The following is a 144,179-nucleotide window of genomic DNA, read 5'->3' as shown; positions in this document are numbered from 1 at the left end:
GTTACTTGCGAAGATGGGGAGCAATGTTGTCTGTCTGAGGTGGAGCGGAAGGGCGTTCCATGCTTTGGCCGCGAGGAAGGAGAAGGAGCGGCCTCCCGATCTGGTCTTTCTGGTGCAAGGGACCACGGCGTAGGAAAGCTGGGCTGATCGTAGGGTCCTTTGGGGTGCGTGGAATTTGAGTCGGCTGTTCAGGTATAATGGTCCGGTGCCGTGGAGGGCCTTGTGTGCGTGGGTGAGCATCTTAAAGGTGATTCTCGCCTCGACGGGGAGCCAGTGGAGTGTGCGCAGGTGCTGGGAGATGTGGCAGTGTTTTGGCAGGTTGAGGACCAGTCTTGCGGCAGCGTTCTGGATGTTCTGTAGCTTGTGGATGAGGTTTTTGTTTATTCCGGCGTAGAGTGCGTTGCCGTAGTCGCGTCTGCTGGTGACCAGGGCGTGAGTGACTGTCTTTCGGTGTTCGAGGGGGATCCATTTGAAGGTCTTACGAAGGAGGCGGAGGGTGTGGAAGCAGGAAGATGAGACAGAGTTGATCTGCCGGTCCATTTTGAGCTCGGAGTCCAGGATGATTCCCAGGTTGCGTGCGTGGTCTGTGGGGGTTGGCGGGTTTCCGAGGGCGGTGGGCCACCAGGTGTCGCTCCAGGCGTCGGAGTTTTGGGCCCATTATGAGTACTTCTGTTTTGTTGGTGTTTAGTTGTAGGCAGCTGTTTTTCATCCATTTGGGCGACGGCTTCCATGCCTTCTTGAAAGTTGCGTCTGGCGGTGTTGGGCTCGTTGGATAGGGAGAGGATGAGCTGGGTGTCGTCTGCGTATGACACGATGTTGAGTCCGTAGGTTCTGACGATGGGGGCAAGTGCAGCCATGTAGACGTTGAAGAGTGTCGGGCTGAGGGAGGAGCCCTGGGGGACTCCACAGGTGGTAGGTGTGGGGTCCGAGAGGAAAGGGGGGAGTCTGACCCGCTGCGTCCTGCCAGAGAGGAAGGAGCAGATCCAGTCGGGGGCCTTGTCCTAGATTCCTGCGGCGTAGAGTCTGCGTATTAGGGTGCGGTGGGAGACTGTGTCGAACGCCGCTGATAGGTCGAGGAGGATGAGGGCTACTGTTTCTCCTTTGTCCAGTAAGGTGCGGATGTCGTCTGTTGCGGCGAGGAGGGCGGTTTCCGTACTGTGGTTTTTTCTAAAGCCAGATTGGGAGGAGTCGAGGATGTTGTGTTCTTCAATGAATGTGGCGAGTTGGCTGTTGATGGCTTTCTCAATGACTTTCGCTGGGAACGGGAGCAGGGAGATGGGTCTGTAGTTTTTGAGGTCGGTGGGGTCCGCTGAGGGTTTCTTCAGGAGGGGGTTGACCTCGGCGTGTTTCCAGTCGTCGGGGAACGAGGCGGTCGCCAGGGAGCGGTTGATGGTGTGGCAGAGCATGGGTGCGATGGTGTTGGTGGCTCTGTTGAAGATGTGGTGGGGGCAGAAGTTCGTGGGGGCCCCTGAGTGGATTGACTTCATTGTCTTCAGTGTGTCTTCGGTGGTGAGGGCTGTCCAGTCATCAATCGCTGGTTTACGGGTGTCGGGGGTGGTTGGGGAGGGTTCAGTGTGTTGGTTGTCTTCGTCGAAGTTGTCGTAGATGCTCTTGATTTTGTGGTGGAAAAAGATGCTGAGTTTGTCGCAGAGGTCTTGAGAGGGAGGGATGTCGGTAGACTCGCTGGTGGGTTGGGCGAACTCCTTGATGATGCTGAAGAGTTCCTTGCTGTTGTGTGCGTGGGTGGAGATTCTGTCTTCAATCGCTTTTTTCCTTGTTTCTCTGATGAGTTGATGGTGGGCGTTGGTGGCGGCTCTGAAGTTGTTGTGAGCTTCTGTGGATTTGGTGTTTCTCCAGGTCTTTTCGAGGAGGTGGCATGTGCGCCTGGACTCTCGAAGTTCGGTGGTAAACCATCTGGCTTTCTTGGCACGGGTATTGTTGTTTTTCTTGAGGGGGGCTATGGTGTTGGTGCTGTCCGAGATCCATCTATGCCGGGTTCGGGCTGCGGTGTTGGGGTCGTCGTTTTCCACGATGGTTGGGGTGGAGTTGAGTGAGGAGGTGAGCTGGTCATCGGTGATTTTGGTTCAGTTTCTTTGTGGAAGCAGGTGCTGGTGTCTGTGGATGGTGGGTGTTCTGAAGCTGAAGTGGACGCAACAATGGTCGGTCCATGGGAGTTCGGTGGTGTGGCTGAAGGTGATGGAGTTTCCTGTAGTGAAGAGGGGGTCGAGGGTGTGTCCTGCTGAGTGCGTGGGATCAGTCATGATCTGGCGGAGTCCAATGTTGTGGAGGTTGTCCAGGAGGCATGTGGTGTTGGGGTCCAGTTGATTGTCGAGGTGGAAGTTGAGGTCTCTCAGCAGGGTGTAGTTGGTGGATACGATGGCCTGCGGGGAGATAATGTCCGTGATGGAGTTGGCGAAGGGTCCGTGTGGTCCAGGGGGTCGGTAGATGAGGGTTCCTCGGAGGGCGGCGGTGGGGCTGGCCAGTATCTTGAAGTGAAGGTGTTCCATCAGTTTTGTGGACTCGTCAGGGAGTGTGCTCAGGCGGAGGCTGGATTTGTGGACGATGGCGATTCCTCCTCCTGGGTGGATGGGGCTGTCCTTCCTGGAGATCTTGTATCCTTGGGGGATGGCGATGGCGATGGCGATGTCCGGTCCCGAGGTGGTGTTGGTCCAGGTTTCGGTGAAGAGTGCTACATCTGGGGTGGTGCTGTCGAGGAGGTCCCAGATTTCTGTGACCTGTTTGTGGAGGGATCGGACGTTGAGGAGGATGCATTGCAGGGTCTTCGGTTCGGTTGTGTTCTTGTGGACGGGTTGTGCTGGATCCGTGTTCTTGGTGGTGCTGCAGGTGTGCCGGCAGCGGTGACAGCTGAAGGGTCCATGGGTGTCGGCTGGTGATGCTAGCTTTCAGTTGTTGTTGCGTTCTGGGTTGAGTGCGTGGAGTGCTGCTGGGTCGTAGCGTTGGCGGGGCGGAGGTCCAGGGTTCCTGGTGCTGGTCGCGGACGGGTCGCAGACGGGCGCAGACGTGCTTGCCTTTGGCGCTCCTTTGGTGCACCAGCGGCGCACCCGCAGTGGGGGAGGGCTGGACAGCTGGGAGGCCGGTCGCGCTGGGGTGGGGCAGGGGCCGCGGAGGCAGCAGCGGCGGGGAAAGGTAAAGGGAGGAAAGAAGGGATAAAGAAAAAAGGGAAAATAAGCAGAAGTAAGGCAGAAAAGAGCAGAGATGCAGAAAAGAGCAGAAAGATGAAAGATAGAAAGGGTAGAAAAACGAGTGAAAACGAGTGAAGGAGCAGAGGGAGAGAAAGGGAAAATGGGCAGAAATAAGGCACAAAAGAGCAGAGGTGCAGAAAGGTGAAAGATAGAAAGGGGAGAAAAATGAGCGAAAACAAGTGAAGGAGCAGAGGGAGAGAAAGGAAAAATGGGCAGAAATAAGGTGCAAAAGAGCAGAGGTGCAAAAAGGTGAAAGATAGAAAGGGGAGAAAAACTAGTGAAGGAGCAGAAAGAAAGAAAGGAGACAGAGGTCCACTGGACCACCAGGGATGAGGCGCAGGGAAACCTGCGGGTGGAGGAGGGCCTCGATCACCAACACTCAAGAGTGCAGGGGCAGGGTCACCTCACTTAATGGTGGAGCTGCGAGGGTGGGAGAGCAATTTCCCTGACAATGAGTCAGTGGTCTTGCTCTGTGAATGTATTGCCTCCCAGGCAGTACAGGTTAGGGCCTTCCCAGGGGGCAATGCTTTCACTGTAATAGGTTGTACTTTACTTGTTTGTGCACTGTGCACCTATTAAAAGGTACTTTGTGGTGCAAAAAGGAAAAGCGTGCCCTGTTTGTAACAGGACCCCTTGCGTATCTCATTCTTGTGTGTAGTGCACACCTTGCAGTCCCTTATCTATGATTGGTAACACCCATTACAGCTCACTGTTGTATATAAATCAATCAATCAATCAATCAATCAATCAATATGTATTTGTAGAGTGTGAGTATTTACCCTGAAATATCCAGGTGCTATGTTGCTGGGATCAGTTGAAAAGCAATGTCTTGAGTTTCTTCCTGAATTCTGCCAGAGAGGGCACTGACCGGAGGTGGAGAGGACGGCTGTATCAGGACTTGGTGGTGAGGGAGGAGAAGGAACGGCCTCCACTGAAGCTTCAGCGGATGTGTGGTGTCTTCGCACTGGTGAGGGAGTGGAGCAAAGGTCTTTGGAGGGTTTGTGGAAGTTCAGGTGGTGGTTGATGTATGCTGGTCCTAGGCAGTGGAAGTGTTTGTAGGCGTATGTCAGCGTCTTGAACTGGCATCGTTTTTGGATGGGGAGCCAGTGTATAGTGTGCATCCCTAGTTCTGCAGTTCATTATGTATGTATGGGTGCTGCACACTCACTGCAGTTCAGGGGGATGTGTAGTGCACACCTTCCCCCTGCAATCAATTATCTGTCATGGTTGCAAACCATCACAGGTCAATTCGAAGCGCCCACCAATACTGTCTGTAGTCTATTATCCTTTACTGTTGCACCCCTAGTGCGTCTCATTGTGAGCTATGCAGGATCCCCTTCAGTTTATAACTAGGCCTGAGCGAAGCACTCCGCTACGCTCGCGGAGTTTGCGAAGTTTGCGCAACTTTGCACTACGCGAGCTGCACGTAGCACAGTGTGAACACACGTAGTGCAGCGTAGCATAGTGCAGCGCTCATTTTTTGCTTGTTCGCGGTCCTGAACGTCATGTTCGCGACCGCGAGCAAGCAAAATGACATCCCAGCAAGATTCTCAGAGGTAAGGTTTCTCATTGTGAGTGGTTGCGCATGCTCGCGAACCACTCTCAATGAGAAACTACCAGTTCGCGTTGAGAAAGCTGCAGCTCGAGTAATATTCTACTCGAGCAGCAGAAAACTACAGCTCGCACTGTGCAAGTTGCAGTTTTCAATGATTGCACAGTGCCGGATGCTTGTCCGCACTGTGCAATCATTGAAAACACATCTTGCACAGTGCGAACATGCTACTACGCAGCTCGCGTAGTGCTACGTGAAGTTCGCGTAGTGCGAAGTGCACTTCGTGTAGCTTCGCGTAGCACTACTTCGCGAACTACGCCCACCCTTATTTATAACCCACAACTTTTAAATTGTGCACACCCATCTTCCTGCATCCTATTATATCACTGGAGCGTGTTGTTGTATGTACTACTTACACCCATTCATCTGCACTCAATTTTGGACTGGTGCGGTACCCTGCTGTAGCTCCTTGTAATGCAGACCTCTTCCACTGTAATCTGTTTTCTAACACTGTAGGGTACCCATTGAATCTTTTTGTTGTATATAGTGCACACCCACCCCAACAGTATATTATCTATGGGTGTGCTGCACCTACCGTAGTGCACTGTTGTATGCAGTATACATCTTTGCCCTTTGTTATGTGTAAAGCACACCTCCTCCACTGTAATCTATTTTCTAACACTATAGTATACCTACTGCACTACTTTATTGTTATATGATCTTTATTCCATTATCTCAGGGTGTTGTACGCACACTGCACCTCATTGTTGTATGTAGTGCACAACCCTCCTCCTTCTCTACTTATATGTGGGTGTTACACACACATTGCTGCTCATTGCTGTGCGTAATACGAACCCATTCACCTATAGCCTCCTTGGGTATTATACACCCACTGTAGGTCATTGTTACATAGACAGTGTATGCCCTCCTGTTCTACACTATTATCTATGAGTGTTGTACACCCACTGCAGTGCACTGTTACACAGACAGTGCACACCCTTCTGCTGTATATCATTCTCTAGGACAGCTCATTGTTGTATAGACAGTGTACACCTTGCTGCTGTGCACCATCAATGGGTGTTGTACACCTGTGGCAGCTCATTATTATATCAACAGTGTACACCTTGCTACTGTACACCATCAATGGGTGTTGTAAACCTGTGGCAGCTCATTATTATATCAACAGTGTACCCCTTGCTACTGTACACCATCAATAGGTGTTGTACACCCGTGGCAGCTCATTATTATATCAACAGTGTACCCCTTGCTACTGTACACCATCAATGGGTGTTGTACACCCGTGGCAGCTCATTATTATATCAACAGTGTACCCCTTGCTACTGTACACCATCAATAGGTGTTGTACACCCACTGCAGAGAGTAGAGTTCCACAGAGTCACCCAAAATTCAGCAAGATTCTGCGGAGTTCCACGAACAGCGGAGATATGGTACGTCACTCTGCTCTTGCTGATTTTTAGCTCCTAGAGCTTGTCCGATGCTGTAAAATCAGCATGAATGGCACCACGCCATGCACCAGAGGGCCCTTCTTGTTTCTGACGTTTGAGTAGATTTTCTACTCAAGCAACAGCTTTCTCACCACAAGCAGCAACTTTCTGAAAGTGCCGCAACCAGCTGCATTGAGAAATCTCGCCGTAAGGCATTCTAGCACTTGATTTTCTCACTCGCCAACTTACCATTAGTGAGCAGTTCACAAGAAGAAACTCTGCCACGTGGAGGTTGGCCTAGTTTTTCTGAAACTTCGTGCTCCAAGCCGAACACAGAGCGGGCAAAACTTCACAAACTCCACCGGAGCAGCGGAGTTTACCGCCCACCCATAGTGTAAACCATCATTTATGGGTATTTTACACCCACTCCAGTTCATTTTTATATATATAGTGCACATCCTTCCACTGTTCATCATTGTCAGAGTGTGTTGGAAACCTACAGCAGCTCATTGTTATAAAGACAGCGTACACCCTCCTGCTGTACACCATCAGTGGGTGTTGTGCACCCATTGCCGCTCATTGTTACATAGAGTGTGCACGCCCTCCTGCTGTACACCATTAAAGAGTGTTGTACACCCATTGCACCTCATTCAACTGTGCAATGCACACCCCTTTCATCTGTTGTGTGTTCTCTAGGACAGCCACTGCTGCTCATTGGTCGGTTGTAGTTTACACTCCTCCCTATCTCCAAGTGTCTCAGTGATTCACAAAATGTTGTGTGAAGTCCGTTATATGGGTGTGTGTCGTGAACAGTAACTTCCTAATGTTTGAGCAGGATGGAGACTCCCCGTGCAGCACACTATCCAGGTGTTGCACGCACATACACACACTTTTTTTTGCCCTTTTTAGGTCTCGGACTAGCGTCCCACGCAGTGGGCGGAGTCCGAGATTTTATGTTTTGTAGTATGGGGGCTTGTACCCGCCCCTCTTCTCCATTGGCTAGCCTCGTAAATGCTGGCCAGCCATTGGAGGAGAGGGGCGTCACTCAGTTCAGGCTCCGTCTTGAGCAGATTCGGGGGAGTTTTTCTCTCTTTTTTTAAGCCCCGCCCCTTTTCTAGTGGTGGGCGTTACACCCTCCCTCGCTTCCTCCCAATCGATTAGGAGCAATAAACAAGTTTCCACAGCTTCTCCTTATAGATCACTCGTTTCCAATGTTGTGTATGTGCCACTGAGGGTAGGTCTGACCAGCTACTCTGCCTCAATTGGTCTGTGCTACTACAGAACACCCCCCCCCCAAAAAAAAGAATCTCAATATATCTAAGCAACACATAACTCTCCCACAATAATAACAGTGCAAGCAATCCTTTTACGTTAAGCCACGTGGCACCACTTAGCAGGACAGCGAGTGGTCTGCTCCTATGTTGCCGCTCTGTGCTCGTGGGCTTGTGAGGTGCAGCCTATTTATTGACCCGTCGCGCTGACAGGAAACCCTTCATCAGCCATTGTGAGGTGACCCAGTCGAGCTTTTGTGTTGAGGGGGGCAGGAGTCTGATTTTTGACTCGGCAGGCCACTGTTTCCTTGGCTCAAACTAATGAGTCTTAAGGTGACGTCGAATACGCCTTGAGCAACAGGTCAGGTTACCTTTGCGCGAGGTAAGGTGAAGAACAGTCAATAACAACTACTTAGAGGGCTCTTTAGAAAAGTACTTATTTTGACAGTCGTTATCATCAAACGCTTCCTTGTGATGATCGCAATTGTGGACGTTTCGACCTCGGTGTTACAGTTTAAAATTATTCCTAATAACTCTACATCTCATATTGGTATTTATTCGCATCTGACTGAAATTGCGTTAATAACCACAACACGTACTTCAGAAGAGACAATACAACATGAGTGCAGAGTGCAGATTGTGAGTGCAGAGTGCAGATTGTGAGTGCAGAGTGCAGATGCAGAGTGCAGATTGTGAGTGCAGAGTGCAGATTGTGAGTGCAGAGTGCAGATGCAGAGTGCAGAGTGAAGATTCAGAGTGCAGATTCAGAGTGCAGATTGCATATTCAGAGTGCAGATTCAAAGTGCAGAGTGCAGATTCAAAGTGCAGAGTGCAGATTCAAAGTGCAGATTCAGAGTGCAGATTCAGAATGCATATTCAGAGTGCAGATGCAGAGAGTGCAGATGCAGAGAGTGCAGATTCAGAGTGCAGATTCAGAGTGCAGGTGCAGAGAGTGTAGATTCAGAGTGCAGAGTGCAGATTCAGAGTGAAGAGTGCAGATTCAAAGTGCAGAGTGCAGGTGCAGAGTGCAGATTCAGAGTGCAGATTCAGAGTGCAGATTCAGAGTGCAGATTGTGAGTGCAGAGTGCAGATTGTGAGTGCAGATTCAGAGTGTAGATTCAGAGTGCAGAGTGCGAATTCAGAGTGCAGATTCAGAGTGCAGATTCAGAGTGCAGAGTGCAGGTGCAGAGTGCAGGTGCAGAGTGCAGAATGCAGGTGCAGGGTGAAATGCTTCAGGTAATCTTAGTCACTGGTAAGTACTCAGGGCTGCATTCTATTCCATCAACCGTTGTCTCGTCAGCAGCACACTAGCTTAAACAATACCTGAATGTGTTGCTCACTCACCTCCAAACCTACACTTGAGACTGTGGCTCACCCAACTAAAGAATTTCTGGGTAGGGTAGGAAGGTTTTGCCCTTGTAGGTGTGTGCACACTTCACATAACATTCAAGAATGAAATGAAAGGAAATATGAAATAAATATCATTCCTCATAAAAAAAGACTGGAACTGATCATTAAAGGGAACAAATTGAAAAGACTTGAATGTTATATGAAGTGTGCACACACCTACAAGGGGGAAACCTTCCTACCCTACCCAGAAATTTTGAAGTAGAGTGTTTTAGACAAAACACTAGGAAGTAGTCGCACAACAATTACTGAGAAAAAGTTCCACTTAAAAGAATACATAGAGTGCACCGACGGACCTAAGAATCACCAAACTAAAGCCCATTTCTTGAGTGTGTTACACACTAATGTTCAGTTCATTATCTGAGTGTGTTACACAGCAATGTTCAGTTCATTATCTGAGTTTTTCTGCACACCAATGTTCGGTTAATTTCCTGAGTGTGTTACACACCAGTGTTCAGTTCATTATCTGCGTTTGTTACACACTAATGTTCATTTCATTGTTTGAGTGTGTTAGACACCAATGTTTGGTTAATTTCCTGAGTGTGTTACACAGTAATGTTTGGTTGATTATCTGAGTGTGCTACACACTACTGTTTGCTTCATTAGCTGAGTGTGTTACATACCAATGTTCATTATTTGAGTGTATTACCCACTAATGTTCAGTTCATTGTCTGAGTGTGTTACACACTAATGTTCAGTTCTTTGTCCGTGTGTTACCCACTAATGTTCAGTTCATTGTCTGAGTGTGTTACACACTAATGTTCAGTTCATTGTTTGAGTGTGTTACACACTAATGTTCAGTTCATTGTCTGAGTGTGTTACACACTAATGTTCAGTTCATTGTCTGAGTGTGTTACACACTAATGTTCAGTTCATTGCCTGAGTGTGTTACCCACTAATGTTCAGTTCATTGCCTGAGTGTGTTACACACTAATGTTCAGTTCATTGCCTGAGTGTGTTACCCACTAATGTTCAGTTCATTGCCTGAGTGTGTGACCCACTAATGTTCAGTTCATTGTCTGAGTGTGTTAACCACTAATGTTCAGTTCATTGCCTGAGTGTGTTACCCACTAATGTTCAGTTCATTGCCTGAGTGTGTTACACACTAATGTTCAGTTCATTGCCTGAGTGTGTTACATACCAATGTTCATTATTTGAGTGTGTTACAGACTAATGTTCAGTTCATTGTCTGAGTGTGTTACCCACTAATGTTCAGTTCATTGTCTGAGTGTGTTACCCACTAATGTTCAGTTCATTGCCTGAGTGTGTTACCCACTAATGTTCAGTTCATTGTCTGAGTGTGTTACACACTAATGTTCAGTTCATTGTCTGAGTGTGTTACACACTAATGTTCAGTTCATTGTCTGAGTGTGTTAACCACTAATGTTCAGTTCGTTGCCTGAGTGTGTTACCCACTAATGTTCAGTTCATTGTCTGAGTGTGTTAACCACTAATGTTCAGTTCATTGCCTGAGTGTGTTACCCACTAATGTTCAGTTCATTGCCTGAGTGTGTTACACACTAATGTTCAATTCATTGCCTGAGTGTGTTACATACCAATGTTCATTATTTGAGTGTGTTACAGACTAATGTTCAGTTCATTGTCTGAGTGTGTTACCCACTAATGTTCAGTTCATTGTCTGAGTGTGTTACCCACTAATGTTCAGTTCATTGCCTGAGTGTGTTACCCACTAATGTTCGGTTCATTGTCTGAGTGTGTTACACACTAATGTTCAGTTCATTGTCTGAGTGTGTTACTCACTAATGTTCAGTTCATTGTCAGAGTGTGTTACCCACTAATGTTCAGTTCATTGCCTGAGTGTGTTACCCACTAATGTTCAGTTCATTGTCTGAGTGTGTTAACCACTAATGTTCAGTTCATTGCCTGAGTGTGTTACCCACTAATGTTCAGTTCATTGCCTGGGTGTGTTACACACTAATGTTCAGTTCATTGCCTGAGTGTGTTACATACCAATGTTCATTATTTGAGTGTGTTACAGACTAATGTTCAGTTCATTGTCTGAGTGTGTTACCCACTAATGTTCAGTTCATTGTCTGAGTGTGTTACCCACTAACGTTCAGTTCATTGCCTGAGTGTGTTACCCACTAATGTTCAGTTCATTGTCTGAGTGTGTTACACACTAATGTTCAGTTCATTGTCTGAGTGTGTTACACACTAATGTTCAGTTCATTGTCTGAGTGTGTTAACCACTAATGTTCAGTTAATTGCCTGAGTGTGTTACCCACTAATGTTCAGTTCATTGTCTGAGTGTGTTAACCACTAATGTTCAGTTCATTGCCTGAGTGTGTTCCCCACTAATGTTCAGTTCATTGCCTGAGTGTGTTACACACTAATGTTCAGTTCATTGCCTGAGTGTGTTACATACCAATGTTCATTATTTGAGTGTGTTACAGACTAATGTTCAGTTCATTGTCTGAGTGTGTTACCCACTAATGTTCAGTTCATTGCCTGAGTGTGTTACACACTAATGTTCAGTTCATTGTCTGAGTGTGTTACAGACTAATGTTCAGTTCATTGTCTGAGTGTGTTACCCACTAATGTTCAGTTCATTGCCTGAGTGTGTTACATACCAATGTTCATTATTTGAGTGTGTTACAGACTAATGTTCAGTTCATTGTCTGAGTGTGTTACCCACTAATGTTCAGTTCATTGTCTGAGTGTGTTACCCACTAATGTTCAGTTCATTGCCTGAGTGTGTTACCCACTAATGTTCAGTTCATTGTCTGAGTGTGTTACACACTAATGTTCAGTTCATTGTCTGAGTGTGTTACACACTAATGTTCAGTTCATTGTCTGAGTGTGTTACCCACTAATGTTCAGCTCATTGCCTGAGTGTGTTACCCACTAATGTTCAGTTCATTGCCTGAGTGTGTTACCCACTAATGTTCAGTTCATTGTCTGAGTGTGTTAACCACTAATGTTCAGTTCATTGCCTGAGTGTATTACCCACTAATGTTCAGTTCATTGCCTGAGTGTGTTACACACTAATGTTCAGTTCATTGCCTGAGTGTGTTGCATATCAATGTTCATTATTTGAGTGTGTTACAGACTAATGTTCAGTTCATTGTCTGAGTGTGTTACCCACTAATGTTCAGTTCATTGTCTGAGTGTGTTACCCACTAATGTTCAGTTCATTGCCTGAGTGTGTTACCCACTAATGTTCAGTTCATTGTCTGAGTGTGTTACACACTAATGTTCAGTTCATTGTCTGAGTGTGTTACACACTAATGTTCAGTTCATTGTCAGAGTGTGTTACACACTAATGTTCAGTTCATTGTCTGAGTGTGTTACACACTAATGTTCAGTTCATTGTCTGAGTGTGTTACACACTAATGTTCAGTTCATTGTCTGATTGTGTTGCTCATTCATCAAAGGTCCTTTACTTGAGTTTGTTGATCACTCACCAACAAGTCTATTCCTCAGTGTGTTGCACATTCATCTGTTGTCTGTTAACTCTTTGATTTCTAACTCACCCCCATACATCACTGGAGTATCTTGCAGAGTCACACACAGTTCATTACTTGGGAATATATCACACTCACTCACTCTCTCACCTCAAGATCATTTCCTGAGTGTGATTGTTTCACTCACTCATTTTCCGCGCTTTATGCGAGACTCTTGCACACTCAGCTTCCAGAGTGTGTTGCAGACTCCCCTGAAGTCAGTTGCATCAGCGTGTTGCTCACTCACCCCCAGTCTGTTTACTGAATATTTTGCACACGAAATTAGGCATTTCTTTCAAGAGTGACTCACTTAGCGGCATGGCATTTCCGGAGTGGGTTGCACAACAACCTACAGCTCATCACCTGAACGACCTACGCACTCACTTCAAGGTCACCACCTAAGTCTGCTGCTAACTCATCTGCATTTCATTTCCCAAGTGTGTTGTGAATTTCATTACCTGAAGGTCTTTCACTCTCACCTTCATTTCTTTACCTGAGTTGTTGCACCGTTGCTTGCAGCCCTTCATTGGCTCCCCATAAAGAAAACCGCTCTACTCAAACTCCTCTTCCCAAAGCATAAAGCTTTGCCAGGCAATGGACCCAACTACCTACAGGTCAAACCGGTTCCCTACCTTCCTAGAAGAAATCTTAGATCAAGGAGGCAACTTCTTTTTTGTCTACTGCATATGCGCATGTTTAAGTATGGTGGACAAGCTTTTTCTTATCTTGCCCAATACCACTGGAACAAGCTTCCCTTCTTCACTAAGGCGTGCACTGAGTTCTCAGGCTTTAAAAAACATCTTAAGACCTGGCTATTCTAATGGCTGATTTTCTATTTGTTGCCTCAGAGCCGCGGGGTGAGTCGTTGCGCTATACCAAGGGCCCGATTCACAGAACTAACTTAAGACAAAATCCTAAACTTATTACCATTTTTGTATTCACAGAAGGCACTTACTTATTTTGGTATTCACTGAAGGCATTTACTCATTTCGGTATTCACAGAAGTTAGGACTTCTAACTTTAGGACTCCTGAATGCCTTCTGTGAATACCGAAAGTCGGAAAGTTAGGATTTTTCTCAGTGTAGGAGTCTTAAAGTTAGGTGTCCTAACTTTACTACTCCTAAACTGAGAAAAAACCTAACTTTAAGACTTTCGGTATTCACAGAAGGCATTTAGAGTCCTAAAGTTAGGACTCCTAACTTCTGTGAATACCAAAATGAGTAAGTGCCTTCTGTGATACAAAAATGGTAGTAAGTTTAGGATTTTGCACAAAGTTGCATTGGAGGCCCACCTGCTGGACGAGCAGAGGAGAGTGGGTTCGTGCCCACCAGGTAATGTGTGTTCACCCCTGGGGTGGGGCGTGGGCTCGGAGGGAGACGCTCTTGGCCTCTCTATCGTGTTGGCAGCTGGAGCATCTGCTTCGGCTCAGATCGCTGCCCGTATTGCCAAGGGAGTGGCAGTACAGGGGCCAGAATGCAGAGCTTGCTTTTTGATTACATTGTGCCCGTGTTGAGGCAACTGTTGACTGCAAGTCAGAAGGAGAGGCGGGGAGACCGCCTAAGGCACTGTTATCAGTGCCTGAGTGTATTACGCATTATTCAATTTCTGCATAAAGGAGTACCTGAATGTTGTATTACACATTGCATCATTTCTGCATAACGGAGTACCTGATTAGAGTATTACGCATTGCATTGTTCCTGCATAACCAACTACCTGATTAGTGTATGACGCATGGCATTTTATCTGCATAACGAACTATCTGATTGTCGTATGACGCATTGCATTGTTTCTGCGTAACGACCTACCTGATAAGCGTATTGCGCATTGCATTATTCCTGCATAACGAATTGACTGATTAGTGTATTAAGCATTGCCTTATTTCTGCATAGCAAAATACCTGGTGGATGTATTAATCATTGTATTATTTTACCTTGCAAAGTGCCTGATTGTTGCGTTACGCATTGCATTCTTTTTACATTGCAGAGTGTCTGATATGCCTTACAGTAACTTTACATTGTAAACATGCCTGATTCCAGCATTACAAACTGTATAACATGATTTTAGGATTACAGGAGAATGTTTAGAAGTGCTCATTAATACCGTCAGAACTTACAAGGGATGGCTGGCCTAACAAACGGCCAGGAGAAATAGCACACAACCTCATATGTTGGATTTATATTGTGGGGCCTTATCTTATATCTTTTTACATTAACTTTATACTCGTTTTTATAAAACTTGTGTGGAGTCTATTTGTGGTGTCATCATTGGGTTGTTGTGAGCGTGGTTGCAAATACTTTACACATTTGCCTTGAAAATAAGCCTGGCTGCTCGTGCCAAGCTACCGAAGGGGTGAGCGGGGCTATCTAAGAAGGTGACCTTCCTTTCCCTGACATTGGAATGCTGGTCCCTACGTGGCCTAAAGTACCTACTACTGCCAACCAGGGATCCCAGGTCTAACACTCATTATCTGGGTGTGTTGCACTCTTCAATGCATCTCATTATCTGGGTGTGTTGTACTCTCAACTGCTACTCATTATCTGTATGTGTTTTACTCTCGCCTGCTCCTCATTATCTGGGTGTGTTGCTCTCTCACCTACTGATCAAAAGCTGTGTGTGTTCCACTCTCTCCTGTTGCCCATTATCTGGGTGTGTTGCACTCTGTTAGAAACGGGACCCTGGCCGGCCAAGACTCGCGTCGAGGTCAGTCAGGGATCACCATTTCTAAAGTCAGGGCAAGGGAGTCACACACCAAGGCAACCCCCACTCGCCCTCTAGGTAGCGTGGCGCGAGCAGTCTAGGCTGAACTTGGAGGCGGTATGAGTTAAGTATTTGCGCACGCACCCCAGCAACAACACCCAAGGCCCACCACAAAGAAAGACTCCACACAAGGATATATATAAAAAATAGCCTTTGTATTATAATAAACAAAACACATTAGATAACACACAAACTGTACAATGTGCCAGAGGCACGGGCAGAATTTACAAGGGGAATTATGTACAGGACAGGGCCACATGGACCACTGTCAGGGGTAGGCACTTGTTAGAAAATAATACTGGTAGATATACACTTATGTCGTAAACATAGAATGAGTAGCACCAAAATTATAAATGCAACACACATCCAGTAATCACTGGAAAAGTACGGACCTCCTACGCAACCCTAACACACTGTAGGTAAATCACGCAAGTAACTAGGACCTAAGGAAGGAATACCAACACCTAAGCAATTCACTCTTAGCAAAGGGAAGGAAACCTAAACATAAAATAAACCATCAATAATCTACTATGCAGGTCACATTTAGCATAATGGACAAACATAAACCATCCTCTCTGCAGGTCACATTTAGCCAAAGGGGATAACCATCAGAATACCTAATCAGGTCACTTTTAGAAAAGGTACAGGAATCAACATTTCACTATGCAGGTCACATTTAGCATAATGGATAAACATAAAATACCTAACCAGGTCACTTTTAGAAAAGGTACAGGTTAGAACACATGCGCAAGAATTGCATAACAAGAAATTACAATGCGCGGGGTGCACAAAGCACAACACTCATAAATGTCCCTCAGGCCAACTGGCCTCGAAAGGGGCGGAATGCCCTGAGTCTCAGTGTCAGGGGGTCTGTGCAGGCAGCACAGAACACAAAGCCTAAACGTGGCAACTGTCCACTAAGTGCTGGACAGTTGTAAAACAAGGTGCACAACGTGGGAGCCAGGAGGGCTCAAGAACAAGGTGGGGAGACACAGTGTGGGAGCCTCGGGGCTACAACCAACTAGCTACCTGTGTCCCCCTAGAGCCTCTCAGGGCTCACTGAACAAAATGTGCAAATTAGAGCTCCGCGCTCTAAATCAATGGAAATGCCCCCAGAGCCTCTCTCAGGGCTCTCAATCACTGTGTGGGCTTGTGGAGCCTCTCGCAGGCTCAACGAAGGAAATGCCCCGAGCCACTCGGGGCTCTAAACAACCAATGCAGGCCACGTGGGAGTCCCTCACGGGGGACTCAGAATCCAATAATGCCCCCTGAAGCCCTCGGGCTTCACACAGCTACAAGCGCGAGGTCGCGCTATGGGGGAGGGGCGGACACCGACAATGTGTCCCGCGGCCCCTCTCCCTCTCCTCAGGCACTCACCGGGTCTCGGGGGCTGGAGGCGTCTCCTCGGCGGCCGGCGCGAGGCTCTCCTCTCCACACGGGGAGCCTCAGGACACGGGAGCCGGCTGCTCCTCTCGCGCTCCGCCTGGCCTCGTCTCCTCCACACGCCGCCTGACTTCCGCCGGGGCCGCCAATGGCAGCGCGGCCCTGGGGGTCAGGAGGCGGGACTTCCGGGTCGCTGCAGGCAGAGCGGCGGCCCGGCAACAGCGTTCAGTGCGCCCGGGCTGCGGCGGTGATTTCCTGGGCAATGCCGGGTGGGCACCGGCTCAAAAATGAATACAGACCACGGGGCAATGCCGGGTGGCACCGGCCTTCAATTTAAAAGATAAAGCGAGGTGGCACTCGCTATTCACCAAGAATCGGCGAAATGGGTCCCAATGCCGGGTGGGCACCGGCAATGCAAAATACAGCGCTCCCAAGCGCTCAGGGACAAGGAAGAAGCGCGCTCAGCGCTAGAAATACAAGCAAAGCGCTATTGAGCGCTGGGGCACCAGGAAAGCGCTCCTAGCGCTATAAATCAAATCAGGGTGCCTCCAGGCACAGGAAAGCTCCAGCAGGGTCTGGAGGCAGGCAGAGGGGCAAGGCAGGGCCAGAGCCAGCACACTGGGTCTCCAGGCAGGGAGACAGCCCAAGTGGCGGTCCTCTTGGCCCCTGCAGCAGCAGCAGCCCCCTCTGGCAAGATCCTAGGCAGAACCAAGAACAGGACAAATTGCATGGGGACACAGCCCCTTCTTATACTGTAAATTCCTTTGTCTCATGGTGCAGGGTGGGGGAGAAACCAGTTGTAGCTGGTTCTGAAGTACTCTGTTTACCCCAACCACCCTCTCTATTCACTGGCAGGGCTAGGGCCATCAGTCGCACTACAGGGGGTGGAGCCAGCATTGTCCGGGGAAAGCCCAGGCCCAGCAGGGACCAGGTGCACTCCTCCCAAGCCATCAAGCATGCTGATCTCACACTCACCACCGGGCAGACCCATCCAGCCTTCCTGGAGCCAGGCTCACCAGCCAGCTCCAGCCAATCATACTGCAGGCATATTTTCCATTAATATGCCAAGTCCCAGAAATGGCATTTCTACACATGCCACATTCACGCAACATACATCATTGCGAAGCATTCATTCCCACGAACACGCACATACCAAACTCGAGCATGCACTCCCCACACATCAGGAATTACTAGGGACACAGTCATTCCCCATGCATCCCTATGGGAGAGCAGGCCAGCCTAACTACATGCACGCACTTTACTCTGGGACACAGAGAAAAAGTGCGCACAGACCAGAAAATCATCCACACATATCACAGATTAAAAGCAAAAAGATTAGGGGTGAACCTGCCATAAGGGCCAAGTCCAACACAACCCCCTACCAGCCAAAACGCAGGGCAGACCAATCACCACCGTGATGGACTTACCTGCTTGGGGCGATAAAACACGGACGCGGGCCCGCAACTGCAGGGACACCCTCCTGTTTTACGCCACTGTGAACCCCTAGGGTTCTTTCTAAAGCTACTGTAGGGACTCACCGGATTACCCCACTGGTACTCTCCAGCTGCCCTCGGCGAGGACCAGGCCCTAGGCCACCCAGGTGCCACTGGTTCCTGCCAACTCACCAAGTGGGGGGTAGTAACCCCTGGCACATAACAGCCATGCTCCACTCTTCCTGTCTGCAAGACAGGGCTAGACTGCCACTGGTTCTCCGGCCTAGGGTCTACAACCGTAGGTGGACCAGGAGTCTCAGGGAAGGCTCTCCTCCCCTTACCTCTTCTCCTAGGGTTCCTCCTCCTCCTGCGAGGGGTACCCTCTAAACACCACTCTCCCAACCTAGGGTTTAACCCCTCAGGTGGTACCGGGGTCAGAGGTGGGCTTTCCCACCCTCTGCACCCCCTTCCAGAGTCCTGCTCCCTCCCAATCGGGGCGGTACCTCTGGAGAAAGAACTGGTTAGGATACTGGTTACAGTACTCCCACCCTTCAGGTCAGGCAAACCCTGAACCTGGACCTCCAACCTCCGGTCTAGAACCTTTGGTGGAATCACTGCCTGGCACTCCAGGACTTCTGAGGACTCACAGGTCACTCCTAAATCACTCATCTCACTGGACTTCTGTACTCTCCCTCCTGGAGCAGTACTGCCAGACTCCACAACTACAGAAGCTCCGCTCACAGATGCTCCAGGTCCTCCACACACTAGGAGATTTCCCTCAAGTGGACTAACAGGTAAGCATAGGTCCCCACACTGAGACCTAGCTGGGCTACTCTCACCCTCCCCCACCACGCTGGGTTGGAGAAAACCTGACCCACTATTATTGGAATCACTCACTAGCGGTGCTAAGGAACCTCTTGCACTCTCCCATCGGTCTGCTTCCGCTGCCAGTTCACATGCACAAAACGATCCAAACTTCAACAGGTGCTGGCGCAACCCTGGTGAACAATAACTGAGCAGGTGCTCTGTGACAACCATGCTAAACAATCCGCCAGACTTGTCGTTCACGTGAGCCTTTTCCCAATCAAACAGTGCTCCACAACACTCATCTTCAAAGTCTTCCCAAGACTGATGAGGCAGTTTCCTAAGTCTCCTGAACTTCAACCCAAACTCTTCTGCGGGGGAAACAGGCAACATACTCGGGGAACTGGGAGTGGGACTGTCAACACCAACACTTAAAAAGCTGCCACCACTGGACTCCACCCTCCCTGGGGAATCCAGACAATTACACATGCACTCAGGGGGTAACCTACTCTCTTGGGCTACCTTCTCCCTGAACAAGGCCCTCTCAGCCTCTAGCTTGGCAAGCTCCCACCTGAGCTGTTCCATCGCTAGCTGATGTTCCCTCTCTTCCTTCCTATCCAACCACTCCTCTGGGGACAGGGAAAGGGACGGGGCGCTGGTACTGACACTGGACCCAGCAAGGGACTCCCTATCTATGGGGTCCTCACTCTCTGCTGACATCCATCCACTGTCATCACCATCCAACTCACATTCATCATCAGAATCTTCAGGGCTCCCCACAGACTCACCACCCTCATGGCGTGCGGCCTGGGCCCTATCTCTCTCTCTGTGCTCGAGATCCCACTGATCCTTTTGCCACTGGATCAGGCTGTCCCTAAGCTGGGACCGAGTAACCAACTCACTCACCTCCATGCCTCCCTTTTCGCAGAATCTGACCAGCTCTAACCTACTGTACCTAAACAGACTACAGAGATCAAAAACTGGCTCCATTTTGGCGGACGTTCTCGGGAAAAGTTTGACACAGGGAACCTGGGGGTCTGAGCTAAACAGGAGAATACAATCAACAAAATTTCAACAAGATTCCTATCTGAGAACTTGCACTCCACTGTCCAGCGTAACACACACTCATTCACACACAACCCTCCCCTCGGACTGGTAAGGCAGTTTCTACCACCCCTGATTCTCTCAACCTGACCACTAGTGACACAGGTACCAAACTCTGGGAGCAGGGCGGGGAACAAGGTACTGGACACAATACAAATGACACCTTTCAGGAGAAGCAAAACTGAACTTCACCTAAAAAACAATAATTCCCAAAAATGCGGTTATCTAAAAAATGCAGAGCTTTGAAGTGTGGCCTGTCGCCACTGTGGTACAGCGCAAACACAAATCCTTATCCCACCGCTTGCCGCCAATGTTAGAAACGGGACCCTGGCCGGCCAAGACTCGCGTCGAGGTCAGTCAGGGATCACCATTTCTAAAGTCAGGGCAAGGGAGTCACACACCAAGGCAACCCCCACTCGCCCTCTAGGTAGCGTGGCGCGAGCAGTCTAGGCTGAACTTGGAGGCGGTATGAGTTAAGTATTTGCGCACGCACCCCAGCAACAACACCCAAGGCCCACCACAAAGAAAGACTCCACACAAGGATATATATAAAAAATAGCCTTTGTATTATAATAAACAAAACACATTAGATAACACACAAACTGTACAATGTGCCAGAGGCACGGGCAGAATTTACAAGGGGAATTATGTACAGGACAGGGCCACATGGACCACTGTCAGGGGTAGGCACCTGTTAGAAAATAATACTGGTAGATATACACTTATGTCGTAAACATAGAATGAGTAGCACCAAAATTATAAATGCAACACACATCCAGTAATCACTGGAAAAGTACGGACCTCCTACGCAACCCTAACACACTGTAGGTAAATCACGCAAGTAACTAGGACCTAAGGAAGGAATACCAACACCTAAGCAATTCACTCTTAGCAAAGGGAAGGAAACCTAAACATAAAATAAACCATCAATAATCTACTATGCAGGTCACATTTAGCATAATGGACAAACATAAACCATCCTCTCTGCAGGTCACATTTAGCCAAAGGGGATAACCATCAGAATACCTAATCAGGTCACTTTTAGAAAAGGTACAGGAATCAACATTTCACTATGCAGGTCACATTTAGCATAATGGATAAACATAAAATACCTAATCAGGTCACTTTTAGAAAAGGTACAGGTTAGAACACATGCGCAAGAATTGCATAACAAGAAATTACAATGCGCGGGGTGCACAAAGCACAACACTCATAAATGTCCCTCAGGCCAACTGGCCTCGAAAGGGGCGGAATGCCCTGAGTCTCAGTGTCAGGGGGTCTGTGCAGGCAGCACAGAACACAAAGCCTAAACGTGGCAACTGTCCACTAAGTGCTGGACAGTTGTAAAACAAGGTGCACAACGTGGGAGCCAGGAGGGCTCAAGAACAAGGTGGGGAGACACAGTGTGGGAGCCTCGGGGCTACAACCAACTAGCTACCTGTGTCCCCCTAGAGCCTCTCAGGGCTCACTGAACAAAATGTGCAAATTAGAGCTCCGCGCTCTAAATCAATGGAAATGCCCCCAGAGCCTCTCTCAGGGCTCTCAATCACTGTGTGGGCTTGTGGAGCCTCTCGCAGGCTCAACGAAGGAAATGCCCCGAGCCACTCGGGGCTCTAAACAACCAATGCAGGCCACGTGGGAGTCCCTCACGGGGGACTCAGAATCCAATAATGCCCCCTGAAGCCCTCGGGCTTCACACAGCTACAAGCGCGAGGTCGCGCTATGGGGGAGGGGCGGACACCGACAATGTGTCCCGCGGCCCCTCTCCCTCTCCTCAGGCACTCACCGGGTCTCGGGGGCTGGAGGCGTCTCCTCGGCGGCCGGCGCGAGGCTCTCCTCTCCACACGGGGAGCCTCAGGACACGGGAGCCGGCTGCTCCTCTCGCGCTCCGCCTGGCCTCGTCTCCTCCACACGCCGCCTGACTTCCGCCGGGGCCGCCAATGGCAGCGCGGCCCTGGGGGTCAGGAGGCGGGACTTCCGGGTCGCTGCAGGCAGAGCGGCGGCCCGGCAACAGCGTTCAGTGCGCCCGGGCTGCGGCGGTGATTTCCTGGGCAATGCCGGGTGGGCACCGGCTCAAAAATGAATACAGACCACGGGGCAATGCCGGGTGGCACCGGCCTTCAATTTAAAAGATAAAGCGAGGTGGCACTCGCTATTCACCAAGAATCGGCGAAATGGGTCCCAATGCCGGGTGGGCACCGGCAATGCAAAATACAGCGCTCCCAAGCGCTCAGGGACAAGGAAGAAGCGCGCTCAGCGCTAGAAATACAAGCAAAGCGCTATTGAGCGCTGGGGCACCAGGAAAGCGCTCCTAGCGCTATAAATCAAATCAGGGTGCCTCCAGGCACAGGAAAGCTCCAGCAGGGTCTGGAGGCAGGCAGAGGGGCAAGGCAGGGCCAGAGCCAGCACACTGGGTCTCCAGGCAGGGAGACAGCCCAAGTGGCGGTCCTCTTGGCCCCTGCAGCAGCAGCAGCCCCCTCTGGCAAGATCCTAGGCAGAACCAAGAACAGGACAAATTGCATGGGGACACAGCCCCTTCTTATACTGTAAATTCCTTTGTCTCATGGTGCAGGGTGGGGGAGAAACCAGTTGTAGCTGGTTCTGAAGTACTCTGTTTACCCCAACCACCCTCTCTATTCACTGGCAGGGCTAGGGCCATCAGTCGCACTACAGGGGGTGGAGCCAGCATTGTCCGGGGAAAGCCCAGGCCCAGCAGGGACCAGGTGCACTCCTCCCAAGCCATCAAGCATGCTGATCTCACACTCACCACCGGGCAGACCCATCCAGCCTTCCTGGAGCCAGGCTCACCAGCCAGCTCCAGCCAATCATACTGCAGGCATATTTTCCATTAATATGCCAAGTCCCAGAAATGGCATTTCTACACATGCCACATTCACGCAACATACATCATTGCGAAGCATTCATTCCCACGAACACGCACATACCAAACTCGAGCATGCACTCCCCACACATCAGGAATTACTAGGGACACAGTCATTCCCCATGCATCCCTATGGGAGAGCAGGCCAGCCTAACTACATGCACGCACTTTACTCTGGGACACAGAGAAAAAGTGCGCACAGACCAGAAAATCATCCACACATATCACAGATTAAAAGCAAAAAGATTAGGGGTGAACCTGCCATAAGGGCCAAGTCCAACACACTCTCACATGCATATCATTATCTGGGTGTGTTACACTTTCAAGTGCATCTCGTTTCGTTATCTGGGTGTGGTGCACTATCACCTGCTGCCCATTATCTGGGTGTGTTGCACTCTCACATGCTTCTCATTATCTGGGAGTGTTGCACTCTCACATGCATCTCGTTTTCTGGTTGTGTTGCACTCTCACCTGCTGCTCATTTTCTGGGTGTGTTGCACTCTCACCTGCTACTCATTATCTTGTTATGTTGCACTCTCACCTGCTGCTCTAAACCTGGGTGTGTTGCACTCTCACCTGCTGCCCATTATCTGGGTGTGTTGCACTCTCACATGCATCTCATTATCTGGGTGTGTTGCACTCTCACATGCATCTCATTATCTGGGTGTGTTGCTCTCTCACCTGGTGCCCGTTATCTGGGTGTGTTGCACTCTCACATGCATTTCATTATCTGGGTGTAAATATTTGAAAAAATCTGATATAATTGCAATTTCTGAAACCTTTGAATTCTAAGAGGTTACAAGTATGATTTAGTAAAAGTATAAATAAAAATATTTTTCTATAAATATGATACAGTTGTTGGGCCGTGTGACTGTATGAATTAGTCTGGATCTTTTCCAAAGAGCAAAATTTATTTGGGCTCCAATTTAGAAAATTAAGAAATTTTGTGATATAATCAGTGCATTAAATTAGGTCAAGGACCATTGTTTCTGTTAACGCTTTGTACCCAGGTCCCAGACCAGTTTGGGATACCCCATTTTTGATAATGGCTCTCTCACCTGCTGCTCATTATCTGGGTGTGTTGCGCTCACACGTGCAGCTCATTATCTGTGTGTTTTGCGCTCTCACCTGCTGCTCATTGTGTAGGTGTGTTGCACTTTCACCTGCTGCCGATTATCTGGGTGTTTCGCACTCTCACATGCATCTCATTATCTGGGTATGTTGCACTCTCACCTTCTGCCCATTATCTGGGTGTTTTGCACTCCACATGCATCTCGTTATCTGGGTTTGTTGCCTTCTCACGTGCATTTCATTACCTGGGTGTGTTGTACTCTCACCTGGTGCTAGTTATCTGCGGGTGTTTTACCCTCACTTGCTGCTCATTTTCTGGTGGTGTTTTACTCTCACCTGCTGCTCATTATCTGGGGGTGTTTTACTCTCACCTGCTGCTCATTATCTGGGCGTGTTGCACTCTCACATGCATCTCATTATCCGGGTGTGTTGCACTCTCACATGCATCTCGTTATCTGGGTTTGTTGCACTCTCACGTGCATCTCATTATTTATTTATTTCACTTATAAAGCACACTATCACCTCGAGAGGCATCCTGGTGCTGGCAGACTCAAAGCAAAAAAAGGAAGGGGCAGCTGATAACAGGCTAAGGATTAGGGAAAAGCCAGGTTTTCAAGTGCCTTCTAAAAGCAAGAAGGCCGGTGGCCTGCCTGAGTTCAGTGGGAAGAGAGTTCCAGAGCTTGGCCGCGGCCACACTAAATGATCTACCTCCGGCTCTGGATCTCCTAAACCTCGGAATGGTCACCAACGTGGCCGAGGAGGAGTGTAGACTGCGGGCCGGCACATGCCATGAAAACTTCCTTTGTAAGCAGGCAGGGCCTAACACGTGGATTGCTTTAAAGGTCAGACAGAGGGACTTAAATGTCACCCTCTGCCTCACCGGAAGCCAATGCAACTGAGACAGAGCCCCTGAGGAGGAAGATCTAGTTGGCCACCCCAGGGCTAATTTTGCAGCTTCAGACTGGAGTCTCTGGAGTCTATCCATAAGATAGCTAGGGGACTCCAGCAGCAAGGCGTTGCAGTAGTCTAACCTACTGAGCACTGTACAACGCACCACCTCTATCCGAGCAAGGGGCGGTAATAATGGCAGGATTTTTCTCAGGAGGCGAATGATGGTCAAGCATCCAGTTGCCACCTTTGAAACCTGCGCCTCCAGGGTGAGGTCACTATTGAACATCACACCCAGATTCTGTACTACCTTCACAGGCTGGACCAGTGGGGAAAAATCCGTTGGCCAGAAGTTGCTGGGTAGAAGAGATTGTACCCTGGGCCTTGGGCAATATAACACCTCGGTCTTTCCTGTGTTAAATTACAAAGAGTTGGCTTTCAACCATTCTGCTGTGGCTCGCAGGCAGTTGTGAAATTCCTCCAAAGAGGTAGATTAATTTGCCTCCAAGGAAAGAATCAACTGCGTGTCATCAGCGTAGTTAACAATTTCGATCTTATATTGTTTGATGACCGCTATTAAGGGTTTTATATAGATGTTGAAAAGTATCAGGCTAACTGCCGAGCCTGTAGGGACTCCATGTGAGATGGTAGAGAAGGAGGATTGAAAGGGAGGAAGGGACACAGCTTGTTCCCAACCCTGGAGGAAGGACTCACACCACCCAAGGGCACTCCCTGCAACCCCTACCTCTCTCAACCTATCCAACAAAACGCATGATTCACTGTATCGAAGGCGGCAGACAGGTCAAGCAGGATCAAAACCCCTGCCTGTCCCCTGTCTGCCTGAAAACGTAGCTCGTCCATCATGGTCACAAGGGCCGTCTCGGTGCCATGAGCTGGGCGGAAGCCAAATTGAACATCCTCCTGGAGCTTGTGCTGTTCAAGGTGTCTGGAGAAGGTGCCTGGAGAGGGTGCCTCCCACCACCCGCTCTACAATTTTTACTGGATAGGGTAGGAGCGAGATAGGCCTAAAGTTCTTAAGGCAGTCCGGATCAAGGGTCGGCTTTTTCAGTAAGGGGGTCACCACCGCTTGTTTCCACTGAGGTGGAACCACTCCAGTAGAAAGCGACTGGTTACACACCAGCCAAAGCGTGAGGAAGAGCTCAAGCTCAAACTCCTTCCAGATTTTTAGTGGGAGTGGGTCAAGCGGAGACCCAGATGTAATACCAAAGGCCACATCCCTGAACTCCTCTGCAGACAGCTGCACAAATTCTACAAGGGGGTCAAGTCCTCCCAGTTCATAATCTGCCCAGGAGTCGACAGGCTGCCACAATCAGCTCCTGCCAGAGGTTGTTGCTGTTCCACCCTCAGGTCATCAATAATCAATTTGATTTTCTCCTGAAAGAACCTAGCTAGGTTCTCACAGAGTTCCTGAGAGGGGGTGAATTCAGTCTTGGCACAATCTGGAATAGTAACGCTGTTCATGATATTGAAAATGCTGCAAGAGCTGTTCGGGGCGTCAAGAATCACACTCGAGGGGGGGGGCGTGGCCAGCTGCATGGCTGAGTAGGACGTGCCTCAGCGCAGCTCCTGGCATGACTGCAAGAGATCCGGCATTTTACTGACCCAAACAGCGTGCAAACAGCGGGAAAATCGGCTGTGGCAGCATCGGAAGGTGTGAGGCACCTGAATATCCCGTCGGCTCCATTTTACGCCCAGGCGGAGGCGAATTATTTGCTAGTTTACCCCCGGAGCCGGAGACCCTGAACTCCAAAATGGCGGCGCCCGGAGTCATCGGGCCCGACTGCTGACGGGGAGAGGTGGTGAGGACGGAGAGGCAGTGAAGACAGCGGGGGACCCCCCTACCCCCGCGCAGTTGCGGACGGCCCTGGGACTTGCCTTTTCCTCCCCCCCTTGACGTTACGGCAGCCCCGGGAGCGGGAACGATCTGCGGCCTGTAAAGCCGGGCCTTGATTTCCTGCCTGCTGCCCTCCAGGTGAGCTGCTCGGCCTGCTCACACTGTGCGGGGCTACAGTCCCCTGGGCCTGACACTGCCTCGTTGGAACCGCGGAGGGCCACGAAGAGGCTTTCGGGGGCTGGACAACCGGGGATTGAGTGAGGCCTGTGGCGCCGGGACCTGGATTTTCTGCCTGCGGCCCGCCTGGTGTGCTGCCCGGGCCGTAAGACTCGTGTGGAGGTGCACGCTCCCCTGGGCCCGGACCTGATTTGTTGGGACCGCGGGGGGCTCACAAGCGGATTGCATTTCCCCCCCCCCCAGAGACTGTGGTGTAAACCCTGCGAGATCCTGCCTCGGATCAGGAGGCGGCGGGCAGATTGGGGCTTTTTTGTGCTGTCCTCGAGCTCATCACCCGCCCCCTCCCCCCCCTACCCCTCTGGAGGGTGCGGGAACCCATCGGAGACCCCACATCGTGAGGAGGGCCTAGACTGGTTTTGCCCGCCCAGCTGGGGCCCACTGGAAGGGACATAGCGCAGAGAATCCCCGGTGGTGCGAGGGGACCCACAGGACTAGTCCCGGCCCTGGGCTGTTATCATCTTGAGGGGCTGTGCTTCCTACCCCCACAACCCTCCTACTACTGGACCCCAACATCGGGTGGCCATCCGGCGGACAACATGGTAAAGAGGGATCCGGTGTCAAGGCCCGCGAGGCAGGAAACAATTGAGACCTACACCACCAATACGCGGACACACAGGGACGCGGCCGGGGGGGCCCGAGAATCACAACCAGACACCAACATGCTCCTAGAGGCGATCCAGGCCTCGCGGACCGACATCCAGAATTCCAGGGCTGCCCTTGAGACCAAGATCGGGGAGGTGGGATCTGAAGTCCTCCTACTACGTCAAGATTTCAGGAACCTATCCGACAGAGTGGGCACAGCGGAGACCAGGATCTCTGAAACGGAAGACTCTGTTACCTCACTCAAGAAAGATATGGCAGAATTGCAGGCCTCCCATAGACAATTGCTGTGTCGAGTGGATGACGCGGAGAACAGGGCACGCAGAAACAACTTGCGATTTGTGGGCCTGAGGGAAGGAATTGAGAAGAACGACACTGCAGCCTTCCTCCACTCTTGGCTGACGACTATGTTCCCCCGGGCTCAATTCTCCAATTGCTTCGTGATTGAGAGATCACACAGGGCGCTCCTCGCCAGACCACCGGAGGGAGCGAGACCTCGCCCAATCATTGCGAGATTTCTCAACTATGCGGACAGGGATCTCATCCTTAGAGAAGCCCGGAAACTGGGGGAAATCAAGTTTGAGAATACCGTTGTCATGATCTTCCCTGACTATAGCCAGGAAGTGCAAAGGCAAAGACGTTCTTATGACACTGTGAAGGCCAAACTACGAGAGCTGAACATATCCTATATGCTCCTCTTCCCTGCGAAACTGAAAGTCCTGTTCAAGGGCAAATCGCACTTTTTCAACCGCCCGGAGGTGGCCTGGCACTGGCTGGAGGAGAGACCGCTGTTGAGGGAGGCGGAGGAAGAGGGTCGCAGAATTCGAGATGAGCATGCGGCGGCCAACTTCAGGAGGAACCCGAACGGGTCACAGCGGACACGACATCACCGGACGGACAGGCAGTCACAGCGAACACCTTACCCGCCTCAGCAGGTGGCGACCGGAGGAGCCCGGGGAGACGGCGCCACTGCCACCAATGGAGATACCACTCGGGGTCGAGATTCAGGTGCCTGCTCCCGGAATCAGAAGCTGCAACAGATCAGGAGGATGGCACGAATATTTCAGATATGGAAGATCAGACGGAGCAATCCTTACACCCGTTAGCTGTTGCCATCCGAGAATTGGAGCAAGGAGTGCCGGGCAACGCGGAGGCTACTGACCCTGACACGCAGGACTCCCACTCTTGAGAAGCTGAGGGACGGAGATTCAACGTAGCAGTCCTTTGCCATGGGGCACGCAAGTAACTTTTTTTGTTCTTTGTGGTGGACACACGCCACTTCCAGACTCGAACTCTGAACAGCTAGACTCTTCTTAGCTGGGGTTGTTTGAGGGGTGGGCGACAGACCTTGCTGCCTGGTGGCCCACACCGTCGATGGTTGCACGGGAGGGACAGCCGGGGGGTACAGTTGGGGTGAGGGTGGGGGGCATGGGGGTTGTTCGTACAGTTTGGTTGTTTGAGGGGGGGAAGGGGAGAGATGTGATGTTAAGTGAAACACAGTCATGGGGATCGACACATTCTTTGGTTCTTCCGATATGGGCGCTGGCCCGCCTGCCTGATCCCTCGACCTGGAGTAAACATGCCTCACTGTACTCAATGTACCCTTGGCCGCTGAATAACTGAGTATATTGATGTGGAACGTAAATGGTCTGGGCAACAAAATGAAGTGAGGTCTGGTGAACAACTTCCTCAAGAGAATAGGCCCTGATGTCATTTTCTTGCAAGAAACACATCTGAGGGGCACGGCCTGTGCGTTCATAGCACGGGGTAGGTATAAGGTGTTGGGCCATGCGGGGTACACAACTGACTCCATGGGCGTAGCGATTATTGTTAAGAATACTTTCCTGTTTCAGGTCACACGGACGTGGGGGGACCCTCTAGGAACATGTGTAGGAGTGCAGGGATCTTGGCGCAGGCGTACTTACACCCTAGTCTCAGTGTATGCACCACCTAAACTACAGGGGAACGCGCTAAAAATGTTAGCTACCATACTTTTAGACACCTCAGACACCATACAGATAGTGGGTGGTGATTTTAACGACGTAATGGACAGGGGTATGGATAGATCAGGAACGGCTAATCACCAGAGTACTCAGACTCCCCTGGCTCAAATGGTGTCAGAGATAGGACTGACCGATGTATGGCGACTGTTGCACCCGAACACTATGGCCTACTCATTTTACTCGGCGGCACACAAAGTGTTCTCCAGATTGGACTATGTCTTTATGTCTAGGCAGGAGCTGACTATGGAAGGCGCAGCGGAATACTTGGCAAGGGGTCTTTCAGGCCACTGCTCGTATCGATGGGAAGGTCTGGGCACACGAAAGAGGCACAGTGGCGCCTCGCCGCTTGGGACCTGGTGAACAAGACAATACTTAAAGGTGTTAGGGCAAATGCTCGGGTCTACTTGGCTGAAAATGTAGGGTCGGTGGACTCGGCGGTAACCCTGTGGGAAGCACTGAAACCGGTGTTGAGAGACAGGATAAATGGTAGATTGAGGGAGGAGAGAAAGAGAATAGTGGAAGAGGTGGAGACTGTAGAACGCACTATATTGGAGCTGAAGAGGGAACACCTGCGTACAAAAAATACGATCACCTTGCGTAAACTGCTAGATAATCAAAGACTCTATAGAGACTTGGTGTCGGATGAGGCGAAAACGCAACATTTGGCCACATTACACCGTCTTTATGATGTGGGGGACAAGTCTGGCAAACTTCTAGCCTGGCTTAGCCGTAGGGAGAGGGCGGCGCGATGGGTGGATGCAGTCACTGACGAGAGGGGGAAGACAGTATGCTCGGACCTCCCCATAGCAGACGCATTCGCAGCTTACTATGGCCGCTTTTACGAGGCCAGACAACTGGGCTCGTGTGAGGACTCACTTCTCTATATGTCACGGGTTGACCTCCCCGTGGTGGAAGCTGAGGCCCTACACGCTTTGGAGGCCGACATCTCCCTAGAAGAAGTCAAAACCGCCATTGCCGGACTGAAGCCGGGTAAGGTGCCAGGACCGAACGGTTTTCCCCCGGAATTCTTTAAGTGCACGGCCGACATCTTGGCTCCACACCTGAAAAACCTCTACCTTGAGGCGTACAGAGAAGGCAGCCTACCCAATGACCTCACCCTGGCGATCATAGTTCCTATTCACAAAGAAGGCAAACCGCGGGATGACTGCACGTCCTACCGTCCCATCTCCCTGTTGAATACGGAGGTGAAAATCCTTGCCACAATCCTGGCGCGACGCCTTAGGACGGTCCTACCTGATCTAATACACTTAGACCAGACCGGCTTCCTACCGGATAGGGCCACGAAATTCAATCTCCGACGCACGCACAACTGGCTGCAGGAGGTAAGAGATAGGGACCCGCCCCATTGGTTTCTCTCATAAGATGCGGAAAAGGCCTTCGACTCCGTGCATTGGCCATTCCTCGAGGCTGCCTTAGAAAAATTTGGTCTTGGCCCCAAATTCTGCTCATGGGTACGCCTGCTCTACACCAACCCGCGGGCCATATGCCCTACAGAACGAATATTATCCGATACCAGACGGTCTCCTCCGTAGATTACACGCCAACCTCAGATCTTTCATATGGCTGGGTAAACAGCCGAGAATAGCGCTGACCACCCTCAAACGTCACCAGTACAGTGGGGGTATCTCGCTGCCGAACCTTGAAACGTACTATTGGGCGGAGCACTTGTCCCCCATTAACGATTGGCTCCACGCCCCGGCGGACCACCCAACGTATGTATTGGAACGTACCAAACTGGCCCCACGTCCTCTGCTTTCGTACCTATATGGTGGTGCGGCGAGACGGTCCTTACTCCCAGCCACGCATATTACACTCAGGGCTTGGAAATTGGCGACGAGACGTACGGGATGGGATAGGAAACCCACCCGACAGACCCCACTCTGGCACTGCACGTGGCTCTCTGAACTCCACAAACGTACAGGATTTAAGCAGTGGGATGACATTGGGATTTCCACGGTGGGTGATGTCATCGCCAGAGGGGAGCTAAAATCCTACGCCACCTTGAGGGCAGAATATGGGCTCCATCGCTTGCAGTTTTTTAAATATATTCAACTACGCCATGCATGGAGGGCACAGGCTCTGACCTTAGAGGGCCTGCCAGAATATGCGCCTCTGGAAGGCAGACTGCTGCAGGAACAGATACCACACAAGGCTGTGTCACTCACCTACAAAACACTCACAAACAACATGCTGGGGGACCTGGCGAGGCTTAGGACCACTTGGGAGCAGGAAGTAGGGACACTAGAAGACATTGACTGGGACTTAATCCTTATGCACCCGAGGGAGGTGGCTATCAAATCTCGGCCCCGCCTGATCCAATATAACGTGCTCCACAGGACGTACTTTGATAGAGTGTGACTGTTCAAAATGGGGAAGACACCGGACGATAGATGCCTGAGATAAAATCAAGAGGGAGGGGACTTTTCCCACATATTATGGGCTTGTGTGAAAATACAATCCTACTGGACACTCATTTTCACTGAACTGCGGGAGGTCCTGTCTGTGTCGCTCGACCAGGAGCCCAAGCTGGCCATTTTGGGAATGACCAATGATGTTGACCTTCCCCGCCCCTTACTGGTGTTCCTGACATTAGCCCTAGTGGTGGCGAAATGTGACATGGCAAAATATTGGGGGGCTGAGACGATACCCACTATAGATGAATGGAGTAGGGGACTAGACCTTTACATGGCGGCAGAGCGAGTGACGTATAAATCAAGGGGTTGCCCGAAAAAGTTCAAAAGGGTTTGGTCAAAATGGAGGCAATACCATGGGCTAGATAGTGGTCTTGGGGAGGGAGGCCCGTGAGTGGACCCGGAACAGGAAGATGAGCGAGTTAAGGATGAAGGACGTGCTAGGAATGGACATTGCTCGTCAATCACCCTATGCATGCTTGAATGTTTTTCATACCATTTGCTTACCAGGTGTGGGGGGGGGGGGGAGAAGAGGAAGGCAGGAAATGTATGTGCCCTTAACGTGACTGTGATGTTAGACCTTGACTGAGCGGATGTTCTACCGACTCTACATTCACATTAGTGCTTGTTGGGGTTGGAGGGGGAGGGGGGGAGTTCAACAAAACTAAAAAAGCAGATGCCCAGTTGACTAATGTGACCACTAATTATGCTAAGGCGGGGGTGCACCGAGAGGGACCCGAAGAATCGGTCAGACTGACTTATGGACTATGCATTGCTACGGCACCGGAGGCTCCAAGAAGTGTATCTTGCTATGTACTTGTTTTGCCTGAATAATGCTGCCACTGTCACCCTTTTCATGTCTGAGCATCTGCAATAAAAATTAAAAAAAAAAAAAAAAAAAGAATCACACTCGAGAAGTACTCTGGCTTAGCTCTGTGGATCTCCTTCTTATAGTCCCCCCGCTTAGCTTTCCAAGCAAGCCTGTCCCTGTCCAGGTACGCATGCCTCCATCTGCTCTCTGCTTGTTTTCATTCCAGCCTCAAATTTTTTAGACTGTCTGTAAACCAGGGTCCTGAGGGTCTCCCCCTGCTCTTATGATGTTTAAAAGGAGCAGAGGTATCCAGCGCCGAAGTAATCTTCGAGCAGAGGGCAGCGAAATTCACCTCAACCTGTAAGGCGGAGGCAAAGCATTCCTCAACCATGAACGTGGGTGATGCACCTTTTTTCTGAGCAAGGGACTTCCAGTCCCTGCTGACATACTCCCTTACTTCACCAGATGTACCTGCAATAGGCGTGCCTGCCTTTACAAAAAACTGAATCAGAGAGTGGTCCTTCCAGGCCATAGGTAGCACATCCCCAACAGTGAGGAGGTTGGTCTCAAGGAATATCAGATCCAGTCGATTGCCTCCTGTATGGGTAGCCTGTAGATTTCTGGTTGTGTTGCACTCTCACGTGCATCTCATTATCTGGGTGTGTTGCACTCTCTCCTGCTGTCCATTCCTGGATGTGCTGCAATCTCACATGCATATCATTATCTGGGTGTGTTGCACTCTCACCTTCATCTCATTATCTGGGTGTGTTGCACTCTTGCATGCATCTCATTATCTGGGTGTGTTGTACTCTCACCTGCTGTCCATTCCTGGATGTGCTGCAATCTAACATGCATATCATTATCTGGGTGTGTTGCACTCTCACCTTCATCTCATTTTCTGGGTGTGTTGCAATCTCACGTTCATCTCATTATCTGGGTGTGTTGCACTCTCACGTGCTGCCCATTATCTCTGTGTGTTGCTCTCTCACCTGCTGCTCATTATCTGGGTGTGTTGCGCTCTCACCTGTGCTCATTATCTGGGTCTGTTGCTCTCTCACCTGCTACTCATTATCTGGTTGTGTTGCACTCTCACCTGCTGCTCATTATCTGGGTCTGTTGCTCTCTCACCTGCTACTCATTATCTGGGCGTGTTGCACTATTGCATGCATCTCCTTATCTGGGTGTGTTGCACTCTCACGTGCTGCCCATTATCTGGGTGTGTTGCACGCTCACATGCATCTCATTACCTGGGTGTGTTGCACTCTCATGTGCTGCTCATTATCTGGGTGAGTTGCACTCTCACCTGCTACTCGTTATCTGGTTGTAATGCACTCTCACCTGCTGCCCATTATCTGGGTAATTTGCACTCTCACATGCATCTCTTTATCTGGCTGTGTTGCACTCTCACGCGCATCTCGTTATCTGGGTGTGGCGCACTCTCACCTGCTGCCTATTATCTGGGTGTGCTGCACTCTCACATGCATCTCATTTTCTGGGTGTGTTGCACTCTCATGTGCATTTCATTATCTGGGTGTGTTGCACTCCCATGTGCATCTCATTAGATGGGCGTGTTGCACTCTCACGTGCATCTATTTACCTGGGTGTGTTGCTCTCTCACCTGCTGCTCATTATCTGGGGGAGTTTTACTCTCACCTGCTGCTCATTATCTGGGCATGTTGCACTCTCACGTGCATCTCATTATCTGGGTGTGTTGCACTCTCACCTGCTGCCCATTACCTGGATGTGTTGCAATCTCACATGCATATCATTATCTGGGTGTGTTGCACTATTGCATGCATCTCCTTATCTGGGTGTATTGCACTCTCACCTTCATCTCATTATCTGGGTGTGTTGCACTCTCACGTTCATCTCATTAGCTGGGTGTGTTGCACTCTCATGTGTTGCCCATTATCTGGTTGTGTTGCTCTCTCACCTGCTGCTCATTATCTGGGCATGTTGCACTCTCACATGCATCTCATTATCCTGGTGTGTTGCACTCTCACGTGCATCTCATTATCTGATTGTGTTGCACTCTCACCTGCTGCCCATTACCTGGATGTGTTGCAATCTCACATGCATATCATTATCTGGGTGTGTTGCACTATTGCATGCATCTCCTTATCTGGGTGTATTGCACTCTCACCTTCATCTCATTATCTGGGTGTGTTGCACTCTCACGTTCATCTCATTACCTGGGTGTGTTGCACTCTCATGTGCTGCCCATTATCTGGGTGTGTTGCACTCTCACCTGCTGCTCATTATCTGGGTGTGTTGCTCTCTCACCTGCTGCTCATTATCTGGGTGATTTGCACTCTCAAATGCAACTCATTATCTGGGTGTGGTGGACTCTCACCAGCTGCCCATTATCTGGGTGTTTTGCACTCTCACGTGCATCTCATTATCCGGGTGTGTTGCACTCTCAACTGCTACCCATTATCTGGGTGTTTTGCACTCTCACATGCATCTCGCTATCTGGGTTTGTTGCATTCTCACGTCCATCTCATTACCTGGGCGTGTTGCATTCTCACCTGCTGCCCATTATATGGGTGTGTTGTACTCTCATGTGCTGCCCATTATCTGGGTGTGTTGCACTCTCACATGCATCTCTCAATCCGGGGGTGTTGCACTCTCACCTGCGAATCATTACCTGGGTGTGTTGCACTCTCACATGCATCTCATTATCTTGTTGTGTTGCACTCTCACCTGCTGCTCATTACCTGGGTGTGTTGCACTCTCACATGCATCTCTCTATCCAGGGGTGTTGCGCTCTCACCTTCATCTCATTATCTGGATGTGGTGGACGCTCCTTCAAAGTCCTAGGAGCTAAGCTATGGAACTCACTGCCTCTACACATCCGTGCCCAAACCAATCTGATCTCCTTCCGGAAAGCACTTAAGACCCATCTCTTCTCTGTCATTTAATTTCCTTATTGGTTCCCCCCCTCCCCTCTGGCATTGGTTAGGTCAGCGCCGGGACGCTCCGTTGCTGGGGCAGCTGTTTGCGCTTAACAAATTATATAACATAACATCTCATTAGCTGGGTGTGTTGCACTCTCATGTGCTGCCCATTATCTCTGTGTGTTGCTCTCTCACCTGCTGCTCATTATCTGGGTGTGTTGCGCTCTCACCTGCTGCTCATTATCTGGGTCTGTTGCTCTCTCACCTGCTACTCATTATCTGGTTGTGTTGCACTCTCACCTGCTACTCATTATCTGGGTGTGTTGCACTATTGCATGCATCTCCTTATCTGGGTGTGTTGCACTCTCACGTGCTGCCCATTATCTGGGTGTGTTGCACGCTCACATGCATCTCATTACCTGGGTGTGTTGCTCTCTCACCTGCTACTCGTTATCTGGTTGTAGTGCACTCTCACCTGCTGCCCATTATCTGGGTAATTTGCACTCTCACATGCATCTCGTTATCTGGCTGTGTTGCACTCTCACGTGCATCTCGTTATCTGGGTGTGGCGCACTCTCACCTGCTGCCTATTATCTGGGTGTGCTGCACTCTCACATGCATCTCATTTTCTGGGTGTGTTGCACTCTCATGTGCATTTCATTATCTGGGTGTGTTGCACTCCCATGTGCATCTCATTAGATGGGCGTGTTGCACTCTCACGTGCACCTATTTACCTGGGTGTGTTGCTCTCTCACCTGCTGCTCATTATCTGGTTGTGGTGCACTCTCACCTGCTGCCCATTATCTGGGTAATTTGCACTCTCACCTGCATCTCGTTATCTGGCTGTGTTGCACTCTCACGTGCATCGACTTACCTGGGTGTGTTGCTCTCTCACCTGCTGCTCATTATCTGGGTTTGTTGCACTCTCACGTGCTGCCCATTACCTGGATGTGTTGCAATCTCACATGCATATCATTATCTGGGTGTGTTGCACTCTCACATGCAACTCATTATCTGGGTGTTTTGCACTCTCACGTGCATCTCATTATCCAGGTGTGTTGCACTCTCACCTGCTACCCATTATCTGGGTGTTTTGCACTCTCACGTGCATCTCATTATCCAGGTGTGTTGCACTCTCACCTGCTACCCATTATCTGGGTGTTTTGCACTCTCACATGCATCTCGCTATCTGGGTTTGTTGCATTCTCACCTGCTGCCCATTATATAGGTGTGTTGCACTCTCACGTTCATCTCCTTATCTGGGTGTGTTGCACTCTCACATGCATCTCTCAATCCGGGGGTGTTGCACTCTCACCTGCTGCTCATTACCTGGGTGTGTTGCACTCTCACATGCATCTCTCTATCCAGGGGTGTTGCGCTCTCACCTGCTGCTCATTACCTGGGTGTGTGGCACTCTCACATGCATCTCTCTCTCCGGGGGTGTTGCACTCTCATATGCTGCCCATTATCTGGGTGTGGTACACTCTCACATGCATCTCTCTATGCGGGGGTGTTGCGCTCTCACCGGCTGCTCACTATCTGGGTGTGTTGCACTCTCACATGCATCTCTCTATCCGGGGGTGTTGCGCTCTCATCTTCTGCTCATTACCTGGGTGTGTTGCACTCTCACCTGCTGCTCATTACCTGGGTGTGTTGCACTCTCGCCTGCTGCTCACTATCTGGGTGTGTTGCACTCTCACATGCATCTCTATATCCGGTGGTGTTGCGCTCTCATCTTCTGCTCATTACCTGGGTGTGTTGCACTCTCACCTGCTGCTCATTACCTGGGTGTTTTGCACTCTCACCTGCTGCTCACTATCTGGGTGTGTTGCACTCTCACATGCATCTCTCTATCCGGGGGTGTTGCGCTCTCATCTTCTGCTCATTACCTGGGTGTGTTGCACACTCACCTGCTTCTCATTACCTGGGTGTGTTGCACTCTCGCCTGCTGCTCACTATCTGGGTGTGTTGCACTCTCACATGCATCTCTATATCCCGGGTTGTTGCGCTCTCATCTTTTGCTCATTACCTGGGTGTGTTGCACTCTCACCTGCTGCTCATTACCTGGGTGTGTTGCACTCTCACCTGCTGCTCATTACCTGGGTGTGTTGCACTCTCACCTGCTGCTCACTATCTGGGTGTGTTGCACTCTCACCTGCTGCTCACTATCTGGGTGTGTTGCACTTTCACCTGCTGCTCACTATCTGGGTGTGTTGCACTCTCACATGCATCTCTCTATCCGGGGGTGTTGCGCTCTCATCTTCTGCTCATTACCTGGGAGTGTGGCGCTCTCACCTGCTGCTCATTACCTGGGTGTGTTGTACTCTCACGTGCTGCTCATTACCTGGGTGTTTTGCACTCTCATGTGCATCTCTCTATTCGTGGGTCTTGTACTCTCACCTGTTGCTCATTACCTGGGTGTGTGGCGCTCTCACCTGCTGCTCATCACCTGGGTGTGTGGCGCTCTCACCTGCTGCTCATTACCTGGGTGTGTTGCACTCTCGCCTGCTGCTCATTACCTGGGTGTATGGCGCTCTCACCTGCTGCTCATCACCTGGGTGTGTGGCGCTCTCACCTGCTGCTCATTACCTGGGAGTGTGGCGCTCTCACCTGCTGCTCATCACCTGGGTGTGTGGCGCTCTCACCTGCTGCTCATTACCTGGGTGTATGGCGCTCTCACCTGCTGCTCATCACCTGGGTGTTTTGCACTCTCACGTGCATCTCTCTATTCGTGGGTCTTGTACTCTCACCTGTTGCTCATTACCTGGGTGTGTGGCGCTCTCACCTGCTGCTCATCACCTGGGTGTGTGGCGCTCTCACCTGCTGCTCATTACCTGGGTGTGTTGCACTCTCGCCTGCTGCTCATTACCTGGGTGTATGGCGCTCTCACCTGCTGCTCATCACCTGGGTGTGTGGCGCTCTCACCTGCTGCTCATTACCTGGGAGTGTGGCGCTCTCACCTGCTGCTCATCACCTGGGTGTGTGGCGCTCTCACCTGCTGCTCATTACCTGGGTGTGTTGCACTCTCGCCTGCTGCTCATTACCTGGGTGTATGGCGCTCTCACCTGCTGCTCATCACCTGGGTGTGTTGCACTCTCACAAGCATCTCTCTATCCTCGGGTATTGCGCTCTTACCTGCTGCCCCTTATCTGGGTGTGTTGCACTCTCACCTGCTGCTCACTATCTGGGTGTGTTGCACTCTCACCTGCTGCTCATTACCTGGGTGTATGGCGCTCTCACCTGCTGCTCATTACCTGGGTGTGTTGCACTCTCACATGCATCTCTCTATCCTCGGGTATTGCGCTCTCACCTGCTGCCCCTTATCTGGGTGTGTTGCACTCTCACCTGCTGCTCACTATCTGGGTGTGTTGCACTCTCACCTGCTGCTCATTACCTGGGTGTATGGCGCTCTCACCTGCTGCTCATCACCTGGGTGTGTTGCACTCTCACATGCATCTCTCTATCCTCGGGTATTGCGCTCTCACCTGCTGCCCCTTATCTGGGTGTGTTGCACTCTCACCTGCTGCTCACTATCTGGGTGTGTTGCACTCTCGCCTGCTGCTCATTGCCTGGGTGTATGGCGCTCTCACCTGCTGCTCATTACCTGGGTGTGTTGCACTCTCACATGCATCTCTCTATCCTCGGGTATTGCGCTCTCACCTGCTGCCCCTTATCTGGGTGTGTTGCACTCTCACCTGCTGCTCACTATCTGGGTGTGTTGCACTCTCGCCTGCTGCTCATTACCTGGGTGTATGGCGCTCTCACCTGCTGCTCATTACCTGGGTGTGTTGCACTCTCACATGCATCTCTCTATCCTCGGGTATTGCGCTCTCACCTGCTGCCCCTTATCTGGGTGTGTTGCACTCTCACCTGCTGCTCACTATCTGGGTGTGTTGCACTCTCACCTGCTGCTCATTACCTGGGTGTGTGGCGCTCTCACCTGCTGCCCCTTATCTGGGTGTGTGGCGCTCTCACCTGCTGCTCATTACCTGGGAGTGTGGCGCTCTCACCTGCTGCTCATCACCTGGGTGTGTGGCGCTCTCACCTGCTGCTCATCGCCTGGGTGTGTTGCACTCTCGCGTGCTGTTCATTACCTGTGCAAGCCGCACACTGCAGTCTTTGCACGGGCACACCTCGCTGCCTGAATAATGACCTCGTTCACGGTCGCTAGGGAGAAGTGGGGCAGACAGAGACCCGGTAACCCGGATTAAAACCAATCACTCTATTACCCTGTAATCTGGTGTCTGCGCCTTTCCTTCTTTTTCACTGCCCAGGAATATGATGAAAAAGTAAAAGCCGGGGCTGGGCTGGCTTCCAGGCAGCGTCACGTGACGCAGGCAGCAGCACGAGTACTTAAAGGCAGCTTACAGCCAGCGAGGTCTAAATCCAAGCCTGTCCGCCGAGAAGGAGCACCCACCCCCGGCTCAGCCCGAAATAGGAGGCTTTACGGCGATCACACTCCCGGAGCTCCGAGGAGAGGCTGGCGTCCTCAGCAGCGCACCCTGAGGGAAGGCAGGTCTGCTGGGGTCAGGCAAGGAACCGGTCACCTGCCGATGAGAGAGGCTGCTGGGGTCGGACGAGGAACCCTGCGTCTAAGAGAGGTTGCTGGGTCAGACAGGGAACCCTGACCCCGAGAGAGGCTGCTGGAGTCTGGGAAAGAACTCTGACCCCTGAGAAAGGCTGCCTGAGCAAGACAAGGAACCCTGACCCCGAGAGAGGCTGCTGGAGTCTGGGAAAGAACTCTGACCCCTGAGAAAGGCTGCCTGAGCAAGACAAGGAACCCTGGCCCCTGAGAGAGGCTGCTGGAGCCAGACAAGGAACCCTGGCCCCTGAGAGAGGCTACTGGGGTTAGAAAACGAACCCAGCCCCTGAGAGAGGCTGCTGGGGCCAGCCAAGGAAACCTTAACCCTGAGAGAGGCTGCTGGAGCCAGACAAGGATCCTGGCCCCTGAGAAAGGCTGCTGGGGTGAGACAAGGACGCCTGAACCCTAAGAGAAGCTGCTGGGGTTAGATAAGGAGCCCAGCTCCTGAGAGGGGCTGCTGGGTCAAGCAAGGGACCGGACCACCTGCCCCTGACAGGCTGCTGTGGTCAGACGAGGAACGAACCACCTTCCTACTGAGAGAGGCAGCTTGGGGCGGACTGGGGTCACTCTCCTATCTGCCCTTGAGAAGAACTACTGACAGCAAATGAGCCAGGATGAGCCAGGCCATCAGGAGAGGAGATTACTTGACCCCTGAGATGTTCTGCCTGGGGCCCAGCTCTGCTGGTGCTGCTGAGCGCTCCTCGTGAGGACATCCCGGATCTAGAAGCTGCTGAGACTGGGAGACCAGAGCACCTGCCCCAGAGGGGGGTTGCTTAGGGTCAACCCTTGACTTAAATCTGCTATCTGACCCGGAAATGGATGCCTGAGGGCAGCCAAGGAAACAAAAACCTGACCTGGATTGAGGGTGCTAGAGTCAGCCAAGGACGCAGATCACCTGCACATCTGGGGGGCTTCCGATGACCCCCGATATACAGAGCACGTGCACTCTACCTCAGGAAGACACTGGTAAAGTCAGGATTGGGCAAAGCATCGTTGTCAGCTCGGGCAGTGACTGCTGACATCACCCAGGATTTCTACCTGCCCCAGAGTAGGGCTAATACGTTTACCCACAATTACTGCATGCCTCAGGGAGGGGCAACTGATACCACCCAAGGATAAAGACTGCTCCAAGAGGACCAGCTGAGGTCAGCCAAGATCTCCCCCGGCCCCACAAGTAGAGAGTTCAGGACTCTGGACTTTCAGGACCTCTGGGCTCAGCGTGCCCAGGAGAAGCCAGGACGGCATCGCCAGCACGGGCAGGTCTCCGGATGAACCACGATGGGAGAATGGACCATCCTAGAGCGCCTGCTGGAGGCTGCGGTCCAACAGCACTCGACGATGATCGGGAGGTAAGAGGGTGCAGGGGGGCGGCTGTGCAACTGCACTCGATGATGGTCCAGAGGTAGGGCAGGGAGGTGACCGGTGCCAAGTTGGCTAAGGGGAACCTATAGAGGTGGGCAAGGAAACCCACCAGCACATACTGGTGGATAGTCAGCATGCTAAGAACCCTGCAAAAAATGCTCAGATGGTTACCAGAGGCATCATGTAGCAGGTGTAGTAGCAGGTGTAGTCATTTCCAGACTTGACTATGGGAATTTCTTGTACCTTGGCAGCCCAAAGTCTGTTAAAAAAAAGACTGCAAGTCATTCAATATGCTGCAGCACGTATCCTACTGAATATTCCCAAATGTCCCTCTGCCACCAATGCCCTGGCAAGTCATCATTGGCTGCCATTGCTTAAAAGGATGTACTTTAAGGTACTGTGTATGGCTCACAAAGCAATGCACAAAAGTGGTCCTAAACTGATTCAAAACCGACTTACCACGTATACTCCCACAAGAATGATGCAATCTCACGCTCAGCAACTGTTTGCAGTCCCCAGAATAACGAGGACCAGGAGCAGTGGGAGAACCTTTGCTTTCCTGGTACTCAAACTTTAGAACATACTCCCTCCAAACCTAAGGTGAACCAGATCAGACCTAGAGTTTAGGAAACTGCTAAAAACATTCCTTTTCTAACTGCAAACCCATCTGCTGGTTGTTATAGTGCTGGAAGGCCCTTCTGGGCAGCCATGCGCTCAAGAAACCCCAGTGAATAGATGAGAATTCTTTATGATTGTAAAGAGGTCGGGAGGGGAACGGTGCCAAGGGGGCAAAGATGGGTTCACTGAAATCTAACAGCATCCGACAATGATTGGGAGGTAACGGGGTACCAGCCTAGAGGAACAAAATGGCGCAAGGGTGGCACTGGACTAAAGAGGGATCGGAAGGTAAGAGCAGCCATGGAGGTCCAGGGAGTACAGTGGGGCAAAGCAGCCCAGCAGCGCTCCATGGCAATCGGAGAGTAAAGGAATGGATGTCAGGGAGTCGTAAAGAAGATCTAAGAGGTTATACAGGCCCAGAACACCAAGCTATGACCGGGCAGTGAGTATATGACCAGCCAGGGGTACACAGAGGTGCAACTAGGAGCAATGAAGCCCAAGAACACAGATTAAGCCAACGGGGGGTATAAGGCAATGGTGTGGGGGGCCTGGGGCGGTGGCATTCAAGAGTATTTATGAAGATTTAGGGGACTGGGAAAGATGTGACTGGCCTTGGGGCCAAACCGGGGCCCGGATGAGTTACACCACAATTAAAATGCACTCAATGGTGACTTGGAGGTAAGGAGGTGGCTGGCCCGGGACGATAGTACAGACTACTACAACACTTAATGATGGCCATAAAATAAGGGGTGACCATCTGGCTATCCCAGGAGAGCAGTGCCATTCAACCACAGTAAGTGGAGATCAGGTTTTAACAGACTGAAGAGCCTTAGGGAAAACACAGGGGGGCTGCTCAAAACTTACCAATGGCCATGTGTTACGAGAGCGCCCTCCCTAAGCGAAAGAGAGCTAGCAAGCTGCACAGTCCAACAGCATTCAATGAGAAACAGTACTCAAAAGGGTGATGGGGTGATGAAAGTGGGTCTCTGCTGCCCAGCCATAGTCATAAATAGTCATAGGGTGAGAGGGCAATCAAATAGAAGAATTGACGCTAAACCACAGTCATGAAGACTGGCAGGTTAGAGGGTGATTGGGCGTATGGCCAGTCGACACATTGGGGAGAGGAGTTGGCCTAATGGCTAGGGCGGTCAACCTTAAAGCTGGGGGACAGGGTTCAAGTCTCGGCAGCAACACTCAACATCCTGTGATCCTGGGCAAATCATGTAATCTCCCCGTGCCTAACAAAAACAAAGGTGTCCTCATGTAACACAACTAGTGCTCGTGGAAAGCGCGCTAATACCCTCGGGGCATGTTCGCGCTATATACAATTCTGTAAAAAAAAATGGACATTCTGACTTTAGTTATAAATTGTCTGTAAGTAGGAAGGAGTTGAGTGGTCATTGCAATCTTAACACACTCGACCATGACTGGATGATGAGGGTGCGACTTGCCCTGAATATCTTGGGGCTTTAAAGTCCATAAACACTCAACTGTGATCAGGCAGTAGTGGACTGATTTGCCTCCGAGAGCTGAGGGAACTGCAGTCCACCAGCAATCAACACGGATCAGGAGTAAGAGGATGACTGGCCCTGGAGGACTTGGGACAATGCAGTTCAATAGCACGCAGTAATGGTTAGGAGGTAAATTGCAATCTGCCTGGGGACACACAGGGACCACTCTGCCAATTAGCACGTGACAGTGATTGGCAGTTTAGGGGTGACTGGTTTGGGGGGAGGAAACCATAATCGAACAGCAGTCAATTATGATCACATGGTTAGTTGCGATTGACCTTGGGACCGAAGGGACTGCAGTTCAGCAATTCCCAATGTTCATTAACATTTTGGGGGGGGGGGGCACATTGTAGCTGTTGGTGTGAATAGTTTCGACTTCTTTGCTGATAGTGTGTGAACTAGAAACGATTGCTGTATGTGTAATCTTAAGGTTTGTACTTGTGTTAATGTGTCTGTGTGTCAATACTTAGGGCGTGTATTGGATATTGTTTTATATATTCCAGATGCAGTACTACCCTAATAAAGAGTGTGTATAAAATCTGGCAAGCGTTTATAGAGATATCAAAGATTGTGACTGTAGCGTGCTTATATACTGCCTGCATGTGTGTCCTTACATATGTATGTATGTGTCACTGTGTGTCTAAAGATATATATATATATATATATATATATATATATATATATATATATATATATATATATATATATATATATATATATATGTATATGTATATGTATATGTATATATATATATATATATATATATATATATATATATATATATATATATATATATATATATATATATATATATATATATATATATATATACATTTAAATTGGCTTTCATAAATGCCATAGACATTTGGCTTACACCTATGTTGGGAATTCGATAATGGCTCTAACAAAGCCAAGTAAGAACTACCCCTCCCATAATGCCTCCTAATTGTCTGCATGGGAATGAGGATATAAATAACAGAAACCGAAAACGGACTTGTAACTACCGTGATCAGGAACATTTACTGTTCGAAACACGTAGGTGAAGGAAGTTTTTCTGAGCTGTAATATATCGCTTAACTAGATCCGAGAAGAGTGCGGTGTTTTCTTCAATTGCTTGACAATGAATCACGAGTCTAGTCCTTGACTCATCGCCTGCACCAGCTGACTAGCCGCTCCTCCTAAATCAGGGACGTTTGCTTGTGGAATATATATATATATATATATACACTTGTCACCTCATGCTGCCACAAGAAGGGACTACTGACACGTTTTGACCTTGCTTGTCTGATATATATATATATATATATATATATATATATATATATATATATATATATATATATATATATATATATATATATATATATATATATATATATATATATATATATATATATATATATATATATATATATATGTGTGTGTATATATATATGTGTGTGTGTGTATATATATATACATATGTAGATGTGTGGTTAAGTACATTTGCACCCACATGTATCTATACATGCAAGCATATGGATGGATGCATGCATATATATATATATATACACACACACACACATATATATATATATAAAGCGCTTGGGACCCACTTAGGGAAAATAATGAATAGCTCGAAGGACTAGATGTCCCACAATGCAATATTGGTAATATGTTAATGCAGCTGGGATCACGAGGCCAGCCACCAATAAAAACATGCAAATTTAAACGAGCACTCACCGCGCCTTTTCATTTTCACGTGCAGGAGCCATTGCACAAGAAGTACACAGACAATAGCCTTTGAAAAAGAGGTTTTCCTTGAAACGCGTCAGGCTCAGTCAAATGAACATTGCAGCAGGCTGAAACTAAAGTCCTGGACGGGAGGCGAGCCGAGTGTGCTCCTCTGAGCTTCTGGGCAATTGGTATTACATTTAACACTCGGCAGCCCTGCCGAGGGAGGAAGCACCATCTCACAACGAACGGAGAGGCTGTGATTAGGAACTTTTCCTGGCGACATGCAGCACGGTGAGCCAAGTCTTCAAGCTGCCACAATCCTACTTAAGGACTAAAACATGGTGTAATCTTGTGAAAAGCGCTTGGGACCCACTTAGGGAAAATAATGAATAGCTCGAAGGACTAGATGTCCCACAATGCAATATTGGTAATATGTTAATGCAGCTGGGATCACGAGGCCAGCCACCAATAAAAACATGCAAATTTAAACGAGCACTCACCGCGCCTTTTCATTTTCACGTGCAGGAGCCATTGCACAAGAAGTACACAGACAATAGCCTTTGAAAAAGAGGTTTTCCTTTAAACGCGTCAGGCTCAGTCAAATGAACATTGCAGCAGGCTGAAACTAAAGTCCTGGATGGGAGGCGAGCCGAGTGTGCTCCTCTGAGCTTCTGGGCAATTGGTATTACATTTAACACTCGGCAGCCCTGCCGAGGGAGGAAGCACCATCTCACAACGAACGGAGAGGCTGTGATTAGGAACTTTTCCTGGCGACATGCAGCACGGTGAGCCAAGTCTTCAACCTGCCACAATCCTACTTAAGGACTAAAACATGGTGTAATCTTGTGAAAAGCGCTTGGGACCCACTTAGGGAAAATAATGAATAGCTCGAAGGACTAGATGTCCCACAATGCAATATTGGTAATATGTTAATGCAGCTGGGATCACGAGGCCAGCCACCAATAAAAACATGCAAATTTAAACGAGCACTCACCGCGCCTTTTCATTTTCACGTGCAGGAGCCATTGCACAAGAAGTACACAGACAATAGCCTTTGAAAAAGAGGTTTTCCTTGAAACGCGTCAGGCTCAGTCAAATGAACATTGCAGCAGGCTGAAACTAAAGTCCTGGATGGGAGGCGAGCCGAGTGTGCTCCTCTGAGCTTCTGGGCAATTGGTATTACATATATATATATATATATATATACATATATATATATATTTTTTTTTACACATGTATATATATATATATATATGTATGTGTGTGTATATATATATATTTGTGTGTGTTTGTGTTTGTGTCTATATATACACACCTATATGCACATGTGCAGATATATACCTATACACCCAGGGACACATACACATACATATGTAAGCACGCATGTGCATACAGTATATAAGCATGCTACAGTCACAGCCTTTGAATATATATCAAACACCAAAGTTTGCCTGTTAAAGAAAAGGCCCAACATCAGTTAGGTATCTGCCACATTGTTTATTGAAGTAAGCGATGCGGGGAGTCAGCTGCGCCCACGGGACATCAACCATTATGCCCGACGCGTTTCGTGAAAACTCACTTCATCGAGGGCTCCTGGCTTGAAGCTGAAATGAGCGGCAATGTTCGCAGGCACCACCGTAGGTCTGATAACTCCCGCCTCCAAGGGCGTGACCACCCCAGTGTCCTGTGGTACTGGTAGTGCCTCGGTTATCTCGAGTGAGCTGTCGTGCAGTCAGGTACCTGTAAAGTAATTAAAATCCAAGTGGACTGCGGTGCGCTGCTGTCACAACCCGCACTGCCTGCTTAACCCTCTAAACGTGGCTCCCCAATGTCCTACATGGTTGCACAGGTTGGCGTCTCCACATGACTGCAGGGATGCAGCCGGGCACTTTTCCACAGCTCAGGCAAGCCGCCACCTATCAAACACCAAAGTTTGCCTGTTAAAGAAAAGGCCCAACATCAGGTAGGTATCTACCTGATGTTGGGCCTTTTCTTGCCCGCCTGCATCCCTGCATCCCACTGGGTAAACCGACTCAATGTGTTGCATTTTATGGGGTTTATTCATTGCCCCATAGAGGGTTAGGAGCAGATGGGCCCTCTTGTCACAAGTCCTTCAAGGATTATCACGAGCTTGTAGCTTATTCGGTACCTTTGGCCTCTGTATCAGAGCTTGGAGTGTGACACCGGGGTCTTACCACCTCTAAACCCTATATGGGGCAATAAATAAACCCCCCAAAATGCAGATTTGTGCAAAAGAGCGCTGCATTAGCTGAGTTTCACGAGGCACTTTTAATCATAGGACCCCTGACTCTAAAATCAAACAGCTCCTTCGAGATTCAAGGTAGAGCTCACCAGATAGAATAGGTACCGGGAAGAGAATTTGATAATGAAGTATGGCATAAGTACTCTAGTGGGCGCGAGCTCCCTGAAACACACAGGGATACCCCTCCATGTGCGATGGGCTGATAGAAATCAAGGCATAGAGACGACCCTGGTATCTCTCTGCATATCATTTGAATAAAATATTGGGGGTGGAGAGAATCCCCTTGAAAGAAAGTCTATCCCCCCTTGTTAAACTTCATTACATGAACGCCTTATCATTTAATGTGTTTGTTTAGTGAGAGGCACCACCTTAGCACCAAAGTACAGTGCATGCAGAGATTCTAGGCGGACTTGTTTACTGACGCGCCTGCGTGTCCGCGTCAGCCCCCTGCACGCGCCTGACATGCAGCATTAGTGGAGTCTTACTAATCAGCTGAAGTGCTATTGATTTTCCCCGCTGCAGGAGCAGTGAGATAGAGCTATTGATGCATCTCATTTGCTCTAGCTCAGTAGTTTCTGGGAGGGGGAGGGCCCCTCAGCTACTAATAAGCTCCAGTGATAGACACAGGTTTACAGGTCATGCACCTATAGTATGAGCTGTGTCCAAGATGGATGAAAGCACAGAGGGGTCACCCACAGCCCGTGATGAGGCTGGGGGATACATGAGTCTCGGGCAGCTTCTGTGCCTCTAGTTTCCTTTGAAACCGGCCATGTGATGGGGGTGGGGAGTATGCTGGTCTGTAGCCTTTGATTGTGATGCGAGTTATAAATAAATGATATGTGTGCTAGCCTCAAGGCAGGTCGGGGGTCTTCTTTAATCTAATATCATGTGCCACCCAACTCTCCCCTCCCCTGCCACAATCATGCACACACGCTTTACTGTGCTGCATGCGCTTCCCTTCTCTGCAAGTTTTGATACTAATTCATCCCGACAACCTGTCAGGAAGGAATCATCTCTCTTTACGACCGGACATCTCTCAATGACTAGCGTGCAGCACACACTCAGCTTCAGAAGAGGATAGCTCCCAGTGACTTGTATGCAGCAAACATCCCTCTTCGGCACTGGATAGCTCCCAGTGACTTGACTACAGCAAACATCCCTCTTCAGCACTGGATAGCTCCCAGTGACTTGTATGCAGCAAACATCCCTCTTCGGCACTGGATAGCTCCCAGTGACTTGTATGCAGCAAACATCCCTCTTCAGCACTGGATAGCTCCCAGTGACTTGTATGCAGCAAACATCCCTCTTCAGCACTGGATAGCTCCCAGTGAGTGACTTATATGCAGCAAACATCCCTCTTCAGCACTGGATAGCTCCCAGTGACGTGTATGCAGCAAACATCCCTCTTCAGCACTGGATAGCTCCCAGTGACTTGTATGCAGCAAACATCCCTCTTCAGCATTGGATAGCTCCCAGTGAGTGACTTATATGCAGCAAACATCCCTCTTCAGCACTGGATAGCTCCCAGTGACTTGTATGCAGCAAAGATCCCTCTTCAGTACTGGCTAGCTCCTTTTGACTTGTATGCAAATAATTCATTTAGTGCCCAATGTCTTCCACTGACTTGTATACAGTAAACATACAGCTTCAGAAGAGGATAGCTCCTGGTAGCTCGCATTCGGTAAACACCCCTCTTCAGCACTGGATAACTCCCAGTGACTTGTATGCAGCAAACATCCCTCTTCAGCACTGGATAGCTCCTTTTGACTTGTATGCAAATAATTCATTTAGTGCCCAATGTCTTCCACTGACTTGTATACAGTAAACATACAGCTTCAGAAGAGGATAGCTCCTGGTAGCTCGCATTCGGTAAACATCCCTCTTCAGCACTGGATAGCTCCCAGTGACTTGTATACAGTAAATATTCAACACCCAATATCTTTCACTGACTTGTGTATAGTAAACATTAATCGTCAGCACTGGATAGCTCCCACTAACTTGTATTCAATGAGCATTCATCTTCAACACTGGATAGCTCCTCGTGACTTAAATACCATAAACCTACATCTTCAGCACTGGATATCTCCCAGTGACATGCATACAGTAAATATTTCTCTTCAGCGCCCAATAGCTCACAGTTACTTGGATACAGTAAACATCCCTCTTCAGCACTGGATAGCTCCCACTGAGTTGTATACAGTAAATATCCGGCACCCAATAGCTACCAGTGACGTGCATACAGTAAACATCCCTCTTCAGCATTGGATAGCTCCCAGTGACTTGTATACAGTAAACATTCATCATCAGCACTGGATAGCTCCCAGTGACTTTTATACAGTAAACATTTATCATCAGCACTGGATAGCTCCTAGTGACTTGTATACAGCAAACAATCATCTTCAGCACTGGATAGCTTACAGTGACATTGATAAGGTAAATATCTTCAGCGCTGGATAGCTGCCACTGACTTTTATTCAATGAACATTCATCGTCAGCGCCTTCTGGCTTGTATACTGTAAAGTATACAAAAAGTGATGGATGAAATACTTCAATTAATCTAAGTCACTGGTTACTGCTCGGACCGCATCCCAATCCATCATTATTTTGCACACCGTTCCACCTATGCACATCAGTCTTGACCTTGTTCCAGTGGGAACAGTCCAGTCTGAGCTGCCAAGCCAGGTCCTCCCTGAAAGATGACACAAGCATCTTAGGACCAGTATCGCTATAGTTATGGGCTCATCAGCCAGACATAGCTGGGTTCTAGTTACACAGTGTGCATTGGACCCATGTCTTGGCGTACCTGTCCCACTTAGGGCAAATAATGAAGTATGCAAAATGGGATGGATGGAATGCTTGAATTAACACAGCCACTAGCAATTTGTTGGCTTGTATACAGTAAACATCCCTCTTTAACACTGTGTATCTCCATACTGATTTGTATATGGCAAACATCCATCTTCAGCAGTGGATAGTTTCTGCTGATTTGTATACATTAAACATCCCTTTTCGGCACTGGATAGCATCCACTGACTTGTATTCAATGAACATTCATCTTCAGCACCCAATAGCGTCTGCTGACTTATATACCGTAAACATTCATCATCAGTATCAGATAGCTTTCGGTGACTTGTATGCAGTAAACATTAATCTTCAACCCTGAATAACTCTCTATAACGTGTATATGATAAGTAAGGCTCCTGGTTTTGCGTTTTTACTGATTTTTACAGATAATTACAGATAGAAAACAAAGTGTTTCCTCTCTGTATTTATTTTTAAAAGCAGAAAAATACAGAAAAGTGTACTTCTGTGGGAGACTCTTCATTCAGTTTTTCGTGATTTCTAGAACAACACCTGAGCAGATAGGCAGCATGGGAAGTTAAAAATAGGTTGAGATTTCCCTAACTGCAGGTGTATGTTAACATATATTTGTATTATAATGCTCATATTTGCCTGAAGGTGTGGTGTTTTGTTATATTTGGCTGCTTAATTTGCTAAAATGCGACAGGCAGCAAAGTATGAGTGCATTTATATCAGCTAAATACATGTGGAAATATACAATTTTATGACTCCCTATATTCGCAAAACAAAAAATAAATATGGATAAATACCAATAAGATGTGTAAAAAATAAATATGGATAAATACCAATAAGATGGGTAAAAAATAAATATGGATAAATACAGATGGAAATGTTAAAAGAAATACCATAAAACCGGGAGCCCTAATAATAAGCATTTATCTTTGGCACTGTATAGCTCCAACTGACATGTATACAGTATATATTCATCTTCAATACCAGACAGCTCCCACTAATGTGCATAAAGTAAACATTCTTCTTCAACCTTGGATAGCTCCCAGTGATGTGTATACAGTAAACATTTATCTTCAGCATCAAAGAGGTCCACTTAGTTCTATATGGTAAACATTCATCTTCAGCCTTGGATAGGTCTATTCACTTCCATACCCTACACATTCATCTTCAGCTTCAAATAGGTCTACTTACCTTCAAAAGCTGAACATTTATCTTCAGCATTGGAAAGGCCTTCTTAAATCCATACAGTAAACATTAATCCTCAGCATCTTATTGGTCTACTTCCTTCCATAAGGTAAACAATCATCTTCCTCATTGTACAGATCCACTTACTTCCATACCGTAAACATGCATCTTCAGCATCAAATAGGTCTACTTGCTTCGATATGATAAACATTCATCTTTATCATCGGATAGGTCTACTACTTACTCCCATAATGTAAACAATCATCTTCAGCATTGGAAAGGCCACTTCCCCCTATACAGAAACCATGCGTATTCAACATTAGATTGCTGCCAATGGCTTGTGGTGAGTAATCCTGATCAGCACCAAGCATATTCCAATGGCTTGTAGACAGTAAATCTTCATCTTTGGCTCTTTGCACCCATCAATGATTTCCACAATATAAACAATCCTCGTCAGAAATGGACAGCAATAATTACTTCTATACAGTGAATAATTGTGATCCGATGTGTACAGGTATCAATGAGTTCTATATGGTAAATACTCATTTCCAGAACTGGGCAGATCCCAAAACAAGAACCTTCAGAACAAATAAATTCCCAATCCCATGAATACAGTAAATGAGCGTCTTCAGGGCTGGTCAGCTCCCACTCTCTGACGTGCATTAACCAATCATGCTCAGGTTTGGTCACCTACCATTGACAGGTATACAGAGCACAATCCCCTTCAAGGTGGGGTCGCTCGCCGTGACTTAGACATGGATATCAATCTTCTTCCGAACTGGAGAGGTTCCAAAGACTTGTATACAGTAAATGATTGGTTGTATGTGAATCAGGAAATGTATTTGAGGAAACTGTTCTGGAGAAATTGTTTTCTCATTTACCCCCGTCCTTTACTCCTTCCTGGTATCACTAGCCCAATACTCATGCATCTACACCATAACCTATTTTACCTATTCTCTAGTGCCCCTGCACTATTTCAAAATCTCTACCCCAGCCTGTATCCTCATACCTCCCTCCCAGCTTATGCCGTTCCCTTCCGCTCTACTCAAGACAAGTACATACACCCCTCACTACACCAATGTATCTTGACCCTTGCCTATACCTTAGAATCTCAACCTCAGCCTATTCTATAGAACCTGTACCCGGTAGTTCTACCCTGCATATACCTTTAGTCATCTCACTCTACTCTTCACCGCTAAATGTACCCTAAAATCCCTTTAGCTATCTATACAATAGTACGTTTATACCTGTCTGTAGTTCAGTATCTTGCTCACCCTCTTCCACATGTTCTCCTTGTTTGTTTTGCTGCTGGAATGTTTCCCATATTTGTGAATAATAAGGTGTAGCTAATGGTGTAAAATGATCAAAATTCAGTTTCATCACCTCCCATGGCATTGCACAGAGTAGGCAGGCACCTTCATCCACAGGCAGCTCCCTTTGGCTTGTACACAGAACTCACCATCTTCAGCCATGGGCAGCTCCCAGTGGCTTGTTAATAGTACAAACCAACTTCAGCCCTGGGCAGCTCCCAGTGGCTTGTACAGAGTATGCACCATCTTCAGCCCTGGGCAGCTCCCAGTGGCTTGTACAGAGTATGCACCATCTTCAGCCATGGACAGCTCCCAGTGGCTTGTAAATAGTACAAACCAACTTCAGCCCTGGGCTGCTCTCAGTGGCTTGTACAGAGTATGCACCATCTTCAGCCCTAGGCAGATCCCAGTGGCTTGTACACAGTACACACTATTTTCAGCCCTGGGCAGCTCTCAGTCGGTTGTACACAGTCCCTAGGCAGCCCCCAGTAGCTTGTACATAGTATACACCATCTTCAGCCCTGGACAGCACCCAGTTGCTTTTTCACAGTACATACCATCTACAGCCCTGGCAGCTCCCAACCGCTTGTACAAAGTACATACCATCTTCAGCCCTGGGCAGCTCCCGTTGGCTTGTACAGCGTACACACCATCTTCACCCCTGCGCAGATCCCAGTTGCTTGTGCACAGAACACACAAACTCAGACCTGTGCATCTCCCAGTAGCTCGTACGCACCATCTTCACCCCTGCGCAAATCCCAGTTGCTTGTGCACAGTACACATCATATTCTGCCCTGGGCAGTTCCCCGTAGCTTGTGCACAGTACACACCATATTCTGCCCTGGGCAGTTCCCCGTAGCCTGTGCATAGTACACACCATGTTCAGCCCTGGGCAGCTCCCAGTGGATTGTGCACAGTAGGCGCCGTCTTCAGCCTTGGTTTGTATTTGACTGGCATCTAGTCCTCTCCAGAACTGCAGATCTCGGATGGACTTGCACACAGGGGACGCTGGTGTGCATCACTAGCCAAAAGACCTCTTCTTGGGTTCAGTGGTTTCAGCACCGGACAGCTCCAAGCCACATTTTCCTGGACCTTGATGCACAAATTGAACTGACACACCCCGGCTTCCGTCGTTCCCTGCTCACACTTCGCTTCTCGCTTGTAACAAACGTCGCTCTGTTGAAACTGTTCGTTTATTTACAATACCCCTGCATTTCTCCTTCCACACGCGTTCAGAGTTTTTAAAAAATCTACATTTTTAGCTGGTATAATATCGTACTCTTCGCCAGACATTTGTCATTTAATGTGTATTGTTTAATGTCCATTGTGTTTACAGCTGAAGGATTACCACATTTCTATATTTTTATTTATTGGAATCTGGACAATAATATTATGTGAAACAATACAGTTTTGGAGTCTTGCTGTAATTGATGACTTGGTGTAGCCATGCCAGCATTATTAGGTTGTGGACCCAATCCAAGATGTCTCTTAGGTTGTCCGGTAGGAGTGCACGAAATCGAGTTGTTTCACCCAACATTCTTGAAAAACCATAGAGACTACGCATCATGCGCAAGGTCTCCGCTCTCGAATGACAAGACACGTGCAGTGTGTACACTCGTACCAAAGGCACACCTTTTACCTAAATAAGTTTGCAGCAAGAACAAGCAGAGTTGCACTGCGCTGGTTTAATAATTATTTTGGAACATTTCTGCTCCAAAACAAGTCTTGCAACAGGAAATGACGCAATCTGCTTAAAACAAATTGTAAAACCTGCTTAGCATGGCTAGTCCAACAATTACGATCTACGTAGGGCTACACTAACGTAGCTTTAAACTACCCACCCTCGTTGAAGGCTCTGCAGAATACAATGGAAGCGTTCGCTATGTTGCTCGATGCATTGTAAACATCCCTTGTGATGTAAATGTGCAAATGTCTTTATTCTTCTCAGAATTGTAAAGTCTACTCACTGTGACGGAGTGAGGTGCTTCAGTGCAGCTGGCATTGTATCGTGCAGAGTAAGGGATCACCTTCATAACTACAAAGCCACCAAAGACTTGTTTACAGCAGATTTTCGTCTTCAGAACCTGACAGCACCCAGTGACTCGTACAGAGTTAACACCCAGTGGCTCGAACTGTACAGCTCCGATGACTCCTCACCAGTGAACTATTATCTATGCCTGGGGGTTAATTCCGCTATACTCAAGGAATTTGCAGAATTTTGGCAATTCTGCATTCCATGGAGAACGCGGAATTGCTGAAAATTCTGCGAACTGCAGCATAGCTGTATTTTTTCCTAGTTTGCGCTTTCAAAATACGTGTTCGTGCACGTGGTAGCGACTTACCGGGATCCCTGCGTTTGCCGACAAGTTTTCCTATCCGTTTGCGTGCGCCACGAGATTTTGGTAGCTGGCCATACGATCTCGCAAGAGTGTGCGATCGCAAACACGTCATTCGGATGCACCATCCGCGGTCACAAACAGGAAACACGCACTGTGAGCGGGCGGGACAAGTAAAACAAGATGGCCGTGCCAATTGCCAACCGCATGGGCAAGTTCACAAGATATTTCCCCCTGAGCACGCAAATAGTGTTCCCAAACAAGAAAAACTCATCACGAACGAGTGGAACTCTGCATAGCTCGTGGATAATTTTTACCATTTCACCGAACTTTGCGTAACGTGACTAGGCAAATTCTGCCCACCCCTTTATATCTGCAGAGCTCCCAATGCTTGTTCACATTAAACTATCCTCTTCAGAACTCGACGTCTCCCAGTCCCAGCCACTTGTCCAGAGTAAACAGTATCTATGAGTACTAGATCTCACTGACGTGTACACTGTTCACAGTCACCATCAATACTGGACGGTGCCCAGTAACTTGTATGTAGTGTAGCACCATCTTCAAAACTGGAAAGATCTCAACCACTTATGCACAGTAACACTGACCATAAGTACTGGTCTTTGCTCCCTCTAACTTGCGCATTGTAAACAATCAGTGCACAAGTGGAGAGCTCTAAGTGACTTGTATGCTGAAAATAATAATCTTCAGAGCTGGACACCTACTAATGACTTGTTTGTAGAAAACAGACATATTCAAGACCAGACTCGTATGCAGTACAGTTTACAGCACAGCCTAATCTTCAGAACCTGGCAGCTCCCAGTGACTTGTTTACAGGGCAGCCTCATCGTCAGAACCTGGCAGCTCCTAGTGACTTGTTTACCGTACACCCTCATCGTCAGAACCTGGCAGCTCCCAGGGATGTACTTACTGTAAACCCTGATCTTCAGACCCTGACAGCTCACAATGACTTGTTTACAGCACACTCTCACCTTCAGAAACTGCCAGCTCCCAATTATCTGTTTACAGTACGCCAGCATCTTCAGAACCTAGCAGCTCCAAGTGACACGCTTACTTTACACCCTGATTCTCAGAACCTGGCAGCTCCCAATTACTTGTTTGCAGTAATCCAGCATTCTCAGAACCTGGCAGATCCCAGTGACTTGTGTACTGCACGCCCTCATCTTCAGAACCAGGCAGCTCTCAGTGACTTGTTCACAATAAGACCTCATCGTCAGAACTAAGCTGCTCCCTGTGACATGTTTACTGTACACCCTCATATTCAGAACCTGGCAGCTCCCAGTGATGTATTGACAGAACACACTCATCTTAAGAACATGTCAGCTCCCAGTGACCTGTTTACAGTACGTCATCATCTTCAGAACCTAGCAGCTCCTAGTGATGTGCTTACTGTACACCCTGATCCTCAGAACCTGGCAGCTCCCAATGACTTGTTTACTGTACGCCCTCATCTTCAGAACCTGGCAGCTCCCAATGACTTGTTTACAGTACACCATCATCATTAGAACCTGGCAGGTCCCAGTGACTTGTTTACTGTACACCCTCATCTTCACAACATGGCAGCTCCCAGTGACTTGTTTCCAGAACACCCTCATCTTTGAAACCTGTCAGCTCCCAGCAACTTGTTTACAGTACGCCCTCATCTTCAGAACCTGGCATCTATCAGTGACTCGCCTACAGAATGCCCTCATCTTGAGAACCTTGCAGCCCCCAGTGACTTTTCTACAGTACACCCTCATCTTCAGAACCTGGCGGCGCCCAGTGACATCTTTACAGTATGCTCTCATCCGCAGAACCTGGCAACTCCCAGTGACTACTTTACTGTACACACTCATCATCAGAACCTAGCAGTTCTGAGTGACTTGTTTACAGTACACTCTCATTTGCAGAACCTGGCTGCTTCCAGTGACATGTTTACAGCACGCCCTCATATTCAGAACCTGGCATCTATGTTATGTTATATGTTAAATTGAATTTGTAGCACACACTGTTACTCTAGAGTGTCCTGGCCCGGGGGAGAGCTGGGGTAGAGGTGAGAGGCAGATTAGTAGGTCTTGCTGAACAGATGTGTTTTTAGATGCTTTATAAAAAGTTGAAACTCATGAATAAGTTGGAGATCAGGAGGCAGCGCATTCCAGGCCTCAGTAGCTTTGACAGAGAGTGCCTGGCCACCCAGCCGCACTCTGCAGAAGTGCGGGATGATCATCCAGCGGCGACACGCCGATCGCAAAGGTCAATACGGCACATAGAAAGCGAAGCGCTTCCTCAGGTAGATGGGAGCCAGCCCGTGAAGGGACTGATGGGCCATAGTGATAGCTTTGAACTGCACCCGCTGAGCCACTGGCCAAGTATTGGCACACACTGGATCTCCTTTAGGCCCTTGGAAAAGCACCCATTCCGACAGACCACGCACGGAACCTGGGCGTCATCCTGGATTCCTCTTCTCGATGAACAGACAAGTCAACGCCGTTTCTTCATCTTGCTTCAACATTCTTCGCATGCTCAAAAAAACATTTCGCTGGATCCCCACCGAAACTAGAAAAACAGTCACCCACGCTCTGGTCACGAGCCGACTGGACTACGGAAACACCCTTTACGCCGGTACCACCGCAAAACTCCAGAAAAAACTCCAACGCATCCAGAACGCTTCAGCTAGGCTCATATTAGACATCCCGCGTAAAGAACACATCTCTGGTCACCTGAAAAGCCTCCACTGGCTCCCCGTCAATAAGAGGATTACTTTCCGACTCCTAACCCACGCACACAAAGCACTCTACGAAATCGGACCCGAATGCCTCAACACACGACTATCCTTCTACACCCCCCCCCCGCCAGCTACGATCCTCCAACCAGGCCCTTGCCACTGTACCTCGCATCAACAAAACCACCATGGGAGGTAGATCCTTCTCCTACCTGGCAGCTAAAACATGGAACTCACTTCCCACTCACCTTCGCCTTACTCAGAACCACCTAGCATTCAGAAAGCAACTTAAAACGTGGATATTTGACAAGTAAGTCCCCACCCTTCCTCAAGCGCCTTGAGACCCTCTGGGTATGTAGCGCGCTATATAAATTTATTGACTTGACTTGACTTGACTAGGCATTAAAGAGGAGCCTAGCTGCAACGTTCTGAATAATTTGGAGCCTGCACAGCTGGTAGCCAGACAGGCCAATGAACAGAGCGTTGGCATAATCCAGTCTAGACAGGATCAGGGCATGGGTAATCGTCTCCTTGGCTGCTCTCGGGAGAAAAGGAAACATTTTACTGAGTATTTTGAGGGTGCCAAAACAGACTCCTGTCAGTTTGTTTACATGGTCACTGAATCGTAGGTCCTCGTTAAACCAAACCCCCAAAATTATTAGCTGACCCGCCCTCGGACTGCGGCTAGGGTGGTGGCCACAAGCGGTTTCTGAAGTCAGCGGGGAACTGGTCATACAGGAGAACCTCCGATTTATCCTCATTACATTTGAGAGAGGCCTGGGCCATCCAATGAAATACTGAGGCTAGGCACGTCTGGGCTGTGACCGTATTCAGGTCTGAGCCCCCCAAGTAAAGAGCAGCTGCGTATCGTCAGCATATGCTATTACTTTCACGCCCAGCTCCTCAGCCAGATAGACCCGCAGAGTTAAGTAGATATTAAATAGCAGAGGGCTCAGGGTGGAACCCTGTGGAACCCCAGTCGCCAGGTTCCTGACAGAGGAAGCGCAGGAAGCCATGTAGACCTGTTGCGAGCGGGAATCAAAAAAGGATTTAACCCATTCCCGAACAAAGCCCGAGATCCCAATTGCAGATAGCCTGGCCATGAGCAGCTGGTGGGGCACCATGTTGAAGGTGACGGAGAGGTCAAGCAAGATCATTGCCGCCCTGCCGCCCCCATCAAGACACTCTCTGATAGCCACAGACATCTCCACCAAAGCAGTCTCTGTGCTGTAGGCAGATCTGAATCCTGACTGAGCTGGGTGGAGCGCCCCTGATGTTTCCACAAATGTCTTGAGCTGCCGAAAGACCACCTTCTCACAGACTTTGGCCGGGGCTGGAAGAAGAGAGATCGGCCGGTAGTTGGATGAAAGCAGAGGATCCAATGAGGGTTTCTTCAGGAGGGGTATAAATTTAGCCTGCTTCCATTGGACAGGTACATAGGCGGACCAAAGAGAAGAATTAACCATGTCCACAACTGCTGGGCAAACTACCTCTGCTACACCAGCTAAAACACGTGTCAGGCAGGGGTCAGCGGGAGAGCCAGACTTAAGAGATCCCAGAACGGCTAGAATGTCTGCCTCGGTAGTGGGCAAAAATGAGGTGAACTGGGCGGAAACCGCAGAAAGGTTCGGGGAGGACCCCGGGGAAGGGGTCCCCACAGGTCCGGAAGGTGAGCCAACACTCTCCTGAATCTTAAGAATCTTTTCAACAGAAAATGTGGATAGCTCCTCGCACCATTCATACAATACTGGTAGCGAACTTTGTTCGGCACAGGGGGATAGGAAGCTCCGGACAATAGCAAAGATCTCCTTGCTGTTGTTCCGGGCCAGCCCGATCCTCCCGGTGAAGTAGTCACTTGTAGCCTTTCTAATGGCCATATAGTACTCCCTCTGTGCTAGTCGCAGGGTAGCCTTTGCTGTCATACAATAATTCTGGTGCCAGCAGAGCTCCAACCTCTTGCACCCCCATTTCAGGTCCCTGAGCTTGGGGGAATACCAAGGCTGCGAGGGAAGAGAGCGCTGAATGCTACCCTGATTAGCTTTGGAGATGGCCCTAACCCCCTGACTAATCCAATGATCAAAATTGGCCACTGCCCCCTCTAAATCTGCAGCGGGAGTCGGGCAGGACTGGCGTAAAAACATTGTGAGTGCTGGGAGATTAATCTTCTTGGATTGTGGCGCGGGGGGAGGGTCAGGGCTTCTGCCAGACCTATCATACGCCCAAGAAAGCCTAATCAAAAAGTGGTCAGACCACATTACAGGCTCTGGATCAGTGACTTGGATGGAGAAATTAGAACAAACCAAGTCAAAAAGGTGGCCACCCACATGGGATGGAAGCATCACGTGTTGAGTCAGCTGGGCGAGGCTCAAGAAATCCAAGAGAGCCTTTGATTCGGGAGCGGATGGGGTATCCAGATGGATCTTGAAATCTCCTAAAAATAGAAATTTGGGTTAGAGGAGGGCCTGCAGAATAATAATGTCATCCAGGGCCTTAAGGAAAGCTCCAGGGGGGTCTGGAGGGCGTTAAACCAGCGTTCCGCCTAGAGTGAAATGTGGTGAGATGGTAAGGGCAAAGTCCAGAGCTTCCACCTCCGCCCAATACCCGATAGCTTTGCATTTGAATGACCACGAGTCCCTGAACACTACCGCTATCCCCCCCTCTCCCCGCACCCCCTATCGCCCCTGACAATTTTGTAGCCTCTAGGGATGGAGAGCTCCACTACTGGAGCACAAGACTCGTTGAGACAAGTCTACGTAATAAAGAGAACATCCAATATGGTATCTGATAACAGCTCAAAAATGTCGGCCGCATGCTTGACCATTGAGCGTGCGTTAATGAGTTCTGCCTGAATCCTAGGTTTGTCCGAGACCAGGGGAGAGGGATAGGGTGCCTTGTTCAGCAAACAAAAATTACAAGCCGGGCATTTCTTGGAGAAATTGTCCAGGACAGCCCCCTGCCTAACCGCATCACAAATGAAGCCCCTTAGTCCAAGCAGAGCATCGCGAGAGTAAATGAGCTTCCTGGTGGCCGGGCCGGGCACAAAGTGATCAGAATGGCTGGCGCTGGTCGCTACCGGGGGGCGGACAGGAGCAGACAGGCTTGCCTTTGGCGTGCCTGTGGCACGCGGGCGGCGCGCCCGCTACGTGTCCGGATAGCCATGTGCAATAAATAGCCAAGCCCCACCCCCAGCTAGACCGCAGCAAACTGTCCCACCGGAATCTAGGGCCTCACCTAAGATGGCGCCCTGCCCTCCACTCAAACGGCACAACAGCCACGGTGGACAGGGGCAGGGGGAACACACCTCCACACAGGTGAGTGGTGTTAACAACAGAGGCTATTCCCAGCTCAAAATTAAAAATATTGCAGACGTGAGACGTGACTTATCTACAGAATGCCCTCATCTTTAGAACCTTGCAGCCCCCAGTGACTTTTTTACAGTACACCCTCATCTTCAGATTCTGCCGGCACCCAGTGACATCTTTACAGTACCCCCTCATCTTCAGAACCTGGCAACTCCCAGTGACTACTTTACTGTACACACTCATCATCAGAACCTAGCAGCTCTGAGTGACTTGTTTACAGTACACTTTCATTCGCAGAGCCTGGCAGCTTCCAGTGACATGTGTACTGTACACCCTTGTCTTCAGAACCAGGCAGCTTCCAGTGACTTGTTAACAGCACACCCTTATCTTCAGAGCCTGACAGCTCCCAGCGACTTTTTTTACAGCACGCCCTCATCTTCAGAACCTGGCAGCCGCCTGCCAATGACCTGCTTTGTACCGCTTTTTTCACCATAAGTTGGCAGGGTATGCTCTGACGTAAGTCCCTTGCTCATTTTGCCACTGCATTCAAGCAAGCCGGGCTGAAGATGGCTGAAATGCCAGAAACCGGTCCTAAGAAGCTTGAATCCGGTCCAGGGAAGGCATGGCTTGGCAGTTCGGCTGGACTGTTCCCATGAGGCACAGGGTCAGACTGATTTGCATATGGCCACGTCTGAACTGGGGTGGCAGAATGGGCTAAAGAACGGTGATGAATTAAACCCAGATCTGATGACTGGGTGTGAGTGTTTGATTGGTTCAGATGCTCTGTCCATCACCACCCCCTTTTGTACCGGAATGACCTGCTTACAGCACAACCTCATTTTTAAAACCTGTCAGCTCCCAGTGACTTGTTTACAGTTGTTGGATCTTCCCAACAACAGTATGCCTCATCTTCAGAAAACGGCAGCTCCTAGTGACTACTTTACTGTACTCACTCATCATCAGGACCTAGCAGCTCCCAGTGACTTGTTTACAGTACACTCAAATTCGCAGAACCTGGCAGCTTCCAGTGACATGTTTACAGCACAAACTCATCTTCAAAACCACGTTTTCCCAGTGGCATGTTTACAGTATACCCTCATCTTCAGAACCTGGTAGCTCCCAGTGACTTGGTTCCAGTACACCATGTTCGCCAGAACCTTGCAGCTCCCGGTGACTAGTTTACAGTATACCCTCATATTTATATGAATTCTCTGCACCCAGTGACTTTTTCATAGTAAACACTCTCTTTTAGTATTGAACTTCACTGAACAATTCCCAGTGACTTGAATACTCTTTACAATCATGTTGAGCACCATACTCCTTCTAATGGTTTGTTTGCAGTAAACGTACATCTTCATAACTTGACATATAGATAGAAAACATTCACCATAGGTACTGAAATTAACTGAATAGAACCCAATGTGTCATTTACAGTAAACAATCACCTCCAGTCCTGGTGTCTCCCAATAACTTTCACTTCATGCACCAGTTTTATGTTTGGTAAAAAGGAGTCGTGAATATACAGAGAAGATGTTTGTGTTCTCATTGGTATCTTGAGAATGCTGTGTTTCACAGAGAATGGGATGTAGTGTCAGATCTAGCTAAGATAATATTTTAAAGGGCAGGGGGTGGTATTGGCTGGCGGTACAGACTCAAAATTGTTACAATACTGAGTAGTATGCACCACAATGGTGTTAGTATAATTACTGTGGTGTGGCACACAGAGATGGAGGGATTATTTTCAGACCGACAAAACATTTGGGGCCATATGTAGGTGGCCCAAATACCGGTCGGTAAGGGTGAAATTCGGTAAATTTCACCGTTACCAACCGGTTTTTAGCCATGTGGGATGTAGGGAAGGAATCGGTAATAAGGAATCGGTAAATACTGATTCCTTAATACCGATTCCTTATTGGCCTTGCATTTAAGGAATCGGTAATACCGATTCCTTAAATGCAAAGTAGGAAGCACTTTTAGGAGTGCTTTTGGGCCTTTGGAATTCGTTAATTACCACCAACTTCAAATTGGTGGTAATTACCGAATTCCTTTAAAAATGCACATTTTTACTTTTTTTAAAGTGCCATGTGGCACAGATCCAGGCCCTTAGGGCATGGGTGTGTGCCACATGTGCACACATGCACATTTCAGGGGTGGAACTGGGTGTCCTTTGGACACCCTGGCACCCTTGAAATACCTATCGGTATTATTGATTCGGTAATACCGAATCAGTAATACCGAATGTCTTCATATTCATTCCTATGGGCCTCCAAGCCCATAGGAATGAATGGGTAGGTATTGCTTATTACTGATTCGGTATTAAGGAATATTAACGATTCAGTATTTTTTACTGTATATTTACCTACATCACAAATACCGAATTCTTAATACCGAATTGGTAAAATTTGGCATTAAGAATTTGGTATTTGGCAATTACCTACATATGGCCCATGGTCAATTCTGAAGCCAGAATTAGAGCCCAAGTTTCAACAGAGGGGAGCTTTCATTGACTTTCATAGAATAAAAACTCAACTTCAGCTTGGGACATCTCCCATTGGATTTCGTAGAGTAAGTGCCTATCTTCAGCCCAAGAGGGCTATTATTGACTTTCGTAGAGTATGCACTTCTCCTCACCACAGGGCAGCTCCCATTGACTTTCATAGAGTAAGCAAGCACTCATCTTCAGATCACAACAGCTCTTGATGACTTTCATTGAGTTAACACGTATTTTCATGTCTTTTTTTGTGAGAATTTTATATAGTACTGGCCAGACCCAAGGGCATCATATCACTTTACAACACATAGCATTGATAGGAGAATTTACAGTTGACATCATTTAACAAGAGGGGATAAAAACAATGTAACATAAAATACGTTTCTCAAAGAGTAAAAGATAATCCAACAAGGCCCACCAAGGCATAGACGCTGAATTGAGAGAATGTATTGACTGATCCTGTTGGTGTGGCAAACTCAAGGGGGTGGGTTGAGTTTTTTTTTCAGTAGTAGTAGTTTGAGATTCCATTTAAAGCAGATATAGGAAGGGTTGCAGCAAAGATCTTTAGGAAGAGAGTTCCAAATCATCGGAGCGTTACCTGAGAAAGAGCATTTCTAATATGATGTTTTTTTCAATTTTGGAGGGATGAGAAGAAGTGAGTCGGGGTTTCTTAGAGCCTGAATGTTGCCCCTCTCAATAGTTTTTTTTCTCAATATTTAGGGTTTGTGTTGTGTAGGGTTTTGTGGGTGATACACATTGTCTTAAAGATGCATCTTCCTTCTATTGGGAGTTATTTGAGATTCTTGAAGGCAGGTGAGATGTGGTCAAATCTTTGGCACCAGTGAGGAGTCTAGACCCTGCATTAAGACTTGTTCTATGAGGTGCTAGGTGGCCTTTTGAGGTCCCAGTGATAGTGGCATGGCAATAATCAAGATTTGATTGGACAAGATCACCACACCTCCCATTGACGTTTGTAGAGTAATCTTTTATCTTCACTTTGGGACAGCTCCCATGAACTTTTACAGATTAAGCGCACATCTTATGATTACGACAACTCCCATAGTCTTTCGTAAAGTAGGCACTCATCTTCATCTACGCGCAGCTTTAATTCAAATTCATAGAGTAAGCATTCATCTTCAGATAGCAACAGCTCTCATTCACATTTTCATTGAGTATGTTCTTATCTTTAGCACCAAGGACTTTTGTAGTGTAAGCAATCATCTTCAAATGACAACCACTTCCATTGACTTTTCCTGTGATGCACTCCTCTTTGGATTTGCAGAGCTCCCATTGACATTTACAGAGAAGCACACACCTTTGAATTGAGACAGCTCCCATTGACTTTCATAGAGTAAGCCTGCATCTTCAGCTCAGTATAGATACAGTTGACTTTCATTAAGAAAGTCGTTGTCGCAGCGAAGGTTCGGATGAGGATGGGGAGTGAGGATTGGGGGGAGGTGGAGAAGGCTGGGGGGCGAATGTTAACAACATGGAAGAATGGAATTTGTACATATTTTACAGAACCACACAATGGTGTATTGAGTAATGTTCGAAAACAGCCGTATATAATATTGCTACAACTTGCTGATGTGATGAAAACAATAAAATGGTTTTTTTTTAAAAGAAAGTCGTTGTCTTTAGCTCAGAACAGATCCCATACACTTTTGTAGAGTGAGCACTCGTCTTCAGCTTGAGACAATTGTCATTGATCTGCATACAGTAAATGTCTTTTTTTAAAAAAAAAAAATACTTTTCACACTGGCCAGCTGCCACTGACGTCTGGACAGAAAGCCATCACTGGAGTTGCAGCTCAGCCAATTGTTGATATATGGTGACAGATGTCTAAATCAACTGATAGCTGACATTATAAATTATATAGTATTAATCCTTCCTAATACGGATTACCCTAGATAGGGTACATATACCACAGCCCACTAGCATGTAACAGGGAAGAATATGGAGAGAATCATCTGAGCAATTTATGACTTATACCCAAGAAAAGCCCTTCAAATACTCGACAGCTCCATCAAACATTTGCACAGTAGAAAGCTCAAAAGCTCCCTCTGATGTTCCCAGTGTAGGGGCCCTCCTCAGCACTCTAAAGCTCCCTCTGATGTTCACATTGTAGGGGCCCTCCTCAGCACTCTAAAGCTCCCTCTGATGTTCACAGTGTAGGGGCCCTCCTCAGCACTCTAAAGTTCCCTCTGATGTTCACAGTTTAGGGCCCTCCTCTGCACTCTAAAGCTCCCTCTGGTGTTCACAGTGTAGGGGCCCTTCTCGGCACTCAAAAGCTCCCTCTGATGTTCACAGTGCAGGGGCCCTCTTCAGCATTCTACAGCTACTTCTGAGGTTCACAGTGTTGGGGCCCTCCTCAGAACCCAAAAGTTCCCTCTGAAGTTCACAGTGTAGGGGCCCTTCTCAGCACCCAAATGCTTCTTCTAATGTTCTCGGTGTACTGGCCCTCCTCAGCACTCAAATGGTCCCTCTGATGCTCACAGTGTAGAAGCCCTCCTCAGCACTCAAATGGTCCCTCTGATGTTCACAGTGTAGGGACCCTCCTCAGCACTCAAATGCTTCTTCTGATGTTCACAGTGTAGGGACCCTCCTCACCCCTCTAAAGCTCCCTCTGATGTTCACAGTGTAGGGGCCCTCCTCAACACCCGAAAGCTCCCTCTGATGTTCGCAGTGTAGGGGCCCTCCTCAGCACCTGAAAGCTCAGCATTCAAGAGCTCCCTCTGACATGGGTACAGGAGACACTCTCTACAGCACCCACCAACTACCTCTGGCTTGTGCACAATAGTGACCTGGAACACTCACCAGCTCATCTGACTTGTGTACAGTAGTGACCTGCTGGAGCTCTCACTCACTTCCTCTGGATTGTATATCTCCTTCGACGCTACTGACGGAACCGTTCCGTCATGCCCCTCGGGTGGGCTGTGCTCATGACGGAACGGTTCCGTCACGGCCCGGCCGCCACGCCTGCGCGGAGCTGATTTTGCGCCTGCGCGGCGGGTTTCATTAAGCGGGCGGGGCTGTGACGGAACCGTTCCGTCACAAGCACAGCTCACCCGCGAGCCGTGACGGAACGGTTCTGTCACCAGAGCAGGTGAGCCGTGCGCCCGCCTGCGACCACTAGTGCTGCGGCGGAATAGCTGCCGCAGCGAAGGTGTTAAAGTAGTAGCACTCTACAGCACCCAGCAGGTCCGTCTGGCTTGTGTACTGTAGTGACCCTCTGGAGCACTCACCAACTCCTCTGACTTGTGTACAGTCATTACCTGGAGTCCTCAACATCTCCCTATGACCTGTGTACATTAGTGACCCTCAAGAGCACTCATCCATTTCCTCAGGACTGCAGCAGCCCTCTACATCACTCACCACGTCCCTTTGACCTATGTACAGTGGTGATAATCAGGAGCACACATCAGCTCCTCTGACGTATGTACAGTGGTGACCATCAGTAGCACACATCAGCCCCTCTGACGTCTGTACTGTGGTGATCATCGGGAGCACCCATCTGCCCATCCGACGTCTGTACAGTGGTGACCATCAGGAGCACTCACCAGCTCCTCTGACATCTGTACAGTGGTGACCATCAGGAGCACCCACCAGCTCCTCTGACATCCATACTGTGGTGATCATCTGGAGTACCCACCAGCCCCTCTGACATCTGTACAGTGGGGACCATCAGGAGAACTCACCAGCTCCTCTGAAGTCCGTTTCATGGTGACCATCAGGAGCACCCACCAGCTCCTCTGACGTCCGTACCATGGTGATCATCAGGACACCCATCAGCCCCTCTGACGTCTGTACAGTGGTGACCATCAGGAGCACTCACCAGCTCCTCTGACGTCTGTACATTGGTGATCATCAGGACCACCCACCAGCTACTCTGACGTCTTTACAGTGGTGACCATCAGGAGCACCCACCAGCCCCTCTGACGTCTGTACAGTGGTGATCATCAGGAGCACCCACCAGCTCCCTCTGAATTCTGTTCAATAGGGACCTTCTAAAAAATCATCAGCTCCTCTGATAGTAGGGACATGAGGCATTCACGGGCACCTCTAACGTGCGTGCTGTGGTGACCATCAGGAGCACTCAACCACTTCCTCCGACCTGTATATAGTTGCACCATCTACCACACTCACCAGCTCCTTTGACTTTTGTACAGCAGTGACCCTCTGGAGCACTCACCTGCTCCTCTGACGTGTGTACAGTAATGACTATCAGAAGCTCTCACCAGCTCCTCTGACTTGTGTACTGTAGTGACCCTCTGGAGCACTCATCAGCTCCCCTGACTTACGTACTGGCAGTTTAGTCCGGACTGTTCCTATTGGGTGCAGGGTCAAGACTGATTTGCATATGTCTGGGTCCAAACTGGAATGGCATGGGGAGCAAACGAAAACGATGGATTAAGGCCCAGATCTCTGTACTAGGGTGAAAGTATGACATTGGTCTCCATTCTGTCCATCAATTGTTCTTTTTGCATTTGTCCCCAGAGTGGGGCGGATATGCCTAGATGTGGGTCCCGTGCTCTCCATGCCACTGGAGTCAAGCTCTCCTGACTGATGAGGGGTGAAGCCCCAAATCTGGTCTTAGCATGCTTGTTTCTAGACCAGGGAGGGCCTGGCCTGGCAGTTCGGACTGGACTGTTCCCAGTGGGCAGTGGGTCAAGACTGATTTGCATATGGCTGGGTTCAAACAGGAATGGCATAGGGAGCAAAAAGACGATGGATTTAGGCCCGGATCTATGTACTGGGGGTGAATGTATGACATTGTTCTGCATTCTGTCCATCAATTGTTCATTTTGCATTACGTACTGTAGTAGACCCCTAAGGTACCTGACAGGTTCCTCTGACTTGAATACAGTTGCAGTTTTTGACAGTATTGACCTGAGTGCAAAAACAATCAATTCTCTCCTGAACTGCCTTGCTCGAATGCGTTTTTGCAGAAGCTGCTCTTCTTAGCATTTCAAAGGAGGAGTTCTCTTTATAGCTTTGTGGCTGTTCTCTACAGTACTGTACAGCTCCCACTGCATTGCATGCAGTAACAATCCTCTTCAGTGCCAGACAGCTCCCACTGCACCGCATACAGAGACAGACTTCTTAGGTGCCGAAGGTTCCCATTGCACTCCATGCAGTAGCTGTCCTCCTCTGTGCTGTACTGACTCTAATGCACAGTATGCAGTAGCAGTCCTGCTCCTGCAGTGCCGACCCTCATGCAGCATAAGCAGTAGCAGCCCTCCACCGTTCATTACCCACCCTAATGCACTATATAGAATAGCAGCCCTCCTCGTTGAAGTACTGACCCTAATGCACCAGATAGAATAGAAGCCCTCCTTGGTATAGTACTTATGGTAAACTGGGTTTTTGTTGCAGTCCCCCCCCACACTTTTGCCTGGTTTTTATTGACATTTTGGCTGAGGAGTACTGGGTTCCTGTTAACCAGGTTCCCGGTACCAGTGTTCTTTTCATAAATTTTGACCACAATTTTGACAACTTCAGACACCATATAAGTCTATTGCCCTTATACATAGGGCATTGGGACTGAAGAGGGTCCACTAGGGCAGCCGCACAAATTGTGCCACCCTAGGGACCCCTCACAAAGGCCATGCAAACTGCCATTGCAGGTTACGTGTCTTGGTGCACACAAAACTGAAGAGTCGACATGGCACACATCCCTGTGTGTTATACCCACATACAACTGCATGAGATAGAGGTAATCCCCCCCTGCTTCTTGTCTTATATACCTATGGCAGGGTGCACTATATCCCATGTGTGGACATATCTGCCTGAGCGGATATGAGCCTACGATCCCCAGTCCATTCTTGGAGATTGTAAGTGCAGAGGGAAGCCATGAAGAGTACATGGGCTGGACACTCATCAATACAAGTTCCTCAGCTCCATGATGGCTTCATTGTTCCCCAAGATGTTTGGTACCAAACATTTCATCTTAATAAATCCACTCTGAGAACAGTGTTGGATTTAGTAATAAATGCACACAGAGGACACGTTAGAAGTGTCCCATGAAAACCTACCAGCTACTAGTGTGGCTATTGACTGGTCTCAGCCAGGCTGCCCCCACTAGACATGTCTCTGGCCTCTTGGGATGAGAGCCTTCGCTTTCTGAGACTGGGAACAATGCCTCCTCTGGGCAGAGGTGCTTCACAACCTCCTCTAGGTGGGAATTGCATTGCAGGATGTGAAGCTTTGAATGCGATGCCACCTGGCTTTGAAATGCAACCCAGGCTCCTCCAGTTAGTGGAGGATGCAAACACCCCCTGTCTTGATGCCACTTTTAGTGGGAGCACATTGGGGAAATGTAGTTAGATTAGGAGGTGTGCCCAGATTTAGCCAGCACCACCCCAATGTGAGTCAGGTTATGTGGACCCCACTTTTCAGATTCCTCCATCTTGTGCTGGAAGGAATTAGCCAATTAGGGTTTTAGAAAAATGGACAAGTGGCACCGGGTTCCGTGCATGAACTTATAAGACAAACCATACGTTGTACACTTCTAATTATAAATCAAATTACAAAAAGATAGAAAAATATTCTTTTTCTTAAATATTCTTTTTCTATATACTTTTGCTTATTTAAAAATTATACATTTACTTCTTGTGTCATTTGATAATGAATCTGATTTATATCTTTGAACAACAAAGGTCAATTGATCCTAATTACACTATGATTATTTTATGTTATAAATTATTGACAACATAGAGATGGAAAGGTTATAGTTGCGATGATCGTTGGTGATAATACACAGAACCAATCAACGCGTTTCGGCTACTGCCTTCTTCAGGAGTTCTGTATAACTCTATAACTATTATAGGTCTTGATGTAACTGGATCTATTTTTTCCTTTTCCTTTCTCTTCCCCCTGGATTACAATTCCATGTGTCTGACGATATCTTGTGGTGCTAATATCATGGGTTTAAAGTTTTAGATGATATCGCGGATCTGAATATGTGGCGTGAACAACTCGCTCTCTCCCTTTGTTATGAATGGCTAGGTACACGTTCTGCGGTATCTATATTGTTCTCTGGCTTCAGGGTAGGGATCAAATATCAGGTGATGATTTGTAATAGATGGTCCATGTTCTTTGAGATAACACTCTTCTTGGAGGTCAGCTCTGATTTTTCAGACTGTGTAGCTCGGATATGTACCACCCCGTCTTGGCGCTGCACGCTTAGTAGGCTTGCGGCTTGTCTGTGAGGGGTTAGGTTAGATAAGCATCAACTTTGGAGCCTCCGAAGTTTGACATTGTTTTCCAAGGGGCATTTAGATATACTCATGGCTTGTCCGTGAGGGATTAGCCAATTAGGGTCCAGGTTGTGCCCACTCCCCAGTGGTCACATAGAGGGTGTAGACACCCTAAAGGTAGATAACCCATTGGCTACTACCCATCACTCCCTGTAACACCCCAAAATTTAGCATTTAGATGGCAATCCTCAATCATGCATTTCATATGCAATTAACTTTGCTATTTTCTCCATAGACATACATTGTGTACCATAGAGGTAATTGTGCACAACTGTTATTTTTTGTACTTTAAAAATTATTACAAAATAAGTACTTACCTGTGAACAAAGTCCATGGTCTTAACATTTATATAAAAATAAGTATTATTTTGGCAAATTGGTCCTGATTTATTTTTTGAGTGTTTGTCTCCTTTATTGCCGCAGTGAGTACAACAAATGCTTACACAACCCACTGATAAGCCTAAGTACTCACCCACACTACCATAACAAAGCGTCAGTATTACCTACTTTTGCCTGTCAGTCAATCTGGGTCTCACTGGACTCTCTACACAGTGTACTTTGTTTTAGTGAACTATATAGAGAGCCAACTTCCTACATTGGTGGATCAGTGGACGGGTCCACAACTCTGCGTTTGCTGATACCACTCTGTCAATAAGTGACCACACAGATAAATAAATAAAAATGTCTTTAGCTAGGTGGACTTTTCAATTGGTCTATTTTTAAACATTTTTAAAATTAACTGCGTGGGCCTTGGTTAAAGTCCCTGAAACTAGAGGTTAGAATTGAAAAGACTTTACTTTTGTTAGAATAAAGCTTTTTTTTAAGGATTTTTACCTCTCCAAAAAGGTCCCAGCTTTAGTGCTACAATGAGTAACACAGAGAACCAGGCTCAGGAGCTCAACTTGACCTCTTACCTGGAGTTTTCCTACTACAGTTATGGGCCCTCTGTAAAGGTTTCCATATTGAAACTGGCTCTCATGTCGCCATTGATAAGCTTCGAAGGCTTTTGGCTGAATATGAGAGAGATCATCCAGTGGATGAAGGAATGTCCCATGAGGACCACACTGGTGAGAACCCTTTGGAGGACGGAGCAGAATCACTTCACTCAAAAGCAGGAGAGGAGCGCTCAGAGAAGGAAATAGTTTAAGGGGGATTAGCAAGGAGATTAGCTACAGAAGCTCAACTCCTAGATATAGAGAAACAGAGAAAAGAAATGGACATTGGACGCATCTCTAGTGGCAGCAATAGCATAAATAGGGAGAGAGAGGAATATTTTGACCCTAAAATCCCCAAAGGGATTATTCTCAAATATACAGATGTGATGACATCACCAAGTGGTTTCCTGCTTTTGAGAGAGCTTGTATCAGTAGCAAGGGTGGGCATAATTGGCAGAGTACTACTACGCAGAATTCCAATGCAACTTCACTCTGACTCCCAATAATTAAACAGAGACCTCATATACTTTTGGTAAAATAACAAGTATCTTGGTCTTTACATGCTAAAATGCATATCGTCATTTCAAAAAAGCGAAAATGAAAATTTAGCAAGCAGTGAGAGAGGTGATGATTTTGGGATCACCACTGAATGGTTCAGCATGATATGCTCTTTGTGTTCAAGGCATCTGCTTGGTCCTCCCCCTAGGCTAGGGGGGGGACCCCAAATCATCACCTCTCTCATTGCCTGATATTTTTCATTTTCAAAGTTCACTTTTGTGAATTGGTTGTAAGCTTTTTAGCATGTAAAGTTGCTTTATCAAAGCATTTGTGGGTGCAGTTTAGTAGCTGACTTTGCTATGGATTTTTTGTCTGAATTCCGTGTTTTCAATAGAATGCGTAGTTAACAAATCTCCGCCCAGGGTTAATCAGTAGGAGGATAAACAACAATCATTGGAGATCTCTCTTGTGGGAACTTTTCTCTGGTAAATGCAGGGATAGACTCCCGGCATGGAGTGAGGCAAATGCTGAGTCTTATGACCTCATGAAGGGTACCCTGATTGAGGGCTATGGACTCTCCATTGCAGAGTATAGAATCAAATCAGGTAGACTGAACCTCCCCCTCCCCCCGGTGAGTCCTGGGTTGGTTTTGTGGACTCTTCAGTAAAAACACTAGGTGGTTGGTTAAAAGGTAACAATGTACATGATTACAATGGGTGCAGCTCGAATATGAATTTACCTTAAATTTAAAAAAAGAGGCATCTGGCAAAACAGGAACAAGTTGGTTTAATTAAATGCAGTGGTCGGAAGAGAGTCAACAGAGTTGCGTCTGAAGAAATTCTCTCTGTGTACAAAGTTTTGGTTGACACAATATATACATCTATCTACATGTGGCATCTAGCTTTGTGGTATTTTGGAGAACACTGCCTTTGGCCAAACATGTTTTATTGGGGCCAATTTTCTCAGAGCTGTTTGTGGTGCAATTGACTATCTGTGGGATAGATCAGGGTTCCCCTGTGTGGGCATTTGTCTTTGGGCTATGCGAGTCCCCACCTGTGACTTGTCACTCAATAACGGTTGGTTGGGGTAGCAGGGCCTTTCTAACCACCTATATCTGACTATGGGTTATTGGGGAGGTGTCATTGGGTGAATTCGACAGTATTGGTATGAGTTTGTTAGAACTCTTAGGAATAATATAGCAGTCATTGCTATCACTTTTACCGACATTCTCAATATTGTGTTTACAGTTGTCATAGCGTACATTGATAATTTCTTTACTGATTTTGACAAAGCTCTTCATATCTCAGGGCGTACATTGGCAAAGTCTCCACTGGTATCAATATTGCTGTGTAGATATGGAATAGGACATACATTGACTTTGTTGTTTCCGGTGTCAACAATGTTTCGCAGGCATAGTTCATGGCATTCATTTGCATTGCATTTATGGGCACTGTCATTGGTGTGCAGGCATCGGTTATGGCATATGTTAACATTGATTGGTGAGTGGCCTTAAACTGGCTTTCCATGTCCGGGGTCCACTTGTCATTTAAAAAGGTGGCCCCAAAAAATTTAAGGGCCACCCTGGGTTCAGGGACGGTGGCAGAAGCGGACATATTTGTGCACTGGTGCAGTGGTCTTGCCACCTCCAAGAACCTCTTTCTATGAAGTCCCTGGGCCAAACGGTGCACTCCCCGATAGGGTCCAGTCTGAGCATCTTGTCTTGCTTAGGATCGGTGTAAAGGTTCAGTTCAGTGAGATTGGTTTCATACCACATGATGTTTACTATTGTCCTACGTAGTTCTGCTCTAATGGATTGAATCTTGGCCTTGATCCTACATAGTTACAGATGGACGAGTCCTTTTGCTTTTTCAGGTGCTATCTCCTGGGATAAGTAAAGCCTATGTGCACCTACGGCGTGAGGCATCAGTGAACAAATGTAGAACATACCAATTTGTGGTTTGAGTGCCCACAGCGGTTATGTGTTGTACAGGGTGTTGTGTATGACTGCACTATGTAGTGCACGAGGAATTCTAGAGTTTGGTTCAGTATAGGTGTATTTTGAGGTTAGAGAGGTCTCTGTACATGTGTTGCAAGAATATAGAAGTGAAATTTATGAGGTCAGGCATACTTCTAGCTCCGCAGAGGCTTGAGAGCACCCGGTTAAATAGAGCATATAATAACATACATTACTTAAAAATCATTTGCAGGCAGTAGAATCATCTAAAGAATAAAGGATAGGATTGTCTTCAGGTGAGATGCCTGTGGTCTGGGTGCCCAGAGGTGTCTTGTCTTGGTGCAGTATGAAAATATTTGTCTTTTAGAAAAATATTGCAAAGTCCAGTTAAACTCTGATGAACCTGACTGGCTGGCCTTGTGAAAGTACTTTTAAAAGCTTTTTGGTCGAATCAGGTGGCTTGTAGGGTAAGAGCTGTGCAATGTTAGCTTGGAAAAAACACACTGTTAGGCAGTTGTTTGGCAAATTCATGCATTCACATTTACTGATACACCACATGGTTCCTATGAGTGAATTCCCCTAATGGGGTACTGAAAGGAGGTGCTGGAAATTTCAGAGAATAGTGAGTTTTAGACAAATTTAAGTGTGTTTTCATTTTGGGTCTTCTGCCCCTTCTACATGCTACAGTGGGAACAGATCTCTTTCTCTGTGGGCTGCTCCATTTAAAGTGTGATGGTTTCAATCGGTGTGAAAGGGGTCCGTTTGACCTGTATGTGCTGCATGCAATTTATGAAGCAAAAGGGGATGTTTCATTTTTAGGCCAATGTTTCCCCTGACACGTGCACGTCCCTTTGGTCTTTGCATGTAGCGTGAAACAAGGGTTTCTCTAGTTGGGTCAAATTGCTGGTTTATGCCTTTCTTCTGTATAGTTTGAGAATTTGGGGCTACTTTTAGGCTTAATTGTGTGGGTTCTGGTGGGGGTTTACCTATGATTTGGACGCTGCTATTTTTAAACAAGGAATTTCGAAAATAGCCGGAGGGTCGTTGAGGAACCCCTGTGGGACCCGGCATGGAAATGGCTGGAATTGTGCTTGTTTGCTGAGTTTCATCAAGAGTTGGGGGTCGTTGTGGATTTTGTGTGCTCATCCTTATGTGGGTAACACTAATGGAGTGAGGTTGTGTGAATTGGGTTTTCCTGGAGTGTTGAGGACATGGTTGCCCTACACTTTTTTGAGAAACCTGGACTCCGATGCCAAAGCCTTTACCTCATTTTGGAAATAAAGGAGGGCCTCCATCTGAAGGAGGCCTGAGGTTGGCGACACATACATAGCCCACCCAAATTCAGACTTGCGTGAGCGATGCTGGGTGCCTGTTGTTATGCACCAGCTGGGGGCTGCTCTGCTCCCTCATCAGCGGTCATTCGTTTGGGTGTGGTCAGCTAACCCTGCCATGGGGGACAAATAGCAGCGGGAGCCCCTGGTCCCCTGCAGGCACCTGATTCCTAGTCGAAATAGTATAACCGCCCTAAATTCTGGCTGTGAAGGCAGGTAAGCAAATGTATCTTGAAGCAGTTTGAAGGGGATAGGCCATTTTGGGGGATGATTTGTGGACTTACGGTGTGCTTAATTGTACTACAGTGTTGCCACCCCAGACAGCCTACCCACACTGCCTCAGCTGTGTGCCTACTCCCTGATAGACTGAGGTCTCTGCCTGTTGTGGTGGTTGCCATGCATTCAGCTGAATGCCCGGCCCCCTGTGGTAGTGGGTTGACTGCAGCCTGCTATCGACGCATCTGATTGTGCGATGTATTTGCTTGGTTATGAGCTTGGCTTTGGGAGTTGATTCTTGTTGGGGTTGTCCCAGTATTATTCCATTCTGTTTTTGGTACATTTTTAGACAGCATTTATTAGACTTGTGGCCCATTCTATGACAGTAGTGGCACTCTATGAGGCTGGTTTGGGCCCAGCCTACCTCACCTTGGCTACTAGGACTGGGTGCATACTCTCTGGGGTCGACAGGTGGAGCAGCCCCTGAGACTCGTGCCATCTGGATGCTCACGGCCAACCCAGCTCCCTCTAGAGTGGTCTTTTTCAATTTATGTTGGACCAGTTTGGCGGCCTCTCTCTCGGCCTGCTCCTGCTTTTCCCTGTCCTTCTCCTGTCCTTTCTGGAAATAGTGTAGTACGGGTGCCTCTATTTCCCGCCAAGGTTTGGTGTCTAGCCCTACTATACCATCTAGCCTTGTCTGGATCTCAGTGGATAACCCCTTTTGAGAATGTTGTGAAAGAATACAACCTGGGTACCTTTGTCGGCCATGAACTGTCTTGTCTCTTGCCCCAATCATTATCTTATTCTTTCTAGGCACTCAGTCACTGTCTCTCCTGGCTTCATGTTCTCTTCCATTAATCCTCCTCCATCTGGGCAGTCAGGGAATACCTTCCTCAGGACGATCCTGATTTGGTGTCTGAATAAGTTAAAATCAGCCCTGTCATACTTGGTGTTGATAAGCGTGACTGTGAAGACTCAGACTCGGGAAAACCCTGTGTCTGTCTGCTCCCCTATTAGGCTGCTGAGCAGACTTTTGTTGTCGCCTTTGTCTTAGTTTATACCAGCAGTGTTCTTTTTACAGCATGAGATGCATTTTCCTGCTCCATCCATCAATGATGCAGTTTGTTCCTGAGCCCTTCTTTATCCATCTGTGCTTGTAGCATGTAGATGGTACCTTCTGCACCTTTGTGCAGCAGCAGAAAAATTCTAGTTGAGGGTGACTCTGTCGGTTTCTCCTTGAAGTAGCGCTCTCATTGTCTCAGGCATTCCTGCATGTAGGGGTAGTTCCATCTTGGATCTACCCCTTCATGCCGAATGAAGTCCTCTGCAACAGCCATGTCCTCGGGTTTGAAAGATCCCTCCTCCTGCCAGGGAGAATCATACTGCCCCTCCCTTCCTGCCCAGTAGGCCAATAGATGGCAAAGTCTGTGCAAAGGCCTCGCCTTCTTCTCTGGATACTATCTCTCTAAGGGTTGGTCTTCCAGACCGGCACATTCAGGGGGGTGTGGCGGATGTCCTTATTGCCACTCTCCTCAAGTGCACGTAAAGGTGCCATGCTACTCCTTCTGTGTGTTAACTGAGGTCCAGTCAGGTTTTCTTGCCTACTTATTTCCTGGCCTGCTCCTTTTCTGTGCAGATGACCGGGGGATGTGTGAGCTCCTTTTAGAGGTCTTCCTTCTGACTTCACCCTGAGTTCATCCCTCTGTGGGTCGCGAGGCATAGCCCCAGTTCTCTCTGGGGGAAGGGAAGTTGTTCCCTCTCTGGGGGTCTTCCAAGGTGAGGCCTCTCTCTCTCTAGCCTTAACTCATGCCTTTCCTCTGGCTCCCACCTTGGTTTTCTTCTTTGCTCAGTGCTGCATACTATTCTTCTAGGCATTGTCTTGGCATCAAACTCACTCCCTGATGCTTCCTCTGCACCATAGCTGTGTCTCAGAGGAGTATAGCCTGTGGCTACCCCTTCAGAGTCAGATTTTAGAGAATTGAGGCCTCTTTCTTCCCCACCACTGATGGAATCACCTTCCATGAGTGCAGCACATTTCCCTCTGCTTTCAGGACACCCTGTGGGGTGGTCAGGAGTTAGTGCTCCCTGTTCGGCTCAGGCCTATTGAGCCACAACTGAGGGGTTGAACCCAGAGGGAGCCTGGCACTGGACTGAGCCAGTGCTGACTGTGTCTGAATTGGTTGGGCCTGTGATCTCATCTCAGGTCTGGTAGCTTGCTGTTTGGGGGAGGTCCATTGGCCTCCTTACCAGGAGGCTGGTTTATCCCAGCAGAGGGGCCACCGGGATTGCCGGTTTCCTCGAGAGCACATCTCTGCCAGTGTACGGCGGGGAAGGTGCATAAGCCTTGCTTGCGGACTCGGGATGGTTTTGTTAGCTGGGACCACCTCAAAAATGGCTCATAGTTCTAGGAGGGCTTCTCATTTAGCCACTTTATGGCCTGAAAACCTGGTCTGTTTGTGAGCCTTTGTGTGTTCTATGATGTTGGTGTCAAAGGTCCCCCCTCAGGCCAGTAAAATGCGTGTGCTTTGTCGTTGGCGTACCACACAGGGCAGTGTTGTTATAACTTCTTAATCTGGGTGGGGAACCTCACTTGCATGTGGTCTAGTGGAGTCTGTATAATGGATTGGGGAATTTGTTTAAGGGTTTTGCAACTTTTGATTGTCTCGAGATTCTTTAAATATTTCTACTCTAATTGTGGGTAACTGTGTATACGGGATAGGACCAGAAAACACAAGCTACTGTGTACGAATCACTGACACAATTTCGACCTCCAAAATATCGACCTACAAGAATATCGAGTCAAAAATATCGAGGGCAAGAATATCGACATCCTATCTACAACATGGTAAGTACAAAAATATCGAAAAAATAATATAGATGTTAAAAATATCGATGTTAAAAATATCGTTTTTTTTTTACTTATAAATGTAACATAAAGTAAATTACACTAATAAATAAATTCTGCATAGTTAAAGGTATCTAATAATATTTAAAATTAATAAATATTACATATATAATAATAAAACATTATTTAAATATATACAGTAAATATATAATATATATGTACTGAACAATAAGTTGTAATATTTATTTTAGTAATTTATAAATTAATAACATATATTCTAAATTACAAATACATTTACAAGCATAAAACAATGACGTAAATAAAATGTAAAAAACATACAAAATTAAATATAATTTTAATATTTTTAAAATTAATTATATAAATCGTTGGATTGCGTAAGGGTAAAAATTACTATTCCCACTCCAGAGACTGCAACAGTAGGGAAAGCGCTGGATAGCGTAGGAGTATAAATTACTATTCCCACTCCAGAGAGTGCAACAGTATGGAAAGCGTTGGTTAGCGTAGGGGTACAATTTACTATTCCCACTCCAGAGAGTGCAACAGTAGGGAAAGCGTTGGATAGCGTAGGGGTAACAATTACTATTCCAACTCCAGAGAGTGCAACAGTAGGGAAAGCGTTGGATAGCGTAGGGGTACAATTTACTATTCACACTCCAGAGAGTGCAACAGTAGGGAAAGCGTTGGATAGCGTAGGGGTACAATTTACTATTCCTACTCCAGAGAGTGCAACAGTAGGGAAAGCATTGGATAGCGTAGGGGTAACAATTACTATTCCAACTCCAGAGAGTGCAACAGTAGGGAAAGCGTTGGATAGCGTAGGGGTACAATTTACTATTCCCACTCCAGAGAGTGCAACAGTAGGGAAAGCGTTGGATAGCGTAGGGGTAAAAATTAATATTCCCAATCCAGAGAGTGCAACAGTAGAGAAAGCGTTGGATAGCATAGGGGTAAAAATTACTATTCCCACTCCAGAGAGTGCAACAGTAGGGAAAACTTTGGATAGCGTAGGGGTAACAATTACTATTCCAACTCCAGAGAGTGCAACAGTAGGGAAAGCGTTGGATAGCGTAGGGGTACAATTTATTATTCCCACTCCAGAGAGTGCAACAGAAGGGAAAGCATTGGATAGCGTAGGGGTAAAAATTACTATTCCCACTCCAGAGAGTGCAACAGTAGAGAAAGTGTTGGATAGCATAGGGGTAAAAATTACTATTCCCACTCCAGAGAGTGCAACAGTAGGGAAAGCTTTGGATAGCGTAGGGGTAAAAATTACTATTCCCACTCCAGAGAGTGCAACAGTAGGGAAAGCGTTGGATAGTGTAGGGGTAAAAATTACTATTCCCACTCCAGAGAGTGCAACAGTAGGGAAAGCGTTGGATAGCGTAGGGGTAAAAATTACTATTCCCACTCCAGAGAGTGCAACAGTAGGGAAAGGGTTGGATAGCGTAGGAGTAAAAATTACTATTCCCACTCCAGAGAGTGCAACAGTAGGGAAAGCGTTGGATAGCGTAGGAGTAAAAATTACTATTCCCACTCCAGAGAGTGCAACAGTAGGGAAAGTGTTGGATAGCGTAGGAGTATAAATTACTATTCCCACTCCAGAGAGTGCAATAGTAGGGAAAGCGTTGGATAGCGTAGGGGTAAAAATTACTATTCCCACTCCAGAGAGTGCAACAGTAGGGAAAGTGTTGGAGAAGCATAGGGGTTAAAATAACATACTTATAAATAAAAAAAATGTTTTAGTAATAAAAATGTAAACTATTAAATAAATATAAACCATACACAATGCCTATACATAATTATTACAATCATGATTATTAAATTATATTTAGCCCAAATTAAATATTAAATAATACCAATGTATATTATTTAATGACCAATTATTAATTAATTATCAATTATATTATTAACAAAACAATTAATTTAAATACATTATTACTTAATTACATTTAAATTACTTCCCACCATATTCCCCTATTAACCCACTACCCGCAACAGAACACATTTATCTATTTATGAATTAATGAAAATTATTTACCAATTAATTAAAATTAATAACCAATTAATTATAATTCATTAGCAATTATTTCAAATTAATGTATAATTCCAACTAATTAATAAATAATTAAACATAATTAAATTACTTCCCACCCTATTCCCCTATAAACCCACAACCCACTACAAAACATATTTATCAATTAATGAATTAATTATATTTTATTTCCAATTAATTATAATTATTTAGCTATTAATGAAAATTAATTTATAACTCCTACTAATTAATAATTAATTAAACATAATTAAATTACTTCCCACCCTATTCCCCTATAAACACACAACCCGCTACAGAACATATTTATAAATTATTTAAAAATAATTTCCAAATAATTAAATTTAATTGGCAATTAATTAAAATTATTTTATAACTCCTACTAATTAATTATTAATTAAACATAATTAAATTACTTCCCACCCTATTCCCCTATAAACCCACAACCTGCTACAAAACAAATTTTTCAATTAATCAATTAATTAAAATTCATTTCCAATTAAATAAAATTAATTAGCAATTAATGAAAATTAACTTATAACTCCTACTAATTATTAATTATTTAAACATAATTAAATTACTTCCCACCGTATTCCCCTATAAGCCTACAACCCACTACAGAACATATTTATCAATTAATTAAAATTAATTTCCAATTAATAAAAATTAATTATCAATTAATTAAAATTATTTTATAACTCCTACTAATTATTAATTAATTAAACATAATTAAATTACTTCCCACCCTATTCCCCTATAAACCCAGTACCCGCTCCGGTACTAAAACATATAATTTGCTCATAAATACATTTATTAATATATAAAATTAATACACATATAATATTATTTATTTTAAATACGTAAGTAACACATATAACACATACATCATAAAATACAAAAAAATCATACAAATATTGATATTAGTGTCATCGATATTAGTGACATCGATATATATGCTATTGATATTACTAACTTCGATATTACTTACATCGATATAAATAATTTCGATATTACTTACCTTAGGGTCGATATTCTGTCCAACGATATTCTTGACATCGATATTCTATACCTTCGAAATTTATAACACGATATTTTGGTAGGTCGATATTTGCAACTCGATATTTTGACTGTGTACCACTGTGTACGAGATCTACAGATATGATGCATCAAAAAAAGGAATATTTAATAATATACAAAAACAAATGCATTGAAATAGTAACAGCCAGTAAAAAGTGCAATTGTTAATTCAGAACAGTGTGAGTTGATTTGTAGCAGCAAACTAGAAAACAAGAATATTCTGAATTGGAAAATATGGTTATTTCATAAACCATAGATATACTAACATGGCATAACATTTAAGCATGGAGCAATATTACAAAATTATTACACCTCCACAATATCAAATAAATGGAAAAAAATCTAAGAGCGACTAAAAGAGAATAGGTTAACAGAAAAAAGATTAGTTTTTACCAATCTTAGCCCCCCCCTCCTAGCGTCTACAGCACGAGGAGCGGGGATGCTCTGCATAACACGCAGGGCTAAGTGAGCCTGATAGTCTGTCACTGTTGGCACGGAGACAAACATAGCAATGATTTGTGAGGAGAAAAGGAAAATAACCTGACAAATATTTGCCCTCTGGCACAAGCTAAACCTTTTTCACCAAGATCAAAATTTTTCGCTAAAGTCTGAATTACACTCTATATCACACCCAGTGCCTGGCAGCCAGCTGGACAAGCACAAAAGAAAAAAACCCAGCTCTCTTGTCTTAGACACTGCTAATTGCAAAATCGACAATCCCTAAAAAAAACAATTTGAATAAAAAATAAGATCAAGGTGGGAGAAGTATATGACACCCAGGACCCATGGGTACCTCTGTACCATGCCCAGTGGTCCAAGTGATTCCCTACTGACACCCAGGGATAAAGCATACATCTGTACCATGCCCAAAGGTCCAACCAATTACCTAGTGATACCTAGGGATGGAGCGTACTTCTGTACAATGCCCAAAGGTCCAGGAGGCCCTTCAACTGACACTCAGAGACTAAGCATACCCTAGTACAGAGCTAGAATACTGATGTATAAATATGGATACACATAAATATCGAGGTAAAAATATTGTGGGTCATAAATATCGAGAAAAAAAATATCGTGGACAAGAATATCGATTGTCCGGTACATAATATCGATTATAAAAATATTGAAGTGTTAAATATTGTTTACAAAAATATAGTTGTTAAAAATATCGATTTATTATTTGTGTTATGTATTTTAACAATTGTTTGTATTTTTATTATATGTGTTAACATTTTAGTAGTTAATGTTTTTTTTAAATAAAATTTTGCATTTTTAGATTTGTAGCGGGTTGTGGGTTTAGGGAATAGGGTGGGAAGTTATTTAATTATATAGATTTTATTTATTATTTATAGTAGTTAATAAATTATTTTAAATTGAATTTTGTGTTTTTAGTTCTGCAGCGGGTTGTGGGTTTTAGGGGAATAGGGTGGGAAGTAATTTAATTATATGAAATTTATTGAATAATTTATATTTATTCATAATTGTATAATAGTGATGTTATTGAATTAAATGTGTACATTAATTAATTAATAATTGCATGCTAATTAGTTATTAATTAATTTAAATTAATCAATTATTAATTAATTATGATAATTGTTTAATTATTTTTAGGTGTGTGTTGTGGTGTTTATAGGTGTAAATGGTGAGAAGGTTGGGAAGTAATTTCTTTTTTATTGATGAATTATTAATTATTTGTTAATTAATTTGCATTAATTACTAATTATTAATTGTAACTGTGTACTTTTTAGGTGTGTATTGTGGATGTTATAGTGTTAAACAATGTGTAATTAATGAATGAATGTTTATTAACTTTTTTAATAACAATATATTTAAATTTCCATATTATTTATGTTAATAATGGAAATTAATTGTAATAAAAATGTTTTTTTTTTATTGATGTGGTATCCAGCACTTTCCCTACTGTTGCACTCACTGGAGTGGGCATAGTAATTTTTACTCCTACGCTATCTAACACTTTCCCTGATTTTCACTCACTGGAGTGGGAATAGTAATTTTTAACCCTCCACTATTCAACACTTTCCCTACTGTTGCACTCACTGGAGTGAGAATAGTAATTTTTACCCCTCCCCTATCCAACACTTTCCCTGATTTGCAATCACAGGAGTCGGAATAGTAATTTTTACCCCTCCGCAATTTAACACTTTCCCTACTGTTGCACTCACTGGAGTGGGATAGTAATTTTTACCCTTCCGCTATTCAGCACTTTTCCTGCTGTTGCACTCATTGGAGTGGGAATAATAATGTTTACCCCTCCGCTATCCAATACTTTCCCTGCTGTTGCACTCATTGGAGTGGGAATAGTCATTTTTACCCCTCCTCTATCCAATATTTTCCCTGCTATTGTAAATATTGTGTTGTGAAATGTAACCTTTATATTTTTTTTATAATCGTATAATGTGTTAATTAATTATAGGATGTTTTATTTTATTTTAAAATATTGAGATATGTATATATTTTATTTTTATATCATTTAAAATGTTTAGAAATTAAATAAACATAATAGTTAATCAAATGTATTTAAGTAAATATATATGTATATGTACACATTTTTGTGTAATTATCTTTTTTAAATTAAGTTTTATTGTATTTTGTTAAAATATATATTAATGTAATGTATTTTTATTAAAAATATTCATATTATTTAATATATTTTGTTTGTTATACATCTTTTTAAGTCGATATTTTTTACATCTATATTTTTTACTTTGATATTTTTGATTCAATATTATTGTAATTACCTGTTTAAGTATGAGTCAATATTTTTGTATTCAATATTTTTACATCAATATTTTTGTAAACTATATTTTTTATATCGATATTTCAACATGGAACCACATACCCTATGTCCCCCACAGTGGTCCCAAATAGTAGTGGTCACCTTCCACCTCCGTAGAGTGCTGACTAAGGAAAAAGAAAAAAATTACAGATGCTTGTCCTAATTTCCCACACGCAACCTACTGTGACTAAGGACCAGATGTAGGGGGTCATTAGGATGGTGGGCGGACTCAGTCAGCTGGAATGGCAGAAACCGGTCCTCGGAAGCTTGTTTCCGGTCCCGGGAAGGCATGGCTTGGCAGTTCGGGCTGGACTGTTCCCATGAGGCACAGGGTCAGACTGATTTGCATATGACCATGTCTGAACTGGGGTGGTGTGGAGTGCAAAAAAACGATGGATTTAGGCCCAGATCTCTGTACTGGGGTGAATGTATCACATTGTTCTGCATTCTGTCTGTCAACTGTGGTTTTTGCATTTGTCACCCCGAGTGGGATTGGTATGCTCAGACGTGAGTCCCATGCTCTCCACACCACTGGATTCAAGCAAGCCGGGCTGAAGACGGCTGGAATGCCAGAAACCGGTCCTCAGAAGCTTGTTTCCGGTCCAGGGAAGGCATGGCTTGGCAGTTCGGGCTGGACTGTTCCCATGAGGCACAGGATCAGACTGATTTGCATATGGCCATTTCTGAACTGGGGTGGTGTGGAGTGCAAAAAAACGATAGATTTAGGCCCAGATCTCTGTACTGGGGAGAATGTATGACATTGTTCTGCATTCTGTCCATCAACTGTGGTTTTTGCATTTGTCACCCCGAGTGGGATGGGTATGCTCAGACGTGAGTCCCATGCTCTCCACACCACTGGATTCAAGCAAGCCGGGCTGATGACGGCTGGAATGCAAGAAACCGGTCCTCGGAAGCTTGTTTCCGGTCCAGGGAAGGCATGGCTTGGCAGTTTGGAAGTGAAGACCGCATGCATTTCCGTGGCGGCATCGCTGCAACGGAAAGGAATCTAAAGAAGCCCATGTTAATATGGATGGCGGTGTCTGATAGACACCGCCACCATATTAAACATTTTCTGCCCTGGTGGCAAGGCGACCTGGGTGGAAAAGTGGCGGATGGTCTTTCTGTCCACCGCGGTCCCTCCCGCCATCCTAGTATGGTGGGGGGTCATTTAGGTGAGGATGGTGGGCAGATTGCCCCCACCAGGCCGGCGGTGGCTACCGCCAGCCTGGCGGGGGCAATCCACCCGCCATCCTAATGGGCTCCGTAGTCTCTTACTATGTGATGGCTATTCCTGGATGGATTACTTCCCTGTGGATGAAGCAGAACTTCTAGTCAATTTGGCATCTGCTCACCGATCTTGTTTGCGCAGATGTGAATCCGGTTGGGCCGGGGTCCTTTATTCGACAGCAGTCGAGCTCGGTGAACAGATATATCCTATGTGGCTCAACAAAATGTTGCTTGAATATAAATATACTTAAATGAATGAAATTTCAAGAGGCATTTAGCAAAACAGGAACAAGTTGGTTTTATTAAATGTAGTGGCCGGGAGAGATTCAACAGAGTTGCAACTGAAGAAAGTCTTTCCATGTACAAAGTTTTGGCTGACAATATATATATGTAGTGAGGTAAAATAGAAGCATTCTGAATTATTTGCATCTCAGTCATGAATACCAGTTTTAGTCATCTGATAAGAACACAGATGGCTCTCGACCTCGAGGAGAGCTAGTGTTGTCCAGTGTGTATGTGTCCAGATGTATTGTGTGGGGGGCGCGTGATCACTACCTATGGTGTGCATGTCATGTCCTGATTGGCTGAGTGTTTCTATCAACATGTGGCATTTAGCTTTGTGTGTATTTTGAAGAACGTGCGCTTTTGGCCAAACAGGCTTAATTGAGGCCAATTTCCTCTGACCTGTTCATGTTGCAATTGACTATCTGTGGGATCAACCAGGGTTTCCCTGTGAGCGTGTTTGTCTTTGGGCTAAGTGAGGCCCCACCTGTGACTTGCCGCTCGATAACTGTGGGTTGGGGTACCAGGGCCTGTCTAACCATATATCTCTGACTTGTGTTGTTGGTGATGTCACCTTGGGTGAATCCAACAGCAATGTTTTAAGTTCGTTAGAACTCTCTTGAATAATGCGGCAACCATTGTTATCTCTTTTACCAACATCCTCAATACTGTGCATACAGTTGTCATAGCGTATATTGATATTGTCTACACTGATTTTGACATAGTTTTGCTTATCTCGATCAGGGCATAAATTGACATGGTTTCCACTGGTATCGAAATTGCTATGCAGTAATGAAATATGACATACATTGACATTGTTTCTACCGGTGCGACACTGTTGTATGGGCATAGTTTATGGCATTCATTGACAATGCATTTATGGGTACTGTCATTGTTATATGGGCGTCAGTTATGGCATACGTTAACATTGCTTTTATTGCTATTGCTGTTGTCAGGCCTGCACACATCGTGGTACACATTGACATTGTATTCATCCATTCCAACATGGGCTTTATAATTTAATAATGAAAGAACATCTGTTAAGTAATTGTGGGCAGCAAAAGTTGCATCAATACCTGGTGGACCTGGGGGCAGTCTCTCCCCAAGAGTTGGGGAAGAAGGCTGATTATTGGTTAAGAACCAGAGGTTTCAAAACTTAGACATGATGGAGGTGACCAAACGAAAGAGGCCAAATATAACCTACCCGGAGAAGGAAATGGATCACTGTGAAAAAGATAAAAATAAAGAGGCCTCTATAGGCCTCCAAACACCTGTACAGGAGGGTGAGCCCCAAGACACCTAACAAAGCAAATGAGGGTACTAGGGTAAGAATTGGGACCACAAGGAGACTTGGTGAATTAAGTGTGACAAGAAAGGGCACCTAGACAAGGATTCTTGCTGCCCTAAAAACAACCCCAATAGTACACCTCCAGGGGTTGCAAGTGTAGCTTTTGAAGATAACTCCTAAGATGAGGAGATCCGCCTAGCTTTTAACTAAGAAGTGGACCCAAAAATTGAGCTGAAGATTCCAGAGGGGAGTAAACACTTCCACCACCTACTGGTGAATGGAATCCCAGGCTCTGCCCTGAGAGATACCTGTGCCAGTCACACTGGTGTGCATGACAGGCTGGTTTTCTCAGACCATTATATACCAGGTGAGACAAAAAGAGTAAAAGCTAACTCAGGGGAGGTTATTGTTAGTCCTGTGGCTCTAGTACCCTAGAAAAAGCTGGATCCCTTAGTTGGAGAAGGGTGGTAATCAGTAAAGACCCCCGCTCCTTGACTGTCTCCTTAGAAGTTACCATCCAAAAGTCGGTCTGAGTCAAAGAGAGTAATTACTTCTGTGCCAGTCCTTTTCCAAGGATTCTGGGGGTGGGGGGAGCTGAACCTGCAGCTAGTGCAAATAAACCCCAAAAGAAAAAGAACAAGAGAAAGGATAGGAAATGTGGGCAACGTTTAGCCAAAGATCATGTAAGCCAAGGAGATTCTACACCAGTAGGGGAGAACTTCAAAGTTGGCCCTAGTGCAGTCCCACCTGTCCCACATGGATTCCTGACTAATCAGGCTGCTGGTCAGCTTGATATGGTGGCTTCCCAACCGACAGAAGAGGGTGGAATAAGGGTATTTACTATAAGAGCCAGTAGCCCCCCACCCTAAAGCTGCAGACAGGCAACCTCCTGAACCCAAAGAAGCCTTTAAGGTAGTTCCTTTACCTGTCAGTGAAGAGCTAAGGATGTGGTTCTGGGCACTGACAGCTGCCATTGGCCTCTGCCGGGTGTTAGCATCTAATAATACACCTTATAATACAGCCGCAGTTATCTTCGGTGCAGGACTGACCCTAATGCAGCACACATAGAAAGAGCAAATCATCTTTAAAGGTGGCTTATGTGTAAGAAGGTATCCCTTCCAGCACATGAACAATCATTCCCTGCAACTCAGGCACCCTTGCACTATGGCACAAGCATGTCTGTGTGGCGCTAGTCAGAAATTTGTAGCGCCAACACAAGGGAAAACACAGGCATGGGCCATATTCTTGTGAATACGGTGCATCCCTGCAGTTTTTAAGTGACACAGCACAGTGCTGCAAAATTTGCCTCCACCATTTCCTTGTAAACATACCCAATCTTCTCTCGAATTGTTTCAGTGACAGCCCTCTCTACCACTAGACACCTCACTTTGATTTGTTTCAATGACAGCCCTCTCTACCACTAGACAGCTCCCTTTGAGTTGCTTCAGTAACAGCTCTCTCTGCCACGAGACAGCTCCCTTTGATTTGTTTCAGCAACAGGTCTCTTTACCACGAGACAGCTCCCTTCCAGCTGTTGCAGTAACTGTCCTTTCTCCCACTAGACAGTTCTCCTTGTCTTGGTTGCCTTAGCTGTTCTCTTTACTGCTATAATGCTCGCTTTGTATTGTGTCGCAGCACTCTTCGGTGCTAGAAAGATCCCTTTGACTCATATGCAGTAACATCACCTCTAACACGAGACAGTTCTCTATGAATTACAAGCAGGGGCTGTTCTCGTTACTATGAGAAAGTTCCCTTTGACTTGTAAAAGCTGTTAACCCTCTTCAGTGTTACACAGCTCTCTTTTAAATCCCTGGAGTCGCAGTATTCTCCGGTACTAGACAGCAACCCTTTGATATGTGCAGTGCAGCAATGCTCTCATGCACACGACCGACATCTTTTAATAGAGTAGCCAAGCGGCCTTCTTAGGTACCAGAATGTTTCCTTTGTATTATAAACTGAACTTCCACAGTTCTCTTCAGGACCAGGCATCCCTCTTTTAATGATAAACGATGACAGTCTTATGTAATAAAGCTAGAGCTTTGGCCTAGAGTAATGAACAGCAAACTATAATTCCAACATTCTCTCCATCTTATTTTCCATTCCCTTCACTACTACAACCCCCTTTGAATTGGAGAGTACAGCGGTTATCTCTAGTGCTAAATATATTTGTCAGATATTTTTAGTAAAGCCCCCTTTGAAAGATCGGGTCTATGGTAGCAGGCACTATGGAAAAGGGGGCCACCTCAAAGTAGGCTGCACAATGGGACTTTCTGGTAAGTCTGGAGACCCCCAAGCAAGGGATGGGGTTGCCAGTGCCTCAGGACCATTGGAGCACAGCTGAATCATTGTTACCCAGGCTGGGTGGGCTGGGTGCAGAGAAGATAGGTCAGTCGGGCTCTGTGTGCCAAGATGGTCCTCGCAGTCAGGAGCAGGCAAGATGCAAGGACGATTCTGGGACAGCTGAGCCATTCACAGAACAGGTTTCTGGAGTCTCAACGTCCCTCGACAGGTGCTTGCTTTCTGCGCAGTTGGAGTCTGGATTGGTCTCTTCATCTCGTTGTCAGTTGAAGTGGTCTGGTATGTCCTTTCACTTGGTAGGGGACAGATCTAACTCTCTGGAGCTGATGTACAATTCTGGTCTGGTTGCTGCGGATGTATGACGTTACAACGCATACTTTTACTCCGCATACCATTACAACGCGGTATTTACAACGCATACCATTACAACGCATAGCGCTTTGAGGTGCTGGATAGTGGTAAGTATAATTTACTATTCTAACTCCAGTCCCCGTGGACCCTAGGGAAGGTGTTGGATAGTAAATTATACTTATTCCCTATCCTAGAGCGCCCCCCAGCGCAATGCATTGTAATGGTATGCGTTGTAAAAGATGCGTTGTAGTGGTAGTGCGGAGTAAAAGATGCGTTGTAACGGGTGTATACCGTTGCTGCATCGGCATTGCTGGTGAGCGACAAGTCGGAAGGCAAACTGTGTGGGATCGGTGCCTGCGCGATGCAGGGGAGTAATTTTTCTTCTCCAAAGGAGATCTCCGGTGATTGGCGAGGGACTGGAAGCCCCACAGCAGCAGGATGAGACAGCACATCATAATGAGTCATTGAGACATCAGGCAGCATTTCACACCAAAATTCAGCAGCAGGTCCTCTGTACTCGGATGAGCAGCTCTTCTTTGTCTGTGTGGCCTTCCTGCATGGGAACGTGTGAAGAACCTCCGCCCAGAGCAGGCATTGTTCCTGGCCTCAGAGAATGAAGGCTCTCACCTCATGAGGTCAGAATCATGACCCCAGGAGTCACTGGAACACTTTTTGGGGCTCTCTTCCTTACGATTGTCAAATTTGTAGACCCAAGGATTCCTTTGTCTGTGATACACACAGGGATGTGTGCCATGTCGACTCTTCAGTTTATCTGCATCAAGACACGCAGCCTGTAATGGCAGTGTGTATGATCTAGGTTGGCACAAATTGTGCTTCAGCCCTATAGTACCCTCTTCAGTATCAATTCCCTAGGTACCAAAGGTACCAGTTACAGGGGACTTATATGGATGCTGAAGTTGTACCAATTGTGGTACAGTTTTGTGAAAGAGCTCGTGCACTGGGAACCTGCTTAGCGGGACCCTGTGCTATTTCAGCTGAAATCACATAATGTTCCATGCAAAAGGTAGTGGCTAACCATGTAAAAAGAGGCCCTTTACTGCATGTGTGTAATGTAGGCATCCTATTTAGCAGACTACAGCTACCTTTGAATTGTACACTGTAGCTTTCCTCTTTGGTGCTACACAGCTCTCTTTGACGTGTGTAATGTATCTGTCCCCTTCAGTGCGGCACAGCTTCCTTTGAAGTGTGTAATGTAGCTGTACTCTTTACTGCACAGCTTCCTTTGATCTGTGTAATGTATAACCCTGGGCGGAGCTGGCGGAGCAGCACTACGCTGAGGTCCACGCAGTTTGGGACCAACTCGGTGGAAACTCCGCTCCGTTCGCCACCCGCTTCCAACCCCCTAGGAAGAATTACATTGAATATACTTTAAAGGTAAAGAAAGAAACACTTACCTTGACTGCAGCATCCCCAGGCTGCCGTCCTCCTATACCTCACTCTCACGATAATCTGCGCATGCGTGTGCGCCCGCGCATTTCTCGTGTGCCCACGCATGTGCATTTCTCTTGAGGAATGCGCATGCCCGGACGTGCGCATGATAGAGCGCGCAGTTCACCCGGGTCACAAATTTCTTACACGCACTGGGCCCCGGCGTGCATTTGATTTCAATCAGTGATTCTCGTGAACCGGGTGAGATCCTGGCACGCTACTATGAGTAATCAATGGTTTCAGGATTACCTCTGCTTACCATGCACCTGACTTACCGCAGGCACAAACTTACGATGGACCTAGAGCTAAAAGGGAAAATAGTAGACAGGACCTTAAAACATTTCTTTGCGTCCATATATTTTATCCACTTTTCTGTAAAATGACCACAGACACCTGATGAAGTTTAACACTTTATATGAAAATTCAAAAAGAAGATGCCAAGACAATAAGCGATATGCAGAACACTATGTCAAACATTAATATCAACACCAATAGGTAACTTTGCACGAAGAAAATCACGACCATTAAGATATATGGGAAAACTAGAGGTGGGGTTTGGCATAGAACTAATCACTGCAATTTTATACTAAGACAAGAGTTGTGGAGGGACCTAAAACATGTACTTATCCTTATCACTTAAGACTATTCTTACTAAGTTCACTGCAAACCACTAAAGGAAAGGGAAAAATGGGAACAAGCTATTATTTATGACAAAGTCAATGAGCTCCTAAAGGAGGGGGGGAGAGAAGGAACCCAACTAAATCAGACACATATACTGGATGTTTCAACGGCAATAGAGCAATATCACAGGTAGAATGCTTTTATAGATTATACGAAAGAGCGAGAGAGAGAGAGAGAGAAAACAAGATACAAAGAATACGCAAACCCACAGACAATATTTACCTAATTCAGATTTGAGACCAACCCTGGCCACGGGTCAGTTGAGAAGACGGGGACAAGGACCCTCAGAAAAGGCACACCAGAATGCGAACAGGTACAACCCACGGACAGATCAGGACAGGATACCCCTCAGGTTCGGGTCAAAGGACTGGGCCTCCCAGGGAAACGACCAACACCCACAGCTTCGGACAGCAACGCCTGCGTTACCCCTTTCTGCAAGTAATCCGCCAGAAACCCCGATTGGATTTTTGAATCTCCCAGCAAAGTGCTTCGCCAGCACTTAGGAATTTCCACCCCTTAGGAGCTTGTGGAAAGTACGGACAAAGTGCTCCGCAGCACTTTCAGATTGAGCACCTATTGAGATCGTAGGGTCAGTGACAGGTCTGCTACTCGGACAAGTCGGACAATTTCCATAAGCCAAACTAGAGTAGTTATACCATTTTGGGGTCCCTCAGACCACCCACTAATGTTGCAAGTGACAGTTTCCCATATTTTGATTGGTCAGGAGAGGTGGTGCGATCATTACCACCTCCTAAAATTCAGCTTTCCCAGATTTAATATTCAGGTTTGCATACCCGCCCCCCGGGTTCACGTTCCCATCCATAGAGTACAACAGAAAATATGAGCGCATAAGACGGTTGCAACAAAGTCTGTTAAATTCAAGGTGATTGTCCACATTGTGTGCTGGGTTCTCAGGCGCATTTTGCTTCAGGAGCCAGCTGGCTTGGTTCAGCTTCTGCGCAGTCGAGTTTCTCCCAGGTCACATGGCAAAACCCAGAGGAGTTTCAAAGATGGTGTAGCTTAAGAACTCCCAGCCCCAAAAGACGCGGTACATGAAAAGTAAGCGAAAACAAATTAATATCACATCCAGAATGATCACACTGTATACCATAAAAAATCTTATCCAACCCTTACTTTATAATGACTATAGCATTAAAGTTTAGTGCGAAAAGATAGATAGGCTAAAGCAGCAGCAATAGCAGAGAGCATGGTGAGAGTCAAGCGGCCATTTTAGTAATAGTGCGCATGTGCACAGAACTCCCTCCAGAATGCGAGTGCGTCACATCACATGGGTATGACCGACGCATGCGCAGACTGAATTTCAGCGAAGCAGCCATTTTCCTTAGTGCAAGCTTCGTTAATATGAAAAAGACATACAGGCAAGCATCCGGGGACACCCGCGTGTTTGGAAAAAAACGTGTAATAAACGACAACAATGATTTTTAGTAATATTATACATTTGGCGAGGTTCTTGTACGGGGCAAGGCGCTTCACGTGCAAATCCTTGCTCCATCAATCCCCTCTTTGATGATATTTACTATCATCACTACATAATGGAAACAGATGCCAACTTTTTCTCATTCATCCACATCACTCATTTCAATTTCAATAAATTTATTGTTCAGTTTTCTTTCAGCTTCTCTATGAGAGTGGTGATTTTTCGCCTTTTTATAGATTGTATTCTTTACCTCTTCTAATTCCAGTTCATCAATATTTCTTTTCACCCCTCTCTGATTTACTGTGTATTTCCTTTTGCACTTCTGACATTTGCAGCAGACAAAAATAATCAATATAATTATACCTATCACAACTATTGGCATCAATATTTTCCACAACAGGTTTCTACCTAGGTTAGCAAACCAACTACCTATAGAGGAGAGACCTCCAGTCAGTCTTGTCCAGGCACTGTCAACCTCCAATGGTTTGAGTTCCTTTTCCAAATTAGTTATGTTCTTCACATATTGTTTTAATTCGATACTTTTATCTGGAATGTAAGTGCAACAATGTTGCGCCTTCAGCATTCTACAGACTCCGCCCTCTTTTGCTAATAGGGTGTCAAGGGCAAGACGGTTTTGTAAAACCATTGATCTGATCGCAACCATTTCAGTATTGACCAGCGGGAATCCAGCAGCAGTGTCCGTTGATAACCGGTCCACTACTGTAGACAATTTGCAGATTCTATGGGTGTTCAGAACTACCCCCATTCCAGGTATCAGTGCACTGAAAATATCACCTATAACTTCACCTACACTTTCGCGCTTACTACGCACTAAGCCATTAGTTTCTTCATCGCTTCCAGCTGCATTATTCACATGGTATATTTTCGGGAAAACAATGCCAAAGTAGCAGCTTCCATACCAGTGATCCGGCAATTTGAAATAAGCCTTGTTCCCACATATATAATATATTCCGGGAAACACAGGTTCTGACCCATTTTTGAAACCCCAACCTCCAATTACCTTGTAATTATGTTCACACTCGCTGGAACCGATGAATTCATTGTTATAGTACTCTGTCTTTTCCCTATGGATACAAAGTTTCCCCTTTCGTTCAAAATCCAGTAACAAGGCAGGATTAGCTTCGCCTTGCGAGGTGTTATCCATGTGTTCAGCCCACCTAGGGACTCTATCTTTTTCGTCATTTGCTTTCTTTTGAAACTTTTCTCTCCTTCTGTCTGCCATCTTTATGAACATCTTTTCCTGCTCTTGCAGAGAGCAGGTCAGATTAGATTCTCTTGCTTCATTTAAATCTATATTACCTATAGTCAGAAAATATTCTCCCATATAACGGGTCACGTCACTTTTAGTATGTACACGGTTCAAGTGTTTTCTAACAGGAAGTTCAGAAAAAACTACGTCATCATTTGAATAATAGTATTGCAAGGTGCTTCTATAGAACAAGCTAGCTAAAATACTACAGGAAATTCCATAGGTTAACGGTAGGTGGTGATATGTCACACCTTCAGCTACTGAGGTAGGTAGCTTCATGCAGACATAACAGTCTTCTATTTCCATAGCTTCTACATAATGCACTAACAAGTTAGCAAAAACATTTAGGTGTGTTCTGTTTTTCATTTTGTGAAAATGTAGTCCATCCTCATCTGATGCTTCTAAGTTAGGTCGTGTGTGTGTCGAGCCTACTAGTTTGTCGCGTCTTTCTAAGCTTCGTGGTGTTTCTGCAGTCGGGTCAGCCCCTACGTCTACTGCCTCAGGTTCAGTAGGGGAAAGGTTAGGATTCTTACTTATCATAAACGGTAAGAAGATTGTTAGTCCTATCCATATTATTATTAGCACAGCTACGCTACATAAGCATACTTTACAGCAAGTTTTTAGACACCCACATCTGGATCTCCCAGAGACACTCGGATCAGACATTTTAGCTTACAGGTGGCTTTCGCTGCCCCTCTTCGTTTCTTTGCACCCAAGGCTCACTTCTGGGTTTTTTTTCAAGGAGGGTCTTCGTCAGAGCTTCGATCAGCAATGGACTCGTCTTCACTGTTGCCACTATGGTGTGGTTCGTCTATTTCTTCCAACACATAGTAAGTCCACTCAGGGCTTCGATACCGTTTGCTCTGTTTCTTTATTCTGTCGCTCTTTCTCAGCGATTTTCCTTGGGCTGTCCTTCTTTCACTTTGAGCCCTTTTTCGGTCTTTGTCGTTTTCTGTGACTGTCTTCAGTCTGAGCCTCAGTCTTTTTACGTATCGGGGTGCACTTCTGCCTCCTTTCCTCCCAGTAGTTGAGGAAACTTGCCCTTCTTCGTGCACTCTTTTTATTTTTTGTTGTGGCACATCTGTTTCCCTACCTGACTGGCTAGTTCCAGGTCTTTCATCTATCTCTTCTGCCTGGTCCCTAGTCTGACCCTGCTCAGATTCAAACCGCACTTTCTTTTTCTGTTTAGTTGGTTTTATTTCTGGTGTCTGAGCACATTGATCTATTTCTATCTGTTCCTGTTCATGCGCTTCGACCTCTTCGTTTTCTTCTGCATGAACGTCAGCTCTAATTACTATTTGTCCCTTTCCAGACTCAGGAGTTCCAGGAGGAGTCTCGATGCCTTGATCTGACCCTACTTGGCCTACTTCCTGATCAGGTGTGACGTGATTCTCGGAGACCTGATCTGCTTCGTCTATTTCTAGCTCACCTGGACTATCCCACTCACTGTCTAAGTAGGAATACTTCCTGGTTCGTATCGGATCATGAACCGGGTCGTCGGCGGGATACCATTCAACGTCTCGACTGGTGCTCGGCAGTTCGATGTCAGCTAGTTCTGGACTCTCCTCATCGGAAGCCTCATCAGCTGAGCTGCCTTCAGCTACAGTCGCGTCTTCTCCAGCTACCCGCTTCGTGTGGCTGGCGTGGATCCACTTCGGTACACCAGCACACTTTACAGCAGTGGTAGTGACGAGGATCACTTGTCGTGGCTTTCCCCACCTGGGTTTCAGGCAACTGCTCCGGGTGTGTTTCTTTAATGCCACCCAATCTCCTGGATGCAAGTTGTGTGCTGGAGTCTTTGGCCACTCGTCTTCTGTCTCTCCAATCTGCTGAGAGAGAGAACGCACTTGGTCACCCAGCTGCTTGCAGTATTCTAGCACCATATCATCAGAAATGCTTAGCAGTTTGTGTCCGGGTACCCATGCCTGCCGCATCACTCTTCCCATCAACACTTCATGGGGACTCAGGCCAGTCTTTCGGTTCGGGATACTTCTCAAACTCATCAGCACAAGGGGTAAAGCCTCTATCCAGTTCATTTTTGTGGAATCACACATTTTCCCCAACCTGGACTTCAGGGTGCCGTTTATTTGTTCCACTACTCCAGAAGCCTCTGGATGGTAGGCACAATGTAGTCTTTTCTTCATTTTGAATGCTTTACAGAGTTCTTCTAGCACATCGTTGGCAAAATGCCCACCTTGGTCCGTTTCGATAGTCTCTGGGATTCCATACCTAGGTATCAACTCCCTGAGCAACAGCTTAGCTGTAGTTAGGGCATCAATTTTCTTTGCTGGGTAAGCCTCCACCCACCTGGAGAACAGACAAACTATGACTAGGATATATCTATATCCCTTGCAATTTGGCATGGTTACAAAGTCTGCCTGCATTCTTACAAAGGGACCTACTGCCTTCCCAATTGTACTCTGTTTTACTACAGTCTTTTTTCCTGCATTAAATTGCTGACACACTAGGCACCTCTGGCAAAACCTTTCCGCCTGGTTCCTGAACTTTGAGTTACAGAACACCTGTTCAAACACCCGACACATAGCGTCTCTTCCCATATGTGTTGGTTCATGTATCATTCTGACCATGGGGTCTACCAAGCTATCAGGCAGTACAGGCACCCCAGCCGGATTTACCACCACACCATCCTCTCTCAACTTGCATTCATTTGCTGCCCACCTGCCTTTCTCTTGCCTGTCTGTTGCCTGTTGCAACTCCTTTAGTTCTTCCCACGTTGACACATTCTCAAACAACATAAGTTGGCAGCTGTTTCCACTCCACAATGCAATTTGGAGAGACATTTGATGTCGGGCACAAAACTGTGCCATTTGGTCAGCGTATCTATTACCGGCGGTCACATCATCATTTCCTGATCTGTGAGCCGCACACTTGACCACAGCCAATTCTTTGGGCAATTGGATAGCTTCCAGTAAGTTATGCACCACTTTTCCATTTCTGATAGGGGTGCCGGAGGAAGTCATGAATTCTCTTTGCAACCACAACTGGCCGAAGTCATGAACAACCCCGTAACAATACTGGCTGTCGGTGTATACAGTTATTCTTTTGTTCTTACCCCTCTTACAGGCTCTGGTTAACGCGATGAGCTCTGCCACTTGTGCAGATTTCACCTCGCTTAGGTATGATGCCTCTATGGTCTTCGTCAATGTAACCACAGCATAGGCAGCACTCAGGCCCCCATTCTCATGTCTTAAACATGAGCCATCCACGAACATTGTCTCATCCCCATCAAGTAATGCTATTTCACGAATGTCTGGACGGGGCTTTGTACTGAACTCAGTCAGATCAATGCAATTATGGTCCCCTTCTTCTTCTGATTCTACATCCAGGGGGACAGGTAACAGTGTCGCTGGGTTTAGGACATTGCACCGGGAGATGGTGACGTTTTCAGCACCAATCAGGATTCTTTCATACTTAGTCAGCCGACTAGGTGTGAGGTACTGGGTCTTAGTTCTAGTTAGCAGGATTACAACAGAATGAGGAACATATACAGTGACGTGATGTCCCATGACAATGTTCTCACTCTGTTCCAGACTGACACAAGTAGCAGCAACTGCCTTCAGACACCCCGGTAATCCAGCAGCCACCGGATCTAGGGTGGCCGAAAAATAGGCCACTGGGCGTCTAACTAATCCGTGCTCCTGAGTCAGAACTGAAAGAGCACAATTTTCTCTGGTGTCACAGAATAGTTCAAAAGATTTAGAGTAGTCCGGCATACCTAATGCAGGAGCGGTACATAGGCAATTTCTCAATGTTACCCACGCATTCATGCTTTCACTGTCCCAGCTGACGGGGTCTTCTACTCCTTTCTTGGTCATGTTTATCAGGGGCCTGGCCAGTGCAGCAAATCCTACAATCCATTGTCTACAGTAACCCACAACTCCTAGAAACATTCTCACTTCTTTCTGAGTTTTGGGCAGTTCCATCGCTCTAATTATTTTGATTCTTTCAGTAGTTACTTTCCTGATTCTTTTTTCTATCTGGTGCCCCAGATACTTCACTGAGTTTTTACAAAACTGCAATTTGTCAGGCGACACTTTATGTCCTCCCTTTCCTAGGTGATTCAGCAAGGCAATGGTGTCAGTGACACAGTCAGTTTGGGTTTTAGATGCCACTAACAGGTCATCTATGTACTGCACCAGAACAGACTCTCTTGGTAGCACTAGGGATTCAAGGCACTTTTTCAATATCTGGTTGAAAATCGATGGACTCTCGGTGTACCCCTGAGGGACACGATTCCAGACATAGATATGGCTGTCGAATTCAAAACTGAAAAGGAATTTGCTTTCTGGATGTAATGGGATGGAAAAGAATGCGTGGCACAGATCAATGACAGTGAACCATTCTGCATTCCAGGGAATCTGATAAAGAATTACTGCAGGGTTGGGTACAATAGGACAGCAAGGTACAACAATTTGGTTTACCTTGCGCAGATCCTGCACTACCCTGTACTTCCCACTAGGCTTTTTGATCCCAATGATAGGCGAGTTACAGGGGCTGCTCATCACTTCTTCTATGATTTCGGCTTCGAGCAGCCGGGTAATTTCAGTCGCCACTCCTGCTTTCACTTCTGCACTCATCTTATACTGTCTGGTTTTGGGGTATATAGCATTCGTTTTTATTGTTATTTTAACTGGGTCCACATTTGCCATCAGGCCTACATCTTTTCCTGTGAAATCCCACACTTCTGGTACTACTCTTAACTGAAGCTCTTCAGGTAAATCTTCAATTGTCAAAGTCTTAATATCAGCATCTTGTCTAACTAACATCAGTTTGTATAGGCCATCTTCATCGGGGGTCTGAATTTCGACACCATTTGGTGTGCAGAAAATGGTACAACGCATCTTGCACAACAAATCACGTCCTAGCAGGTTTACGGGACTGGAATCACAGACCACAAATCTGTGCATTTCCTTGAAATTTCCTATAGAAATTTCCATTGGTTCGGTTACTGGAGTACTTATTATTTGATTTGAGACTCCCACTACTTGGATTGCTTCTCCCGAGAGGGGTAGGTTAGGAACATCCACTGTTCTTACAGTAGATCTGGTAGCACCAGTGTCCAACAGAAAGGTGACATCTTTTCCTTCAACCTTTCCTTCAATGTATGGTCCAGTCTGGTCTACCGGTAAGGAGGCGCCAAGCACACACTCCTCATCCTCCCCTCTCAGGCCCCGTCAATCTTGATCTTCACAAAGGAAGGTATCATTTAACAAATACTGTGGAATGACTGCGTTTCTTTCATTCTCGACTTCCCATGCTTCCGCCCTTTCATTCTGCTGACCCTGATTCTTAAAATTCTGTCTAGGAGCGCGAGGCACTGGGGGTAGCTTTACCTGTTGCTGGTTCTTTCTCGTCCCCTCTTTCGGCACCTGTGGATTTAAACCATTTACAGGGGCATTACCGGCCTGCAGGTGTGGACACTCGTCTCTCCAATGCCCTATCTGGCCGCACCCATGGCACGGGAATTTCTTCATGGCTTCTTCTCTACTCATTTTAGTGCGGGGCTTCCCTCCTCCCCCAGCAGTGGCATTCTGAGCATTATTATCAGAAGTCAATCTACTTAACTGCTTTTCCTGCTGTTCGGCTAATTTCACCTGTGCCCACATTACCTTCTCCTTGAGGGCCTTCCTTTTGTTTTCGATTTCATCTTCGCAATATTTTGCATATTTCAGGACAGCATCTATTGGTTCTCCCTGCCAACTGATTTTATTGTCTCTAATCCATTGGGAAATTTCAGGCCTTAATCCTAGCACAAACCTGTAACTGAAATGTGTCATGTCTTTCAGGTCCACATTGTCGATACCGCTGTATGTTTTAAACACTTGCAGTAGCCTTTCATAATAGGAGTGAACAGTTTCATCACGTTCTTGGGTGGTTCTATCTATTCGGGTCCAATCTGTTTCCTTTGCGGGAACCTTTTTCTTAAGGTACTGTATGACCTGGTCATATTTCCTCATTACATCAGGTGAGGGAGCTCCGGTTTTCTCATCTCTGGGATATTCATCATTAGGCCAATCAATTTCTATTTTACATTCGGTCCATAGATCTACAGGGACCACAATGTCGAAAAACCCATCCAGGTCTTTCAGCAGACATTTCTGAACTTTTATGAAGCGTTCTACCTGCCTGTACCAGTCAACTGGCTTCTCCCGTAATTTCGGGAAGTCATTGGTAAATGACACAATATCCTGTCGGGACCAAGGGACATGAACATATTTTCCTCCCGGGACCTCCCTCATGGGGCACAATTTTTCGGCTGGTGTTACTTCCTTTAATAAGAATTCCGAAGTCACTGATCCAGCCCTGCTGCTTTCCTTTTTCTTTGCCCACCGGGTTCTCCACTTCCCCACCTCGCCCCACTTCTGCAGGAGTTTCAACAATTCTTTTACTTGGATCTGTTTTCCCATTACATTCAGGCTTTCTAAATCTTTGTCTGAAAAATCCACTCTGTAAGGTTTCTGAAGGATTTTGGAGCGACTAACATCTATTCCCATTTCTTCTGCTGTATCCATTATCTTTTCATGGAGCGACCTAGCGTTCCGGGTCAGATATTTACTGATAAACAGCAACTCTTCTTCGTTATACGAGCTTAGGCGCTCAACTCCTACATTTCCAGCCATCATTTCTTCTATTTCTATTCTCAATTTATATATTTCCAATGCTTTAGGTTGGGGAGTGGCCTCCTTCTCTAGCTCCTTTGTCCATCTGTCCAATTCTTCAGGGGAAACTAAAGTGGCACTCCTAATTCCCGTTGCACTTTCAATTCCCACCTCCTTTGGTCTGGGCTGACTTCTAGTCCCTATTACACTGGCCCTTGATTCCCTTATGGGCAGATCCATCAAACTCCCAGATTCACACTCACTCTCTTGATCTTCATCTATGAATATCTCCTTTTTCGAGGTCAGAATGCTAGAAGTAGGCAGCATCGAGGGGAGAACAGGAGGCTGGGGACTGGTCATGTCATTTCTATACAGTGGGATAGCTGGACCAATAGTTACTGGAATAGTCAAGGAATCGGGATGGGGCTGCATTTGGGTAATGGTTCGAATTAACTCATCTCGCTGTTTAGTCAGGACCTCTCTCTCTTTTTCTCCTAATACCTTTCCAGTAGATTTGTCATGCAATACCTGGGGTACTAAGGACGGATAAATATTCGGAGCGGTCGGAGTGACCAGTCGCGGAGGATCTTCTCCGAATGGCTGATAATTCGGGACTGTGGGTTTGGGTCTGCAAAACCCGTCCCTTTCACTGGTTTTACTGTTTGTCCCGGTTCCATCTGTATCACTATCCCTCCTACATCTGGGATACTTTGCAAAGGGATTTCGAGAGGGCACAGGTTCTGAGTCTGCATCATAGGGAGGTGGATTTTTCATTAGCAAATCTTCCAAGTGGTCATCATCCAAGTCCCCCATAGGAGCTAGGTGATGGGTCTTTTCTTTGCATTTTCCTTTCCTTTCCTCAACCACCCCCATCATCGGGAACAGCCCTTCAGTTATCATAGACTGCCTCCACTGTTTCATTTTCTGCTCTTTAGTTGGCGTTGGAAGCTTAGGATACCATTTACTCACTCCCTTATCCATCCTTGGTTTATCTCGCTCTGCAGCCTCAATCTCCCATTCCTCCAGAGCTTCGTACTGGGTCAACCTAGGTCTAGGGTGCAATTCATTCATGCGGGTCCTTAAGTTAAACAGGATCCGACCATTAAAAGTACCTTCAACAGGGAATGCTAAAACTCCGTCATCTACTGTATATTTTGCCCAATTTTCTAACCAGACACAAGTGTGATACCCTTTATCAAACATCATGAAAGAAGCAGGGGTATTCGGCGGGGGAATGAGCACACCTTCCCTCGTTCTAATGGGCTTGTCGGCTTTGAAAAAATTCTTTATTTTGTCAGAAAAAGACAATTTCCTCTTTATTCCGTACATCATGTGTGGTCTACCTCGCATAAGCTGATCCTTATAAAATCCTAGGTACTTTGGATTCGGTATAAAATCTGGATACCACATATAATCTTCGGGACTCTCTTTGAACTCGGCTTGATCAATTTTGTTTACCTTTGTGCTTCCAATGCTAGCGCGACTTCTATTTCGCACTACCCAATCAGGTCAGTTAATACAAAAATTCTTAGCCAATGGGTGCGCGGCCTTTTCGCGAGACAGAGTCTCACTCTGCGGCACTCACCCCTCCTTCACAAATTCAGCTTCACTACACGCCCGCTGTCTTGACCAATACCAGCGCGGCACGGAGTGACGTCAGAGCAGCTCTCCGACTGACTCCCTCCTTTACAAGGTAACGGAAACTTTTAACTTTTCCTAAAGTGCGATTGAAAAACTTAGTTACCAACACACAACGTCTGCCACTATGTCTGAGTGTTCTAAAAAGATAGAAAAACTTCCTTTCACTGCAAGTAAACCACTTCTGTCTACTTCTCATTCACTCTGGGTAGACTTCTTTGCCTAACCTCACACTCGAGTAATATAGAACCCGTTATTCTTCCGACTCATCCACTGTCGTCAGGGATATGTACTGAGCCGGGATTTCACCAGTGAACTATTTTACTTACCAGACAAGCCTCGGAGACCCTACTACTCCTTCCGTATGCGACCCTTACTAGGTGATATCGCAATGAAAGTTTTATACCGGACTCGTAGCTATCAATTATTCAGATATAACAAAAGATCCTAATTAGTGCTTCCAGTTATTCATTTAACCCTGCACTAATGATTCAGACCCTAGTGACTTCAACAGCTAACCGGATTCTGCTCACCGTTAGCTAAAATACTTCCCCGGGGATTCGGACTACACTGAACATCCACAAACAATTCTGGGTTAATTCAACATTTATAGCAGCAATGAAAAATCATATACATTTACATATAAAATTTTAAAACATTTCAAAAAAATTTCAAACAATATAATAAAAATCAGCAGCACATTATTTTTTTCTTCACGGTTTGTTTCTTAACTTTCCCTGTCTACCTAATCTAACTAGTCCAAACCATCCTCTGGCTGCCAGAAAATTACTGATAGAGCGCGCAGTTCACCCGGGTCACCAATTTCTTACACGCACTGGGCCCCGGCGTGCATTTGATTTCAATCAGTGATTCTCGTGAACCGGGTGAGATCCTGGCACGCTACTATGAGTAATCAATGGTTTCAGGATTACCTCTGCTTACCATGCACCTGACTTACCGCAGGCACAAACTTACGATGGACCTAGAGCTAAAAGGGAAAATAGTAGACAGGACCTTAAAACATTTCTTTGCGTCCATATATTTTATCCACTTTTCTGTAAAATGACCACAGACACCTGATGAAGTTTAACACTTTATATGAAAATTCAAAAAGAAGATGCCAAGACAATAAGCGATATGCAGAACACTATGTCAAACATTAATATCAACACCAATAGGTAACTTTGCACGAAGAAAATCACGACCATTAAGATATATGGGAAAACTAGAGGTGGGGTTTGGCATAGAACTAATCACTGCAATTTTATACTAAGACAAGAGTTGTGGAGGGACCTAAAACATGTACTTATCCTTATCACTTAAGACTATTCTTACTAAGTTCACTGCAAACCACTAAAGGAAAGGGAAAAATGGGAACAAGCTATTATTTATGACAAAGTCAATGAGCTCCTAAAGGAGGGGGGGAGAGAAGGAACCCAACTAAATCAGACACATATACTGGATGTTTCAACGGCAATAGAGCAATATCACAGGTAGAATGCTTTAATAGATTATACGAAAGAGCGAGAGAGAGAGAGAGAGAAAACAAGATACAAAGAATACGCAAACCCACAGACAATATTTACCTAATTCAGATTTGAGACCAACCCTGGCCACGGGTCAGTTGAGAAGACGGGGACAAGGACCCTCAGAAAAGGCACACCAGAATGCGAACAGGTACAACCCACGGACAGATCAGGACAGGATACCCCTCAGGTTCGGGTCAAAGGACTGGGCCTCCCAGGGAAACGACCAACACCCACAGCTTCGGACAGCAACGCCTGCGTTACCCCTTTCTGCAAGTAATCCGCCAGAAACCCCGATTGGATTTTTGAATCTCCCAGCAAAGTGCTTCGCCAGCACTTAGGAATTTCCACCCCTTAGGAGCTTGTGGAAAGTACGGACAAAGTGCTCCGCAGCACTTTCAGATTGAGCACCTATTGAGATCGTAGGGTCAGTGACAGGTCTGCTACTCGGACAAGTCGGACAATTTCCATAAGCCAAACTAGAGTAGTTATACCATTTTGGGGTCCCTCAGACCACCCACTAATGTTGCAAGTGACAGTTTCCCATATTTTGATTGGTCAGGAGAGGTGGTGCGATCATTACCACCTCCTAAAATTCAGCTTTCCCAGATTTAATATTCAGGTTTGCATACCCGCCCCCCGGGTTCACGTTCCCATCCATAGAGTACAACAGAAAATATGAGCGCATAAGACGGTTGCAACAAAGTCTGTTAAATTCAAGGTGATTGTCCACATTGTGTGCTGGGTTCTCAGGCGCATTTTGCTTCAGGAGCCAGCTGGCTTGGTTCAGCTTCTGCGCAGTCGAGTTTCTCCCAGGTCACATGGCAAAACCCAGAGGAGTTTCAAAGATGGTGTAGCTTAAGAACTCCCAGCCCCAAAAGACGCGGTACATGAAAAGTAAGCGAAAACAAATTAATATCACATCCAGAATGATCACACTGTATACCATAAAAAATCTTATCCAACCCTTACTTTATAATGACTATAGCATTAAAGTTTAGTGCGAAAAGATAGATAGGCTAAAGCAGCAGCAATAGCAGAGAGCATGGTGAGAGTCAAGCGGCCATTTTAGTAATAGTGCGCATGTGCACAGAACTCCCTCCAGAATGCGAGTGCGTCACATCACATGGGTATGACCGACGCATGCGCAGACTGAATTTCAGCGAAGCAGCCATTTTCCTTAGTGCAAGCTTCGTTAATATGAAAAAGACATACAGGCAAGCATCCGGGGACACCCGCGTGTTTGGAAAAAAACGTGTAATAAACGACAACAATGATTTTTAGTAATATTATACATTTGGCGAGGTTCTTGTACGGGGCAAGGCGCTTCACGTGCAAATCCTTGCTCCATCACGCACATGCGCAGATCATCGTGAAGCCGAGGGAGAGGAGGACGGCAGCCCGGGACGCCGCAGTCAAGGTAAGTGATTATTTTTTTTACCTTTAAAGCATATTTAATGTAATTCTTCCTGGAGGGGTGAAGGCGGGGAGAGCAACTCCTCTCCGACGCGTTCTACACAGCTTCCTTTGATGAGTCCAATGTAGCTGTCCTCTTTACTGCACAGCTTCCTGTGAAGTGTGTAATGTATCTATCCCATTTAGTTCTGCACAGCTTCTGTTGATGCGTAATGTAGCTGTCCTCTTTAGTACGCACAGCTTCCTTTGAGCTGTGCAATGCAACTGTTCTTTTTATTGCACACCTACTTTTGAATTGTGTACTGTATTGTATACTGTAGCTGTCATCTTTAGCATAATGTAAATTCCTAGGGCAACTCAAACTTGATAGAATACATGACTATACTAGTTCTCTGACATAAGGAGAGACAAAAACAAATTGTGTATATTGCAAAAATACAAACATAGTTTTTATTAAAAACGTAACAATAAATATATATACAAAACAGATCTAAAACAATCCACAAGCACACCCCATTCATGTCATCATTCATATTCAACAATCATAATGTATACATCATAGGCAAAAAAGCACATGGAACAGATATCTACACATTTTTCAGATTCATATTCATATTCAAAGATAAATTACCATTTTGATGATTTATGAATTAAACATTTATAATAAAAACAACATAAAGCCAGGCTATTAAATTGTTGTTGAATTTGTGTCTGGGTCACAATATGATTGCAACCCAGGATGGTATCCTACGCGCGTTTCGGCACAACAGTGCCTTCTTCAGGAAAAGCCACTGCAGATAAAATACAATGTCTGTGAATGTAAAACACAATACACATGTATGAAGCCTCTCCTGAAGTGAAGATACAAAGAATGAACAATATATTCATCAATTTGCTTCATATTTGAATGTTTAATCAGACATTCTGTCTTTAACAAAAAAGATATGCCAAATCATGTATGCCCATTGGCATATTTTGAACACAAACAGTGACCAGAGCACAATGTTACCGCTTCCTATGTTCGCCCACAGGTTCAATAAAAACCTTAAAGATCATGTTGTACATTCCCGGATGATGACAGGTACACCCATCATATAAAAAGCGATTGATGGACAGAATGCACTAGTGGGCAACTTGTGGATTGTTTTAGATCTGTTTTGTATGTATATTTATTGTTAAGTCTTTAATAAATACTATTTTTGTAGTTTTGCAATATACACAATTTGTTTTTGTCTCTCCTTATGTCAAAGAACTAATATAGTCATGTATTGTATCAAGTTTGAGTTGCCCTAGGAATTTACATTATGTATTATTTCCCTGCTAGAGGAACTCCTCATTAGTAGCAGGGGCCCTTTCTTATTTACACTGTCCTCTTTAGAACAACACCGCTTCCTTTGATGTGTGTTATGTAGCTGCCCTCTTTAATGCACAGTTCCGTTGAATTATATACTTACTGTAGCTGTTTTGTTTGGTGCTACACATCTTCCTTTAATGTTTAATGAAGCTGTCCTCTTTACTTCTACAGAGCTTTATTTGAGATGTGCAATGTTGCTGTATTCTTTAATTCTATACAGCTTTATTTGATGTGTCTAATGTTGCTGTTATTTTTAACATTTCTTCCTTTGATATGTGTAATGTTGCTGTCCTCCTTAATGCTACACGGCTTCCTTTGATGTGTGTAATTTAGCTGTCCTCTTTAGTGCTATACAGCTTTATTTGTTGTGTGCAATGCTACTGTCTTTTTTAGTAATACACAGCTCACTATAGTCTGGCTGGCTGGCCAGCTCCTGTTCATATCTGAAGATTTGCAGCCCTCTTTAGTTCAATACATGCCCCTCTGATGTCTGTACTGTCCTACCACTTTAGTTCTATACAGCTCTCTTTCAATAACATAACGCTGCAGCTCTCTTTAGTGCCCCACAGCTCCCTTTGATATGTGTACCACGGCAATCCTCACTGGTCCTTGACAGTTCCTGACGGAAGTAACAGTGCTTCACAGCTCCCAAAGACTTTTATACAGGTTCCATATGCTTCAGCAGTGGACAGCTCTAAAAACAATATTCAGGACAGCCACATATTTCAAGACAGGACAGCTCCCAAAGACGCATTCACAAAAGCCTCGCTTTTAAGCACTAGACAGCTCCGAAGTTCATTTAGAGAATGCCCACCCCCTACAACCCAGGACATCGAAAAGAGACTGTGACACACCACCCACACTCTGAAGCACAGGGCAGCTTTGATGACTGATACACAACAAACACACTCTTCAGCGCTGGACAGTTCCCAAAAAGGGTTCTACAACATCCACACTCTTTAGGAAGGAACAGCTCCTAACAACTGAGGGCTGTGTTCACAAGATGCACTTTTGAGTAATTTTCCTACTTTTGACTATTTACCATTTACGAATGCAAAGTTACTTAAAAGCAAAGACTTATATATCGCCTTAAACATGTGGTGGAGTCAGTAAAACGTTGTAAAGTTACTACTAGCAGTACTTTACAACTGTATTTGATGTTCTGCTGAACACTTGGCAGGCACTCCAAAGTGGAGGCAGAGGTCTCCCTATGGTAAAATATAGGGGGAACCGTAAAAGTTCATTAATCTTTAGAACAATAAGAAAAATTATAGAGTTAATACCTTCATAATATATTCCCTTCAAATAAAATAAAAATACTCACATTTAAATTAATAAACACTATACTTTTTATTATGTACTAAAAATGTTTAAAAGCAATGTATAAAAGTAGTTGTGATTTAAATATGTTTTGATAACATTTTATGTTACATTAATTTATAAAAAGTAAGAAATATAGGTGACATTTTTAAAGTAAAATAATTAATGTTTTTTATAATTGTTTTAACATCAAATTGATTGTATCTATATTTTCAAATAGTTTAAATAATTTAATGTATTTAACATTAGTTTCTATGATGTTTTTTTTAATGTCCCTACCGCCATTATTTTCCATGGGAGGGTGATGCAGTGCAAGTGGTTGGTCATGTGTAGTGATGGGCCTACTCCAGGTCTAATCTGAGGTACATTTACTACGGTTTTGAATCCTTTTAGGCTGTAGTAGCAGTAGTACTGCAGTTTGTGAATAGCAACTGGCTTACTCTTTTGTGAGTGAGTGCATTTCCCTCTGTAAACCCCTCCCTAGCCTTACCGAACCCCCTTCTTACTCTTCTTTATCCACTCCCCCTTAGTAGTAAATATGCCCCATTATTCAGACAACTCCCAAAGACCTTTACACAAGAGCCACACTCTTCAGCACTGGAGAGCTCTTAAAGATCTTTACACAGCAGCTACACTCCTCAGCACTGGATAACTCTCAAAGACTTGTACACAACAGTCACACTCTTTAGCACTGGACAGTTCCTAAATACCTTTACACGAGAGCCACACTCTTCAGCACTGGACAGCTCTTAAAGACTTTTACACAACAGTCACACTCTACAGCACTGGATAACTCTTAAAGACTTTTACACAACAGTCACACTCTACAGCATTGGATAACTCTTAACGACTTTTACACAACAGTCACACTCTACAGCACTGGATAACTCTTAAAGACTTTTACACAACAGTCACACTCTACAGCACTGGATAACTCTTAAAGACTTTTACACAACAGTCACACTCTGCAGCACTGGACAGCTCTTAAAGACCTTTACTCAACAGTCACAGTGTTCGTGTTCAACACTGGACATCTCCCAAAGACCTTTACACAAGATACGAATTTTTCAGCATTGGAAAGCTCTTAAAGACCTTTACACAACAGCCACACTCCTTGATACTAGACAGTTCCCAACGGCTGTTTGCACAACAGGTACACTCTTCAGCACTGGACAGCTCTTAGCCCCTTTCCTGTGGCCCCGATTTACCCGGAGTGCGGCACTTCTGCAAAACGGGTGGGGCCGCGTCTGCCATTGGCCGACAGCAGCACTGGGAAGGTAGTGCTGCCGTCGGCCAATGGTCGACGGCAGCAAGGAAAGGGTTAAAGACCTTTACACAACAGACACACCCTTCAGCACTGGACAGCTCCCAAAGATCTTTACACAAGATACACACTCTTCAGCACTGGACAGCTCCCAAAGACCTTTACACAACAGCCACTCTCTTCAGCACTGGACAGCTCCCAAAGACCTTTACACAACAGCCACACTCTTCAACACTGGACAGCTCGCAAAGACCTTTACACAACAGCCACACTCTTCAACACTGGACAGCTCCCAAAGACCTTTACACAACAGCCACACTCTTCAGCACTGGACAGCTCCCAAAGACCTTTACACAACAGCCACACTCTTCAACACTGGACAGCTCCCAAAGGCCTTTACACAAGAGACACACTCTTCAGCGTTGGACAGCTCCCAAAGACCTTTACACAAGAGACACAATCTTCAGCACTGGACGGCTCTTAAATAACTTTACTCAACAGCTACACACTTCAGTACTGGACAGGTCTTAAAGACCTTTACACAAAACACACACTCTTCAACACTGGACAGCTCCCAAAGACCTTTACACAAGAGACACATTATTCAGCACTGGACGGCTCTTAAATAACTTTACTCAACAGCTACACACTTCAGTACTGGACAGGTCTTAAAGACCTTTACACAAAACACACACTCTTCAGCACTGGACAGCTCCCAAAGACCTTTACACAAGAGACACACTCTTCAGCACTGGACAGGTCCTGAAGACCTTTATTGAACACCCACACTCTTCAGCACTGGACAGCTCTTAAAGACACAACAGCCACACTCCTTGATTCTAGACCGTTCCCAAAGGTTACACAATAGCCACACTTTTCAGCGCTGGACAGCTCCCTAAAACATTTACACAACAGATACTCTCTTCAGCACTGGACAGCTCCCAAAGACCTTTTCACAACAGCCACACTCTTCAGGACTGGACAGCTCACAAAGGGATTTACACAACAGCCACACACTTCAGCACAAGGCAGCCCCGGGGATACCTATTCTGAATCAGTGATCCGAGTAGCAGAACGGATATATGTATATTTATTTGTGTTCTGAGGCCACAACTGGAGGTTTCTGAACTTTTGCTGTGCTTGTGCCATGTGTCAAGTGAGAGGAGCAGTTAATGCATTTGATTAGCACATTTATTTTTAGAGCAGTCAGAACAATGCGTGGTCTGCACTTCTAAACACAGCTACATTTCTCTTTGGTGAGTCAAGGGCGGGGAAGGTTATTCCGCTGCTGTGAAACCTTAGATGGCTCGGATACCCTGCAGCGACAGCGCAAACACTGTGATACCGCATGGGGTGCGGGAAGAGGCTTCCGACAAGCACCTTGGCTGCGTTCCCTCAACACCACATTAGCATGCCCATTCCCTGGGGTGTGAATTTATTTACATTCAATATCCACTGTATTTTTCAATTTTTTATATAGGTAAACAGGAACAACAATATGCACCTTTTAGAATATTAATCTAACTATGCAGCTGGCGTTATGTTCTCTGTAAGGGTTGTTGGGTCTGCCTCTTCAGCTGTCAGGGTCTATGAGATGCTTACTAATTGTGCATCTCCGTTATCTCGACTCTTTTATTTACATCGACCCTCTTGATTCAACCAGCAAGTCTAAGACTAACTTAGGATTTGATGACTTTTACTTCCATAAAGCAGTAGCCTACAAAGTGGCTAATAGTGGAGTTAGAACAGTACACACGTCGCCAGGGTACAGGTCAGTGAAAGCAAAGGACAGGTCGATGTACAGAGATCAAGATAAAGGCAGTGTAATTAGAAGTGAGCAATGTTTAAATTGCACCAGTGAAGTTGGTGAAACTATGCTCTTAGCCGAGAAAAGACTTCACACTTCTCAAAGTCAGGTAAGGTTTCTTGATTTTGCCAGGCTTCGTCTTAAGCAAAGCTTGCAGCTGGGTGTGCCAACTAGCGAAAGGGTTTGTTTTCTCTGCTACCATTTAGGGCTGTCTTTTTTGCTATGTGACTGCAGTGTAATGCTGTAATAAGCACAAGGCGGCCTAATACCTGGACAATGGAGGTCTCACTTTCAAAAGCGGGACTTCCGGTGGAGGGGAATGCATATGCACCCTGTCCAATCCCCTCCCTCCAGACGTTGCAGTCTATAGAGCTTAATATGGGTCGGGCAAGATGATTCGACAATGAGGACACTACGTGGCAGCTGAGCATTGGCAGCTGGCTTATAGACCCAAGTGGTATCAGGCATATTTGGCTACCAAAGCTGGTGAAGTTAAAAAAAGATGTACACTTGTGAAGCCTTTGATTTTAAACATTTCTACACTAGGAAGTGCTAATGTTCTGTTATGTTATGTTATGTTATGTTATGTTATGTTATGTTATGTTATGTTATGTTATTGGCTCACATATATCATGATGCCTCACTCCCGAATGAGTATCTTGGTGCTTGTTACTTAGCAATGGCACAGAGAAATTAAAAGATCCACGGTTTTAAAGTTTTTTAAACTTGGGGAGGTCAGAATGAGTGTGAATGTGGAGGGGAAGTTTGTTCCAGTGAAATGGGGAAAGATAAGAGAAGGATCGAACCCCGAATTAAGCAGTACGAATGCGAAGGATCATTGGCAGTGCTTTGTTTGTGGGCCTGAGTAGTCTGGTGGGTTGGTAGTGGAAAAGTCTGGGATCTAGATAAATGTGTAGTACGTTCCTTCGGGCCAGATGTGGGTGGCCCAATACCGGTCGGTAACTGCCGAAATTACCGAATTTCGGCCGTTACCGACCGGTATTGGGCATTTGGGATGTAGGTGGCCAAAATTGCAAATTCGGTAATTTACCGATTCGGTATTTTAAGGAATCAGTAAATTACTGGTTCCTTAAAGTACCGAATCGGTAAAGTACCGAATTTACAATGTAGGGAGCACTCAAATGAGTGTTTTTTCCATTTTAGGATTCATTATTTACCACCAACTACAAGTTGGAGGTAAATAAGGAATACCTTTGAAAATGCAAATCTGTGCATTTTCAACTGTGCCATGTGGCAGAAATACATGCCCTTAGGGCATGTATGTGTGCCACATCTGCACACAAGCACGATTCAGGGGTGCAACAGGGTGTCAAAGTGACACCATGGCACCCTTGAATGTTTACCCCATTTTACTGAATCGGTATTTACTGATTCGGTAGTTGACATTCATTCCTATGGGCCTTCAGGCCCATAGGAATGCATGGCAATTACCGAATCGGTAAATACTGATTCGGTAAATACCGAATCTTACCAATTCGATAATTTTTACCAAAAATGTATCTACATCCCTTTTACCTATTCTTAAATACCGAATCGGTAAAATTCGATATTTAAGAATAGGTACATTGGGATTACCTACATCTGGCCCTCAGTGCCTTATGGGTCAACCATCAAAGCTTGAAGTTAGCAGGTTTTCTAAAGGTCAACTAATGTGAGGCTTTTAAAATGGAGGCAAAGGGAGAATGTGAGGGGGCTTGCATATCAGCTGAGCTGCTTTATTCTGCTCTGTGTGCAGTTTGGACAGCAGGGAGTTATTAGCTGCCACCAGCAATGCATTCCCGTAGTTGAGGCGACATGTGATTTGTGCCTGGACCAGGGTCTTTCTAGCAGTAGACGGAAGCAGGGGGAAAGCTTTTTTAGGAGATGCATAGTAGCAACATTAGTGCCCCCTGTTGTGCTAGGATGTCTTTCATGGAGAGAGTTTGGTCAAGATTGATACCTACTTGATACGAAGTCTTCTTTTCATGTACTAAGGAAGTGGATTTATTGTCTGAGTTGCAAGTTACATGGAACCACAAGAGACAGAGTGCACACTTCCCAACATGTGCTGGTTCTAAAAAAACTCCCAGCTTTACATAATAAAATGTCAGCAGCACTAGAGCACAAAGGACTCTGCCATTCTCTCCACCACAGCATTGTCATTCAATCACTCAGGTGCATTCACCCACTCTGGCTTATCCACCCACTCTGGCTTACCATGGGGAACCCACTAGCATATAACAGGCAGGGAAAGTAAGGTTGGAGATGAGGTGTTTAAAGTTGAATTCCAATAAAACAGAGGTGATAATGTTTGTAAATCTTTCTCCCGCATGCTCTCCAGCTTGGTGGCCAGACAGTCTTGGACCCATCACATGCCTGTGGGAAAAGCTAGGAATCTCGGGGTTATTATAGATGGAAAGCTCAACTTAAAAAACAAGTGTTTAAGGTAGTGTCAACCTCATTCTGGATGATAAAAACTATTAGAAAAGCTCTGCCATACATACCGAAATCATGTAGAGAATCTTTAGTAACCTCCTTAGTTTTGAATAAACTTGATTATTGTAACAGCTTGAATGTCAAGGTTCAATCAACTCTACTGAGAAAGTTACAGGAAGGGCAAAATGCGGCTGAAAGACTGACTTTAGATATTTCAAAATTCCAATCAGTCAGAACTGAAATCAGAAAACTTCATGGTTGCCTGTCTGTCAGAGGATAACATTTAAAGATCCCCTGTATCGCTCATAAAGCATTACACAGACAGGGGCCGAAGTTTTTGGAGGACATGTTTAGATGGTATTCTCCAAATAGAGTGTTGCATTCAGCTAATGCCTACCTTATGCAGACAACTAGCTTCAAAAAGATGAATTGGGGTGGGAGGAGTTTCGCCTTTAACACCATCAAAGAATGGAACTCTGTCATCTTATATCTTAGGAAAATTAACCATCATTTAGAATTTAGGAAGCAACTGAAGCCTTGGTTATTTTAATCAGTAGTTTTTGAGCACAGCTATTTGAGTCTGTTAGCGCCAAGACACCTGAGGGTATTTGTGCACTGTATAAATTCCATTAACATTAACGTTTGCTAAATGGCAGCTACTCCTGACAATTTTGTCACCTGGACATGTTAAATTGCTTGTATTTCCCAGCGCTTTCAGCAGCAGATAGAGTGTCTACCAGCTCGGGGGCTCAGAACATCTATGTCTTTAGTTGTCTGCAGAAAATGGGGAGCAAAGTGCAAGATCCCAGATGTTCTGGCAAAGCATTCCACTGTTTAGGGCAGAGGAAACACAAGAGTGATCTCCCATGTGAGTAAGTTTAATCTTAGAGACAGTGCATAAAGAGAGATTGCTTGAATGCAGATAGCGAGTGGGCTTGTACGGTTTTATCAGACCATTAATATGGTTGGGGCAAACCCTGCCCGTGCTTTGAACATGTAACACAAAGCATTAAACTGGACATTCCCCAACCAATAAAGCTCTTGGCTTAGAGATGTAACTGAGGTATATTTTGGCAGTCGATAGATCAGCCTAAATGCATGGCTAGTTAAACACTGTTGCATAAAATGATTGACAGTTTGTTGGCCTTCTTGTGTGGTTTTTCTCCTGTGCTCTTCACTCACAGTTGCCTGCTGTTTTCCATCTCTTCCAGGATTCTGCTGACAGTAGTGGTCATCTTCAGGATCCTCATCGTGGCCATCGTTGGAGAGACTGTCTATGACGACGAGCAGACCATGTTTGTGTGCAACACCCTTCAGCCGGGCTGCAACCAGGCATGCTACGACAAAGCCTTCCCAATCTCACACATTCGCTACTGGGTCTTCCAGATCATCATGGTTTGCACTCCCAGCCTGTGCTTCATCACGTACTCTGTCCACCAGTCGGCCAAGCAAAAGGAGCGGCGCTACTCCACTGTGTTCCTCAGCCTTGATCGCGACCAGGACTCTATGAAACGCGAGGACAGCAAAAAGATCAAGAACACAATCGTCAACGGAGTGCTCCAGAACACTGAGAACTCCACAAAGGAGGCAGAGCCAGACTGCCTGGAGGTGAAGGAGATCCCCCACCCAACCATCCGTGCCCCCAAAACCAAGATGACACGCCAACAAGGCATCTCCAGGTTCTACATCATCCAGGTGGTCTTCAGGAATGCCCTCGAGATAGGGTTTCTGGTAGGGCAATACTTCCTCTACGGCTTCAATGTACCATCCATGTATGAATGCGACAGATACCCTTGCATCAAGGAGGTGGAATGCTATGTGTCCCGGCCCACAGAGAAGACGGTGTTTCTCGTCTTCATGTTTGCCGTTAGCGGTCTATGCGTGGTGCTAAACTTAGCGGAACTCAACCACCTTGGCTGGAGGAAGATCAAAACAGCGGTCAGAGGGGTGCAGGCCAAACGGAAATCCATCTATGAGATTAGGAACAAGGACCTTCCAAGAATGAATGTGCCCAACTTTGGAAGGACACAGTCCAGTGACTCGGCTTATGTGTGAAGGGACGGGGCAAAGGCCCCTCATCGATTAAACTCAAGCCATACCGGGATTTGGATGGAAAGTGGGACAAGCAGCAAGCACATGTGCTCCAGGTGATGCCCATAGGCAGCTGGGGGTCCCTAAAATTATCCAGAATGGGGGTAGGTTGCCTGCTGGTGGTATTCCTTCATGGAGAACATTGGACAGAGCCCCACTATTTAACTTTTCAAAAAGCACGAAGGAGACATCTTTGAATGAAACACTTGAGAAACTCTTGAGTGGACTTTGCAAACCACTCAAGAGTTGATAGTCATAATACTGGCCAATATGATGTCAAAATATGGGGTCAAGAGGAACAAACTGACGTCAAAACAAGGACCCAGGCCGGCCGACGACCAATCGGCAAAGATCTTGTTGATGGTCCAATATATGAACGAAGGTCTTCGAATGTACAGAGCAGCATTGTCAGGGAAGAAAAAGACATACAGAAGCACCCCAAATCCTGCTTCGCGCAGTTTTTGCGCGTTCTCCTGCATCTTATTTTCAAAGAGCACTGGTGCTGTTTCCTGATGGGCAAAGGGCTCTTCTGTGCGATAACTGCCCCTAAAGCCAAGTCACGACTCTGCGCACATAGCGCGGTCTGATCACTACACTTGCAGGCAGTTATCCCAGCATAAGAGCCCCTTGCCAATTCTTTCTAAAAATAAAATAAAAAAGAAAATCTTTGTGCATTGGCTCAACTGATATTGTTCCTACAGAGGGACTTAGGAAGAGTGGAGTATTTTTTAATATTATGGTCGGGATTTTTAAACATTCAGGACTCTTCATTGCAGAAAATGATGGCTTATTTAATGTGTTTACTTTCTTATTGCAGAGGTGAAGCTTTCCTCGCAGATATATTTTACTGCATAATCTCCCACTAACAAATAATTTGGGTAATTTTTCAGCAAAAATGTCAAGTGTGATTTTTTTTTAGCATAATCTTTGCTCATAGAACAAAATAAATATACCAAGCACAAAAATTATACTGAATGAATCAGCAAATATTTATTTTGCTGAGAAATAATCGAAGCACAACATCTATGCTGCAAATATTAACCCTCAATAAACTGGTCGTAATTATAATGTGTAAAAACCGAACAGAAATCTAAAAAGGGCAACATACGTTTTTTTCTTGGAAGAATTTTGCAACGTCCCCCTTCCAAATTTTGGACAGAACGTTATTATCTAATATTTTATTCATTCGTTTTATAAATCTACTAGACACCTCGAGGCTTTATGGTGCTAATGTGAAATCATAGACACATTGTAAATACAAAGGAATGGCCGAGGTTATACGTAGCCACAAACACTTAAAATGTTTCCTCTCTCTCTCTCTTCGAATGGCCTTAGGGCTATATTGTTATTGCTGCAAAGGTGGGGGCAACGAATTCCAGACTTTTCATGCTTGAAATAAAAAATGACGGGCTCTTTTATAACTATGCTGAAAGTTGAAAAACATTTGGTAGCCGAACAAAGGTTTCTCCTGGGGACATAAAGCCAATATTGTGTGGCCAAGAGAACCAGGCCAAAGCCTAGCTGGACCTTGTGAACCACTCATAGCGCCTTGATCTGTATTCATTGATTCACAGGCAATAAATGTAAGTTTGACACCAATGTAAGATTTCCTTCACTATTTCATGAAATTGTCAATATTTTGTGAATAATTTTCTGAAATAGAGGTGAATAAATCAAAGTGTGCTCTGCTCTAGATGTGCAGTACAGTAAACAGTAGGTCCCAGTAGAAAAAAATATTTAAGAACACATTTATTTCCATTTTTTTGTTTTAAAAAAAATCTAATTTTTTTGACATTTTTTTTTAAATAATTTTTTTCTATTGGGACCTACTGTTTACTGTACTGTCCTTTACCCAGGTCCCAGTGGCTAATTTGGGTTTACCCTTATCAATAATCCCAGCTCTAGATGTGATCTGGTTCAGGTTGTATCTAGGTCCAGGCGAACTCCAAAATATGCTGACATTACTTGAGGATTACACTTGTTACATGAAGTTCCTCAAATTACACTATTGTGCCCCATAATTACTTCGACGTTCACAAGCAAATTAGAGCACTGGAATGTGGGACGAGCACAAATAACGAGAGTGGCTATTGTTCACCACAAATGTTTTTTGTTTTTTTTGTGCTTTTTTTTAGTGCAAAATGAATTGTGTTGTAAAATATAGTGCTAAGAAAATGACTTGTATTTTGTGTAATTATGTGTAATTTCGCATAATTTGCCTGATGTTTCACTTAATTACACAAAAGCAAATTTGGCATACAACACACAACCCTAGTTGTACCAATAATGAATATATCTGGGTTGGCCAGTGTTGATCCGGGATGCATGACAAATTTTCAGGATATCGACTGGAGATAGATTAAATTACAAGAAAAAGAAATAGGAATCATTTCTCAAGACAGGTCTATGCCGGAATAAACTCCATGAAATGAGTACTAAAGTTTCATGAATATAAGTATAGATTTGCTTTACTTAATTTCACATTGTAGGAGAGTAGGGTCTGCTATCCTATGGTCACCCCAAATTTTTGCTTTTTGCTTCACTGGTTTCTGACTTAATGTGGCTGTGGGCCTGCTAATCAGACCCACAGCCTGCTGTTCTCTCTCTAAATTAATGCCAATGCACCTTAGGTGCATTACGAATTGGAACTGGTTCACCTTATGAGCCCCTGTACTAGTGCACCCTAGGTGCCCAGGGCATAGGTGTATCCAAGGCCTACCAGGGGCTGCAGCACGTATTGTGCCACCCCTGGCCTGGCCTCCATATTTGACACAACTGGCTGATCACTCAGCTGGGGTAAGTCGGTGTAACCACCTCTTACTTAGGTACAGTATGTCTGTGCCTAACCCTAAACTGGACACATATGTTCCTATCAGCCACTCCTATGGAAGGCCTCATCAATCCTGGAGGCAGAGTGCTTGGAAATATGTGAGATGGTGCTCTGGCATGAGCTGAGCCTGTCTGCAGCTGTCGGGAACAACTCCCTAAGCCGTTCCGGGATATTGCCATACCATATACTCTTAAGTGCATTATAATCCTCGCGGTTAAATGCTATCTTTGGTTTGGCTTTATCAAAACATGTCGAGTAAGGTGTCATACGAATTGGAATACTATCCCCTCGCCAATTCTGGCGACGGGGATAGCATTCCACCCTTCTAGAGGGACACGACATGTGCGTAGCCTTAACCCCGGTTAAAGTTAAACAGAGCCTCAGCTTCACAAAATGGACGCTGCCACCACAGACACAAGTCTGGCCTCCTGCTGCTGACCGAAACTCGGCAGATGGTGGCCTGGACAAAGGGTTTCCTGCCCTGGGAGGTGCGAGCACCACCCCAGACAGGATTTTGTGTATTAGGTAGGACAGGGCTGAAAAGAATCAGACATGCCCGGGGCACACAAGGTGTCCCCGTGCATAGGCCAGTCCAAACCGGTTCTGGGGCCTTCCAGCCCCAGTCCTGGCGCGGAGCTGGACAAAGGAAAGGGGGTGTAACCGCCCCCCTTCCTGGTTCCTCCCAGAGGAGGGACCTAGTAGGTGATCCACCCCCTAGATTGGAATAAGAGGGGGAGCAGTGCCATTGCACAGCAGATCATCCCGAAATCAACTTAAACTAAGAAGAAGACTGGACTTCGACATTCTGCTGCACAGAAGACTGAAGAAGAATCTCCCTTGTGGCCAAGGAGTGACCACCCTGTGAACACAGGTACCAACCAGCAACTCGACGTCTGCTTTGCCGCCGCCTCCCGCCGGAGCCCGAGCCCAGAGCCCGACAAGAACCAGATTCCCAGACCTCTCAAAGCCCGATCCACAGTCCCTGCGAAGAAGGGACCCGTGGAGGCACCGAGTGACGTGGGACCGGACCTCTTGGAAGACACTCGAAAAGCTGACTGCGCAGCTTCTGAGGCATCCTCGACGTTGTGCTTTGGGGACTGAGAACCCCCACCACCGAGCAGCCCTTGCACCGAAGATCAGCCCCCCAGCATCTCCACGATCTGCGTGGGGCCCTTCTGCACTGTGCCACTCGACGCGCCATCCCGGCCACTAGCCACGCGGCCAGCGGCCATCTTGGCGACGAACCCGAAGATTTAAACAGCAGGTCTGGTTGCTCCAGACCTACCCAAGCTCCTGTGAAAAGGAGCACCCGCTCTGACCTTGCTGGTCCGAGTGAACAGCATCTTTCAACTTCTGCGTGGCTTGCATTTGCCAAGGCCTGTTTGCTCCGATCAGGTCGCCGACACCGCCAACAGCGAGAAGCCTACGTGGGACAGCTCGTGACCGACTCCTGGACGTCCTCGACCCCGGGTATCCACGTGGCTGCAGAAAGAAGCTACCCGACAACGCCTGTTTGCACCCGACATCGCCTGGTTCCACTCTGGTTCCAGGGCAGTCACTGGCTAGTGACTTTGAACACTGTCCCCTCTGCTTTCAGGTCTTCAACTCTTCTGATCCACCCTTGGATCCACCGGAACTCTTCTCATCGAGCCGCCTGCAGCATCTCCAGCTCCAAGCACCATCGACCAGCGTGACGAAACCCGACACATCTTCGACCCTGTGCACCCGCTTCCTGTGGGTGAGGTAACTCAGCTCCGCCGGTGCTCCTGCACTGGTACACATCCCAAGGGCCTGTGTTTTAAGTTTCAGCTCCGTAGGTCACTCGGAAGGTTCCTAACTTTCTAACTTTGTGCTTTTTACGCACCATAGACTTTGTATTGAGAAGTGCGTGCACTTTGAACACTGCATCCGAGTCCCGTGGGCCTTTCCCGACTTAGTTATCTCCAGTCTCGAATAGCTCCAGCGATTCCCAAGGCCCTAGGCCTCTTCACTTTCCTTTAGGTATCTCTTATACCACTTATTTAGTATATGGTTTAGGTGGCCCCTAGGGCTCATCCATATTGTGCAACTTTTGTGTATTTTAAACTGTCTTGTGATTTAACGCTTGTGCTTCTGTGCTCATAAAGAGTCCAGGGGATTTTAATAGTTAATAAATCAATATATATTTTCAATATATATCTGTGTGGTGTCCCTTTCATTTGGTATTCAAGGGGGTTGTGTATGGTATAACAGCTGGCTTCACATGCCTTTCAGAGTTTAGCCTAAGACTGCTTTGTCCACGTTACCACTAGGATAACTGGTCTACAAGGTTGAATTACAACCATCATCATAAGGGTTGCTTGGCATGGTACAAAGTGATCACTAGAACTAGTGAGCATTATATACCAGGCCAACTTCTCACATTGGTGAGCAGCGGATTGGGATCTGAGCTTGCTGTTGTTTTACCATTACAATCTTTGAGATTATCATCTGAAAGATCACACAGGTACCTGCTAGGTACATATAAAACAAGACTAGTATACTTAAGTTCTACTGAACTTAGTTGTTGTAGAGCAAAGGGAGTAGCACACCCTAGCTACAACTACTAGATAGGTTTAGTAGGTAAACACCAGTGTAGGTAGATTGCAACACATCCACCCACACTAGAGCAATGTCTGGAGCAGAGGGTTCCACTGGGAATGTCTCTGTTGAGAGTGACCCTCCAAGGGCACCATCCAAATTTGCTACTTTTCCTTTTAAGGAATTAAGACAGCTTTGTGTCTTAAGGGGTCTGAAGACAGGGCCTACCCCTACTACAGACCACCTAAGAGAGCTCTTGGATCAGTCTGAGGCTCTAAAGACCTCTAAAGCAAACCCCACAGGGAATGCTGAAGGAGGCCATCCTTCAGAGGATGACACTGTAGACACCCCTACCCCTATCATCCTAGTAGATGAGGAAGCCTCCACCACTGGAGCTCCTCAAGTAGATGTAGAGGAAGAGGAAGAAGAAGAGGAGGAGGAGGTGGAAAGCAGTGAGTCAGATGATGACAGAGATAGTCAGGTGCTGGTCAGTAGACTGAACCAGGCTAACTTAAGTCAACTTGGGAATGAATCAGGTAACAACCCATTCAGACCCTCAGGTGGACTTAACCAGGGCCATAGGAGGAGAAGGCATCACTCAGGTGAATCCAATACCTCCCATGTCTCTAGAGGCTCTCATGGTCACTCCAGAAAGGAGATGACTAGCCCTCAGAGAAGGGAACATGAGGCCAAGATGAGAGAGGCTGAGCTTAGGATCCAGAGGCAAGAATTAGAGGTTGCCCTGGCTAAGGAGAAACTTGCTAGAGCAAGACAGCCTAGAGAGAGTGGGGTAATAGAACCCACTGGTGGCAGCAATATCCACAAGGATAAAGACAGGTCTTTTGATAATAGAAACCTGAGTAAGATTGTGCCCCCCTACAAAGCTGGGGATGACATCCATAAATGGATTACTGCAATGGAGAGAGCCTGCAGAGTACAGCAGATCCCTCAGGAGCAGTGGGCAGCAATCTTGTGGCTCTCCTTTGAAGGTAGAGGCCGAGACAGACTCCTCACAGTTAGTGATGGGGATTCTAGAAACTACCTGGTCCTGAAGAGTGCTCTGATTGATGGGTTAGGCTTAACCACTGAACAGTACAGGTTAATGTTCAGAGATACCCAGAAGACACAGACTCAGGACTGGTCTGAATTTGTTGAGTGTGCCACTAAGGCTCTGGAGGGATGGTTGCTGGGAAGCAAGGTTACAGACTATGAAGGATTGTACAATTTGCTGATGAGAGAACAAATTTTAAATAATTGTCAGAACCAGCAGTTGCATCAACATTTGGTTGACTCAGATTTGACCTCTCCCCAAGAATTGGGAAAGAGGGCAGATAAATGGGTAAGAACCAGAGTTAAGCAAAAGAACCAGAACCAGAACCAGGGTGGTGACCAGAAGAAAACAGACCAGAAGGGTGGGGAGCAGAAAACTAAAGACCAGAAGTCTTCAACAGGGCCCCAAACTGAGACAGAGGGTGGGTCCCAAACTTCCAAGAAGAAGAAGAAAGAAGGTCAGAAGAAACCCTGGTGTAAAACTTGTAAGAACACCTCTCACTGGACAAGTGAGTGTAAAAAGGGTGGAGCCCCCAGCACTGCAGCCCCTAAGGCACCTGCACCCACTAGTACAGTTAGCAGTGCTGGTCCTCAAGCCAAGGGTTTAGTGGGAATCACTTTGGGAACTGAAGGAGATTCTGACCTAGTCAGAACTCTTACACAGGCTGTTCTGGTTTGTGAAGGGGACATAGATTTGACCCCTGACATAAGTCCCAGTAACCTGGGCAAATACAGACAGACACCTTTGATTAACAACAAAGTGGCTCAAGCTTACAGGGACACATGTGCCAGTGTCACTATGGTGACACCTAACTTTGTGGACCCTGGACAATACATGCCAGGCGATGATTACCTGGTGACCAATGCCAGCAATGTCACTACTACACATAGTGTGGCACTTGTTAACTTTTCCTGGGGAGGGGTAACTGGCCTAAAGAAAGTTGTGGTTAGTGCTGATCTCCCAGTAGAATGTTTGTTGGGCAATGACCTGGAGAACTCTCTATGGTCAGAAGTGGAGTACAGGACTCATGCAGAGATGTTAGGGATATCATCACATGTCCTTGCTGTGACCAGGTCACAGGCCAAAAAGTGCCTCTCTGAACCTCAGGTCTTGGATCCTGGAACAATGGACCAAGTACCTCCCAAGAAGAAGAACAGGAGGGTTAAGGCTGCGCCTTCCCAACTGCCTACAAGTGAGGATCAGGCTTCACAGGAAACTGATCTTGAGACCCCTGAAGGAACTGTCCCTGAAGAACTTGAACCTGATCAGGTTGAGTTTCTGGGGACAGGTGGACCTTCTAGGGCAGACTTGGGGCAGGCTCAGTTAACCTGTCCTTCTCTTGAACCCCTCAGACAGCAGGCTGCTGCTGAGGCTGCTGGGAATGCTCAAGGTGCCCATAAAGTATATTGGGACGATGGACTCCTTTATTCAGAGGCTAGAGACCCCAAGCCTGGTGCTACCAGGAGGTTGGTTATACCTCTGCAATTTAGGGGCTTCCTACTCACCTTGGCCCATGATATTCCTTTAGCAGGACACCTAGGCCAGAACAAGACTTGGGACAGGCTTGTCCCTCACTTTCACTGGCCTCACATGTCTGAAGACACCAAGGAGTTTTGTCGCTCCTGTGAAACCTGCCAAGCCAGTGGTAAAGCAGGTGGAACAACAAAGGCCCCCCTGATACCACTACCTGTGGTGGGGGTTCCCTTTGAGAGAGTGGGGATTGATATTGTTGGTCCAATGGATCCCCCTACAGCATCTGGGCACAGATTCATACTGGTGGTAGTGGATCATGCCACCAGGTACCCAGAGGCAATTCCCCTTAGGACCACAACAGCTCCTGTTGTGGCCAGGGCCTTACTTGGAGTTTTCTCCAGAGTGGGGTTTCCTAAGGAGGTAATATCAGATAGAGGTACCAACTTCATGTCTGGATATTTGACAGCTATGTGGAAGGAATGTGGTGTAAACTACAAGTTCACCACTCCTTATCACCCACAATGCAATGGGCTTGTTGAGAGATTTAACAAGACCCTAAAGGGCATGATTAAAGGATTACCTGAAAAGCTCAGGCGAAGATGGGACATCCTTCTGCCCTGCCTTTTGTTCGCTTACAGAGAGGTCCCTCAAAAGGGGGTTGGCTTCAGCCCCTTTGAATTGTTGTTTGGGCACCCTGTAAGAGGACCCCTGTGTCTTGTGAAGGAAGGATGGGAGTTACCTCTCAAAAAGCCTAAACAGGACATAGTGGACTATGTACTTGGTCTCCGCTCCAGGATGGCAGAGTACATGGAAAAGGCATCCAAAAACCTTGAGGCTAGCCAAGAATTACAAAAAGCTTGGCATGACCAAAAGGCTGTCCTTGTTGAATTTCAGCCTGGACAGAAGGTATGGGTGTTGGAGCCAGTGGCCCCAGCAGCACTCCAAGACAAATGGTCTGGACCCCATACAATTCTGGAAAAGAAGGGAGAGGTTACCTACTTGGTGGACCTAGGAACTCCCAGGAGCCCCCACAGGGTGCTCCATGTGAACAGATTGAAGGCATATGTCAGCAGGGCAGACATGGGCTTGCTCATGGCTACAGATGAGGGACAGGAGGAAGAGAGTGACCCTCTCCCAGACCTGCTCACTCAGAACCCTGAGGATGGCTCAGTTGATGGTGTGGCCTTAGGTGGCAGCCTCACTGAACATCAGCAACATGACTGCAGACAAGTTCTACAGGCATACAGGCATATGTTCTCATTGACACCCAGTCAGACTAACTGGTGTACACATGTGGTGGACACTGGTGACAGTCTTCCTGTAAAGAGCAAAATTTACAGGCAACCTGACCACGTCAGGGACTGTATAAAGACTGAGGTGCAAAAGATGCTGGAATTAGGTGTCATTGAGCCTTCAGAGAGCCCCTGGGCTAGCCCAGTGGTTCTGGTCCCCAAACCTCACACCAAAGATGGCAAGAGAGAGATGAGGTTCTGTGTGGATTACAGAGGACTCAATGCTGTCACCAGGACAGATGCACACCCTATTCCAAGGGCAGATGAGCTCATTGACAAGTTGGCTTCTGCCAAATATTTGAGCACATTTGACTTGACAGCTGGCTACTGGCAAATCAGGTTAGCTGAGGAGTCTAAAGCCAAGACAGCATTTTCTACCCCTAGTGGGCATTATCAGTTTGTGGTGATGCCCTTTGGTTTGAAAAATGCACCTGCCACCTTCCAAAGGTTGGTGAACCAAGTCCTCACTGGGTTGGATGACTTTTGTGCAGCTTATCTGGACGATATTGCTGTCTTTAGCTCCACCTGGGAGGATCACCTGATCCACCTGAAGGAAGTGCTTGAGGCTCTGCAGAAGGCAGGCCTCACTATCAAGGCAACAAAGTGCCAGATAGGGCAGAGCAAGGTTGTATACCTGGGCCACCTTGTAGGTGGAGGCCAAGTTCAACCACTGGAGAGTAAGATCCAGGCCATCAAGGACTGGTCCCCTCCAACCACCCAGACTCAGGTCAGAGCTTTCTTGGGCCTGACTGGGTACTACAGGAAGTTTGTTAAGAACTATGGGTCCATTGTGACTCCTCTTAATGATCTGACATCCAAGAAGATGCCCAAAAAGGTTCAGTGGACAGAAATCTGTCAAAAGGCATTTGATGACCTGAAGAAGGCCATGTGCTCTGCACCTATCCTGAAGAGTCCTGACTACTCAAGAGAGTTCATTGTCCAAACAGATGCTTCTGAGTTGGGAGTGGGAGCAGTGCTTTCACAGCTTAATGTAGATGGCCAGGACCAGCCCATTGCTTTCATTAGCAGAAGGCTGACCCCCAGAGAGAAACGTTGGTCAGCTATAGAGAGGGAGGCCTTTGCTGTGGTGTGGGCCCTGAAGAAGCTGAGACCATACTTATTTGGCACTCACTTCAAGATTCAGACCGACCATAAGCCCCTCCTATGGCTTAATCAGATGAAGGGTGAAAACCCCAAACTACTCAGGTGGTCCATTTCCCTACAGGGGATGGACTTTACAGTGGAGCACCGCCCAGGGACTGACCATGGCAACGCAGATGGTCTCTCCAGGTACTTCCACTTAGAACATGAAGACACAACTGGTCAAGGTTAGTCTAATGTCCCTGCGTTTGGGGGGGGGTTATGTAGGAGAGTAGGGTCTGCTATCCTATGGTCACCCCAAATTTTTGCTTTTTGCTTCACTGGTTTCTGACTTAATGTGGCTGTGGGCCTGCTAATCAGACCCACAGCCTGCTGTTCTCTCTCTAAATTAATGCCAATGCACCTTAGGTGCATTACGAATTGGAACTGGTTCACCTTATGAGCCCCTGTACTAGTGCACCCTAGGTGCCCAGGGCATAGGTGTATCCAAGGCCTACCAGGGGCTGCAGCACGTATTGTGCCACCCCTGGCCTGGCCTCCATATTTGACACAACTGGCTGATCACTCAGCTGGGGTAAGTCGGTGTAACCACCTCTTACTTAGGTACAGTATGTCTGTGCCTAACCCTAAACTGGACACATATGTTCCTATCAGCCACTCCTATGGAAGGCCTCATCAATCCTGGAGGCAGAGTGCTTGGAAATATGTGAGATGGTGCTCTGGCATGAGCTGAGCCTGTCTGCAGCTGTCGGGAACAACTCCCTAAGCCGTTCCGGGATATTGCCATACCATATACTCTTAAGTGCATTATAATCCTCGCGGTTAAATGCTATCTTTGGTTTGGCTTTATCAAAACATGTCGAGTAAGGTGTCATACGAATTGGAATACTATCCCCTCGCCAATTCTGGCGACGGGGATAGCATTCCACCCTTCTAGAGGGACACGACATGTGCGTAGCCTTAACCCCGGTTAAAGTTAAACAGAGCCTCAGCTTCACAAAATGGACGCTGCCACCACAGACACAAGTCTGGCCTCCTGCTGCTGACCGAAACTCGGCAGATGGTGGCCTGGACAAAGGGTTTCCTGCCCTGGGAGGTGCGAGCACCACCCCAGACAGGATTTTGTGTATTAGGTAGGACAGGGCTGAAAAGAATCAGACATGCCCGGGGCACACAAGGTGTCCCCGTGCATAGGCCAGTCCAAACCGGTTCTGGGGCCTTCCAGCCCCAGTCCTGGCGCGGAGCTGGACAAAGGAAAGGGGGTGTAACCGCCCCCCTTCCTGGTTCCTCCCAGAGGAGGGACCTAGTAGGTGATCCACCCCCTAGATTGGAATAAGAGGGGGAGCAGTGCCATTGCACAGCAGATCATCCCGAAATCAACTTAAACTAAGAAGAAGACTGGACTTCGACATTCTGCTGCACAGAAGACTGAAGAAGAATCTCCCTTGTGGCCAAGGAGTGACCACCCTGTGAACACAGGTACCAACCAGCAACTCGACGTCTGCTTTGCCGCCGCCTCCCGCCGGAGCCCGAGCCCAGAGCCCGACAAGAACCAGATTCCCAGACCTCTCAAAGCCCGATCCACAGTCCCTGCGAAGAAGGGACCCGTGGAGGCACCGAGTGACGTGGGACCGGACCTCTTGGAAGACACTCGAAAAGCTGACTGCGCAGCTTCTGAGGCATCCTCGACGTTGTGCTTTGGGGACTGAGAACCCCCACCACCGAGCAGCCCTTGCACCGAAGATCAGCCCCCCAGCATCTCCACGATCTGCGTGGGGCCCTTCTGCACTGTGCCACTCGACGCGCCATCCCGGCCACTAGCCACGCGGCCAGCGGCCATCTTGGCGACGAACCCGAAGATTTAAACAGCAGGTCTGGTTGCTCCAGACCTACCCAAGCTCCTGTGAAAAGGAGCACCCGCTCTGACCTTGCTGGTCCGAGTGAACAGCATCTTTCAACTTCTGCGTGGCTTGCATTTGCCAAGGCCTGTTTGCTCCGATCAGGTCGCCGACACCGCCAACAGCGAGAAGCCTACGTGGGACAGCTCGTGACCGACTCCTGGACGTCCTCGACCCCGGGTATCCACGTGGCTGCAGAAAGAAGCTACCCGACAACGCCTGTTTGCACCCGACATCGCCTGGTTCCACTCTGGTTCCAGGGCAGTCACTGGCTAGTGACTTTGAACACTGTCCCCTCTGCTTTCAGGTCTTCAACTCTTCTGATCCACCCTTGGATCCACCGGAACTCTTCTCATCGAGCCGCCTGCAGCATCTCCAGCTCCAAGCACCATCGACCAGCGTGACGAAACCCGACACATCTTCGACCCTGTGCACCCGCTTCCTGTGGGTGAGGTAACTCAGCTCCGCCGGTGCTCCTGCACTGGTACACATCCCAAGGGCCTGTGTTTTAAGTTTCAGCTCCGTAGGTCACTCGGAAGGTTCCTAACTTTCTAACTTTGTGCTTTTTACGCACCATAGACTTTGTATTGAGAAGTGCGTGCACTTTGAACACTGCATCCGAGTCCCGTGGGCCTTTCCCGACTTAGTTATCTCCAGTCTCGAATAGCTCCAGCGATTCCCAAGGCCCTAGGCCTCTTCACTTTCCTTTAGGTATCTCTTATACCACTTATTTAGTATATGGTTTAGGTGGCCCCTAGGGCTCATCCATATTGTGCAACTTTTGTGTATTTTAAACTGTCTTGTGATTTAACGCTTGTGCTTCTGTGCTCATAAAGAGTCCAGGGGATTTTAATAGTTAATAAATCAATATATATTTTCAATATATATCTGTGTGGTGTCCCTTTCATTTGGTATTCAAGGGGGTTGTGTATGGTATAACAGCTGGCTTCACATGCCTTTCAGAGTTTAGCCTAAGACTGCTTTGTCCACGTTACCACTAGGATAACTGGTCTACAAGGTTGAATTACAACCATCATCATAAGGGTTGCTTGGCATGGTACAAAGTGATCACTAGAACTAGTGAGCATTATATACCAGGCCAACTTCTCACACACATCCACATTTTTTAAGGTATATCAAGGTACATATATATGTGAAGGTAAGTATTGTAAATACATATTTACATTCACAGGGGCAGATCTACAAGAAAGTGCCGCAGTGCGGCACCGCAAGCTCTTTGGCTGCGCCACGCTGCGGCACTTTCAGAGCACAGGAATGCGACATATCTACAATAATATGTCGCATTCCTGCGCTCTCTCCTGCGCTGGCGCAGAAACAGCTGCCATGCGCCGGCGCAGGCACCCTTGCACCATGGTGCAAGGATGTCTGCACCATGGGGAGATTGCTTTTGTGAAGGAAGGGGCCCCTTCCTGCACAAAAGCAGTCACTGCAGGCATTTTCCTCTTTCAATGCATGCTTTAAAATGCAGCACGCATTGAAAGGGGAAAAAACGAGGAGAAATGAAAACATTTCTCCTCGTTCCGCTTGGCTACGCCACCCCTATGGTGGCGCAGCAAACTGACCCATTTCCAGGTTTACGATTTCTTGTAAATCTGGAAATGCATCAGTGGACATGGGTGTTGCGTGGGAACACCCTCAGCAACATCCATGTCCCGCTTCTAACACGCAAGGTGTTGCGTGAACAGGGGCGATATTTACAAGCACAAGTCACGCAGGGTGACTTTACCTGTGCTTGTAAATATCCTTTAGCAGGCTGTGCCACCGGTGCGTCAAGCAAAGTGATGCACCGGCGGTGCATGGGTCTTGTAAATTGTAAATATGCCCCACAATATTTATGTACGTGGTATTTCTGCTCTGGTATTTATGCGTGCCTATACTATGTCCATGGTAATGAAGGGAATTTACCACGTAGACAATGGTTATATTGAAATCTGGCGTGGATTCATCCACCGAAGCTGGACTCCTTTTAAATATACTTCTCAGCGCTACAGTTTGTATTTCAAGATTTCTACATGGAGTTCTTCATATTTTCCACCGCGGTGTTGCCCCTGGGTGTGTCTGCCATTTACTTTGTGTCACTGTCTTGAGCTCCAAAAATCCCAAAGATAAAAGCATAATGAAAAGTACAGAATCCATTGAAATGAGAATGTTGAAAAATGTGTTATCTCCTGAATAAAAAGCCTTTTTTCTATAAGGACACAAGCAGGCATGACCAAAGCCAGGAGCAGAACATGACAGGGACCTTCAGTGGCAATTATTGGCAGCTCCGGGAGAGGGTCGATGAATCTTGGCAGTGATCATGGATGAATGTGTTAATGTCTATATCTGTCCTTTGTCTCTTAAAATCACTATCATACACCCTGAACCTGATTCACAGAGGGCCTCCGCACTCGAGGTAGAGGCAACGCCGTCGTGGGGAGTGTCTACACTTGTGGGGGAGCCCCAGAGTTGTGGGGGGTCTAGCACTCTGGACGGAATCGCCACCATGAGGATTCTTACCGCGGAGATTCCGCTCTGAGAGCATAGCCTTCCCCACGACCACGGGGCCTCGACCACGAAACGGGAGGCCCTTTCTGAATCAGGCCCTTTGTTCTGAAATGGCTTGACAACACCACTAAATGTCCACCTTATTGTTGAAGTCGGATGGCAGAGCCTCTTTGAAGATTCAGGAGCCACTCAGGTAGGAAGCAAGTTCATCATTTCAAGTATGACCCTTGAGGTTCAGCAGGTAGGGCCTGTCAGGGCTCCATCCTTCCTGCAGCTGTCACTATCTGCTAACTTCCTCTCAAGACCACACACCAATAGTGTATGACACCATTCATTCTCAGGATTCCACACACCGACATTGCATGACATCATTCATTCTCAGCATTCCACACACCGACATTGCATGACATCATTCACTCTCAGGATTCCACACACCGACATTGCATGACATCATTCACTCTCAGGATTCCACACACCGACGTTGCATGACATCATTCACTCTCAGCGTTCCACAAACCAACATTATATGAAATCATTCATTCTCAGGATTCCACACACCGACATTGTATGGCATCATTCATTCACTCTTAGCATTCGACACACCGACATTGCATGACATCATTCATTCTCAGCATTCCACACACCGACATTGTATGACATCATTCATTCTCAGCATTCCACACACCGACATTGCATGACATCATTCACTCTCAGCGTTCCACACACCAACATTATATGACATCATTCATTCTCAGCATTCCACACACCGACATTGTATGGCATCATTCATTCACTCTTAGCATTCGACACACCGACATTGCATGACATCATTCATTCTCAGCATTCCACACACCGACATTGCATGACATCATTCACTCTCAGGATTCCACACACCGACGTTGCATGACATCATTCACTCTCAGCGTTCCACAAACCAACATTATATGAAATCATTCATTCTCAGGATTCCACACACCGACATTGTATGACATCATTCATTCTCAGGATTCCACACACCGACATTGCATGACATCATTCATTCTCAGCATTCCACACACCGACATTGCATGACATCATTCATTCTCAGCATTCCACACACCGACATTGCATGACATCATTCACTCTCAGGATTCCACACACCGACGTTGCATGACATCATTCACTCTCAGGATTCCACACACCGACATTGTATGACATCATTCATTCTCAGGATTCCACACACCGACATTGCATGACATCATTCACTCTCAGGATTCCACACACCGACATTGTATGACATCATTCACTCTCAGGATTCCACACACCAACATTATATGACATCATCCACTCTCAGCGTTCCACACACCAACATTATATGACATCATTCACTCTCAGCATTCCACACACCGACATTGCATGACATCATTCACTCTCAGGATTCCACACACCAACATTGTATGACATCATTCACTCTCAGCGTTCCACACACCAACATTATATGACATCATTCATTTTCAGGATTCCACACACCGACATTGTATGACATCATTCATTCTCAGGATTCCACACACCGACATTGCATGACATCATTCACTCTCAGGATTCCACACACCGACATTGTATGACATCATTCACTCTCAGCGTTCCACACACCAACATTATATGACATCATTCATTCTCAGGATTCCACACACCGACATTGTATGACATCATTCACTCTCAGCATTCCACACACCGACATTGCATGACATCATTCACTCTCAGGATTCCACACACCGACATTGTATGACATCATTCACTCTCAGCGTTCCACACACCAACATTATATGACATCATCCACTCTCAGCGTTCCACACACCAACATTATATGACATCATTCACTCTCAGCATTCCACACACCGACATTGCATGACATCATTCACTCTCAGGATTCCACACACCGACATTGTATGACATCATTCACTCTCAGCGTTCCACACACCAACATTATATGACATCATTCATTCTCAGGATTCCACACACCGACATTGTATGACATCATTCACTCTCAGCGTTCCACACACCGACATTGCATGACATCATTCACTCTCAGGATTCCACACACCGACATTGCATGACATCATTCACTCTCAGGATTCCACACACCAACATTATATGACATCATTCACTCTCAGAATTCCAGACACCAGGTCAGACATATAGGGAACGAGGACACACAGGATGCTAATCTTAGTCATACCTATGATACAGAATCCACCTGAAGTGGGGACACCTAATCGGGTCGCACATGAAGTCCACATTCATTGGTGCAGAGCAGAGAACATTGATGTTCATTGGTGCGGAACCAGGATTGTTGATGCTCATTGGTGCAGAGCTGAAGCATGGGCGTTCCAAGGTGCATAGTCTGAACCACTGGTTTTCACTGGCGCAGATCCGGGCCCATCGGTGTGGATGAGTGCTGAGGCCGGAATGTTGATGTTCATTCTTGTTGAGCTCAGAATTTTGAAAGGCACTGCTGTGAATCTCGCAAAGTCATCTTCATTGGTCTAAAATCCAGAACATGAAGAATCAGTGGTGCTGAAACACTCTTGTGAAATGAAACCAGCAGAGCCCTGTTCATTGATGGAGCCTGGAGTGTCTATGAAATGGCAATGTACTGAGCAAGGAAAATCAGGCGTGCTATCAAACTTTGTTTGTCTGTTTGCTTGAGACGTCCTTCACACCTCCATGTGAAAGAAAACACTTTTAGGTTTCCTTGAACGATCCCTCACCCTCTAAGCTAGTTGGTGGCAGCTTCATCACTGTGATCTCACCCGAGACACCTAGCTCACCTAGGGTGTGCTACAACGCCTGAAGACAGCAGAGCTGTTTTTTTTATTTTCTCAAGTGAATAAAAGATTAATTAAAATTGCCTCCAGGTTTTCCAGCCAGTGAGGTTTGTCTAATAGTAGTAACTTTGGACAAAGGTTAAAAGCGGTGGTGGAAGTGCTTTGAGAAGGCAATGATCTCTCACATCATCCGTTTCTTTAGAGACACAGCCAAGAACATAATATGGACTCCCAAGAGGTAGAGAGGTCAACAACTGATGAACCAAGAAGACGTACGTTAATTGTTACTGAACCCAGGGTGTTCAATTGGTGTTAAACCAGGTGACGTGATGTTCATTGGTGCTGATCACAGAGCAATGACTGTTATTAATGCTGATGCGGAGCCTACAATTCAGACATTCATGGGCATTTAGCCGAGAAGATGGACATCCATGTAGGCTGGTTCCTGCGACTTGCAACGATTGGTCACACTGTCGAAGAGCAGGGCCTTGGATGGGGGTCCAATGGATTGAGGGAAAAGTCAGTCAGGGAAATCTCTGTATACCCCAATCAGAGTCTAAGGTCCCGATGTAGGTACCAAATACCGGTCGGAAACGGCCGATTTCGGCCTACTGAGATGTAGGGGACCTTCTTTTGTCCGATTCGGTAAAATTACCGAATCGCAAAAATACCGAATCGGTAATTTTACCGATTTTTTAGATTTGGGATGTAGGTGGGACTACTTTCAGTCCCACAGGCCCTTCAGATTCGGTATTTTAACACCCAATCCAATTGGGTGTTAAAATACCGAATCCAGGTGTGCATGCACATTTGTGCATGCACACCTATGCCATGTGACAGACAGACATGCCCTTAGGGCATGTCTGTGTGCCACATGGCTCATATGCCTTTTTTTGGGGTGCTGGAGGGTGTCAAAGTGACACCCCCTGCACCCTTGCACAAATCGGTAATTACCGAATCGGTAATTACCGATTCGGTAATGCCCATTGATTCCTATGGGCTTCAAGGCCCATAGGAAGCAATGGGGAATACCGAATCGGTATTTACAGAATCGGTAAATACCGAATCTTACAGATTCGGTATTTACCGAATCTGAAATACCTACATCTCCCCCTCTCTAATTTACCACTTCATAAATACCGATTCGGTATTTATGAAGTGGTAAATGTAGATTTACCTACATCGGGCCCCTAATGGGGATATTCGTTAAAAAAACTTCATCCAACAAAAGATGGTGGCGTCTAGCTCATAGACAAACGGCTAGACTCAAATTGATATCATAACGCTTGCATGCGATAAACTCTTCAAAATGAACACAAACATGTGCCGTGCCTAGCTTGGGATCATGGGAATCAGGAAGGAAGGCTTCCAGAACATCACAGAAATGTTAACAGTTTCTGCTAAGCAAGCTCTTTTTGTTTTTCCATTCCTCAGGAGCCAAGATGCTAAAGCCGCTCCGCATCAGATATGGGCTATTCCTTTGGGCAATGTTATCGTGAGCAAGAAAACATTGCTAAAGCTGGTTACAGTTACACTAACGTGAGCAAACATGCTTTCTGTTGTTGCAATTCCATCCTCTCCCTCTGTTTTATTAGCACAACTTAAGACACTTTGATGGTAACCAATATATAAACTTCCTGTTCAACCTCACTTTCATGATGTGATTACAAAATCAATTTTCAATCGCTATTGTTATAATCCTGGCTAGTCAACGGCTAAGATACCTCTAGCAAGACATGAAAATGAGGCAATGGAGACTCGGAAAGGATGTAAGTCAGTAAGAGAAGGACAAAAATGATGAAGACGAATTTCAAAGATTTTCTCTCCTCACCAAACATTTACAGAGATATGGGGTATTTCTTTTCTCTCCTCGCATTGGTGCATTGTGTGCTGCTTAGGGCCAACACTGGGGCCCTTGCTTCATGGTGCAAGGGTGCCTGCATTATGGGCAGGAGTGCTTTTCTGCCGGAACGGACACCTTCCTGCATAAAAACAATCCTTAGAGGCATGTTCCTCCGTCTGTGCGTGATGCGGATTGCATCACACACCGAAAGATGAAGTAACAAGAAGAAACACAAATATTTCTCTGTGTTACGCCTCACTGAGAAAGGCGTAGCATTTAGATGCAGTCACAGCTTTACTAGCTATAGTAAAAGTGGGAATGCCCCAAAATCCATGAGTGGTTGAACGGGAGCACTCCCGCTCCATCACGGAACGCCCCCCAGCTTCAAATGTAACTCAACACGGTGCAAGCTGCTGCATTTTGTTACATTTGTTCACAAAGCAATTCAAGGGGATGGTAATCACTCCTTGTATGGCGTTGTGAATATTACTGAAGCCTTTGCGTTGTCCTTGCCTCGTCTTGCCTGATGCAAGGACACCATATAAGGGCTTGATAAGCCAGGCCCTATTTGTATCACGTGACTTTTTCAAGGGGCTCAGAGTGGTGCGCACAGTGCAAGTGTTGTGGGATATCTAGGGCTTTATGCAGTTCTCAAACAGTGGACAGAAAATTAGTTATTTTGTCACTCCTGCTCTGGGGCGAGATTTCAGAACTAGGGAGAAAGTCTTATAGTATTCTCGTAGCTTTAGAAATTGCCTCTGGCAGCACAAGGGTAAGCTATAATCCATTTAAAAAACATGCACATTCACCAAAGTACATAAACTTAAACGCAACATTACTGCATAAGATTAAAAACAGAGCATGCGGCTGAAATTGAATTGTTTTTTTAAATCTTTTTTAATTGGTTTTGCAGCAAACTGCCGTAAATATCAAAAGGTAGAATGACAGGAAAGATAAATCTCATTTTTGTTAATTAACTGAGACGGCAGTCAGAGGTGCAGATCAGGGGCATCAGAATATACAAATATATGGAACAATCTTTCCTTCCGCATTTGGGATGAGGGTTTGGGAACCAGGAAGCACAGGCAGTAAATCAACCATTTCAACACATCTAAGCCTGACAGTACCTCTCCTCCCACGCCGCCCCCTCTCCCTTCATAAATCACAAGCACACACGTCATGGGTCACGTCATGAAAGCAGCTGCTGCCAAGGACTTCCGACCTGTGCAGCCAGACATCAGGCATCCCCGTCTAATCGGTCCTTTAGTTCACTCAGGCAGTCACCCGACTGTTCCGTGAGGGTCCACCTCCCATCTCCAGCTCGCGAGTCAGCTCTTATCGATTGTTCAGCTGAGGCCCAGCGTATGACGTCATTCCGCCATGCCATGAGGGAGGGGGCATTCCCTTGTTTCCAAGACATGGCAATACGAGGTTTCGGAAGGAGAAGCGCTAGGCCCGGAAAGGTCACCGATTGTTTTATCTTTTTTTGTCACCACCCACGTGTGTAAGAGAGTGGGTGGATTTGTGGGGCAGAATGTATTTCGTAATATCTGAGATACAAAATGACACGGATTGCCAATATTGCAAGATCGCTGGCCATAGCCACCACACCATATGAGGAACATCCGCTCCTATCTGCTGGCATCTGGGACAGTGTGTGTTCACACCTGAGTGCATTTTTCCTTTTCTATCTGGGTATGTGTGATGTACATAATTGAATTGGGTAAAGCGGAACATAGGGGCAGATTTACAAGCCCCTTGCGCCATCTATTGCGTCACTTTTAACGTGGGAAAAGTGATGCAAAAGTGGCGCAAGGGACTTGTAAATCTGCCCCATAGTGTTCTATGTAATCGATTGGACAGGCCCTACACATGTCAACCACATCGTGTCTGAGAGTTCTATAGACATCCGTCTTGCCACCACATCCTGAGAGTCTGGAAGCAGGGGTCAGAAGGAACCCAACTTGGAGCTCTGTAAATTACAGAGATCGCTCGTCTTGAGCAAGTCGTTGTTGACATCAATTCAATTGGGGGATTCACTTGTGACAATTCTCTCTCTTGGTCCCACAGTTTACCAGCCACCTTGTAGAGAGCTGAGTCCAAACTGTTGCAGGTTCAGACCCCCCCCTCCATCAAGTCCTCAAACGTCATAGCCCACTCTCCACAGCCAGCCAGCGGATAGAGGGGCATATTATCAAGAAACAGCGTTAAAATTATCTCCGCTTTAGAGGCAGCAAAACTGCCGCTAAAGCTGCGATAACGGGCTTGATAATATGCCCTTGTGAATTCCAATAGAAGCCCATGTTCTGGTGTGAACCTGGGCTTCTATTGAAATTCTCTACGGCATATTATCAAGCCCATTATCGCCGCCTTAGCAGCAGTTTCCTGCCAAAGCGGCGATAATCTTAACTCCGTTCTAGATAATGTGCCCCAGAGTGCCTTGGGGCCCTACAAGGCGGGGAATCCCCTAGAGGCATGCTGGGTGTGTTTCACACACCTCTGAGGCCCTTGCATATATATTTCCTCCAACACCAAACTTCCACCTTCACCAAAAGTTTGGCCCCATACGGTCGGAGGGGGACGTTAGGAACCATCCCAATAGGGTGTCATCTTCCAAATTCAGGGCGCTCTCTCAGGACAGGACGTATCATGTAGACAACATATTGGCCACTGAAGTTGGGAAGCAGCGTAATAAAGCTGACAATTGGGGGCACACAGGCCCCCCTCTCCATTGCTGCAGTCATTGTTCCAATCACCACACTTTTAGTACCCCAAATCTGGGAAGTAAGCAGCAGTCAAAGCTCTAAAAAGAAGAGTGCCTTCAAAATCACCGGAAGTGCTGTAAAAAAGTAAAGAATTCGGGGAGAGAATTAACATTTTTGCTATGGATACCTAACCCTACCCACTGGTGACAGAGGTAGCTGCATACAAAAGGGTACGGACTGTTGAATGGATGTGAGCGCCTTACCGTGGTTGCCATCAATGAACTCTTGTTCCAGATGGTAGATATGGACCTCCAAGTTCTTAAAAGTGTCAAATGCCCATGGTGTTTACTCCTGTCTTATGCAGTGGGCCAGGCATACAAAGCAGTGGGAGAATACAAGATTTCCCCCACTGAATCCAAAGTCCCGACACCTGACCAGAAATATTTAAACCAAGATGGTCTCCAGTATGACCATGGGTCTGCTTTCAGACAAATCAAAGAATCATCGGTATACATTGAAACCATCTGCAAGTGATCCACGATCTGGTATGCCCAAACAAGCGCTCGCCCCTGTAATAGGCAGGCCAATTGTACCATGGCCAGATCAAACAGTGAAGGGGACAAGGGACAACCATCTCTAGTCTCTTGCTCGATAGGAAACTATTCGAGATTAACCCCGGGCAGAGCAGGCGGAGTTGCTCTACGCAGAGCTCTACAGAGTTGGACAAAACCTCCATGGAGCTCCGCTCCACTCCTCCCACGCCCCCTCAATAAATATTTACCATATAAAAATTACAGTTAAGGTAAATAAAAGCACACTTACGTGTACCACGGTGTCTCCGGGCTGCCCTCGTCCTCCTTGCTGTGGTCCTGTAGAATCCCCTACATCAGACGTACATCATGGTAGGACTGCGCATGTGCCTTCATGTGCAGTCCTACCAATAACGTACATCTGACATAGGGGATTACGGCAATTTACGGAGGAGGGCAGCCCAGAGACGCCACGATAAACATAAGTGTGCATTTGTTTACCTTAATTCTAACTTTTATATGATACATATTTATTGTGGGGGGATGGGAGGCTGGAGGGTCCGGGGCTGAACTCTGCTCCGCTCCGGAGGCAACGTTTTGCAAGAACTTTACCTTCTCTGCGGAACTCGGAGTATGCAGAAATCGGCAAACTCCGCCAGCGGAGGAGAGTTTGTGGCTCAGGGTTATTTGAGATGACCCCCCCATCCATATTCTAGCCCTTGGGTGGCTATTAGGGTCCTGTATCCACCTATGAAACTCTGTGCTAAGGCCCAGCTTCTGTAATACCTCCTATAGATAATTCCATGCCAGAGTATAAAATGCCTTCACTATATCTAAGAAGGCCACCCATCCCTGAATGTCTGTTCTATGTGCCAAGTCCATGGTGGAAAACAAATGGCAAAGGTTTAGAAACATGTTCCTCCGCAGAATAACTCAATTCTAGTCAGAGTGGACTACTGTATGTACCATCGGTGTCAACATATTTCTTAAGACCTTGCCCAACACCTTGTATTCAAAGTTAGGGAGAGAGAGTGGGCAATAAAAAGCCACCTCAAGAGGGTCCCTTCCAAGTTTTGGGAGTACTGTGATCAAAGCTACACACTTCTACACATTTGTTTAGGTGAGGCCTTCCCCATGGCTCACCTTAAACAATGGGTCGATGCCCTAACTCATGTGGGCGGCCATGTGCTAGACTTGGTTTGCTCTAACTTTGACATCATTATGACACGTCCTGAGAGGGTGACATGGTCTGACCATGATCTGATCAGGTTTTCTTGGTCCCTGGATAGAAGCGGGGGAGGGGGGAATACCCCCTCTCTTGCTCATTCACAGCGGATCAACCTGATCACTCTGTCGAACTCTCTTTCCCGAAACCGTCCGGTACTGTCCTCAGAGATTGATTCCGCGGTCAGTGCCTTCAACACATGGGTAGAACAAGGGTCGGCTGCCCCCATTAATATGGGACGGACTTGCAGGACACGGTCTACCCCCTCTAAGCGATGGTTCACCCATACCCTTCGTGAATTGAAAATTGGATGTAAAAAATTGGAGCGGGTGTGGAGACAAGCCTACTTGCCTGAGGCTAAGATCAATCTGCGCACAGCGCAAAAGAACTACTATGCGGCGATAAGGGCTGCCAAGAGTAGCTATTACGCAGGGAGAATTGGAAAAGCAAATAATAACAGTAAAGACATTTTTTCAATTGTCCAGAGTTTCCTATCTTCCTGCGCCGCGTAACCCCTATTGCCCTCTTCCGATCTTTGGTGCGAAGAGCTTTCGTATTTCTTTGATGACAAAATCGCCAAGATCCAAGTGGATTTGCAGAGTGTATGTAACAACTTTCAGCTCTCCCCGGCACTTCCCTCTCCTGAGATGCCTAAACCAGGCGTGCAGTTCACCGGCTTTTCTCCGGCCAGTGAGTCTGATGTTCTGGCAGTTCTTGAAACCCTGAAGTCAGGGTCACCGTCTGATCCTTGCCCAGCGAGAGTTCTTGGGGGGGTGGCGAAAATAGTCTGCCAGGAGGCGACACAGATTGTTAATCTCTCCTTCTCCTCTGCCATCGTTCCGTTCTGCTGGAAGCAGGCTAAACTCTTACCACTTTTAAAAAAGGTGGGGCTGGATCCTACCGCCACCTCCAGCTATCGGCCTATTTCACTGTTACCAGCTTTGGCGAAGGTTTGTGAAAAGATTGCCTTCAGACAGTTGGACAATTTCATTGAATCTTCTCAGGCCCTCCACCCGGCACAATCAGGGTTCAGGGCTGCTTACATCACTAAAACGGCACTGGTGGAGATGTCTGAGGCTATCCGGGATTGTCTTGACGGGGGTGGCAGAGCGGTCCTGATTTTGCTGGACCTCTCTGCCGCCTTCGATACGGTGCCCCATGCTTTACTTCTCGCCAGACTGGCAGCCGTGGGCATCTCTGGGCTTGCTCTTGATTGGCTGACATCATTCCTGGCCAATAGGACGCAACAGGTGTGGATGCGTCCCCACGCTTCCCTGCCAAAGAAGCTCACTACTGGAGTCCCACAAGGGTCCACCTTGAGTCCCCTGCTATTTAATGTGTACATGACCCTCCTAATCCATCTGGCGGAACAGTTGGGGGCCAAAATAATGGCCTACGCTGATGACACCCAACTGCTGTTCACTTGTCAAAGGACAATTCAGATGCATCGACGGTGCGGTCTTGTTTCTCATCGGTCTTCCGCTTGTTAGCACTTTCTCAGCTCAAGTGCAACGAAGACAAGTCCGAGGTCCTCTTTTATGGTTCCTTCCCTGACAACTTTAGAGACCTCTTATGGCCAGTTGACCTGCCCTGCTCCAAATCAATGGGGGGTCCGTCCAAGAACTTGGGGGTCTGGTTTGGGCAGGACCTTAAGTTTGAGGACCATATAAAAAAACTGACGGGCATTTGCTTTGCTACCCTCAAAGCCTTGAAAACGTTCTTTCCTTTACTCCCGAGAGAGGCCAAAGAGACTGTATTGCGCGCTCTCATACTTGCCAGACTTGATTACGCCAATGCCCTGTTTAGTGGCTTACCTGCCTATCTAATCCAACGGCTTCAGGTCATTCAAAACGCAGCAGTGCGTCTCCTGTTTAAGCTTCCCAGGAGAACTAGTGTGCAGTCCCATCTACACAGTCTCCATTGGCTTCCGGTCGCTCACCGGATTGTGTTCAAATCCCTGGTTCTTGCTTTTCGAGCAATCCATCAATTAGGACCTCTGTATTTGCGTAAAAGGTTTGTTATGTATGTTCCTACTCGCGCCCTACGCTCAGCTAACTTGTGCCAAATGACTCTGCCTAGATTTAAGTGTTCTAGACTGGGAGGCCACTCTATCTCTGTCAGGACCGCTGGGGCCTGGAATGCGCTACCATTGCACCTGAGAGTTACCCCGACAATCTCTGCCTTCAAGAAGGGGCTGAAAACTCATCTGTTCAACCTTACCTTATATCCCTTCTGTCTCTCTGTCTTCCATATAACCTTCACTCACCGCGCCAGCATACTTGTTAGTAGTTGAGCGCGATATAAAAGTTTTTATAACATAACATAACTATCTGAAAGTTTTCCACATTCCTTTGCTTACTCATATAGAGTCAGTTGCCATGTAGCTAAGAGGGTTTGATTTGAGGCATTGAACTCGAGGGGCAGGCCATCAGTACCAGGCGTCATACCCCTGCCTATTTGTTTTATGGTGAAGAAGACTTCTTAGAGTCAAAGGAGCATCCAGTTTTTGTGCTAATAGGGGGCTGAGGAGTGGTGTTTCAAGAGGTCACAGATAAGCAGTTATCACTTTCAGCATTTGAGGGTTATTACAAGGAGTTATACAGACCCTGGGGAGGTATATTCCTGCAAATTGCAGTGAATAACCATGGATACTGACCGTGAAACCATCAAATAAGATATTTTTTCACACGTAGAGCCTCACGGGTGGGTGCGCCTTAGCGCGCGTACACCACCGGAGGACTTTTCTGATGGGTCCCGACGAATGCTGAGCAAATTGCATTAAAACCAGCAGAAACATGTTGACCATTTTTTTTATATTTAAAGGACTCAGGTTCCCTAGCACAGACCCTTGGTAGTCTGTCCACTTTGTTTTTAATCCAATGCAGGTTGGCCATTATTAAAGACTTTTGTAAAGGCTACAATCTCGCATTTTTTAAATTCTGCACACATAGTTATAATCACATTCTAATTTGGGCACTGTTGCACTCACCACATCCCGCTCCACTGTAATCAGGCATTGTAGCATGTTGGGGGGGTATTCAGCCACCCCAGCGGGGACCCAAAGATAAAGCATGTCACCAACTAGTGGTGAGTGAGGGTCCTTTATAAAAAAGAAAGATTTTTCCTTCCCTCCTGCGAAAAACTTGGGATATTAGTTCCCTTGGGAGGGGTCCTCCTCAAAGGGGGTTTTGGTTCCTTAAGGGGAGATAGAGATAAAGTACTTCATGCTTGTGCATGTGGGTGTGTTTATGACGTTTTGTGCACAAATTTATACGTACAGTATAGAGACATAAAAATAGACACCACAATATAAATTCTTTTGAGCACATTTTGTTTAATTAGTTTTTCACTTAGTCACTCCTCTGTTGTTGTATATCAGTGTACAGTCACTCGTTTCCCTTTCGACAACACACACGCTCTTGTCAATGCAATCAACTCTGCTGCTTGCGCTGAATTATGTGGGATACGTGCAGCTTCAACAATCGTATGCAAAGTCGTAACAGCATATGCCGCAGTCGTATCACCATTCGGAAGCTTGAAGCACGAACCATCAACCCATAGAATACCATCATACTCTGGAAGAGGATTGTCCCTAAGGTCTATTCTCCCTTTAGTTTCTTCCTCTGTCCTAAGAAAGCAATCATGCTGTTCAAAAACATCTGTCTCAACTGAAATCGGCAACAACGTAGCTGGATTCAACGTGTTGCATCTCTTTATATGCACATGACTCGCTAAGAGCGTCAACTCGTAACCTGACAACCGAGCACTAGTTAAGTGCTGTGTCTTTGTCCTATTCAACAAGGTATCTACTGCATGTGGAACCATCACAATCAACGTATTATCCATCACCAAGCCAGCAGACTGTCGAATAGAGACAGCCACTGCTATAGCTCTCAAACAACTCAGCAACGCTCT

At 46.5% G+C, this 144,179-nt stretch overlaps 1 protein-coding gene across 1 annotated transcript; it reads left to right on the top strand.

Annotated features, from left to right (window-relative positions):
• Positions 1-40,700: 40,700 nt before the first annotated feature.
• GJD2 (gap junction protein delta 2) lies at positions 40,701-118,042 on the top strand. Its single transcript, XM_086936565.1, has 2 exons — positions 40,701-41,429; positions 115,563-118,042. Exons 1-2 carry the CDS (start codon positions 41,359-41,361, stop codon positions 116,404-116,406), a joined length of 915 nt encoding a protein of 304 aa, XP_086792691.1. The 5' UTR covers positions 40,701-41,358; the 3' UTR covers positions 116,407-118,042.
• The last annotated feature ends 26,137 nt before the right edge of the window (positions 118,043-144,179 follow it).

This window comes from Lissotriton vulgaris, chromosome 9, assembly GCF_964263255.1.
Source record: "Lissotriton vulgaris chromosome 9, aLisVul1.2, whole genome shotgun sequence".
Taxonomy (NCBI): domain Eukaryota; kingdom Metazoa; phylum Chordata; class Amphibia; order Caudata; family Salamandridae; genus Lissotriton; species Lissotriton vulgaris.
Note: the sequence above shows the minus strand (reverse complement) of the source record. Positions and strands in the feature narration are given on the sequence as shown.

What these genes read in the sequence shown, in the direction of transcription:
- GJD2 (XM_086936565.1), top strand. Translation starts at nt 41,359, where the DNA reads ATGGGAGAATGGACCATCCTAGAGCGCCTGCTGGAGGCTGCGGTCCAA. An exon ending in CACTCGACGATGATCGGGAG is followed by an intron (nt 41,430 to 115,562) that starts GTAAGAGGGTGC and finishes CATCTCTTCCAG; the next exon opens with GATTCTGCTGACAGTAGTGG.